Source organism: Magnolia sinica, chromosome 1 (genome assembly GCF_029962835.1).
Source record: "Magnolia sinica isolate HGM2019 chromosome 1, MsV1, whole genome shotgun sequence".
In the NCBI taxonomy this organism is placed as follows: Eukaryota; Viridiplantae; Streptophyta; class Magnoliopsida; order Magnoliales; family Magnoliaceae; genus Magnolia; species Magnolia sinica.
The window spans coordinates 108,331,577-108,444,989 of record NC_080573.1 but is presented as its reverse complement, the minus strand read 5'-3'; the positions used below and the strand labels follow the sequence as shown (position 1 = coordinate 108,444,989).

Sequence of the window (113,413 nt, the reverse complement as noted above, 5' to 3'; positions counted from 1 at the left end):
CTGATGGCGAAAGTCATGGATATTTAAATTACTCATAAGGCATACTACATCGATGGCATTGGACAATAGCATATATAAACTAAACTAATGACTCTCGACTTACTGTAGCATGGCTGAATAAAAGTGTAATATTAAGCTAAGAAGCTAAAACTAAGATAAGTAGTGATGCGCGGTAAATATTGATTAGTTGTGTGTGGCAAGTGCCTATAGCTCTTTTCAAGTGTTGCTTTTATAGGCTTAGAGAGTCAGGGGCCGTGCCAGGGTTTCCTTGTTGATCCTCGAATGTGTCGGCTATGTCTTATTAAGATTCGAATTCTTTATATTATTGTTATTTGAATTGAATCTAATTTTGGATGGAATCTTTTTTTTTAAATCTTTCTAATCCTATGTGGTCTTCATGAAAGTATCAATCATCTCTGAAAAATTTTCCTTTTTGGCAATTGCGTGAGACAACCTTACCGTAAGTATACTAGATTGCAGAATATCCAACATCGGTGGGACTTTAAGTAACTTCTTATGCACGATGCAGGTCATATGTGCCACTCACGTGATTGCCACGTCCTTCATGCAGTGTCTCTTATCTTGACTACATATGTGCGTAAGGCTTTAAACTGTTCTACTTTTAGCAAGCTACGTGTCACCGAAGAGTATGGATTAGAGATTTCTCGGGGCGCGAGTATGATTTGCTCGTTGTCGTTCGTATGTGAGTGTAGACACGTATGTAGACACTGAGGATCCCGCTCGACTTGCTTTTCCATGGGTTGCCTCGCTCAAGGGCTTTCTTGGGGGTTAAGAGGGTGTTACATTTGACCAGAGTTGCCACTAACCAATTATTTTGATCCTGCAGTCGGTTAGACACTATAGAAACGCTTAGGATTGAAATCCGGAGATTCTTAACCCTAAGATGACTCATGAGTTTGTGTTCCAGAGATTCTGAGTAAGGGACCATAGTTATAAAGAGGGAAGATGTTAGGTATCCACTTTGCCCTTACAGATGTACGGTATTTACTTCACAAGATATGACTAATTTTTTAGGAATAGGATTAGTTCTCACACAAAAGATTGAAATATAATGCAATGATAATGATGGTTAGTTGATCTGAATTTATGATGGGCAGAATCAGATTATATCGACATATGTTAGAATTGACCGAGTGCAGGGTGCAAAATATGTAGAAATGGGATGCGTAGGATGCTTAACGCCATATTAATGCTTATGATAAAATGACAGCTAATTGGTTAAGGTTTTTGGTGGGCCAATTTCGATTATATTGACAAGTTGCATAGCATACGTCCGCCAGTTAGATATGAGAAAATGATGGGATGTAATGTAATGATGATATATATATATATATATATATATATATATATATATATATATATATATATATATATATATATATATATATGATAAAACAGTAGCTAAGGTTTCTGGTGTGCTAGCTTCAATTATATTGGCAAGCCACAGAGCATACGCTCGCTAATTAAATACAAGAAAACGATGGAATGCAATGTAATGCTGATGTATGAAAAGAAAGAGGGTTAAGAAGAAAATGAGTGTCGCATAATGCTAATGTTCTAATTTTATCGAAGTTTGAATGATTAGATGGACAGTAATATCGCAAGACTAGATTGAGTGACTTGGGTTAGGACTTAGTGTAATACCCCGGTTCTCGAAACCCGAGTATAGTGCTCGTTTTTTGAAAACTCGAGTGTTAACCTGGAATTTAAAGTTTGAATTTAGACAATCTTATCATCAATCAGAGTTAGCAGCAATTATTAGTGGAGTAAACCATGCATTGAGTAAAAGTTTTTCCATTAATAACCAAATCCAAATGTAGTGCCAATATAAGACATATATAACCTAAGTACCAAAAGTACACTAAACAAAATGAAAGTCTATAGCCTAATGATGAAGCTTAATATGTCTAACTGGGACCTTGTATAACTCATCAACTGCTCGATCTATTCCAGCAATTAAGTGAACCGCATTGGCTCGCTCTACACCTGCATCAACTAATATGTTTTGATAGCATTAATGGCTATTGGAGTGAGGAATATCATCTAAGATTACACACTCATCATTCATAATCTAGTATAGTTCGCAAAACATAGAAAGAGATATATTAAACAATGAAATTCAAAATCATGATCATACACTCATAAATATAGCCAACCAACATAATTTCATCATTAGGAAAAACATGGTAGAAATCACAATACAAACTAATATGTTCATATAGTTAGATAATCAACATACGATCTTCTATTGCACCCAGAAATCACATTGTATATGAACTCCGCGAGATGACTAAAAAATCAACAAGTGAACTTCCGCTTCACCTGAAAATCATATAGAACTCTACACGGTGTGACTATAAAATCAACAAATGAACTTCCGCTTCACCCAAGAATCATATGAACTTTTCAAGGTGATTAAAAAATTAACAAGTGAACTTCTGCTTCACCCGAAAATTACAATACAAGTGAACTCCACAAAGATTAATAGAAAATCAACATTCAAACCTCTGCTTCACCCATAAATTACATTGTACGTGAACTCTACAAGGTAACTAGAAAATTAGTAAATGAACTTCAGCTTCACCCAAAAATCACAATACAATTGAACTCCATACGATGAAGAGAGAATCAACATGTGAAGTCCGACATCACTCGGAAATCATATGAACTCTACAATGTGACTAGAAAATCAATAAATGAACTTCAACTTCACTCGAAAAATCATATGGAACTTCATATAATGACCTAAAAATCAGCAAGTTTATACAAATTAAACCATCAAACCTTGAAAGGGTAAATATTCCATCAAAGCCACATAGGGCAATGTCACGTCTCGAAAAAATCCGTACAAAGACCCAAGTACCACCTCAGGCAAAAATTACCCAGGACCAAAACCTTTAGAAAATTAGGTTAATGTTAGCAAGTGTTAAACTAGAGTGCTTATGAAATTAGTACTAATCACTTTAAATATGATCTGCAAGACCCAAAACGTGCAGAATCATTGACGCTACATTACCCTGAAATTTAGAATCCATCCTTAAACCCCGGTTGCTCTCGGGAGCATCCTGAAACTCCGTATCGGACCTAAACCGCACGTCGAAAGTCCAATTACCCCGAAACTATACGGATATGATCGCATTACTGGACTTAACAACCCCTTCAAAAATCAAGTCCTAACTGTGTCTAGAAATGCACAACTTAAGCCCGGAACGAAGAGTATGAGAAACGTGAAAATATTTAGAAATAAAAATTCGAATTTAAGTAATTTGAGTTGTGTCGCTTGTGGGCCAAATATAAGGATTCAAACCGTCAGAATCTGACCCAAATACACCCTCGATCAGGAGAAATGTCCCACACATGTTGACGTACTTGTCACCCTGATCGAGTGGCCGTGATCGTTGAACTGAAACTGGTCCGCCACGGCTGATCTGTAAAACCGATTGGAACGAAAACTCAACCTGACCTAGATCCATGGTCAAGGAGTTTAAGTCCGACCGCACGTGGAAAAGGGGCCACCAGAAGTGCTCCGTTGGATCGGAATGGTCCGTATTTGGATATAACCTAAGTATACCTTGGCCCTAGGGCCATTCCCATCAAACCTGGGCCTATATAAGGGCCTTAAACCCTCTCCCTCTCACCCCATACGAATTTGATAAAACCCTAGGAGAGAGCGAAGAGAAAAGAGAAGGGAAAAGAGAGAAAGTGAGAGTGAGAGTTGGAGATTCTTCCTTGGATTCGATCCCGCTATTCCACGCACTCAACCGCTACTCCTGTATCGCTATATAGGCGATTCTGATTCCGTTCTTAGGTAAGAAAACCTAACCCTAATCTGTTTTAGGGTTTCATATAGTGTAAGTTATGAAATAGCTAACCTAATTTATGTTATAGGTTGTCAATCTGCCGTAGACAAAGACTTAACATTAAAACTGAGTTCGTTACAAGTTTACTGGCGAAAGGTGCGGACTATAAACGTATAGGTTATGGTTTTTAAGGCTTTCAATGTCGGTTAATGGTTTATTACTGATATGGGTGCTATTTCACATGCCAAATGCGATGTTTGTTTCGCGTTTCTGATATATATGAACTATATTGAGTTTAGTGTATTCCATGTATACGTAGAAAGTATCGTATACGTACGAAATTTAGACATGTGTTTGCCATGATTAATTATCATGTGTTTATGCTAGTTGTATGTGTAACAACTCCTTGGTGAAAGGATTTGCCCTAATACGTGCTATAACCAACATACATCATGTAGGTCGGGATATGTAGTCTAAGTGTTTGTAGAAATGTCTGAATGATCGGCATGTAGTAAATTGTACTTTATATGGGCGTTGAGAAGAGATTCTCAACTACCTTAATGATGTGTATGATTTCCTCCATGTAACTTACATTCTTTGTCTATTTTACTTAGATGTGTGAATTCATGTTTAAGTTGAAATCCATCAAATGCTCATGTGCTAATATGATTGGAATTGTTGATCCATTACTGTTCTGATTAGCTTGTATGATTATCTGTTATAATTGAATGTGTTTGGGACTATGGAATAATCTAGGCAATTGGTAACGGGCATTCATTAGGTGGCTGAGGTTGTTTCGCCACATAGGACTTGATCGATGAATCCGAGCCGTACTTGGGATGTCGGCAGTGGTTAGGCCACACGGAGTGTTTACGCACTTCATGTCGATTAACTCAACGTGCGCTCGTATTAATCGAGCTCGTCAAGTAACCCGATTGACCCGATGTATGTTCACCATGTATAGACACTATTGCTTGAATCTAAGGTACCAAACTCACCAGTGAAAACCCTTTTAAACCTTGGTACCTTGGTACCTTGATCCGCTAAGACTCATGAGCCGGGCATGGTGGTATGGGACACTGTGGTCGAGCTGTTGGCCTACGCTGGGGTGACGAGCCTCCCCGTAGTGACCAGTGAGCAACCCAGACTCGTAAGTTGAATACGGTGGTATGAGACACTGTATATGAGCTATCGGCCTACACTGATAAGGTGACGAGCCCTTTGTAGTGACCTTGAGCATACACTAAGACTGCGTAAAGGCGACGAGCCCTTACGTAGCAACAAGAGTACACTAGGCCTGTACTGATAAGGTGACGAGCCCTTTGTAGCGACCTAGAATCGTATCATCGTATGAGATTTACTAAGACTGACGACCCTAGAATGGATCATTGTTTTGGAATTGATATAAGGGAGGTACCTTAGCTTCCCAATCCTGCTGTATGAAAGAGACTAATAATAAACTCGGTAATCATGCTCATTTCATCGCACTGCATATGCCCCGGGTTGAAGAGCACAGAGGGAAGAAAGCATGCCGCGACCATAAGATGGTATCGCACGAGGGAGTGTAGGTGAGGGTTTGCATCATGCTTACATTTCATCCTTGCATTAATAAGAGTGTCTAGGAATGTCTGATATGTCTGCTTTATCATTACTGCTTGATTGAATTGATAACATGTTAACCTTTGCTTTATTGTTCCACTGAGTTGATCACTCACTCCCACGTTCTGGGACGGTGTTTTGAATACTCATCAGACTCTGTCTTAGTTGTAGATGACGATGCAACTCAGGAGGCGGAGCCCGATTACTATGATGATCAGGATGAGTTCTCATATATGCAATTCTCCGGTGGTTTCGCTTAGGCCACCCGGATCAACGGGGCTACAGGGTTTATTTTTGTAGTTGAACTATTTTGAACTATTACATGTATATGGTGACTCGGTGATGTATTTATACTCTGGAGACCGATCATGATCTTTTTGGTTCATACACGTCTATATACATTTTCCAGTCTTCCGCTTGCATTATATGAATTGATCTGGAGTATGAATTACTGTTTTGGTATAATCTCACTCATGATTAATGCACTAACACAGACAACATTTAATCATCATTAAATATGTTGCATAAGTGATGCGTTGGAACTCGGGAGTTAGACTTTTACTCGACACCCGATTTTCAGGGTGTTATAGGCAAATATCCGAAGATCAAAGCCACATAGGGAAAATATCTAATCAAAGCCAAACAAGGCAAATGTCCAATCAAAGCCACATATGGCAAATGGTCCGTCAACGGATGTGATAAATATGGGTTATCCGCATAGGCTCAAATGATCCGCAGATGGTAAGTCAATGATAAATTCCATTCAATCTATTATAAATATACACTAGTTCGAAGACCTCCAAAATATCATCAAATAATCATAAGTGGCAGGCATCTAATTGATTAAAAAAATTTGTAACTTAAGATAACATGTGGCAATCAAATTATTCATGCTTACTGGAATTAAAAAGACATGTCAATTATTCAATTCAAGAGATAGTTGCGCAACAGATTATCATATTCATATAGTGAGACAAGTAGATCAATCAAGTAACTCAGGAGATATTAAATGTAAAAGATTAAAACATTATATATATCAAGATTAACAAATTTAAGTGGAAAGCTTAAAGGGGGAGTCCTCACCTTAGGATATGAGTTCACATCTCCACGGGATTTGAAGGTGTGAAGTAGCTTGAATCAAGTTCCTCCTTATATTATACAATTTTTCCAATATATATTATTAAAACTGACCAATCTAGTTGATAATAATTTCTAATTTAAATAATTTAGTTGAACTTACCCAATTGAATTGACCCAATCTAGACTCGGTTGCTCGTCTTAATTTGAACCAACTCAACCCGAACTTGATTTAGTTTTGTCTGGAACTCGACTCATCGAGTTGACTTGCTGAGTCTGTTCAACAAAACTTCTTCTTCCTCATTCATCTCTCTCTCTCTCTCTCTCTCTCTCTCTCTCTCTCTCTCTCTCCTTCTAACTTACCTAGCTAGGGGCTGGATTCAGCTCGAACTCGGTGAGATTAACCGAGTTAGCTCGGTGATGACCCGGCTAATGCAACCTCCTTCTTATCCATATCTTCTTCTCTCTCTTTCCTTTTTTTTTCCTTTTTTTTTTTCCATTTTGCAATGTCTAGCCCCAAACCTAACTTAACCAAGATGACTTGACTTGAACTCGAACCGAACTCAACCGTCCGAATCTCCTCAACTCGACAACAAGTTGACTCACTCCCTCTCTCTCTCTTTTCCTACTCTCTTTCACTCTCTCATTCCCTTTTCTCCTCTTCTTCTCCCTTCCTTTCTTCTTCATCTCTCAGGTAGGTCCAGTAAGAGTTCTAAACTCACCTGACTCAACAACGAGTAGAGGTAGCTTAACTCGATAACAACCCATGATCCGATTCGGTAGTGCGGACTCGGTGCAACACCACACGGCTCCCTCTCTCTATCTTTCTCGTTATCTCTCTCTCTCTCTCTCCCTCTTTTCTCCTTTCTCTGTTCTTCTCTACATGACCATCAGCTCGACCCAACTCGTGACTCGGTCCGAGTCTACCCAATGCGACAAGGCAACAACCCTCCTTTTCTCTTCTCTATCTTCGTCCTCTTCCTCTTTTCTTCGTACTTCTCTCTCTCTCTCTCTCCCCCCCTCTCTCTCTAGACTTTCACAAAGTCTGGACTCGCCCAGACTTGGCCCTAGAACATGGAGTGATTGGCTCCAACAAACTCGGTAGCATGACGAGTATGGCACGAAGACACGCCTCTCACTATCTCTCTCCTTTCTACTTACTTCCTTCTCTCTTTTCTTCCTTCTCCTATGACCCACATAGAGCCCAGACAGCCCATAACTCACTAACTCAAGCTCGCAACTCAGGCGAGTCACTTGGTGCGACACAAACAACAGTGCTCTCTTCTCTCTAACATTCTACTCTTGACAAGAGAAAACCTAAAAGGAGGCCCTTTTATAAGGCTCTCTGACTTTCTTCTAGATGGTTCACGATCAACTAACTGTTGGATTAGTTACGGCTAATTCGAGTGTAACTCGACACGTCTCTTGATGAAATCCCATCTGTCATGGCCCATTTTCTCTACATGGTTGGATTTTATTGTTGCAGATCGTCAACTGGCGCTATGGGCCACCGGATGGATAATTTTGATTAGAAGATGGGGCCCACTAGAAGGTGCTGGGTTTTTGGGTAGAACAGGGAAGATAATGGCCATGATCATGGCGGATCATCTGTCAATGGTTGATCTTATGATCAATATCGTATGGATGGTGTGGATAGGTCCCATGATCATTGTGAGACCCATCGTTTGGACAGTCGTGATCAAAATTCTAGTGGTTAGATTTTGGGTTGTTGCGTCATTTCTATGGTTTGCAAGATTCTCCCTCAGATGCAGACAAACCTCCTTGCTGCACAGGGTTGGATGACCAAGATCATCATAAAGGAGCTTTTAGAGCCAACGAATGGCAGAGATTTCTCCATAAAGCCAAAATGGAAAGATGCTTTCTGCATTCTCCTCTCAGCCTAACAAAGCCCTAAAACAGCTGGGTTGTGAGTCTAGGATTCGTAGAGGTGGACGGCTAGGATGGGAGAACCTCTGACATAGCAGGGAGAAACAAAAGTTTCCATTTTCAGAAACTGTCACACACGCAACTCCCTTTCGTGCTGGTAGTCGTGCGCATGCACACATGCGACAATGTGGGAAACCAAGCAGGGCTTGCTCGAATCAATACTTGAATTAGATGAGAGGTTTAGATCACCCATATGATTGATCATGGTGGGCTACGACTGTTGCAAATGGTCACACGTACCCTAAGTGTGGGGTCCACAGAGACATTTTGGGTGAAATCCACTCAAACCATTCGATTCATCGACCTATGTAAGGCCATGAGTCCTAGAATGAGGTTGATCTAAAACTCTAGTGGACCATACCAAGTGATTTTTGGGTTTTATTTGTGGAATTCTGTCGATCGGACGATCAAATCATATTTAGATCTGATATTTAGGTTTCTTATGGATTCCTAGTCAATTATAGAGGGAATTTAATGGTTGGTTAAGTATTGATTAGTTAGCTTATATGGTTTAGGTATAGTTTGATCATTAGGTTGTTAAGAACACGATGAACAGTGGATCTGATGATCCAGAGTTTAACGTTGATAATGGACGGTTTGATTTGTTTATCAACGGGATAAAAATCTTAAAATTAGGTTTCTTAGATAGTGTGCTGGTTCATTTAAAAATCAACGGATGGATGGATCGATCCATGGCTGAAGACTACTCTCAACGGTCATATTTAGGCTAGAATGAATGTAAATGTTTAGATAGATTGGGTTTGTGTTTATACTAAGTTTGGTCATCATGGTAACACCCGAGTATTGAAAGGTACGGGGTGTTACACTTAGGCACTCGGGATACTCATATCCTTGCTAGGTTAGGCTAGACTAGGGCTGGTGTAATGCCTCAATTTTCGTAACCTGAGTTTGGTATTCATCTTCCCAAAACCCAAGTGTTAACCTTTAAAGGTAACCCAAATTTCACACACACACACACACACACACACATATATTTCTTTTTCAAGCGCTAACATTGCGGAAGAGAAACAATTCAAGCATAAAAGAAAGTTTGTATATAACTTTAGAGTATATGAGTGGCTGCTCATAGGGCTTATACAAACCAATGTCTCAATACCAACAAATATACGAAATAAACAATTTATCATATAAAGAGAATAAAATACTACTAGACTTGAATTGCAAGATCGCATTGTTTCTCTTGGGGCAAATATGACCAAACATCCTTAAAATTTGTATCCTGCTCCTCATCAGTCTGAACACGAGTATCATTCAAATCACCTACACCATCTGTACAGTTGTATATTCAAAAAAATGAGTGGGTAGCTCAGTGCGAATTTTCCTCAAGATTGCGCACCACATCATTAGTTAAGTATATTACAAATAAGAAAACATACAAAATAATCCACGACACGATTGTTTCGACAAGAAATGAAGGTATTTTATTTAGGGGAGATCTTATTCAATAATAATAAAGAAAGAATAAGAGAACAATCATCATAAAATATTTTATTGATTCTGGAATTCATTTACATCCTTATGTTTCCCTTAATTCTGGAATAAGGTAAATAATTATGAAATACAATAGTCGAATCTATTTAAATGTTGATTTCGACAACATTTCAATTCATGATATGATCTTTTGACTGTAGAAGCTGTAGTGCGGGAAAGATATATCCTTATGAGTCTTTTTTATCTCTTTTTTATCCTTTAAAGAATCTTTTCTTTTCAAATGATCAATTGAACTCTTGAAAGAGTCACATAAACATTATTTGTGGAGGATAAGAGTTCATTGTGCGTCGTGCAATGATCTCCAGATAATTCATTGCACGGACACCCTATTACATACCACGCAATAGGTATTCTTCAATACCTTGTGAATTCTTGAGAAATATTTGTTATGCTGGCTTCCAGAGTCTTCGAATATCTCTAATGAAAAGAAGTGAGGAGTATTTATAGGCAACCACACCTGTGATTCCCTTCTTTTGCGCAACACTTCTTTGTTAAGTGGGAGGTGAGTCCCATTGTGCGACGCGCAATGGACCATTATCACATCACATTGCGTGATCATACTTTTCCTTTGTGCGCCGCGCAATGGATTATCATATTTTACTCTGTTGCGTACCGCGCAACCAAAGTATATTGGTTCCCAATCATCTTCTTTAATTTTTGCTCCAACAATGATCTTATTTAAATGCATGGATGCATAAATGCACATCAACTCGAGATGCTCATCTAGTTAGCTTTTGAGCAAAACTCGTGAGGGGGGCAAAAACCCACATGCAAGTGGCCAATCACCAACGAAAATATATCAAGCACGTGAGTAGTGACTAGCTCACATAAAATGGGTCGATTGTCGGTGGTCTGGGAGCTAGTAAAACATACCACGACAAAAGATATGTGCTACAACATTCAGAATTAGCCACCCGTCATCGCTCGTATTCCATTAATGTATGATTAACTCAACTGTTATTATTCTAATTGCAAACATCCATATTAAGAAAGCTTAAAAGTCACTATGGAGGGCTCGTCACCGAGCATAAGTCAACAACTCAAGCATAGTGTTCGATACCACCATCCTTGGCTTATGAGACTCCAATACTAAGATGTTTAATGACAACTTCTTCACCTAATGGCCAATTATAGTTCAACTAATGGAACTTATCATCGCGAGGTTATATGAAAATGATCCATCAAGCCACATAGGGCAAATATTTCATCAAAGCCATATATGGCAAATATTTTATCAAAGCCACATATGACAAATATTCAATCAAAGCCACATAAGGCAAATAATCCATCAAAGGACGCAGTAAAAAAAAGGATTATCCCCAAAAGCCACACAGGTACAAATGATCCACAAGATGGTAAGTCCACAATAAAATTCCATTTAATCCATTGGGTAAAAATGGCATGTAGTTCGAGGGTTCATTATAAATACAATCAAAAGTTACATCCCAATTCTAGATATACATATATAAGTGGAGTTTTTCACTAATTGATATGGCAATTCAAGATTCATAAACAATCCACAAGTATGAGAAGACATTCATGTGTAACATGTACGTGTTTATACAAGATAAATGTTGAGCATATAATTTGAAGATCTATCCCAATAACAACACAAGTAATCATTATATAAGGATATTAATTATCAGTCAAGAATTTAAAATGGAAACCATCGCTTAAACTAACATGAAAGTGGAAAGCCCAAGGGAAAAGGTCATCACCTTATGAGTCGAATCGCCTACTAGATTACTAGGAAGTGCATGCGCCCTTAGAATCGAACCTTACCTTGAATTGTAAAATTGTATTATTAGATTCATGTTCTACACACTATTTATGATTAAGATTATAACATAGGATTTGGATTACTTAGATTTAGGGTTTTATCCTAGAGTTTAGTTCTAGGCTTAGATTTTAGGATTTGAATGCTAATTGATGTAAAATTGATCACAATATTAGTAATATTAATAATTATAAAATCACCATTAACATTAACGATATAACTAATATTGCTAACATGATAATATTAATCATTATGATAGTAATAAATCGTATGGTCTACTATCGATGATAATATTTTAGAGTGATAAATAAAATACTAATATTTAATAATTATAATTTTGTTTATAATAATTAATATTAGGATAAATAATCTAATAAAGGCTAATCATATATAATATTAATGATCATGATAATAATAGTAGTAATAATGATAATAGTAAATTCAAACAAATCTAGTTTGGGAAGAAAATGTTGACTCACCTTAGTCAACTTGATAGCTCAACCCGATGACTCGACTTGGTCTTGATTCGGACCTGATTGACCTAAATGGAAAGAGATTAGAACCCCACGCTAACAACTAAGTAGCTAGACTGAAACAACCCCAAAATGGCCTGGAACTTGGCAGAACCCAACTCAGTTATGAGTCGACTCAGCTCTAAACTCAACAAGTCGCTGAGTCAACCCAACTACTCCCCCCCACTCTCACTCTCCTCCTTTTTTCCTTTCTTCTTTTCTTTTGAACGAACCAGCTCCCCCTGACTCACCTTGTTGACTAGACAACGAGTCAGTAACTCAGTTCGATCTTCTCTCTCTCAACTCTCATTCTCCTCCTCCTCTCTCTTCTTCCTTCTCTTCATTTTCGTCAAGTCCAACAAGCTTTGGACTCAATTTAACTGAGTCCGAGTGAGTTAGTGACTTAGCTCGAGTCAGGCAATTGTGGCAAACCAACACGGCCTCTCTCTCTATACTCTTTTTATTCCTCTTCTACCTTTTATCTTCTCCTTCTTCTTCTCTGACTTAGAAGAAGAACAGAGTCAGGACTTAGAAAGAACTCACCCCGCTCAATGCAGACTCGACACAGACTCAGGTTGGCGATGTGAACAACGTGCGACGATCGGTCCAATGTTGATTTCGTTGTGTTTATGGCCACAACACCTGACGTGCTTCTTCGATTGATTTACAAGGATTGGATGGTGTTTCCAAGGCCAACCTAATGCATGAAATAGATTCGAGATAATCTCCATGACAAGATGAACTTCTACCACTAAGACGAGAAAGACAATCTAACTGTTAATAGCAAATCACGACCCATCGCCTCTTTCTTCAAAGCAACACTCATGGATGGTCCTGATAGCTTCATAGGAACTTGTGGGGCCTAGAAAACTAGGATTAGAAATGATTTCTCCAATGTGTTCGTGAGGAGGAGCTTATGGGCATTTTTTAGGGTTTTTACAAGAAACGGAGAAGAACCTATTGTTGTTCGATCTCGTTCTCCCTTAAAGCATGCCCTAGCTCCCTCAGGTCCATTAGATCAAGATTAAATGATCTAGATTCATTCCGTTACTGGGAGATGATTGCAAACAGCTGGTGCAACAAAACCAGCCGTTGTTTGCTTTTTGGTATAGAGGAAACCCTAAACTACACTGCTCTGAATGGAGGGCTAGGATTCCTTCAATGGATGACTAAAATGAGGGGAAAAAGAGGCACACAGATTGCTAGCCTGTCAAGGAAACAATTTCTATTTTTGGACTTTTCTAACCACATGCAACATCTGATTATAGTGAAAGTGATGTGCATGCACACGTGTTCCAGGGTGCGGAACTAGGTGGGGTTTGGTTGGATTTGAATTCTCCAAAACTTTAACGGTTTGGATCTCCTCGATGACTCCAGATGGTGTGCCTCAATCGACGCAAATGGGCATTGCCCGTTTAAACAACATGCGGCGTGAAAAAAAATGGGAAAAAGAGAGAGAAATCTCTCTTTTTTGAGTCATGGTCGAGTTTAAGTGGCCAACGAGATGGACAATTTAGATCATTAAAGTGGACCCTGATAGTGGGCCATGATCAAAACTACATACGGCTATACATTTAAATCCAACGCTAGCGGGAGACCAATGAAAGAAGAGGAGAAACTCTACTGATTCGGCAAGGCTCAGGTCAACCCATGTTGACTAGGTTTTTAATGCTAGTGTACAGTGGGTGCACCACCTACTGGTGTACATGCAATTTGAAAGTGGGGTCCACAGTTATGCGTGATCCAATCCACTCCAACCATTCGATACTATGGGTCCCATCAGGTCATTTGACCAAAGATGAGGCAAATCCAAAGCTCAAGTGAACCACACCAAGTGAGGTTTGGATTTTAATTGATGATTTTTATCAATCTTTGAAAATCTACCAGTCAAATTGGATTTAGATATTAATTTAAATTATTCCACAGGATTCTTAAGTCATTCATTTCACAATCTATGGTGCATATCTCCATCCAACCATTCGATTGGGTTATTTTGAACGAAAGTGCATCTTTACAATTGTACGCTCAACTACAACGGTTGCTCTATAAAATCAACGGTTGGATTGATTCAGAATCATTTATTAATGTTCCTAATAGTCCTCAGAACCATCTAAGTGGACTTTAATGCCTGATTTAACACTTGGATTGTTTGATTAGTGCGATCAAGTGGTGGATCACTATACACGATGTTATGGACCTGATGGATGATAGATCGAATAATCCAAGTCTCGATATTAAAAAGAACGGTTTGATTTATCTATCAAGGTGCTTAAAATCTTAAAATAGGTGTCTCTAATGATGTGATGGTTTATCTCGAAAATAAATGGATGACTTGTTTTATGAATGAAAACTACTCCTAACTGTCAGATCTAGGCTAGAGTGAAGGTGAACGTCTAGTAAGCTAGATTTGTATTACTAAGTTAGGTCTTCATGGTAACACCCGAGTATTGAAAAGGATAGGGTGTTATAGCTGGAATCTCTCTCACTCTCACACTTCTTGGTGGAGGGATGGCTGATCATAGTGGATGCCTCCTAAATGGATGAGGATCCCTTGAAATCGTGGTTAAAGGGTTGAGATTGGAGATTGCCACATGGCATCATCTCATGGGTTGAATGAGGTGGTAAAAGGGTAATTTTTGATAAGGAGATGGGCATCGGAGTAAATACACCTCTATCGTATACTTAGGGTTTAGAAAAGCAGGATTCCACATACTTGAGAGATGCTAGCCCGAAGAGGGGGAGTGCCACGCGGCCGACGACAAGTTGGCTGCCGCTTATCCCCACTTGGATTCCCTGCTTCGGAGGTAGCCTTCCACAAGTGCGTGGAGGCTTTACTGTGAAGGACATTGTGTTGAGGTTTTCCATAGTACTCTGATTGGGTTTGCTTTTGGGCTTTTGGTTCGGGCTCGATTTTAGGCTTAATTAGGTGAGGAGGCTAGGTTGTTGGACTGGGTAGGTTGATCGGATGACTTGACTCAGCGAGTTGACTAGGTGAGTTAACTCGTCAAGTTGACTCAAGGCTCTTGGGTTTTAAGGTTATAGAGTTTAGGGTTAAGCTGACTGGGTTGAATTTAGGGTTTGGGATTAGGGTTCATAGGGTTTAGGCATCTAAGGTTAGAGTTTAAGATTGGGGTTTTGGTTGACTATCCATTGGTTCAAACTTAATCTGCTTATCAGCCTGGGGTGGGGTCTACAGATGGCCCTCTTTAGCAGAGGTTGTGTGCAACCAAATGCCAAAGCGAGCAGACACCCCTCCTTTGCCGGTCAATCATGAATTGCGGCCTGGATTCGTTGCTTGCCTTTGTGTCTATGTTAACTGGTTGCTTGGAAATAAATAACTCACACATGTCATGAGGGTTTGAGGAAAGTGTTGAGATTGTCCCGCGCGAGACGCCAATTGCAACCCTTTCGCTCTTGATCGGTACTAACATTGGAAAGGTACAGTAGAGCCCCTGCGCTTTCTATGGCCTTACGAGGATACTGACCCGAACTAGAATTTCTTTTGCTTCCTAGATCACCCCATGAGTACTTATTTTGCTTGATCATAAAAGTGGTTAGTTGCCCTACGCTTTCTACGGCATTACAGGGAACTCACTACGCTAACTTGGATTCGATCAAATTCCGCAAGCATTCACGCCTGGGTATGCGCGAGTGACTTTTTTCCATACAATCTTTTGATTTTGACACTTATTTTATAATATGTCTTTTTCACCATTTAGATGATTTCTTCTTACCAGTCTTGGCCTATCGTCTTTTCTTAGCATTAGCATTTGATACTGTAAAGCTGACACTATAGTTCAGTCTGATCATACTTTGATGTGCATTTTGATATGATAATCTTTAGGGACACCGCGAGACATCGTATCTTATTTGATTTTGCGCTGACTCCCACCTAGAGATATGGAAGATCTTTTAGTGCCTCGGAAGTTTAACGCTTTATTTTGAAAATATTTTTGTGATTATAAAGTTGCCCCGATCTAGGGAGTGATACTCCGTGGGGGGTTTTATTGTGAGATGATTTTGTAAATGAGTCCAACTTACTTGGTTGTCTCCACTGGGAATGCCTTTGGGACTTCAAGTATGCTGGTTTTTATCGAAAATATGTAAGGAGTTGGTACGCATGATGGCTGTGATGGGGATTGTGGATTTTTAGGATTTTGTACTTTATTGCTTGGGTTTTGGTTACACAATTAGGATAGAGATCTACTGGGGATTTTTTTTATGCAAGTCTAATTAGAGGTTGTGATCAAGAGTCCGATTAAAGATAGTTGATCGGTTCCATCGTCTCACAGGGTAATCAAACTTGATTATTTTTTAACCAATCCGAATCATTGGTTGTGATCAACTCCATCTTTTATTATGGATGGTGCAGATCTATCCATCGTTGGCAGTTAGGATTCTGATTTGTGACCAATCGAATTTCTCGTCTCGCGCGATTGTGGTCAAGATTCTGATCTATGATTGATCGGATCTGTCATCCTGCTATGGTTGCAGATATTTAGGGATTTGGAAATATTTTTATATATTTTGAAAGATGATCTGGTCCATCGAATCGCGAGTTGACGGTCGCGATTGATGCTAGTTTTTATTGAAAATATTTTTGTGAAAATTTTGAAAGTGATCCGGTCCATCGGATTGCGAATCGACGGTCACAATTGATGTCTATTTTTATTAGGAATGTTTTTGAGATTTTTTAAAATAGTTCGGCCCATCAGATTATGAGTTGACGGTTGCGATCGATGCCAGTTTTTATTGAACTGTTTGTGATTTTTAAAATTGATTTGGTTAATCGGATCATGAATCAACAGTCATGATCGATGCTAGTTTTTATTGGTAATATTTTTGAAAATGATTCGATCCTTTGGATCGCGAATCACTAGTCGCAATCGATGCCAACTTTTATTGGAAATATTTTTTTGAATTTTTGAAAGTGATCCGATCCATCAGATCATGAATTAACGATATAATTGATGCTAATTTTTATTGGGAATATTTTTGAGATTTTGAAAATGATCCGGTTCAAAAGTTTAGCCTAAAATATTAACAAATATGCACAATGAAAGAGTTTTTCAAAGGAAACCCCACCCCCAACTTAAATGATTCATTGTCCTCAATGTTAAAAATAATATGCAATAAAATCATTATGAGAGCAATAGTAATGAAATCAATTAGAGGGTAGAGAGTACCTGAGACGGTAATAAATATGAAAGCCTTTGAATTCTCTAAGAATTGGTGCAAAAATACGGAAACTACCTACACTAGGCAATCTAATCATAAGAAAGCAAAAAACTAAACTAAAAGTTAATGTCCAAGATCTCCATTAGACTAAAAGATCAAAAAGGTCTCTTAGAGGTATGGACAACTCCCTCCGGAGCACTTCTCCATCGGGTAGTATCAACCGGTATCCAACAAATTAATGCCCCAATAATTCAAAATTTTGGCCATTAACATAATCACTAGGAGCATTTCGTATTGGGGATTTCAAAAAATGAGATTTCATAATTTTATCAATTAGGTTCCATCTCCGCCACATAATACAGCACATGACGAAACAAATTCTCAACCACTACACTTTCAACAATAGGCCTCTCTTTAGGTAGATCAAACACTAAACTTTCAATTTCCTGCACAACAAAAATTTTCATATCTTATTTTGGTGTTTCTTCCATTAAAACATTCTCAGTTAATTTTTAGAATTTATTTCATTCAAGGCATTACAAAATTTCATATTCATAGGATCATCAGAATCAGAAAAATGAGCCAAGCAGACTACAAATGGGTTGGAGCAAAGGTTGGCAAAGAGGTCCTCTTCTAAGAGTGTATCGATCAAGTTAACCTCGTGCATCCCATCCTCATCCTCTTGTTGTTTGTGTAAGTTAAACACATTCAATTTTAAATTTACATTTTTTAAAAGATATATTCATGATTCCATTTCGGCAATTGATTATGGCATTGGAAGCAGCTAGGAATGGTCGGCCTAGAATGACAGTGGTTTGAGTGCTCACGTTCATAATTGGGTATGTATCCAGGACAAAAAAGTCTACCGGATAGTAGAACTTATCAATTTTGACCAAGATATTTTCAACCACTCCTCTCGGTATTCTAATTGAGCAATCAACCAATTGTAACGTTGTCTTGGCGGGTTTCAATTCTCCAAGGCCCAATTGCTCGTATAGCAAGTATGATATCGAATTAATACTCGCCCAAAGATTTAAAAGTGATTTTCCACCTAGAAGTTTCCTATTATACATGAGATTGTAGGATTTTCGAGATCCTTATATTTTGGAGGAGTGTTTTACTTTATGATTGCACCACCTGTTTTGTCAAAAAGGCTTTCTTATGTATGTTCAACTTGCACTTTACTGCACATATATCCTTTAGGAATTTGGCATAAGGTGAAATCTATTTAATTGCATTTAATAGAGGAATGTTGATATTGACTTATTGGAAAACCTTTAAAATGTCCTGATTTTCACTTGGCCATTTTGCTAAGACGAGACATTGGGGAAATGAAGCTATAGGTTTAGGTTCATGCTCTGAATTTTTGTCATGTGGAGTATTACTAGATTCACCATCATCCTTAAAACTTAAGGATTCCTCAAGTTTCTCAACATTCCTAGGAATTTCTTTGTTGATCTCTTTACCACTTCTAAGGGTGATGATGGATTTAACCTGTTCCACATATTGGGTTGAAGAATTGAGCTAACTCACTTCAAAATATCCATTGGGGTTAGGCTGAGGTTGGGCCGGAAAGGTACCTTTCTCCCTACTATTGGTGTGTCTCAATTCTTACAACCGAAGTGTTCAATTCATTTATAACATGCACGATATTATGATTGAATTTCATTTACCCTTGCATGAATGCACTCAGGGTTCTCTTTGTGGGGGCACTTGTGGAGTACTAGTAGATGGCCCTTGAGAGTTATTGTTTGCATTCACAATTGGTCCATTCCTCCAACTGAAATTTGAATGATTTCATCAGTCGGGAGTATACCTATTCAAATTCGGAGCACTGGATGGGCGTTGATTAGCATTCATAGCATTCACTTGAGTATGCAACACCTCTTGAAAGTGGGGATTGTAGGACAATCTTTAGTTAGGTGAGCATCGCTTTCACAAATACTAAATACGTTTTCCACAACCTCAATTGGTTTGATCGCTTCCTTCCTAACTTCCATGGCCTCAACCTTCTGAGTGAGACCCGCCAACCTCTTATTAACATCGTCTTCCTCTTTCAACACATGTATTCCTCCTCCCCCCCCCCCCCCTCTCTCTACACCGGCTTTGGATTACTAGTTTGGTTAGATGTGTCCCATGATTGAGTGTTTTCAGCTAGTATCTCAAAATAATCCTAAGCCACTTAGGGATCTTTGCTCGTAAATTCACCATTGCACATTATCTCTACGAATTGGCGCATGTTTGAGCTTTATCAATCATAGAAAAAACTAATCACCCACTAAATCTCATAGTCATGATGTGGGCATGTGAGAAGTAAGTCTCTGAACCACTCTCAACATTGGAAAAAAGTTCCATCTACTTTTTAGGAGAGGTTTATAATATCTTGCATTTATGAACTGGAAAGAACTTTTTAAGGAACTCCCGGGTCATCTCAACCCAAGAACCAATAGAATACGGTCTTAAAGAGATAAGTCATGACTTGGCCCTTTCCTTAAGAGAAAATGAATTTTTAAATCTAATTACGTCTTAGGAAACATTGTTGAAGTGTAGGGTTACAACAATCTCATCAAATTCTTTCAAGTACAAGTATGGACTTTTAGAATCAAGTCCATGGAACGTAAAGAGTAGTTGAATCACACCCTGTTTAAAGTCTAAGTTTCCTGCATTGGTTGGAAAAATCATGTAAGAAGGTGTGCTTGTTCTTGCCGGTTGTAAATAATCACATAAAGTTAGAACCAGTGGAACTTGGTGTACCTCATTCTCGTTACACACCGTCCTAACAGGCGGTGTATTAAGCACAATGTTCTTATCAAACATTGACTCATTATAAGCCATTATTCTAAATGTTTTAAGAGCACTAAGATGTTTTCCCACATGGCGATGGATGAACAATCCGTCAACCAGTCCTCCTCTGCTTAAAAGTCTCAATGTATGATCTTGTATTTGCCTAGGCGTGAAACACACAAAACTTTAGTTCTAAACCTAAACCCTAGAATCAAAATCAAAATCCTACAGAAAATTGAAAGCAATTAGAAAAAGTGGGGAAGGATGTTATCGGATGAGAAGAACTAGAATTAGGGAGAATCCTACAAAACATAAACCAACAACTACATTAGTGATGTGAGGAAAATCTGGATAAACAAAACCTTAGAAAATAAATTCTGAAATTAGAAATTCAAAACAAAATGAAACCTTGTGTTAGAAAATTCAAGAAACTAAACCTTAACCTACAATGAAAAATTAAACCTTAAAACAAATGAAAAACCCTAATGTGTTCAATACCACTCCTCGACAACGATGCCAAAAACTATTTAAACAATTCCAAGTGCAGCACTACATAGTAGTAATAACTCGCCTAGACTGAGGTTGATCCATAGGGAATGTGAGAACACAACTGAAGCTGGTTTAAGATTTAGAACTCCACCAGATTGAGGTATGGTAAAACTAATAATAAAAAAGCAGTAAGGATTCGAGGACCCACTTCTAGCAATCACAATGTATAGGTTATCGATTCATCTTTTATAACTCAACTAGAATCGGATTCCAATATGTTCTAATAGGAAGATCAAATAGTTAAATTAATTACATAAATCTAATAAGGTATGATAAATTGATCACAAACATTTTACAAGGTATGATTCAATTGAATAATTATCTTATAAAGCACTCAGACATTAATCGCAGGGAATTCAATCATCTATTGTACCCAAAGTCTACAATAGATTAATAAGTGTTATAAATTGATTCCTTCTCTAATCAAGGTAAGCAATTGTTAAATCAAAGTATCTAATGTAACCAAAGTTCACAATAGATCCAGAAATAAACAACTCAAGGCTTTAAAGTAAATTCAAAACGATTTCAATTAAATAATCATCATTCAAATCCAATGTATGAATCAAACAAACTAGAACATTGTAATTAACTACAAGCTTCACCCCTTAACCTTAGCTTAGATATTAACCAGTCATATTTAACTCTAAAACAAAAGAAAAACAGAAACTACTAGAATTCGAAGGGAAATTGAGGCGGAAGGGCGTTGTCAACGCTCCACCCGAGCCTTCTCTTTTTAAGAGCGTCTAAAATAACTCCTTATATAGATATGAGGCTTGCACTTTCGCACTGACCTTGGAAATTTACAAAACTTATGCACTTTTGTGCACCTTTAATAGGAGCTTCAATAAGATCAAAACCTATCGAGGACATGTTGATATGATCAAAGATGTACTCGATGGCATCGAAGAATGCATAAAATTTGTCCAGCAACTAACTTTTAAATTTTTTGATTTTCTTGATAGGATCAAAGAGCCTTCGATGGGATCAAAGAAACAGTCTAGCAAGTAGATTGGAAAATTTGGAATTTCTCGATGCGAAGTTCGATTGGATTAAATCCTATTGATGGCTTGTTGATGGAATTGAAGTCCTATTGATGGGATCCAAAATGTTGATTTTTCTTCAGTTCTTCAATGCACTTTGAATCTTTCATTTTCTTCCTTTGTCACTTAATTACCTTAGGTCTTTGACACTTCAGATCTTACTTTTTAATCCTTAAAATTTTCAATTCTTCATCTTCAACTTTAATTTCTTTGAGCTTTAATTCACCATTTTAAGCATAGTTTTGTCTTGAACTTTGAATTTCTCATGCATGTTGAAAACATATTCAATTAAGCCATTTTAATACTTAAATGCATGGGACAATGATGCAAGGTAGGGATAAATATGTAATATTTAGTCATTAACAGGCAACCATTCAGACGTGTGATGCGTGGCTACATGGGGTTTGCATTCAACCATCATGCAAGTTAATGCGAACATTGGAATTTGCCTGACATGATTACTAGCCTTGATTGCGGACGAGAATTGCGCTCTCAATAGGAAATCACCTAAGCACGTGGCTTGGCCACTATTTTATTACTTTTACTGGTAATTAAAGATTAAGTCAGGCTAACATATGTTGTGTCTTTTCATCGCGATGGCCAGCTTTGTACTTATTTTGTTATTATCTCATTCATTATTCTAGGCGGCCTGATCAGTAGTCGGTCCTTCCTTGATCTGTATGGATTCCCATAGTGTTGGATACCAATTAGATAACAGCCGTTAATCAAATTCTTGCTCTCCCGGACCTCCATATCTTATAACAAGTATGGTCCTCCATGTAGGACTTTCTTCACTCTTAGTGGTCCTTTCCATGTTGTTGACTACTTCCCGTGTGCTTCGTCTTTGTCTCTAACCAGAAGCTTGATCTTCCATACTATTTTTCTTTCAACAAAATATTTTCCTTTGACCCTCTTATTATAGGCTCTAGCAACTTTGAGCTTGTGAACTTTTGAATTGTTACGGGCTTGTAGTCGAACAACATTTAACTCTTCCAATTCCAAAAGCATGGACTTAGTGAATTCTTCCAAGGTTAATTGTGTTGATATGCCACCCTTAAGGAGGAAATGTTAGCCTCCATAGGCAGAACTGCATCATGTCCATATATCAGCGTGAAAGGCGCTATCCCTATACTTGTCCTTTACAAGGTCCTATAAGCCCAAAGTACTTCAGATGACATTATATGCCACTGACATGGGTTATCCTCTATCATCTGTTTGATAATGTTCTTCAATATCTTGTTGGTTGACTCGGCCTGGCCGTTGGCCTGAGCATAGGACGGTGTAGAGTACATGAACTTAAATTTATATATGGCCATAAAAGCTTGCATTTGCCCTCCTGAGAAAGATGCTCCTCTATCTACTATGATTGTCTTAGGGATGCTAAATCGATGGATAATGTGCTCCTTAATAAAGTCCATAATCTTTAGTTGCATATTCCTTTTGTGGACCGTGCCTCCAGCCATTTAGTGAAGTAAACGATTGTAATGATGATGAAACTCTGCACTTCGAGTAAGGCAGATATATCTGGCCTATAATATCGATGGCCCAACCTCGGAAAGGCCATGGTTTCACGATTGGATGGAATTCAAAAGTTAAGATATGTTGTAACAAACTGTACCTCTAGCATACTTCATGCAATCTTTCTGAATTATAGGCTAATAATAACCATGTTATTGAATCAATCACAATATTTTATGCCTGACCTATTGAGATCCATAGACCCTTCATGAACTTTATTCACAACCCCAAGTGTAGGGCTACGCTGTAGTAATAACTCAGTTTGACCAAGGTCAAATCCGCATGGACTTTTTATATGTGTGTTTTTTGAAATAAAATAGAAATAGAACTAAAATCTATGCTAAAACTAAAATCTGAAATAGGAGAGATCAATGGTGATAAACTATCAATAATAATAGGAAAACTAGAGCGCCAAGGGTCTACTTGTAGCTATTATGATACTACCTTACTTGATTTAATGATAACACAACTGGAATCTGGAATCAGAGTCCTATCCTATCCAGTTGGATGATAGAATAATTAAAATAGAATTTGAACTTTCATTCATTTTATTCCCTCATGAAGCATCAATGCAATGATCGCAGGGAATTGAAGCATTTACTATGCCCATAGACGATGGTGAATTACGAATTTTACAAATCACACAATTGTAAAATAGATAAGAATATATTAAAAGCTTCTCAAACATCTACTGTAAATGCAGTCACAATAAATCATAGAAAACTGAAAATATTCATTCATTCAAACTAAGAATCAATGAAAATTCAACATAAACTTGAATCAAAGTAAGATAAACATTAAAATAAAGTACAAACTTCACATCTTAGCTCTAACTAAGAGATTTATCCAACCAAAGGCATGATTGAAACTAAACTCTCAAACAAAAATGTAAATACCAACTAGAAGAAGAAAATTGGAGAAGAAGAAAAGACTTCTTGAGCTTTCACCACTCATTGCATTCTAATCCTAGTTCGTACTTAGGAGAACCCAAAAAACCACTATTTATAAGCTTTGTTTTAACCGACTTTAATTTATGCAGCTTTACGTAGCTTTAATGGCACCTTCGATGGGACTTCGATGACATCGAAGCTCTATCTTTGAGTTCGATTCGAATTTGGAAACTGACAGTAACCGTCTATGTAAGTCCTTCGATGAGATCATCCGACCTTCGATCACATCGAATTGGCTTTGATGTCATCGAACATGTGCTCGATGGGAAACAATTCAGCTAGTAACTCCTATATTTCCTGATAATTTCGATGTCATCGAATTGGCTTCGATCGCATCAAGTGCGTCTTCGATGGGATCGAGAAGTACATCTTTTTATCCAGCAACCAAATTTGATTTTCTCTAAAAATTTTATGTGATAGAGCCTCCTTCGATGGCATTGAAGCTATGTTCGATGTCATCGAACTATCAAGTTCAGCAGTTCCAGATTTCTGCACTTTGCAATCTCGATTTTCTTCCTTCTTCACTTGGTTTTCTTGGATCTTAGACTCTTGAATTCTTCAATCTTGGCCACCAAAGATCCAATCCTCACCTTGGTAATTCTTAGCATTAAATTCATGCTTTTAGCATCTGTTTCATCTTAAGCTCTCGAAATCACCTCGCAAGAGAGAATACAGATAATAAGTTCAATCAAGTATATTAATTCTCATAAAACTAATTTAATCATGGAAAAATTATGTAATATTTCACACTCAACACACTCTTAACCAGCATTTTGCTAGTCTCGAGCAAAACATGTGAATCTACAATTCTCAAAATCTCAAATTTCAACCCTCCCTTAGACAGCAAGTTTCATACAATTCTATAGATGTGAGTGATATCCAAATCTATGAGAGTAAAACATCAGTGATCTAGATCCTAATATCCGTAGTAAACAAATGAACTAAATCCTTCATCATTATTTAACTAATAGAATAAGTTCAAACATCAAGATTCTAGTGTGTTTAGTGATTTCTAATCTTATAGCTTAACAAAACTTGTTTTCTTTCATAATGTTAGCCATGTTCATTACCTTAAAGTGGATAGCTCAACGCAAGTACTGATTCCGATCTCATCCCCCATTTCACTTATTTTTCAGCTTTTAATTTTGCATCGATGGCTTTCATTCTTTATTCCCTCTTTTTATCTATTTTTTCATTGAATATACATATAGTATGTAACATCCCAAAATTTCGCGGCCAGAGTTTGTACTCGTGCCCGAGGAAATCGGGATGTATAAATTGAATGCTTTTGAAAATCACACCTTATTTTTTCGTTTGGATCACATCCAAATACATTTATGAAGGTAACTATTCACGAGAATAAAATTAACCGTATTAATTATATTTCATCAGAGTAAAAAGAATAATCAAATGCCCGCTCAATGGGAGCTTATTACATTTATCGAGTTCCCAACGAAAGTATAAAACTAAATAGTAAAACTATCTTCGGATGCTTTCAGTATAGTCTTTTATAGGGAGATGGTCTTCTAGATCTTCAATCTGTACATCACTTGAATCATCTGTATACTTAGGAGAAGGTCAATGCCCTAATTATAGTAATGGTTATCCTTTAAGATTAAGGATAATTCAAGAGCTTTATAAAAGCAATGTAAAGGTTTTGATACGTCCCGTACTCCACATCTACAAGAGGTATCAATGCACAAACACTCTATATGAGATGCATGCCTGGCAAAATATATGTGGTTTATCACACTTAGTGATTGCCATAATGTGGAATACGATTATAGTTATCTGACTTGCCCCGCATCCCATACTACGGAGATTCGTTGGCGTGTCCCACGTTTAACATGGATTTACGCGGTTATCCCAAGACGAACACAACACATGACCGGGTGAATCACGTAACTTGGATTAGAGTGACTAATTGCGACATCCAACCTCTAAAGAAAAGATCGGATTGGAGTGACTAAATGCGACATCCAACCCTCAAAAAGAAAAGAATTAATGCAACAGACACACATAACGATTCACATGCACCAATTTGTGCACCATCACACATGAAATATGGAATTACGTGTCACCCCAGGGCCGCAATAGAAAACGCATTACGTCCACGATATTTATTCGATTGTTAAAAGAAAGATACCCAATATAGTACTTGCGTCAAAAGGGAAATTCATTGAATCATGGGAGTTCAGGAATATCAAGATACATTCCCAAACCTTAAAGATAAATAACACAAGGCCACTGTAATAAAGAGAAGAGAGGCAATGGCCAACTCAACAAAGATAAAAGTGACAATGACCAATGTAATAAAAAGGAGAGTGACAATGGTCAACTCAAAGAAGAGTAGCAATGGCTAACTCAAAAAATAGAAGAGCGGCAACGACCGATTCATTAATAATGAGAGAGGCAATGACCAACTCAATAAAGAGATGAATGGCAGGGCCAACTCAATAAATTTGATAAGGCAAAGGCGAGGCTTGTATCCATGGCCCCACATAGATTTATAAGGATCACTTGTAAACAACATTATACTATAATCTCAAAGGGTAAATAATTAATGGTAAAACATATAATTGCAGGAAGAATTCAAAGTAACACGAAGGCATATCAAAGGTAAGATAGAAATAACGCGAAGACATGTAAAAGTAAGATGAAACGACAAGATGATATGTAAGGGCAAAATAAATATAATAATCTAAATTAACGCAAGCTTTTCTTTCTCTTTTTCTTCTCTTTCTCTTTCTTTTCTTTTCTTTCCCTCTTCTTTTCTTGCTGATAGGTCCAGCAGGATGGCTGGCCGTCTCTCTCGCTCCTCACGTTTCTCTTCTCTTCCTCTCTTACTCTTCTCACTCTGTTTTCTTTCTTGCGGAACGGATTTTTATAGCCGGTTCGAAGCCCAGCACCTCTTTGCGTAGGTTTGTTTACGCAGCAAGAGCAACGGCGTAAGGCCTATGCAGCTCGTTTCGCAACCGAGAAAGACGGACGCTCTCAACTCTCTAGATCGGATGGAGTCTTCTCCCGCCGTTTACGCACAGTGATTCGCTGTTGCCTGCGCGTAGGTCTGATTTTACAACCCAGTTGTTATGATTTTATCTGATCCATTCGTTGGGAAGTTTTCTCTGATAGAGGGCTACCAGGAGGTCATCCCAGATCATCCCTAACCGTCTATCTTTGGCCCTTATCATTCGATGCTTGATTGGACCGTCATGCTCTGTTTTAAAGACAGGTTGATTCCCGATTCTTCTTGAACCGAACCTATTCTTCGATCGGTCTGAAATCTTCTCCTGTTGATATTTGGCCCACCGCATTGCGATTTGATCCCGTAACTCTTTGATATTGCAATATCCGGAGGGATTGCGAACGTGAAATCCGGGAAAGAAACGGCGAGAACCCGATTCTCTGTTTTTTCCTTCTCTCTTCCGGTCTCCTTGGGTGGTATCGGGGCCCTTATTCCCAGGTTTTGAACGCTCCAGATCAGCAAGAGTTACTTGCGTGAGGGCATGGGAGATCCCAGATCTGATCACCTTCTTCGTTCGACCTCGTGCGGTGTCCCGCCTGATCGGACAACAGCTCGGTTTCCGTCCTCCTTTTGATGGGAATCACGGGATCTCTGGGTCTTGGATGGAGGCTACGTCCGATGGATGGTTCAGATTCGACCATCATATCGTGATGGTGAGTCCCACTTAAATCACAGTCCCGGTTTGGTGCCGTAGGTCTCACTACGTTGATCTCTTGCACCTGTTGCTGTGGCCATGCGTGTGTGCATGGATGCACATGGTCCACGTGGAGTTGGTCGAATTCATCACCCAGACACGCTGGACGGCTCAGATAATCCCTGAGAATGATGATGGTGGCCCACCATCATCCCCGCGGACGATCGTCCGTTTCTTCAGCGAACGCGGGAGAAACTCTTCCTTTTATTTGAATTCTATCGGGTCAAACCATGTTTGACCCGATCTCCTGTTAGGTGCGCGGCTGGTGCACATGCATTTGCACCCTCGCGATCATCTGTAGGGCTCACAATGTTTTTTTAGGGGATCTATTCCGTCCATCCGTTTCTCCATCTGATTTAAGGGGTTGAGTCCAAAAATGGGAGCACATCCAAAGATCAGGTGGGCCCCAAAATCAATGGTTAATGGATGATCTATTCATTGGGTTATTTTTACAATGATATAAGGGCTGAAATTTGACATATACGGTTAATTTATGATTTATAGGCATGGTATAAAATTTTGCATCAAAAGGATTGTGGGAACCATGTGATCTAGAATTCCATAGTTAAAGTTAATGGCATTTTCGTAATTATTGCTTATCTGTGGGTTTTGGGAAATCTAATAGCTCCACATGGTTATAGGCATGTTTCTAAGTAATTTTTACAAAAGAACATATATCTAAATCATTATGAATAGGAAATTTATTTGTCATTTTGTTCAAGGAAAAGTACGTCAAATAACGTAATGGATGGTCTTGTCTTAAAATTCAAGGGTCAGACGGCTTGATCTATGAATGGAGATCATTCTCAATGGTTAGGTTAGTGTCAGGGTAAGGATGTAAGGCTAAAATAGTTGGATTGGTATCGTACACACGTATATGTTACGTTAAATCTTATGGTAATGTTCGAGAACTTTCGATGCACGAGTATCGAAAAGTTCGGGGTGTTACATAGTAAGTAGCCAAATTCGATCTCACTATTTTCTAGCTGGTTTGGTTTATTCTTTTAACAATTTTACATAGATAATGATCTTTGGACTTTGTTCCTAATCACTTTTAAGTAATCAACATACTAACACTAGGAAGTAAACGAAATTTCACAAATCATGAGTTAAATGTGGATTGTGGGCTAAATTCAATTAATGTTTTAAGGTTTTCTATTAATGAACTAATTAGGAGAACTTAAGCACAAGTCTACTAACTCACTATATTCTAGATTTCTACCGTTTTATTTCATATCTTCATAAAACTCAATATGCATCTAAATTTTACTGAAAATTCACATTTTAAAGGGGTGTTGAAATGAAAAGTTTTCAAAAAAATTAAAAAAAAAATTGCTCAAAAACTAGAAAAATACCAATTAGATCTATTTAATCTTACCCCAACCTAAAATTTACATTATCTTCAATGTATAAAATGTAAGCAATCAACTCAACATGAGACAACGAAAATAAAGAGGAGTGAGTAAGAAAGATATTACCTAAAGAAGGTCATTGAAATAATATGAAGTCTTTAATAGATAAAGTGGTTAGCACGAAACTAAAAAAAAAAGAAGAAGAAACTATCCTAGTCCTAAGTCCTAAGAAAGAAATAAACATAATTATACCTCCATCAGACTCAAAAGTCACTCTTGATACATAAGATCAGTTAGAGGGATGGACATATCCTCTTAATCAAATTTCTCAACGAATGGCTTGAGACAGTGACCATTTACTTTGAAAATGTTATCATTCAGCTGATTCTCAATCTCAACAGCCCTATGATGATAAACAGATTTAACGATGAAGGGGTCAGTCCAATGAGAGAGAAGCTTACCCGAAAAAAGATGTAAGCAAGAATTGTACAAAAGGACCTTTTGACCTGACGTGAATGATTTTCGAAGAATGTTCCGGTCATGGAACACCTTCATCATGTCCTTGTAATTTTGTGAATTCTCATAAGCATCATTCCACATTTCTTCGAGTTCATGTAATTGAAGTTTGCACAACGAGTTAGCATTGTCCAAATTGAAGTTTAAATTTTTAATTGCCCAGTAGGCCTTATATTCCAGCTCCACAAGTAAGTGGCAATCCTTCCCATAGACAAGTTTAAAGGAAGACATTCCAATGTGGGTGTTGTAAGCTGTACGGTAAGCCCATAAAGCATCGGTCAAACGGATTGACCAATCCTTTCGATCTGGGTTAGCCATCTTTTCCAGAATTTGTTTAATCTCCCTGTTGAAAATTTCATCTTGACTGCTTGTCTGCGGGTGATAGGGGGTGCTTACTTTGTGTGAAATGCCATATATATATATATATATATATATATATATATATATATATATATATATATATATATATATATATATATATATATATATAAATTAAGGTCTCAAATGGCCTCTTGCAAAAGTGTGACCCTCCATCACTTATGATGGCTCGAGGTGTTCTGAATCAGGACAAAATGTTTTCTTTTAAGAATCGAATGATTGTGCGATGGTCATTGTTTCGGCACGGGATCGCCTCAACCCACTTGGTAACATTCTACTGCTAGCAAAATATAAATGTTTCCAAAAGATTAGGGTAATGGTCCCATGAAATCAATTCCCCAGCAGTCGAATGCTTCAATAATTAGAATAAGGTTCGGTGACATCATGTTTCCATGGGATAATCCTTTCAATTTTTGACAATGCTTACAAGCTTTACAAAACTCATGAGTGTCTCTGAACATAGTGGGCCAATAAAAGCTACACTTCAAGATTTTAGCCGTGGTCTTTTTTACAAAGCAGTGACCACCATAGGCCTGAGAGTGATAGAAGGAGAATATGATTTAATATTCATTTTCGGGCACACATCTCCTTAAAATTTTATCTGGGCAATATTTGAATAGATATGGATCATTCCAGATAAACTCGCACACCTTAGCGTAGAATTTATTCTTATCTTACACAGTCCAATGTGTCAGTGTGAAACCTGTAGCAAAGATAATTCGCGATATCAGCGAACTAAGGTAGTTGGGAAAGCTTAAACAATTGTTCGTCAGGGAACATGTCATTTATTGATGTCAGCTCAAGGGAATCAAATAGGACGAGTCTAGAGAGATATGGTCAGTTACTATATTCTCTACTTTGTTTTTATCACGTATTTCAATATCGAATTCCTAGAGTAGGAGGATCCATTTTATCAAGCAAGGCTTGACATCCTTCTTGAAAATAAGGTACTTTAGTGCCGCATGATCGGTGTAAATGATGATTTTAGATCCGATCAAGTAGGACCTAAATTTGTTTAAAGCGAGCACTACAACAAAGAGTTCCTTCTCCGCAGTAGAGTAGTTTACTTGGGCATAATTTAGAATTCTAATCGCATGGTAAATCACATAAGGCTTCTTCTCCTTTATCTGGCCCAACACCGCCCTAATAGCATAGTCTGATGCATCGCACATAATCTCAAAAGGAATACTCCAATCGGGTGGTTGCATGAAACGTAAAGGAAAATAGTCTTTCCTTGTGACAGTATTCAAATTTCGGTAGTCAATGCATATCCTTCAACCAGTAATAACTCTAGTTAGCACGAGTTCATTATCGGCATTGGCTACGATGGTGATTTTGGACTTCTCAAGAACCACCTATGTTGGACTCACCCATTAACTGTCAAATATAGGGTATATGATACCCACATCTAACTACTCAAGTACCTTAGCTTTAACCACTTCATGTTAGGATTTAAACGGTGTTGTGGTTATCGAAAGGTTTTGCATTTTCTTTTAAGTAGATGCAGTGAATACAAATCACAAGGTCAATTCCCTTGAGGTCTGCAATCGTCCATCCAAGGGCTCTATAATGTTCCTTGAGAGTTAAAATGAGCATTCTCTCTTATTTTTCATCGAGGTGGGCAGAAATCACCGCTGAGTATGTCTCGTCTTGAACTAAGTAGGCATATTTAAGATCAGCAAGCAGAGGTTTTAGGTCAAGCTTCGGTGCCTTGACACTAGATAACATAGGCATTGTTTTGGTTTGGGGCAATGACTCAAATTGTGGTCTTCACCGGTTAATTTCAAGTATCAGTGTTACATCAAGCAAGTCATTCATCCCCTTGATCATGTCATCATCTAAATCAAGGGAGTGGGCCAAACAAGTCTCCAAAGTGTTGGACTATAGAGTCAAAAGTGCTATCTTCCACGAATGAATCAATCATGTTAATATTGTGGGTATCATCAACATCCTCTGGTTGTTTGCTCATATTGTAAAAAATGTCCAGCTCTAATGTCATGTTCCCAAGAGATAATTTCACAACTTTATTCCTATAATTGATAATGGTATTTGATGTAGCTAGGAATGGGCGGCCAAGAATGACGGGAATTTGAGTGCTCACATCCATGATGGGCTAAGTATCCAAAATGGTAAAATCCACTGGATAGTAAAATTTATCGACCTGGACTAACACGTCCTCGATCATCCCTCTTGGTACACGAATCGAATGATCATCAAGTTGTAGTGTGGTCCTGGTGGGTTTCAATTCACTAAGTCCAAGTTGTTCGTAGACCAAGTAAGGTATCATATTTACACTTGCCCCCAAGTTAAAAAGAGTATGCTCAATCCAGTGATTCCCAATTATACAAATGATGATTGGGCTACTAAGATCCTTATATTTTTGTGGCACATCTTGCTTGAGGATGACACTCACTTTTTCTGCCAAAAAGATCTTATTTTCTATATTTTACTGTCTTTTGGTAATGCATAGATCTTTTAGGAGCTTGGCATATGAGGGAATTTGCTTCATGGCATCCAAAAGAGGGATATTAACTTTCACATGTTTAAGCACTTTTAAGATTTTTAAGTGTTAGCCGGAGGCTTAGGTGAAATCACTGCAGTGGGAATGGTGCAACCGGCTTTTATTGTCTATTCGGTTCTTTCTCATGTGAGATGTCACTAATTTCATCATCCTTCTTAGATTTTTCCGAGTCTTTAGGCTTCTCAGCCTTTGTCGGGATGATTTTGTCAATTTCTTTTCCATTTTTAAGGATGGTGATGGGTTTAGCTTGTTCCACATGTTGATATAAAGAGCTTGGGTCACTTATTTCACATTGCAGCTTCAGATTAGAGAGAAGTTGAGGTGTAAAAGTCCATTTCTCCCTAATCGATAGATGTAACTCGATTCTTTGAATGGACTTACTAAGGTCTTATAATGCTTGTAAAGTGTTTTGATTAAAGAGCTCTTGATTTTGGATATGTTTCAGAATCGAATCCTCTTGGGGTCTTTGCTGATTTGGAAATTGAGGGAGAGCCCCTTGAGAATTCCTATTTGTACCAGTCGTTTGACCATTCTCGCTGAAATTAGGATGATTCCTCCAATTGAAATTGTATGTGTTTGAAATAGGGGTGTTGAACGGTCTTTGATAGTTGTTTACGGCATTTGATTGCTCATATAACAATTCATGAAATACAGAAATTGTGGGACAATCTTGTGTCACGTGTATGTTACTAGCGCAAATACCACACACAACTTCAACGGTCTCCTCGGGATTGACCGTTTCTACTTTCCTTAGTTCCATGGCTTCCACCTTTCTTGTAAGGCTAGCCACCATAGCATTTACATCATCTTCTTCGTTTAAGACATAAATTCGTCCCTTCTCTCTTGATTGGTTGGGCCCGGAAGTTGTAGCTTTTGAGGAGGTGTCCCATAACTGTGCGTTTTCAGCGAGCATATCAAAATTGTCCCACGCGTTATCGACTTCTTTATTCAAAAATTCTCCACTGTACATCATTTACACGAATTGACGTATGGGCAAAGTCAATCCATCATAGAAAAAGCTTATGACCTACCAAATTTCGTATCCATGATATGGGCAAGAGTTCAAGAGATCTTTAAACCTCTCCCAACTTTGAAAGAAAGTCTCTTCCTCTTTTTGGGAGAAATTCATTATTGTTATCCTCAGGGTGTTGGTCTTGTGAATCGGGAAGAACTATTTTAGGAACTCCCGGGTCATCTCGGCCTATGTCCTAATTGATCTCGGCCGAAGAGAACGAAGTCATGACTTAGCCTTTTCTTTTAGAGAGAAAGGAAAAAAATTAAGTCTTAACGTGTCAGTAGTGATGTTTTGAAAATGCAATGTTGCTATGATTTCATTGAATTCCTTAATGTATAGATACGGACTTTCAGAATCAAGTTCATGGAACTTTGGGAGTAGTTGGATCACTCCTAATTTGAAGTCCACGTTTCTTGCATTGAGTGGAAAAATCATGCAGGAAGGCATAATTGTCCTCGCCGGTTGGAGATAATCTCTCAATGTTCTTGGTGAAGGAGCATTGCGCACTTCATTCTCATCTTAGTATTCCTCCATGGGATTATGTGGTTAATTTACAGCTAAAACTTCAGTTAACTCTGAGGGTCTTAGATGATGTCTAATCCAGTGATGGATAAACAATCTTTCGACCACATGGAAGATATACTCACACTTGAAGAGATTTTCAATTGATTTTCCTTCGGTGTTATGCATTCTATTACTAATACGATAGCATAAATCCTTATGTATACCTTTAAGGAGATGAATTGTCGCACGCCACATGATCATAATCACCATATTCATTTATGAGGCAACACACCTAGCATGTATAAAAAAGATCCACCGAGAGAATGAATCTAATCACAAATATAGCAATGATATTCTCGGTGAGGTATGTTTTTAAGAGGATAAATCGTCACATGCCACATGACCACGATCATCGTATCTATTAGGAGGCAATGTACCTGGCATGTTTATAAAAGACCCAATGAGAGAACGGATCTAATAACAAATCTGCGATGATATTCTCGAAATGAGTGTAAACAACAAGTATATTTTTAAGTTCCTGCGTATCATCCGTCACATTTTGGTAGAGTATCACAATTTTCTCACTAATAGGCGGGCTGCATCATTCCACAGTAATTCTGGCAAGTGGGCCCAATGGTTCAGTAATTCAGATGATTGATTGGTATTTTCTCCCCAAAAATCTCTCTTCTATAGTACAATCTTAAGATTTCGATTTATGACCCCCAAAGGACGGTTATGAAGATAATTACAGGATCAAGATGAACTACGATCTAGATTAGAAAACCATGGATCATACTTTGGGAAGATGCATTCCACATAACATTCTACTATCTTATCATTGTCAAAGAAGAAGGGGCTTGGATGGCTTGGTTAGAAAACCATGGATCACACTTTGGGAAGAGGTATTCCACGTAACAATCTACCATCTTATCATTGTCAAAGAAGAAGGGGCTTGGATGGCTTGGATTGCTTTACGCATACAATCACTAGACAGTGCAGAGAGCAGAACCTGAATGGCTCGAGCCACGTCTTTTGAACATTGTAGAGACAAAGCACATTACTGGGAGTGGCAATAGGCGGCCGGGTCAAATTTAGTCCAGCCCAGAAGACACATAATGTTGACCGGAGCCCAGCGCAAGGCTCAACTTATGACTAGTATAATTTGTCTATTTTTCAAGGTCTCTAAAAGGCATAAAAACACATGCGAACTCTTTGAATGAAAATTGAAAAGAAATATAGCTCTGGTTCATTTGGAGATGGTAAGATCTTTGGCCAAAGAAGAGATTGATCTGTAACAAGGTAACTTGGCTTTGCTTCCTCTCTTCTTCTTCTTCTTCTTCTTCTTCTTCTTTTAATGATACCAAGTCAGGTTCTTCTCCTACCAGTATGAATAGGCTGAACCAGAACCAGCCCAAAAATTGAGACACAATCCTTATTTCCCAGCAATGTTCCTAATATAATCTGTTGATCGACTGGACCACACATGCACGAAGAAATGGACAATTAAAAGAATGAATCATTTGCCTAATCAATGATTGGAAAGGCACATATGTAGGATATAACACAATGTAAATATGAAGGCAGGTCCAGCCCCGCTGGACTACAAGCTCAGACCGAAAATTGATCAAGCCATGTATGCCAGACCCAAAATAACAGGTCAGAGCCTGGGCTTGTCCACCTACCACTACCACCTGTGTTTAGCCAATAAGTCTTTTTTGAAGTTTCTACAAACAGCACATACAACCATAACCCAAAAATCAAATGGATGGCTAATAAGAATAGATAGGATACAAACATGACAGCCCACTTTCAATGGCAAAAGGCTAGAGCAGTCAAGAGGCTAGGATTGTTAGTGACAATTAATCTTGGGTCCAACCAAATTGTGGCCCACCAAATTAATATTCGATGACCCAAGACACGCTTGACATGAGCAGTGGAGATGGTAGGGAATGCCAATGTTCCTGCAAAGTTGAACCAGAGGCCCACGAAATCAAGGGTGTCTCCAAAGTTGGATTTACAGCATCACAATCGATTTGAAAATCCGAAGAATAACAGGAATGGATTACCAGTGGCTGAGCAAGGCCCACTGGTGCACATCTAAAATCCACATCATCCCCATCAGGTTTCATCCCCTCCATGTTTTGTCCGGAACCAAAAATTTAAAAATAAAAAATCAGGTCAATCTAGATCTCAGGCAGTGGGGCCACATACAGGGAACAATTGGTGAAGAATGCCCACCACTGAAAAAACCGGATGTGCATCAGGCCCACTGTGATGTGAATTACCATCCAGCCCATTCATAAGGTGCACCCCACCAGGATGAAGGGATGTGCGCAAAATCAAGCTGATCCAAAATACAAATAGGCCACACCACTTGATTTCGAAGATGAGGATACATTTTTAAATTGTTCGCTATGGTGCGGCCTGCCTTAGATTTGGATCAGCCTGATTTTTGTGGTGTCCAATCTTCAAAGTGAGGCACATTTCATGCACGGCTTGGATTTTACATAAACATCACACTAGACCCACAAACAACTCAAACATGTGGTATTTTCAAGGGAGAACTTTGAGATCTTGCCTCCTCATGGATGATACTAAACACTTAGAAATTGCATTTTTGTAATACAAGTAATTCAAATCAAAATATCCAAATTACTAGGCCCAGTTCAGATGTATCATGAACCAAATACCTGAATATCAGATAAAAAGTGAAATATATCCAATGGTCCTATTTCAACAAACAAGCGTCCATGAATCCAAGGTTATGATTGGCTCAACCAATCTGATTTTGGGCCTCTGACTTGGCAACAGTCTGTTTTAATTTTACTTGGACGCCATGCATACAATTTCTAAGTGCCCCATGGATCAAACATCATCGTGCCAGGGTATCAAAGAACTCCCTTTTATCATCATGGCAAATGATAAATCAAGTAATCCAGACCATCCATTCATCTAATCTATTCCATAGGATGGGTAGCCGCCTGTATCAGCCCTTATCACCCAATACAGCAAATACGAATCGGTTTCGGTGGTGGACATATGGTTACATCGAAACCGATTTCTAACCCTTGATCCCAACACCTGACTCAGCATTGGCAAGGACAAAATTCACCCCAATATTTACAAAACCTACTTACCATAGAAGTCTTGCGTTCATCCAAAAAACATCACCCTACAGCTATTACCACCCGCCCTTGCTGTTGCTTCCCGCACCTCCTTTGCCCCAAGGGTCAGCTGCTTTATCCCAACCGTCTGCTTGATCAATGCTCCCCTCTGCTGGTTTCTCTGCAACGGTTTCTTGGTTCCAACCAGAAGATTGATTCCCGGCAGGGGCTTTGCTTTCTTGGTTCCAGCTGCCTGATTGATGTCCACCTCCAGCTGCTGCTTGCGTTGGATCAGTTCCATTGTTCCAGCTGGATGCATTGGCAACATCACTGGTTTTTGCTCGGTTCCAACCTGTAGTTTCACCAGCATCTTTGGTTGGAGTCCCTCCGGTATTCCAACCAGATCCACCGGTGCTATGAAGGCTTTTTCCACTGTTCCAACCATCAGCTTGATCTCCAATTTCTCCAGCTTCTTTGGCTGGAGACTTCCCTTCGTTCCATCCAGAACCCTGCTTGCCATCTTGGCTCCCACCCTTCCCTCCGTTTCTGCTTCCATCTGCTCCTTTATTAGCAGCCGTGTCACTGCCCCAACCAGATGAACCACTGCCACCAAAAGCATTGGTTTTGTTCCAACCTGATGATCTATTCCCACCCGATGCTTCTGTTTTGTTCCAACCTGATCGATCTGTACTCCCTCCAGCATCGTCATTTGAAGTTGATCCCTGATTCCAGGCAGATGACTGGTTTCCGCCGGAAGCTTTGGGTGAGATCCAATTGCTTGATTCACCACTGTTCCAACCGGATTGGTTTCCGGCAAGGCCTCTGCCACCATCATGACCTTCCACTTGATCCTTCTCCCAGCCAGATGACTGATCTCCATTTCTGCCTGCTTCTTTACCCATGGACCACCCTCTGTTCCAACTGGATTCATTACCACCATCAGATGCTTTCCAACCATCCGCTTTGTTTTCGCTTCTGCCAGCATCTTGATTTCTGTTGTTCCAACCAGATGAAGTGTTCTTGGAAGACGACCCGTCCTCATTCCAAGAGTTCTCTGAATCTTTGTTCCAACCAGATGATTGACCCCGACCAAAAGGTTTTCCTCTATCGTTATAATCTCTTCCATCTCTTCCACCTCTACTTCTATTTCCTCCTCCCCTTCCTCTTCTCCCACCAAATCCCCGACCACCATCAAAAGTCCTTGGCTTGTTCCAACTGTCTTCTTGATCTGCATTTCCACCTTCAAAATTCCCCGTCCCTCCTCTGTTCCAACTGGATCCCCGTCCTCCATCGAAATCTTTTGGTTTATTCCAACTCTCAGCTTGATCCCTTCTTCCACCTCCATCTCCATTCCAACCGGACTCTTGGTCACCACCAAAAGGTTTTTCTCTTTCGGAATAATCTCTCCCACCTCTTCCTCTAGTTCCTCCTCCCCTTCCTCTCCTCCCACCGAATCCCCGACCTCCATCAAAATTCCTTGGCTTGTTCCAACCATCTTCTTGATCTCTATTTCCGCCTTCTTCAAAATTCCCCATCCTTCCTCTGTTAGAACCAGATCCCCACCCACCATCGGAATCTTTTGGTTTATTCCAACTCCCAGCTTGATCGCTTTTTCCACCTCCATCCCCATTCCAGCTGGACGCCCAATCACCACCTGAAGGCTTTGGTTTGTTCCAACCGTCAGCCTGACCTTGGCTCCTGAACTCCGTTTTGTTCCAACCTTTTGCATCTCCTTCACTTGTACCTTTCAACTTGTCCCATGAATCAGACTGACCTCCACTCTCGCCTTTGGCTTTGTTCCAGCCGCCTGCTTGTCCACCATTTCCAATTTCTGGCTGGGTTCCACGTCCAGCCGTGTTGTCCCAACCTCCTCCCTGATTCTCTCTTCCAGCAGTTGCATTGTTCCAAGAACCCCCCTGACTTCCAGTAGAACCTTCCATTCCCTTCCAACTGCCAGCAGATTTGCCCCACAGGTCATCCTTATCCGTCTTACCTTGACAGTCCACTGCTTTGCCCCATGAGCTTGTTTCATTTCCAAGGCCACCTTTCTCGTTGTCCCAAGAATTCGTATTATCTTGGATAACTGTTTTCCCTTTATCCCTGTTATTTTCTGATTTTTTCCAACAGTCCGCTTGATCGTTAGCTGCACCTTTTGTTTTCTCCCAACCACCCATTTCATCAGTTGGAAGATCAGACTGATGTTCGGTTTCAGGTTTTGCTTTGCCCCAGCTTCCCGCATCATTCCAACCGCCCGCTTGACCTCCAGTTGGAACCTTTTTCTGCCAGCTGTCAATCCCACTGTTACCATCATTAGTTTTAGCTGTAGCTTTATCCCAAGCATGTGCATCACTTCCCCAACTACCAGCTTGCTCTTTTGTAGCACCAGGAACTTTGTCTCCATCCATTGCTTTATTCCATGATGCACTCTGATCTCCACTTACAGGTGTTGCTTTGTTCCAGCTATCCGTGGCTTTAGTAGAACAATTTGATTGATTTCCGCCTCCCAATGTGGCACTTCCCCAAGGGTCAGCTGTTTCACCTAAACCATATAGGGATTAGAATATTTAAAAAGAAGTAATTTCCATAGCATGATCAGGAACAAAAAGGCAGTTGGGATTTAATAATTAGACATTTCATACTACATACCAGTTCCATCATTATAATTGCTAGATATGGTACTGAAAGGGTCTGCATCAGTGAAGTTCCCCTGAAGTTAATCACACAAAAGGACTTTGGTATTAGAATTAATATTAATATAATTGAAAGCTGCATCAGGGCTCCTGTAGAGAAGAAACCAACCAAAAAGCCAGAGGTAGATGAATCAAGCCAAGACTCCCTGCGAACAAATGGTTTCAGTTATCAGGTTGCAGCAAGATATATGGAGTTTATGACAAATGCGAAGGAAATACTAATACCCAAGAGCCATAACTATAAATGAAGTACAGTTCAAATTTGTCATATAACAGAGAGAACCCCACAAGAATCGATGATATCATGGCTGTGAATGATCCCACGACAGGAAAAAAGGATTTAAATATCAACAAATCTCAAATTAGAACAGGACAAATAATACACCTAAATTCAAAGTAAACATCCATTCTCAACCATAAGAACAGCCGTTGAGAATAATCACGACAGCAACCAGATAAGTACACTTAAAAAGAAAAAAAAGAAAAAGAAAAAAAAAAAACGACTAGTCCTCTACTAATGACATTATATGATTCTACTCCAGTTTGAGTTAATGAGACTACCCATGGATCTTTTGTGTTACCATGTCATTTCCTTTTAAGCACTCCACAAAACATTAACACCAGCTATTAGTTGGTTTAGTAAAGGTACTAGATATCCAAGGAAGCTTCACTACGAATTCTCAGAAAACATGGATCATTGTAAAAACTTTAGGAAATTAGCATCATCAATTCCCATGGGGAAACACTAATGTTCAAAATTTCATAGTCATGTCCCAAACTACATGGTCATAGTCATAACGGACACCAATAGTTAGGACATGCCCCCAAATTTATTATTTAGTTTGTGTTATCGGAACCTTTGGCACCATTTCTTCACTTTTCCTTATGCTGCAAACTCCATTTTCCACAAAATACCACACACATGCCCCCTCACACTAGCCCACTAGCACAAGCATGCGCGCACCCACACCCAAATTTCTTATTTAGTTTGTGTCACGTGTTCGAAGTATCGGTATCGCTACAAGTTTCGCTGGCCTGGGATACGGAAACAATATCAATATCGTCGATAATATCGCCGATAACCAGAAATGTGGGAAAACATGGGGAAAACGGTAGAATTTTCAGTGAAACTTCAAGATATGCTAAAGTACACATATTTACATAGTTAGGAATAAAAAGTTTGCAAAAAGAATGTATACACAGAAAGTTTCCATTTAATGGGGGCTTAAAAGCATGTGTCGTTGTAAGAAACAGTCTAACCACCCCATCCATCCCATCTAACCATCCAATCGTTCATCCAACCTTCCATCCAAACATCTATCAATATTGCAGAATATCGGCAACTCATGATATTTTGCCGAAAAATAATCAACAACTAGAAAGGAAACGAAAGATTTTGGTCTTGATATCACGCATGTTATGATAACAATAATATTGAGATATTAGCAATGACAAATTGGAAACTGCATACAACAATGTGCTCATAAAAAAAATTTAAAAAAAAAAAGAAGAATTTTTTTTAATAAACAAACTTTCTGTGATATCTCTATATTGGTGATATTATTGAAATATCGCAAATACACTTGTGAATTGTGATGCAAGCATTGCAAAGAATTTACGCAGTCGAAAATAGTGACGATATCGATACATTAGCAATATAAGCAATGCCTAGAATTTACACAATTGAAAATAATAGCGATAACGATACGTTGACAATACTTAGCGATACATTGTTGATGCCCGGAATTTCTAATACTACCGGTGTTATCGAGATCGCTACCAGTGTTATCAGTATTGCCAAGCTGGAGATAACGATATTATTGGAGATATTTCGATAATATCGGAGATCATTCAAACAATGTGAATACCCAACATTTTATTTTTTCCAGATTAATTTTCAGCCCAAATAACACCTCAAAACATGACCACTTTTTGCGAGTCGTCGATCATATCTAGATCTGCTTCGCAAAAGGTAATGGTGTCAACAGCAAACTGAAGACGAGTTATTATATCCCCCATTTGGCCCACCTTGAACCCTCTAAAGAGGCCCATCTCTTGGCCCTTCGCTGGCATGCAGCTAAAGGCTTCCCCAATGACCAGAAAGAGACATGGAGTAGGTCCCCTTGTCTTAGGCCCCTAGTTGATTTAAAGAACCCTTTCGCAGACACGTTCACTAGCACTGAGAACAAGATGATTTGACACAAATTTAAATCCATTTCCTCCATTTGTCCCCGCACCCCAATCTTTTGAACATGTAGTCTAAAAAATCCCATACCGTGTGGTGATAGGCTTTCTCAACGTCCAGCTTACGCACAACTCCCAACTTTTTGTAATGTTTTGAGTTCTAAGTGTGTAATCATGTGTCTTTTAACATCTCCTAAAGTTTCACTGAAAAATTCCACCATTTTCCTAGACCATCCCAATGTTTCCCTCAGACTGCAATAAATTACACAATACATGCAATATTTCCCAACATTTCCCAAGATATTTCCGTATCACAAGTGTGCAATATATATTGCAATAACAATACTTCAAACACTGGTCATCAGTTAATCTCCTCCATCCTAACAAGATCACAACCTTTCTTTTTAAGGGGCATTCTGCATACTAATCCTTGGGTGATTATATTCACTTCCCTCCAAACAATCAAATTATAACCTGAAGAATTTCAATCTCCACCATGCAAACTGTTTCTTGCTCCAATCCTTGTTCTTGACTTTACAAGCTCCAAGCATCAATGTATTAATTATAACCTGACCACCCTTCAACTTCAAAAGACTTCCGCATACCCACTTCAAATCTGAGAACGATGAAGACCAAATACAATTCTAAAGAGGCAAAATCTCCATTTATTTAAAATAAATGAGTAGAGAGGCATAACTAGATCTGATTTCTATGACCATCTATCTACTTTGATTACTTTCTGTAATATATATCACAATTGATGTCATTATACAGAACTGCAAAGCGTGCAAATTGAAATATACTACTTTTTTTATGCAGTATATATCCATTGCATGCTAGGGAGAGGAACAAAGGATATATTCTACTCTTCTTTCTTTACTACAACTCTCTCCACTTTTTTCTTCTTTTTTTTTGTCTTCTTTTTTTTTTTTTTTTTTCTAACAGCCTCTCCAGCAATTTCAGCTTGGATTTTTCACAGGGAAAAAACAGAAAAATATCAGAATTTTTACAGGTTTCCTTTTAACAAGGGAGAAGTTTGAGGATATTGCTCCAGAATGTGGAGAAGAAAGTCAGCTACGCTGCGGGGAGCAGAAGCAGTCCAAAAACCAAGTACCTATAAACCTGGTGTGAGCAGAAACCCTGTTAGGGCAGCAGGAGGAATAGCTCAGGGGCTAGGTTCGTCAGGGTTGGATGAGGGTGTGGGAGAAGAGGATGGTAATCCTTGGAAGATAGTTCATAGGAGAAGAAAGTCAGCTGCGCTGTGGGAAGCGGAAGCAGTCCAGAAACCGAGTACCTATAAACTTGGTGCAAGTGGAAACTCTGTTAGGGCAGCAGGAGGAATAGCTCTGGGGCTAGGTTCGTCGAGGTTGGACAAGGGTGCGGGAGAAGAGGATGGTGATCCCTGGGAGACGGTTCATCTTAGACAACTGACCTCGGAGAAGAAATCAAGGGGAAATAAAACAATATCTGACTATCCAACTCTATTTGTGGAAGGATTCCTGGAAGTTTGGCTTCCGATCAACTTTTCAAGGGTGTTTGGGAGAGCAGGGGTGGTTATGGAGGTCGTCTTGCCAAGGGACAGAATCACGGAAGCACCCAGGGGCTTCGCCTACGTCAGGATGAGAACGAAGGAGGAATTGGCGAGAGCAGTTTCAATGTTGCACGGGGAGAGTTTTGTAGGGAGGAAACTATTGGTGCAGAGAGCTAACCTAAGCTTCAAATCAGGAAGAGGGAGGCCCGTGCAGTGGTCAAGGGTAAAGGTATAGTGGGGGGAGCCGCAGGTATCGGCCAAGGAGACAATCCCACAACTTTCACAGCCCTCCAGTCAGTGTGGGGGAGACAATCCCACTTCCTATTGCGAGGCGGTGGCGGGATGTCCTATTTCAAAAGCTCTTAAATGACCATACCTCAAAGACTCCTATGGAGAATCATACATGGGATAGGAAATGGGCTTCGACTGAGATGCTCAGCAGGGAGATGATCGTTCGACTCGATCTGGAGGTAATTCCAAGGTCGTGGGATTCATTGCACTGCTCGGTTGTTGCCATTACCTGGGGGGGGGGGGTCTAGATCTGCCTTCAACCTCTAGTGAAGGTGGACTTACTTCTCATGGTTGGGGCTCTGCATAGAGACGACCCAATTGTGCAGATTCTCAGGTGGGAGGACTTTTCGATGTTTGGAAACGAGGAGGCTTGGTGCTATTTTTGGGGAATCCCTCTCGAATTCTGGTTTAGGGATTTTTTTCATCACCATTGCTAATTGTTTCGGAGAAGTGACAATGATTGATCCGTTAACGGAGAATGGGGAGGAGATTGGGATGGCTAGAGTCCAAATCTTGCAGAGGAAAGAGAAGGCAGTTCCGGAAACTGTAACGACGTTTATAGGGGAGAGGAAGGCAGTGTTGTGAGTTTAGAAGGAGGTGAGTCGGCAGGTTGTCAGCTTCGTTGGGGAGGTCTTTGGAGCTTGCAAGAGGCGGTGGGCGAGCCAAGCAGCCATGTTTTTCAGCCTTCTTCAAAGGAAAGAGCAAAGCTCAAAAACTCCGTTGGAACACTAGAAATCCACAACGCCATGTGTTTGTGGTTGGTAGGTGGGTGGAGAAGGGGAAGGCGTTATAGCCACACATGACTTTTGGTGTGACATGGGAGTATCAGGGAGTAGATGTGTTTCCCTGAAGCTCTAGCTTAAGGGAGGTTTAGGTCCCAAGCCGGCTGCAAACCAACCACGTGGTGGCAACGATTTGCACGAGCCTCCGGTCTGGGAGGATGTGACAGTATATACACAGGGCAGAAGTTTCAGGAGTTTCATCCGGTGTTGAGGCTTGCTTGGATGAGGGGGACTACGTAGATGCCGACACGTGGCACAACTTGGATCAAGTGTCAGTAGACAAAGGGTCCTCGTTCCAGACACGTGAGGTGACAAAAGTGGGGTCCTTATCCGTAGTCTTACCACATGTGTGTATGTGTTGTCCTTCGACACATGCGGGATCTTTAATATTATCTCCACGTGCCCAAACTTTTCGCAAGTGTGATCCCATCCCGATTAATACTTATAAAAGAAGGCCCTCTTTTCAAGTGTTGAAGGTTATTACATCCTTGGATCCCCTTCGTTGCGATGATCCAAGAGGTCTCGAGATTTCCCTACATTCGGAGAGTCCGCGATCGTGACCTTGTCTGAAGGTAGCTCCAAAGCTAGGGTAGTCAAGAGATCGAGTCTCTAGTTGGAATTGTGTCAGAGGGAAGGTCTTTAGTTGGAATCAGAGGCTCGAGTAACAGTAGAGTTAGAGAATGGAGGATTGTTGCTGGAAGTAGGATCCTAGGGGGAAGATCTTCCGGAGAAAGCTATCGTCGTCATTGCTCTCTGTACCGAGAAGATTAGGGATGATTCAGTGTCAGTCTGCCTTTTCAAAGATAGCAGGATGCAGCGGACTTTGTGACCATTAGAAGGAAAGCTTCGATCATGGAGGAACAGTTCCAATGAACAAAGGACGTCTTGGTTAGAGTGGGGGGCTAGTCGGAATGTCACAAGGACTGCGCTATGAAGATGTTTATGACTTCTACCAGTTTGTGCAGACCAGGGCAATTCAATGTCAGCAAGGACAGATGCCAAAGACCAGGAAGTCTCCCAGAGGCTAGAGGGAACTTATGAGCTTAGAATATTCTATTAATTACAACTCTACAATGAAAGGCAATGAAGGGATATAAGGGTGAGATTGGGGTAAGGAGGTGACCTATGATTATTTTATCATGGAACGTAAGATGGTTGGGGAGTAGCACAAAGAGGGCCTAGGTCAATAGGATATGCAAGAAGGTGAAGCCTAACATCATCGCAATACAAGAATCCAAGCTCCAAGCAGCAAACAGAGGTACGCTCAATCCCATCTAGGGGATTAATAATATATATTGGATTTCTCTTGACGCTTCGAGGGCAGCTGAGGGTATTCTTATTGCATGGAAATCGAATGTTTGGAATTGGGTCGACTTGTTTTTGGGATATTTTTCTGTCTTGTTACAGGATTTTTATTCGAGATTCCTTTGGGTTTTTTCAATTGTATATGGCCCATGCAAGAGCAGCCCGCGCAAATCGTTTTGGAAGGAGCTTGACGGTGTTAGGCAGAAGTGGGATGCTCCCTAGTGTATCAATGAAGACTTTAACGTGGCGCGATTCACTTATGAAAAATCCAGGGGGGCCAAGTTACTAAGTCTATATCTATATTTTCAGACTGGGCTAGTCGTCACAATTTGGACTAGCCTATGAGAGAGGCCACTTCCACTTGGTCTAGCGGGCAAGAAAATTTTGCTACGTCACACCTCGATAGATTTTTGTTGTCTGCAGATTGGATCGAGAAGTATCCGTTGGTCAGTCAATGGGGCCTCCCTAGAGTGGCTTCAAATCACCAGCATGTTCTTCTCGAGATTGTTGAAGATAATTAGGGTCCTAAACCCTATAGATTCAAGGCAACATGGCTGGAAGTCAAAGGTTTTGATCAACTTATAGTAGATTGGTGAACCTCTTTTTCAGTTCAAGGATATGCAAGATACAGGCCATGTTTTCAAAATTGTACGATTTGAATCGTATTGTACGATACGAATTGTACACCTAAATCACAAAATGGAATTAATCATACGATTCGATAATCTCATTTTTTAAAAACGACGATTTCTAGTCAAAAAATTGATTTTTTTCCCCTTTTTTTTTTATGGCTTTTGTTTTAAAAAGCTATTTAGGCCCCACACTCATTAAAATATCATTTCTTTTGCTACTTTTGAGAGATTTTGGGGACTTTGGGAGGTTGTGGGCCATAGGAAATCAAGAGAAAGAAATTGTTATATCTTTTTCGTCGCTCAACGGAATCGAACACCACTTATTGCATTCGATTTCTACATTAAAATTGGTAAGAATACATATAAAATATTGATGTACTCTTTTTTATTTCATTTCTTTCATATTTAAGTGAAAATATGCATTTTTCGGAAGAAAAAAAAATATATTTTTTTTTTATTTTTTTTTCAATTTTTTGCAATTTGTTTTAGGGCTTTCATATTTAAAAGTTATTGAGGCCCTACAAACAGTGTAATATCACTTCTTTTCTTTCTTTTGAGAGAAAATGGTGAGATTAGGAATTTATGCGGGCCTAATTAATATTTTTCAAGAGTTTTCTCATTTATTTCAAAATTTCAATAGTTTTCTCATTTTTTAATCATTTATAATCTTCTATGTTTGTGTGGTGCCTAAATAATTTTTTTCTTAATATGTAGGCTTGTCATTTGTGCGTTGATTCTTATTGAGCATTTGATATGGAAAAGAAATCAAAGACCAAGGACAGTGATCTTACGTGGGAATATTGTTCAAAGACAGATGAGAACAATAATCCCCACCTAAGATGTAATTTTTGTGGTAAGGCATATTGGAGAGGTGCGTTTCGAATGAAACATCACCTTAGCCCAAACAAAGAAAAATGTAGCAGCATCTCGCCAAGTCGGTGATAATATAGTGGAAAGATTCAAGAATATGTTGGATGGTAATGTTAGTGAGAAGAAGCAACAATAAGAATTGGCGTACGATGTTGGAAGGGTTCCTATTATTGATGATGTGGATCAAATGGTGGAGGAAAAAGAAAAAGAACTATGAATGATTTTATGGGAAGAAAGAGTGGGCCAAAAGAAAAACAATAAGTCACTCTAAACAAAATATGGAAGAAGAGAGATAGATCAGTGTGTGCCTATCTATTTCCCATTTCTATATGCGAATGCTCTACCGTTTAACTTTATAAAGAGCCCATTCTCTGCACATATGATGGAAGTGGTTGTTGCATTTAGGTTGTGATTGAAGCTTCCGTTGTATCACAAAATAAGGAATAAATTTTTAAACATGGAAATTGAATTGATAGAGAAATATATTGATGTTTATAAGAAGAAATGGACGAGGACTGGATGCACAACAATGTCAAATGGGTGGGCCGATGGAGTTAATCGGTCTATTACAATTTTTTTGATTAATAGTCCAAGCAGTACTGTATTTTTGCAATCTGTTGATACGTCTGATATTTCAAAAAATGCAGACAGTTTGTTGAGCTTACTCAGGTCAATTATTAATGAAGCAAGCAAAGACAATGTAGCACAGGTAGTTACAGATAGTGAATCCTCCTATTTGAAGGTGGGTCAGATGTTAATGGAAAAAAGGAAGACATTTTGGGCTCCATGTGCGGCCCATTGTATAGACTTAATGCTTGCAGACATTGGAAAGTTGCAAGTTCATTTGGAAACTGTGGCGAAAGCAAGGGCTATAATGGTCTATATTTACAAACATGGTTGGGTCTTGAATTTAATGAGGAAGCACACAAAGGGGGATCCACATCAAGACCAGATGGGCGAACTGGTATAATTGCATGTCGTATGACTCATAATACTGTTTAGTCTTATAGTCTTATAATTATTAATTAATAATCTTATATTATAATTCATTATGCAAAAACTATTTTGTAGGTCCTAGAAATTTAGTATTCAAAGTAAAGCGAAAGGAAAAGCAAAAGTGGCAGAAGATGAGGAAGAGGAGTTTATTTCAACATCAAATTCTGAAGATAAAGATGATGTTGATTTATGATAATGTCTAAATATTGCATATTTATCATTGCAATTACATTTGCTTTCCTAGTATTTAAGTGCTAAATTGATCTAATTATATATGATTTATATATACAAGGTAATTCGGAAGCCTAAGATGAATATGTGCTTAAATGGAGGAATTAAAGCTCAAAAGAATGATCAATGAAGAATTGGAGATTTGGAAGACATTATTGAAGAATTCACATGCCAAAGATCCAAGAAAACCAAGGACAAATGATGGAGAAAAGTCTGAAAAATCACAAAGTGCAATAACAGAAATAACAGACTGTTCGGTCCCACCTGAGGTTGGTTTGGTCCGACCGAATGTGCACAGAATAGTCCAATAATAAATAGTGATTTTTAGAGTTAATTCGGCTCAACCCTTAGGTGCGACCGAAGCCATGTTCGGTCCAACCGAAGGAAAGCTCAATGCGACTTAAGGGAGACAGATACTTCAGATGAATATTGAAGAAATTCGGTTGCAACCGAGAGACCCATTTGATGCGACCGAAGACTACAGTCGGTGCCACTAAAGCCTAACAAAAGTGCAAAAATTGAAGTCGGTTCCAAGTCAATGTGAATTTTTCCTATTTAAAAGGATGTTTTAAGCTTTCCCAAGTATGAATTAGGGCTTGGGAGAAAGGCCTACGAGTAGCGAAGCTTCCACGAAGTCGTTATTCTTCTTCAATCCTTCAGTTCTAGTTTGTCGTTTGTCTTTCTTTTGTTCTAAAATGCTAGCCATGGTAGGCTCATCTCTTAGCTAAGGCTAAGGGATGAAGCTTGTAATTAATCATAGTATTTAGTTTATTTGATTCAATAACATTGGTTTGAATGATGAAAGTGGATTGAAATAGATTTGGATTTACTTTAAAATCTTTGAGTTGTTTATTTCTAGATTTATTGTACACTACGAGTACAATGAATGTTTTGATTTAACAATTGTTTATACTGAATTAGAGAAGGATCCAATCGGTATAATTAATTGATCTATTGTCACTTAAGGGTGCTTTAAACGCTTTTGATTCATTGCAATTGAAATCTGAGTGCTTCATAGGAGAGTCATTCAATCAAAATCATATCTTATTGGTGTTAATGATTGGTTTAACAGAATTATCTTCCGATTGGATAGGATAGGACTTAGATTCCAATAGAGTTATACATTGAATCAGTGAATGAGATATTGTGATTGCTATGAGTGGATTCCTGAATCCTTAGTCTTTTATTTATTATTTTAAAACCCTTTTCTACTTCATTGTATTAAAAACCCAAACCAACCGTTAGCTTTAGATTAGTTCTAAGCCGCGTTCCCCATTCCCTAAGGATTTGACCTTGGTCTCACCAAGTTATTACTGCATCGCAGCCCTGCACTTGGGGTTTTCAACCCTTGGATTCGATCAATTTCATTGACGACGAGGGCGATGATGGTGGCATCGCCAGTGCCACAGTCGACAAAGAATAAATTCACTTGGACTTTTTATTTCCTTTTTGATTTATAGAAACAACTGAATAGAGAATACATTATACATGTAAATGGGAATGGGAAAATGTTATTTTTTTAATCATATAGAAAACTTATGTAAATGGGGGGATGGGAAAGTGTTATTTTTTTTAATCATATAGAAAACTTACATGTACATGGGATGGGAAAAGGGTTATTTTTTAACTTGATTATGACATGAAGATACAACACATTCACAAAGAATCAATAATACATTTAGTATACAGTTTATCACAATTTTAGATTAAATTGTTTTTCATGCATATTCATGATAAAATGGATGATTGATATGTTTCTTTTTTGTTTTTTAATTTATTTGCAATTTTTATATTTTTTATGAAAATCTGAAGAAAAAATTATGTTTTACAATACGATAACGATTATGACAACATTAGATGTAGGTTAAGCAAAAAATTACAACCAGTGAAAGAAAAAATCAAAGCTTGGAAAAAGGATTTTCTTGGCAAGAGGGAGGCAGAGTTCAATAAGATAGCGGAAGAAATTCAAGAGCTTGATTTGTTGGAAGAGGGTGGTGACTTATTGCCCATTGATAGATAGAAGAGGGTCGACCTTTCCATCCAATTTGCTTCCCAAGCCACGGAGGACAAAATAAAATGGCGGCAGAGATCGAGGGCGGTGTGGCTTAAAGAAGGGGACAAGAACCATGCAATTTCTTTCATAGTATTGCTAGTGCTCGGGCTCGGGCTAATAGGATTTCTCTTTCGATTGACGAGGTCCCTTCCAAGGATAAGATCAAGATTTGTGATGTCATAGTCTCCTTCTATAAGAAGCTTTTGGCTGGTAATCGTTGGGCTAGGTCGAGGTTCGATAATTTGGAATTTTTAAAGTAAACCCCCAATGAAGCCCCCGAGCTTGAGAAGCAAATATCTAAGAGGGGAAAGCTACTCTTACCTCCATGTGTGGTGAAAAAGCATCGAGCCCGAACGAATTCCTTGTTCTATTCTTTCAAAAAAAGTTGGCTCATCGTCAAGAAAGACATAAATGGACTTTCTCGTTGAATTTTGGGAGCATAGTCATCTTTCTGATGAGATGGGTGCTACTTTCATTGCCCTCATACCTAAAGTAGGTGTCGAGCATTTGAAAGATTTCAGGCCAATTAGTCTTCTAGGGAGTCCTTGTAAGATCTTGGCTAAGATCCTTGCGATTAGATTCAAAGCAGTCCTTTCAAGGTTGATCTCGGAAAGTCAAGGAGCATTTGTGGTTGGTAGACAAATTTTAAACAACGCTTTAGTGGCCCATGAGTGTATTAACTCCGAGTACAGAGACAATATCCTTAGCTTGGTTTGCAAACTGGACATTAAAAAGGCATATAACCATGTGGATTGAGAATTCCTAGATTATATGCTTGAGCGGGTGGGATGTGGTAGTAAGTGAAGGTGATGGATTAGCGCTTGCGTTCACTCGACTTCCTTTTCTATCCTGGTTAACGGGTCGCCTAAAGGCTATTTTAAAGCTTCTAGGGGCCTCAAACAAGGGGTCCCTCTTTCACCTTACTTATTTGGGGTTATTGGGGAAGCTCTGAGTACTATGTCAGCAAAGGGAGGTGAAAATGGGCTTTTTAGCAGCTTTGACGCTTCTTTTTTTTTTACACACGCACACACCCCACACACTCGCGCTAGTGGAATTTCACCAGCTTTGATGCATATTCGAATGGAGTTCTGATCTCGCACCTCCAGTATGCGAACGATACTAATGTAGGGGCATTTTCACACCGGGCTCAAGTGGGGTCGCCTGTGGGATGTAGGGGCACACTCGGGGTGGGCGGGACCCACGAGGGAGGTCTTGTGTTCAAGACTCCTCACCGGGGGTAATTAATACGCATTTCACACTGGGCTCGAGTGGGGTAGCATGTGGGATGCGGGGACACACTCGGGGTGGGAGGCCCGTGTGAAGCGGTACCCATGTGATTTTGGGGCCCACGAGGGGGGTTTGGCTGAGGTCCTAACCCGTGAGATGTGGGGCCTGGGCTATGAGATAAATGGATTAATTCACCATACTCTAACAGTTCGAGCTTTTAGAGCAAATGGTTTGCTTTAAAAGGAGTCTATGGCGCCTCCAAGTATGGCACGCATGAGGGAGGCTGGTTCGTAATGAATTCTTCGCTTTATAGGGGCTTCGATAGTGTGGAAAGTGGTGGCAGCTACGAAACACTTGATTAGGTGCAGGATTTCTTTCAGACTTGGCAATGGGACTTGCATTCGATTCCGGGTTGATCCTTGGTGAGGTGATTAAGCTCTCCAATCTCTCTTCTAGAGGATTGCTCGTCTCATGCCCAATCATTCCATTTGCATGGCAGACTGCATTTCTATCATAGAGGGAGCAATCATTTGGTCACCTCCTTACCGTAGGGCTCTTCTGGACATTGAGATCTCGAAGGTAGAACATCAAGCTTGATATGAAGAGGATGCCTTGTTTTGGTTGAGGCTTCGATCCGGAAGATTTTCAGTGAAGTCCTTCTATGAGATGATGTTGGGTCCCTCTTCCTTTTTGCCATCTACATCCGTTCCACCAGTGGTTGTATGGAGCCCCTTCGAATGTGGTGGTTTTTGTTTGGCCTCTTAGCCGTCGGAGAGTTCTTACGATTAATAATCATCAAAGGAGATCCCTAGTCCTCCCTAATATTTGTTTGATGTGTATGGTGAACGAGGAATCAATTGATCACCTTTTCATCCATTGCCCTTTTGTCCAGCAAGTTTGGGATCATCTCCTTAGCTTGATGCAAGTTAATTGGGTGATGTTGAAATTTGTGGGAGAGTTGATTTGGGCTTGGCATGGTGGCGGAGTGGGCAAATCCAGCAAGGCCATTTGGAGGTTGGTCATTATGGCAGTTCTTTGGGCCATTTGGGGAGCCAAATATGGGTGTTGTTTTAGGAATGAGTGTTCGGGTGTCAAAGATGTTATTTGTAAAGTCTTTTTTTTTTTTTTTTTTTGTGTCGGGTTGAGCGGTCTATGTGAAGCACGCCTCGAGCGGCCTTCCTCTCTATTTCTAGTTCTCCTTTTCATTTTTGTGGTTTGTATTCTTTGTTCACTTTTTGTGGCTTTCTAATAAAGTGTTTTTACCTTTCCAAAAAAAAAAAAAAAAAACAATGTCAAAGTAGTTTGTTACCATAGAACAAAAACCTAGTGATATGGAGTCATAAATCCACGGACACTCGAACTTCGTGTCTCCAATTTCTTTCCAAGCAAAGAGAATGATATGCCCTCCAAAATACCAGAAGTCAGCAGCACTAGTTAGTTATATATAGGTATCAAACTCCCTGGCACCCCATCTATAGTTAGTTTATTTAATCTCCTCTAGATTGTTCTTCACATTAACATGTCAAAATATGATGTAAGACAACAAAAAACTGCTGACCAAATAATTCAAACAAGGTTTATGTCAACAGCGTGAGTTATCAGAAAGAAAATCAAAGAAAAGAAAGCATACTTATTTAAGCCTCCAATAGTCCTCGTACCAGCCTCAGAAAGGTGCTCACTATTAACTGCACAAACAACACTAAATGGTAAGTTGTTAGAAAAGAACTTCTAAGCCTTCAAAACCAAAATCCTATGTGAGAATCAAACCTTTAATAACCTTTGGCTGAGAATCCAGCTTGACTGTAACATCAGAGCGATATACAGCCACAACACGACAGAGGTGCCCCTTTAGAGGACCTATTCGGATCCTCAAGGTTTGTCCAATGGAGAAGGTACGGTCTCTATCCCCTTGGTCAGTGCTGCTGACTGCATTCAAGTGACCAAATTAGTAAAACATGAGCATTCAAGTGACCAAATTAGTAAAAAAAAAATAAAATGAGCATTAGTAGTAGCAGTAGCTTCTAAATGTGGCCATTAAACATTCAGCGACATACAAGTGCGGTTGCCCTCCCTCCGTTGGTATGGCCTTTTAGGGGATTGGGGAGTGTTTGGTGTTGCTGTGGAATCCTCGAAACCTGGTGGGGCTGTCCCATCATCCTGCAGCAATCAAAGAGACCTGCGGATGAGCCATCAGTAATCAGAACATGACAAAACAAATAGCTCAGGTTTTCTAGACGTGCAACCAGTTCATCACGGCCATCTGTTGAACCCTTAATGTTCTCACACAACTCAGATTTAGCAAAAAAGAAACCATTATTCTCTGATTGGTTGCTGTTATGGATAAAGATAGTGCCTCTATAGATATGCTTAACCATTCCTTGGCGACCCTGCAATGAAAGATTCATGAGAAAAAAGAAATTGGTTTCCATAACTTCATGTAGTATACATTATAATACCATATCCAGCAAGATGACAGAAACTCAAGAAATGATTTTAACCTTAAATGGACCTTCCAAAACCATGACACGGTCATTGATGCTTATGATATTCTTGTGCATGTCCACTGCTGTGAATTTCTTGTCAGCGCACCTACTCTTTATTTCCCACAGATTCACAGTCACGGTATCTGCTCTTTCTGAGTCACCTTTTAGAATCTATAAGAAAAAATGAAATGTAAATAGCTCACTGCATGAGAATATAACATAAACCAGATGTAGCTACCTGGAAAGTGTCGCTCTCTACTCCTAAGATAACACCAAAATCTTTCGCACTGCATAAAAGGGAAAAATATAGCACAGGGATGAACATTATTATGGCTATACACAAGGCCAAGGTAATACTTACCAGCACACGACTTGCCCGAACAACACAAGATCATGGAGTTCAAAATTTACCAGCACACGACTTACCCAAACAACACAAGATCATGGAGCTCAAAATTGTCCCCTTCCTTGGTCTCTGAAGTACCCTCCGAAGTTTCAACTGTCCCTTTATCAGCTAACCCCGAACAGGATTTTCTCCGTCCTCCGTAAATAGCTGAAAGCCAGTCTGAACACTCGGATGTATCACCAGATACCTCAAACTTCTGGATCTCATCAGGTGAAGGCTGTACTTGCCAGCAACCTAGTGATCCAATGGATACCTTTTTGTACAAATAACCATTCTTAAGCATCAACCCATCAAGAATCTGAAAAGTTTCCCCAGTTTGTCGATCTTGCCTATATTGAATATGAGCTTGAAAGTCCCTAACAAATATAGTAGAAAAATAGTATCAACACCAGCTACCCACTGCAATGTCCTGTTAAAAGACAATAGTAATGCAAATTACTCAAGTTCACGAGAGCTAATCAAACGGGGCGTGGGGACTGCTGCTTGCTTCACAGGTATTCCGCTGCCCTGGAAATGAAATATAAACTATATATCATGAATAAAGTAAATGAAGAATATATTTCTTTTATTGAGAACAAAAAATAATAATAATAATACTGGAAACTAAAGAGAGATTCTTGGAGTGCAAGAGACACAAATTGACATTATATGAAAACATGATATTTATTTGGAGTCATAAAGCTAGTTGGGACACAGCTTAGATGATGATGATGATCTATTGGGCTTCATAAAGCCAAAGATACAATTCACACCACAAACACGTAGATGTTTACAGGCATACAAATTTAATTTTACCACAATCGAGCAAAATAGCTGGAAAGACTGTAGAGGCATGGGAAATTCTGTTTCAAGGGAACATCTTCAAAAATGTCAATGTCAGCTATTTCAGAAAAATCAAACTAGGGTCATCTTTGGGCAACATCCAATTGATGCCTAAGAAATAAGCCTGAGGAACTTCGACCCTAAAACCCTTATCTTGGATCCTATGGTTCCTCTATCCCAACTACTTGAACAAAATCTAACCCCAAATCTTAGTTCTGCACAACTTCTAAATGTTGGGAATATCGATCCAACAAAAGGGTAGGGCCCATCATTTACTATTTTATATAATTTTCCTTGATGAAGATGGTGGATGGCAGAAACTAATTCCATCACCCATAAAATCCTAAAAATCAGAAATCATCATAAAAGAATCCAAAAAAAATCTAACAAACAATATTCTGAAATTGAAATCAGATCGTAAATCCTAATAAAGGTTGAATTGAATCATAAATCGTAAGATTTATTCACAGAACTTCCAAAAATCCAAAGAATCTATTGAAATTTGGGGAAAAAGTTCAAAGAATCTATTGAAATTTGAGAAAATTGCGAAAAGAACCACTCATTAAGGGGCTGTTTGGATGCGTGCAAAGCCATGCATCTCACATGCTATGCAACACTTGCAATGCTGGACTACCTATACTGCAGCCAGTTTGTCGGGCATTTGGGACATGGAGCAGTGGATAAGATGGTTGATAACACACTGCATTATGGCACATGTGCATGCTGATTGACAGTTGTTGCACATGTGAGGCGGATGAAGATGGAAGGTAGCACATGTGATGCATGTGGGTGCTTAAACATAGATGGCCGCAAATGTGAACATTTAACTCATATGATGCATGTCAACAGACATTACGCTCCCGCATGCACCATACAAGACTTTTAGCATGAATGGTTTATCCAACATTTTGAGCAAGGATAGACTGTACTTGAGTAGCTTCAAGACATTCAATAATCGTATACCGTTGTGAAACAGGCCGTAATAGCCATTACGGCCTTTTACAAAAAACTGTATCAGCCCCATAACGGTTGTTAACAGGCCATTTTGCTGTAACGGCCACTACGGTGGTGGCCACCGTTACCATCATGTAACGGCTGTTATGCAACCATTTTTGGATACCTTGGTAGCAGACATATTTGTTGTACAAGATGTCCTCATTTTCCTCCTTTTGGGTGCTTGACAAACTGCATCCATGCCATCAATGCAGGATAGCATGTGCAGAACATGAATTTACTTGCACCCAACTTGTTGTATGCAAAGAGGACCCAAACTGTTGTAGTTTTTCAGCCTCAAAACGATTATGACAGTGAAGTCAAAGGCCAACGCTCCCTCATACGTTTTTCAGCTGGTTTCAACCTAAAGTCCTAAACTGCTTCCAACTACACTGATTATTCAGCCCTCTCCATCACTACAGAACCCTGCTTCTGTGCCCAAACAGTTGCACGCAGAGAGGACCCAAACTATTGTAGTTTTTCAGCTTCAAAACAATTATGACTATTAAGTCAAATGCCAATGCAAGTTCATACATTTTTCATCTGGTTTCAACCTAAACCGCTTCCAACTACACTGATTATTTAGCCCTCTCCATCACTGCAGAACCCTGCTTCTGTTCCCAGCTGGAACATGGCCCTCCCTATAGTTAACTATAGCTATAGCTCGGGATTCGAGATCCGAAGAACGAGGTCATAATCAGCTTTTTCTGATTGATCAGAACTTTGCAACTGGAGATCAAAAGAAAACTCTCACAAGCAAGAAATTAGACAACGGGAAGAGGGACTTGAAATGAAAATGATGGGAGAATATTACTTATATTAAGTATTTCTTACTTGATACATCACAATATATATAGACATTTGAAGACCTCTCTACATCTCTTCTCATTTAATGATTTCCTACCTACCTAAACTACTCATAGATATTTTCATACGAATTTACTATATGAACCTTCTAGTGCACTCTCTTGAAACTACTACATTTGTCATATTTTCACGATAATTAATCCCACTAAAATAATAGTCTTGCACACTTTTACAGCTACAAAATTATATTTATCTCTCAAAACCCCCTCTTAAACATAATTTTCTTTCTATCAACTATTCCAAGCATATATGTTAACTTGTTGAAGATGTCGACTTTGAGGGGTTTTGTAAAAATGTCAGCAACTTAATCTTGTGACTTGACAAAAATGAGCTCGATCTCCTTGTTCTTCATGTGCTATCGAGTAAAGTAGAAGCCAGTGTCAATATGCTTGCTCCTCTCATGAAATACGAATTTACTCTATGAACCTTCTAGTGCACCCTCTTGAAACTTCTACATTTGTCATATTTTCACGATAATTAATTCCATTAAAATAATAGTCTTACACACTTTTACAGCTACAAAATTATATTTATCTCTCAATACCCCCTCTTAAACATAATTTTCTTTCTATCAACTATTCCAAGCATATATGTAACTTGTTGAAGATGTCGACTTTGAGGGGGTTTCGTGAAAATGTCAGCAACTTAATTTTGTGCCTTGATGAAAATGAACTCAATCTCCTTGTTCTTCACATGCTATCAAGTAAAGTAGAAGCAAGTGTCAATATGCCTACTCCTCTCATGAAATACAGGATTGTTTGCAAAGGTAACAGATGACTAATTGTCAACATATATCTTTGTAGGCTCCAATCTTGATGCATTTGAATTTCTTTGAGAAGACTCCTTGGCCAAATCACATAGCACACTCCTAATGATGCAACTACATATTCGACCTCACATGTGGAAGAGTGACAATCAGTTGTTTCTTTGATTGCCATGTGAAACCAGTGTCTCCCATGTAAATACAAAACCAAATGTGCTTTTTCTATCATCCAAGTGTAACACACGTGAAAAATTTTAAATCATCCATATCTCATATCTTATCTTTATCCCTAATCCTTATATATATATATATATATATATATGAATGGAATCTAGATGATATGACTGAATACCAAATTCTTCAACTCTGCAACCAAATGCTAATTTACCAAAATGCATGTTTAATATACCATCATACAATTGCCAATATCGCTAGTGCTATTACGCAAGGTTTTACTGGCCAATTATATGGATGGTGGAATTCCTTTCTTTCTCAAAATCAACGAGATGAGATTCTTTTTGCAGTTAAAATGGATGCCCAAGGAAATCCAATTGATGACCAAGTCATTAGTCTCCTTGTCAATATAATCCAACATTTTGTAGGATCTACGAATGATGTTTCTGAGAAAAACAAAGAAAAATTAATGAATCTTAGGTGTAAAACCCTAACTGATTTCCGTTGGTATAAAGATGTTTTTCTCCCCAAATTATACAAAATTACTTCCTGTAATGATGTTATATGGAAAGAAAAATTTATCTTAGGTCTTCCTCCTTTGTTCTCAGAAAAGGTAAAAGCTAAACTAAAAGACTTAAATTTCGGTATACTAAATTACAACCGGTACACTTTTGGTGAATTAATTCAAACAATTTGCCAAGTTGGTTTAGGAATTTGTACTGAAATGAAACTCCAAAAGCAATTAAAGAGAGAACAATCTAATGGCCGAAAAGAATTAGGTACGTTTTGTTACCAATTCGGTTATGATCCCATTATTTCTCCCTCTACTCGAAAACATTTTAAATCAAAAGTCAATTATCCTCCTAAACATATTAAGAGAAGAAATAGAGATAATTTTCAAAAAACCTTCTCAAAACCAAAACCCAAGTATTCAAAACAAAGAAGAAATCCTTCTTCTTCCAAATGTTATAAATGTGGTCTTCCTGGTCATTATGCCAATAAATGCTTTAAGAATACTCCAAAGCGTAGAGTCAGAGAAATTGCGGCTGATCTCCCCTCTGATTCTCCTGAAAAAAATGAGAATCAGCCATGTAAATGCAAATTCTCTAAAGAAGAATCGAATTATTCCTCTTCTACTTCTTCCAAACTAAAGGTCATGGTTATCACTGCCAAAGATCAATTGATTCTTGAACTTATTAATCAAGTCCACGACCCTGATGAAAAAACAAAATATATTAAACAAGCCCTTGATCAAGCTTTAACAACAGAAGTAAATAAAGAAAATTCTAGAGAAAAATCAATGCCTTTCCAAAAAATTGTTGCCAATACATCTATGCATGATGTATATCAGCGCCTTCAAAACCATCGTAACATTTCCCTCACTCAGATTAATTTACAAGATCTTTATAAGGAAGTAAATATCCTTAAAACAGAAGTTTCTACTCTCAAAAAGCAAGTAGAACTCTTGCAATCTCTTTCTCCTAATGAAGAACTTAATGATCAAATTGAAAATTATATTAATCCGAATATTGTCAATTCCTTGACTATTTACCAATTCCAAAAATGGTATACTCCTATTACCATCACAAATCTAAATTTCAAAAAAGAAGTCATTGCCTTAATAGATACTGGGGCAGATGTGAATTGTCTTCGAGAAGGATTAATTCCAACTCAATATTGTGAAAAGACAAATTACACAATCTATACTACTAATAGCCAAGAATCTCATATTAAATATAAATTACCAAATGTTCATATTTGCAAAAATGGAGTGTGTATTCCACTCACTTTCATTATTGTTAAAAATCTCCAACAAGATGCCATTCTTGGTATTCCTTTTATTCTGAAAATACAACTCTTTACTACCACCAGTAAAGGAATCCAAACAAAAATAAATTCAATAGATTTATTCTTTGAATTCATTAAACCACCTCAACATGGTTTAATATCTGAAGTTGTTAATTGTGTTTCTAATAAGGAGACCCATATTCATTTATTAAGAAATGAAATTTCCCATCTTCAAATCCAAAAACAACTTCTACATCCAAATTTCCAAAACCAATTATCAAAATTCCAAAAAACATTAGAACATCTTTGTTCTGATGTCCCAAATGCCTTTTGGCATCGAAAAACTCATTTAGTTACTCTACCATATATAGAGAACTTTAATGAAATTCACATTCCTATAAAAGCTCGCCCTTCCCAAATGGATGCACGGCTTCTTAAACTCTGTGATGAAGAAATCAATTCTCTTCTTCAAAAAGGTCTCATAACTCCCTCAAAATCCCAATGGAGTTGTGCCGCTTTTTATGTTGAAAAAGCTCCTGAAATTGAAAGAGGTGCTCCTGGGCTTGTTATAAATTATAAACCTTTGAATCAAGTTTTAAAAACAATCAGATATCCACTTCCAAATAAAAAAGACTTATTAAATAGGTTGCATAAAGCCAATCTGTTTTCAAAATTTGATCTCAAGTCAGGATTTTGGCAAATCCAAATTCATCCTAGAGATAGATACAAAACAGCATTTACTGTTCCCTTCGGACATTTCGAATGGACTGTAATGCCTTTTGGTCTAAAAAATGCTCCTTCTGAATTTCAAAAAATTATGAATGATATCTTTCATCCTTATAAAGATTTCATTCTCTCATACATAGATGACTTACTCATCTATTCCCAAAATATAAATCAACATTGGAAACACTTAGAAATCTTTAAATCTGTTATTGAAAGAAATGGTCTTATTCTTTCCTTAAGAAAGATTAAGCTCTTTCAAACAGAGATTCAATTTCTAGGATTCAAAATCTCTAAAAATATGATCAGGCCAATCCAAAGAGTCATTGATTTTGCAGATAAATTTCCTGACAAAATTACTGACAAAAAACAACTCCAAAGATTTCCTGGATGTTTAAATTATATATCTGAATTTTATAAAGATTTAGCCAAAGACAGAGCTCTTTTACAAAATCTTTTAACCAAAAAACCAAAAGCTATTTGGTCTGAAGACCATACAAATGCTCTCAAAAATATCAAATTGAAAGTCAGACATCTTCCTTGTCTCAATCTTTCAAACCCTGATTTTCCAAAAATCATTCAAACTGATGCTTCAGACATTGGTTATGGCGGTATTCTTTTACAAAAAGATCTAAAAGACAAAGAACAACTTGTTTGTTTTACTTCTGGTACTTGGAATCCAACTCAACAAAATTATTCTACTATTAAAAAGGAAATTTTGTCAATGGTTTCTTGTATCCAAAAATTCCAAAGCGACATTTTAAACCAAAAATTTATTCTTCGCGTAGATTGCCAAGCTGCCAAAGAAGTTTTGAAAAATGATGTGAAAAACCTAGCTTCAAAACAAATATTTGCAAGATGGCAAGCTATTTTATCAATTTTTGATTTTGATATCGAGTTTATCCCGGGAAAAAAGAATTCTTTGCCTGATTTTTTATCTCGCGAATTTTTACAGGGAAAACTGAATCGAGATCTACCCCATCCATCCAAAAATGCCACAAAAATCCAAAAACAAGGGAAAAGAAATAATGGAACTCGAAATCAAGAATTCCTTCTTTCCTCTTCTCCAGACTCCTCTCCAGATCGGAGAACAGAAAAAACCTTCAATCCAAATTGTCCCAAAAGATCCATTCCAAACAATCCAAACTCCTCCAAAAACAGCGTTCGTACCAAATACCCAAAATCTAGAAGAATACAAACCAAAAGGAAAACATAGGGTATTAACCCTAGATCCCGAATTCTCCAAACTTCCAGAAGAACTTCTCATTCCAAAACTCTTCCTTCCAAATAATCATTTTCATCCAAGACAACCAAATTTCTCCAGAAACTTCTATGAAGCTATTCTGATCCAAACCAAAAGTGCAATTTTTGAGCATCGCACTAACCAAAACCAAAAAGAAATTTCATTTTCCAAAATGAAAATCATCAACATCATTCTCCAAAAAGAATGGGGAAATTCTCTTTCCCAATACCAAAATATCCATAGTCCTGACGGAAAATCTCATTCCTTTTCATATTGGGATTATATGGTAGCATGGAAATATGCTCTTCTATTCCAAAATTCTGAAAATAGCCATTCATGGTTTTTAAACTTTTCAAGACCATATAACAAATCTATTCCATCATGGTTTTATACTCAATGGTGGATTTTATTTGGTAGCCATTCAAACATCCTGCCAGATAATTTGTTTCTCATTTCTCAAATCTTGAGAAAGCTCAAAAACCTGAATACCCAGACTATTTTCTGATGCAATACTATGCCAAACACGGGATTCCATGGATTCTTCGATAGAAGTATGAGGTTTTACCCTCTGAATATCAAAATGCCAAAGTTTTATTTCAAACCACGTACATCAAGTGGTGGAATAAATTTGATTGCTCCATTGTTCTCGAAGCAACAAAGAAGCAGCCTTCTTCCAAAAAATTGTCAAAATCTTTCAAAGAAGCTATCATAGCCTCTCCACCTGATGAAACAGCCAAATTGAAGCAAGAGCTGATTGCATTAAAAGCTGCATTCATTACTTTCCAAGATCAAGTGTCCAGGATCAACTTATGTGGAATCTGAAGAATCTTCAACGGCTGCTCCTGATATTGATCTTCAGCCAGATGACTAAGAAGTGTTCTTCTGAATTCTTAAGAAATCCAAGACGCGATTTCTTTCAAATTCAAGCCAAAATGAAGCCAAATACATAATTGAAGCCAAATGCAAGCACCGACAGTCGAAGCCGAAGCCAAGCTGTCTCCGCTACCTGCCAAAAGACACGACATCAAAAAACTCCAAAAAAGTCTACTACTGCGAATCTACTGTAGAAACACGCAAAATCTGTAGCACTTTTACTATTCACTTTCCAGAATAGTAAAACCATACAGTACCAAATCCAGGTACTGTACGCCCACAGTTTCTTTCCCCCTGTTTTGTAAATCCACTTTGTAATAGTTCTGTTCAGAACTCTATATAATAAGTTAAGCTTTCTTGTTGTAGGCAGGAATTCGAATAGCGAATTCAATGTTTAGTCCAAGAGAGTGCTTGAATAGCGAGCAACTGTGAGCTTTCTGAATTTTCTCTTTTCTTTTTCAACTTCTCTGTTTTCTGTTTTGCTTTCGTTTACGTTTTTGTGTGACACTGCTGGCAAGTAGATCCTGTGGAGAAAGTGGTATCAGAGCCATTCTTGTAAGCAGTTGTATTTGTATTTTAATTGTATTTTATCAATTGGAATAGAAGAGCATATTTCCATGCTACCATATAATCCCAATATGAAAAGGAATGAGATTTTCCGTCAGGACTATGGATATTTTGGTATTGGGAAAGAGAATTGTTGATGATTTTCATTTTGAAAAATGAAATTTCTTTTTGGTTTTGGTTAGTGCGATGCTCAAAAATTGCACTTTTGGTTTGGATCAGAATAGCTTCATAGAAGTTTCTGGAGAAATTTGGTTGTCTTGGATGAAAATGATTATTTGGAAGGAAGAGTTTTGGAATGAGAAATTCTTCTGGAAGTTTGGAGAATTCAGGATCTAGGGTTAATACCCTATGTTTTCCTCTTGGTTTGTATTCTTCTGGATTTTGGGTATTTGGTACGAACGTTGTTTTTGGAGTTTGGATTGTTTGGAATGGATCTTTTGGGACAATTTTTATTGAAGGTTTTTTCTGTTCTCCGATCTGGAGAGGAGTCTGGAGAAGAGGAAAGAAGGAATTCTTGATTTCGAGTTCCATTATTTCTTTTCCCTTGTTTTTGAATTTTTGTGGCATTTTTGGATGTATGGGGTAGATCTTGAGTCAGTTTTCCCTGTAAAAATTCGCGAGATAAAAAATCAGGCAAAGAATTCTTTTTTCCCGGGATAAACTCGATATCAAAATCAAAAATTGATAAAATAGCTTGCCATCTTGCAAATATTTGTTTTGAAGCTAGGTTTTTCACATCCTTTTTCAAAACTTCTTTGGCGGCTTGGCAATCTACGCGAAGAATAAATTTTTGGTTTAAAATGTCGCGTTGGAATTTTTGGATACAAGAAACCATTGACAAAATTTCCTTTTAACTAGTCTAATTTGTTATTTGTTGTATAAATCTTTTTGGAATAGATCAATCCCTTATTCTATAGAATAACAAACACAAATCTTTCATATAACAATTAAAATACAAATACAACTGCTTACAAGAATGGCTCTGATACCACTTTCTCCACAGGATTTACTTGCCAGCAGTGTCACACAAAAACGTAAACGAAAGCAAAACAGAAAACAGAGAAGTTGAAAAAGAAAAGAGAAAATTCAGAAAGCTCACAGTTGCTTGCTATTCAAGCACTCTCTTGGACTAAACATTGAATTCGTTATTCGAATTCCTGCCTACAACAAGAAAGCTTAACTTATTATATAGAGTTCTGAACAGAACTATTACAAAGTGGATTTACAAAACAGGGGGAAAGAAACTGTGGGCGCAAAGTACCTGGATTTGGTACTGTATAGTTTTACTATTCTGGAAAGTGAATGGTAAAAGTGCTACAGATTTTGCGTGTTTCTACAGTAGATTCGCAATAGTAGACTTTTTTTGGAGTTTTTTGATATCGTGTCTTTTGGCAGGTAGCGGAGACAGCTTGGCTTCGGCTTCGACTGTCGGTGCTTGCATTTGGCTTCAATTATGTATTTGGCTTCATTTTGGCTTGAATTTGAAAGAAATCGCATCTTGGATTTCTTAAGAATTCAGAAGAACACTTCTTCGTCATCTGGATGAAGATCAATATCAGGAGCAGCCGTTGAAGATTCTTCAGATTCCACATAAGTTGATCCTTGACGGCTGGACACTTGATCTTGGAAAGCAATGAATGCAGCTTTTAATGCAATCAGCTCTTGCTTCAATTTGGCTGTTTCATCAGGTGGAGAGGCTATGATAGCTTCTTTGAAAGATTTTGGCAATTTTTTGGAAGAAGGCTCCTTCTTTGTTGCTTCAAGAACAATGGAGCAATCAAATTTATTCCACCACTTGATGTACGTGGTTTGAAATAAAACTTTGGCATTTTGATATTCAGAGGGTAAAACCTCATACTTCCATCGAAGAATCCATGGAATCCCGTGTTTGGCATAGTATTGCATCAGAAAATAGTCTGGGTATTCAGGTTTTTGAGCTTTCTCAAGATTTGAGAAATGAGAAAACAAATTATCTGGCAGGATGTTTGAATGGCCACCAAATAAAATCCACCATATATATATATATATAACTGAGAAAAGGAGAGAAAGTGAGAGGATTTCGGAGAGCTTAAATCGATAAGTTTATTGTCCTTCTTTCATTATTTTTTTGTGCATTTAATGTAATTTGACTCGATCTATGCAATGAAAGGTGTGGATCGGCCACACGTTCATTACATTGATTTGTTGGTAGATACAATGTAAAGATGATGAAAGTCTACAATTTCATCGAAGTCTCTTGTCATAAAGATTGATTAGTGTGCATCTGATCGAATCAGATAAGATTTGTACAGATCATACGATCCCTAAGGCCAAAATAGACAAGGGCCCTAACTTCCAGATCAATCTGACCATCAGATGGGCCACACTAGTCAGATCTATAAGTATTTAATAAGGAAAGTTTAGATTTATGCGCAAGTGTTGGTATCACTTGGCATAAAATGTCGAGATTAGCCATCGATGTATGTGTGATTAGATATACACCATTCATCCAATGTGTAGAGGCAAAATATGCTAAGAACTCAAGAATCTGGATGATCTAATCATCTGGTAGGCCCTCCCGATCAATTATTGCCATTCAATTTCAGAATCTTAAAAGAAAAAGAAAATCTAAATTTTGATAATTGAATTTAATGAACATATTATATATACATGGAAATTTCAATTATTTGGTCATTTAAGGTTTGGCTACCTAGGATGATAATCAAAGGCGGGCTCCACCGTGTAATATAACTAGATGAATAACAATGTTGTGAATATAAATTGATAGGATTTCTGAATTCAAACCAACCTGACTACCTTGTGGATTCTACACTACTAGACTCAGGTGAGTAAACCCATGTGTCTCATAATTCATTGGAATTAAAATAAATTGTTTGTGATGGTTTGATTGATTGATGTACTAATTGAAGTGTTTTGTTACGATGTTGTATGCTGCAGTAAATCACATGCTAATCTGTGCCAAATTGCATGAATTATGATAATTGTACGTTAAATTCACATATGAATGTTCTTATCAAGATAATTAACTATGACAATTATGAAAATGATGCATTCAAACATAATTCATCATTCATTGCATTTGCATAATGCATGGTCGATCCTAGGGGCTCTCCCTGGAAGAAATGTCGATCCTGGTAGAGCATTACCAGATGCAAGCTATGCCCAAGCTTACCGAAAAGTGGAAGCCTACGCAACGGGTGGATGCGGGTTGACGATATTCAAACCAAGCAGATGGACGATCATCCCATCTGATGCATTCATACACCATTTGCATCCATATCATTATGCATACTTTGTTTCTATTATATCTTAATTTCAATAAGCATGAACCATACTGGGTTTTCTCACTAAGTCTGGCCAGCTTACATTTTTAATGATGGAAAAACTGTACAGATGAGCAATTAGCTGATGAATTGACGCATAAACAAGAAGTTGTGACTGAACTGGTGCACGACACACGTGAGACGTGGTTGTATCTATCAGAAGAGGAATTGACCGCATTTGGACAATTCCTAATTATTTAATTAGAATTTTATTTGTTAGGATAGTATGATTTATATATAATGAATTATGGTATTAGTAGTTGGATTTTAAGCATTTGATTGGTTTTAATTAATTGAATTGTTCTAGGTCTATAGCAAGTATTCATTGGTAAGCTGTATTGACTGATGAATGATGCATAATTTATATTAATTGAATGTTTATGGATATTGAGAATGGACGGATGTTGGTGCTTAAATCATTGTGTTAATGATTGTGAATGGACTTCGTTGGAATGTAAAAATAAATATTACTTTTGCGAATAATCGTATAATGGAATGAAGTTAGTGTTAGTGCACTCATGTTTGCACCCTAGTTTGTCAATCACGTGAGTCGCTATGTCATGTATTCGGTTGAGCCTTTGAAAAGTGAAGACTGAAGACACAAGCGAAGACGAAGTATCAAGGAAGCAAGAACAGGTAAACAGGTGCCTTGGTGACCCTAACCCTGGACTCAAAACAACCCTATAACCTTTAGATGATCTTGAACTATTAGGAATATAAATTTGATCACCTCTTAGCCTTAGGAGTCCAAGAAAAACATGATAAAGAAGGCTAGAAAAGTTGCGAATCTACTGTGTGGAAGATAGACCAAAACAGCAGATTCCAAGTGATGTTCGATGGCATCGAGCTTCCATCGAACAGTCTTCGATGCAATCGAAGACCTGGCCGATGCAATTGATCGAGAGTCAAAGATGTCCAGCAACCCAACTGGATTTTTTGTTGGTCCTCTCGATGACATCAATTTAAGATCCAAAATTGTCCAGTAAGGTTTTTTGGATTTTCTCTTGATTCTCTCGATAGCATTAAACTAATTTGATGACATCGAAACATTACGTTCGATGACATCGAAGATCAGGTCGATGCAATCGAAGTGGGTCCAGATCTGTCCAGCAAGCAAACATCATTTTGTCTGGAATTTTTTATGGCATCGAGGAGCCCTTCGATGGCATCGACAGCCATTTTCTGCCCGTTTTTTTACCGTTGGAGCTCGAACTATTTAAATAGGGCATTCGGTTCTCGGGCTTTTTGATGGGTTTTTTGAACAACCAGAAGTAAGGTGATCCCATATGCATATCCTCCATTGCTATGAGTTTCAAGCAATCTCCCTTGATATTTCAACCATAATGAGAATTCCAACCTCGCCATTGAAGATGTGCTTGAACCCCTCCATTTCCTAGAAATTGAACTTAAGCATCTTGGTAAATCATTGTCCAAATCTTCTAGGGGACCCATCTAGTTGAATCCCCTAGGATAAACAACTACTCATTAGTTGTAAGAGATTCAACCACCTCCTATCACCTTGGGCACTTCGGAGGAAGCATCACAAGCAAGGTGATTGATCGTGGAGCTGAAGCCTTGGCGAAGCAATGGCAACATGATTGGGGGAGCATCGGGGAGCTTATTGAAGCACGGGAGAGCGAAGATCAAGCAACCTAAGAGGCGCGACAAGCAGGGCTCAATTGGACAAGTGAGTTGTCATTTTAGAGTCCATTATTGTACTCCTTCCTTGTGTAGGTTGGAGTGCAAGATTATGTGTTCAAACTCACCTATGTTCTTTTGTAGGACCTTAACTCTTTGATAGGGCCTAAATCTGTTGTTCTTGAGTAGGACCTAGGTTGTTGATCAGCCGAAGGAAAAACCAACAAGAAGTCCTTTCGTAGGCCTCCAGCGGGAGAATACGCTTCGGGTTCTTGGGTAAGACCTTGACTCTAGGGTGGAGTCTAAATTCTAGGTTCTTGGGTAGGACCTTTGCTCTTGTGTAGGCCATAAAGCATTAGGTTCTTGTGTAAGACCTTTGCTCTTGTGTAAGGCATAAAGCATTAGGTTCTTGTATAGGACCTTTGCCTTTGTATAGGGCATAAAGAGTTGGGTACTTAGGTAGGACCCTTGCTCTTGTGTAGGGCATAAACTTAGAATCCTTGTGTAAGGCTATAAAGGTTAGAGGTGAACCTAATTTAAAACCTCTGATAGTAAAATCCGGTACACTCGTGGGTTGAGTACGTCCACCGGGAGTGGAGTAGGCAAGTAGCCGAACCACTATACATGCTTGAATTTGGGATTGTCATTCATGCATCTTGTTTGATTATCTAATGTGTTGAATGCTTAATTATGAATGCATGATTAGATGAATCCACACATGCATTGTTTCCATTGTCGATGAAAAATCGATAATATCGCCGATATTATCAGTGTCGCTGGACCGGCGATACCGAAACACCAAAAATTCGTTTCTCTTCCTAATGTCGACGAAATATCGGCGATATTTTCGATTTTATCGGGAAAAAAATAATTATCAGCGACAACTCTCCCTATTATTTAAAGAAAACAAAATAGATATAGAAAAAAAAATCTCTTACCATTTTTTTCTCAAAATCTGCCTACGGGAGTGGCTTTCGGATGGATTTGGTGGGCCAATCACGGTCGATTGCGCCAGATTTTCAGAGGTTAGAAATCTCTTCTTTTTTTTTTCTTTGAAAAGTCTTTGAAAAGAATAGCTTTGAAAGAAAGCCAATTTCGGCGAGGTTGAAGGGGATTTGGGTTGGGATTTGAAAAAGAGAAATTTGGGGAAAGATATTCGGGAATTTTTTTTACGTGGAAAAAACGATTGAAGGTTTTTTGTTGAAGATAAGACGAAAGGGAAGCAAGCGGACTAGTGTATACACCAGCGTGGGTACGTGTCATGCGATGACAAGCGCTGAAGCGCCTCGAGCTCTTAGTTGTACGAACGGTTCAAAGGAGATCAACGTTAAATGGGCCCCAAATGATGTATTTATTACATCCATACCGTTCATCCATTTTTCAAAATCATTTTAGAGCATGAGTCAAAAAATAAATCATAGCCAAAGCTCAAATGGACCACACCAGAAATAGCAGTGGGTAATGATTTTCACCGTTAAAACATTCGTAGGGCCCATCTTAAAGTTTATTTTCAATCCAATCTGTTCATAAGGTCAAAAATACATGGATTAAGAGGAAAAACACATATAATATTGATCCAAAACTTATGTGACCCCCAAAAGGGTTTCAATGGTATACGTTCAATCCCACACTTCTTTTTGCGGTGTGGTCCATTTAATCTTTATATCTGTCTTATTTTTCAGCTCAAGCCTTAATACGAGCTCATAAAATGAATGGACGATTTCGATATAACACATACCTCATGATGGGACCCACAGAACTTGCTAACGTCAATACACCCAGCCACTTGGTACACCAGCCAAGACGAAAGCTCCATCTTGAGAGAATGAACTCGGTGCAATTACGGCTTTACAAACAATGGTGCGTCTCTCACGGCGGGGCCCACATTGATGTATTTATTTTTTATCCATGCCGCCCATAGGTTTTTCCAGATCATTATAAGACACTAGCCCAAAAAATGAAGCAAATCGAAATCTAAGTTGGGCCATATTTTAAGAAAGAGTGGTGGTTGAACCTCCACCATTAAAAACTTCTTTGAGCCTATATTAATGTTTTTATGTTTTTGTAACGTTTATTTGTCATCCAACCCTTTGATAAGGTCACGTAAACCTTTATATGGAAAAGAACAAATATCAGGTTGGTCCAAAACTTTTGTAACCCATGAGAAGGTTTTAATGGTCAATCACCACTGTTTCTTATGTAAAGGTCCACCAAAGATTTGAATCTGCTTCATTTTTAGATTATACCCTAAATTGATTTTTAAAAATAGATGAACAGGATGGATATACAATAAATATATCAAGGTGGGCCCCACCATAAGTGTTGTACTGTCTTCCTGAAGGCTAAGGTTGCACATAATCCACTCTATTCCCCTGCACCACTAAGTGGGTGGGAGTCAGTAGGCCGGGGCTATTTTTATTTATTTATTTATTTATTATTATTGTTATTTTCAATTCATCCCAGCAGGAATGGGACCATGAACTGTTTGAATGTATATAGACATCGTGGTGGACCAGGGAGGTTTATTTGTCATCCAAGTTGAAACCTTCCTAGGAGCTTATGGCCCACAGTGGTATTTATTTGTCATCCAAGTTGTTCATAAGAATCACACAGAGATGGATGAAGTTAAAATACAAAAATGACATGGATCCAAAACTTTTGTGGCCCCTGATGATTTTTCAACGGTAGGCATGTGCAATTCACATTGTTTCCTGTGGTGTGGTCCATTTGAGCATTGGATATGCTTCATCTTTGGGATTAAGCCTTAAAATTATCTTGTAAAATGGATGGATGGGGTGGATAAAATACATAAATCACAATGGGCCCCACATAGTTGACTCAGTACGATAAGCATGCTGATTTATACGATGGGCATGTGTCACTTGTTTGTATATTTGGATTGATGGGTCAATGCTCTATGGGGCCATTATAATGATAAATATTTTATTAATGTCATCCATTTATTTTGATAGACAATTTTAAGGCATGAGTCCAAAATGAGACAGATTTGCATCTCAGGTGGACCACACTAAGGGAAACAATGGTGATTAAATGCCCACCAATAAAAAACAGTGGTATGGCCCACCACCAGATTTTTGGATCTGCCTAACTTTTAGAACATTGTCCTATTGTGGCCTTTCAAAACAGATGGTAGGAGTGGATTTGTGACGTACATCTCTATCATGCAAAAACCACACTCATTGGATAATCCAATCCATCCTTGATTTAGCATCTTTGAGTTCATTCACTTTTACATGTCTTAATTACTGTATGCCAGCTGCATTTGTAATATATAAACTTATTTTGGTTGTTATTAAAGTGATTTTTTATGGCATCGCATGCTTTTTTTGTCCCATTAAATGAAAACTTATTATGTAATGTATTTTTTTTGCAATTTTTTTTATTCCTGAATATGTAAATGTGTATTCATGTAAGTCCTAAAGTTTCACTGAAAAATTCCACCATTTTATCCATGTTTCCCCCTTTTTTGCTGCATTTCCGATTATTGGCGATATTATCAGCGATAACGATATTATGTCTTTATCTCTGGCCAGCAAAACTTGTAGCGATACCGACAACTCGAACACTGCACACATGTTCACTATCTTGTTATAGACTAGTTGCTTATTTGCATATCTTTGTAGTCTATGTGATTGGACCCTTTATTGGCTTGGAAGCCTTAGAGTTAAATGGCCTTGCTTAGTTTAATTGTTAATTAGTTTAAGTTAGGCAATTAAGTTTTTAAATAGGCATATGTTTTAAATAGGTCCTAATCACACCCCCCCGGACATAGCCTTCATTCTATAGCTCTGTCATACTTCCACACATAATGCATTGTGGTACGTAAACCGTAATTTCAGTTAGTACACTTTGTGTACAAGTTACGACTCGAAACTTAGGTACGAGGGTGCATACTTTGTACTCGAATTTCGGGGCATGACAGAATCTCCTCCCTAACCATTATCCGAATAGCCTATAAGTCCTTAGATGAGGAATAAAGCAAACCATAACCATAACTCATGCACCTTTTATGTAGCAAAGAATCCTCTTATTCGCCTTAATGTGGGAAGACTTTGGCTCTTCCTGTATCGGCTCATTGGCCCAACTCCATAAAGAATGTTCAGCCTTGTGCATGTCACGTATTGAAGGCCTTCAACTAGGCTATTGAAGAGCGTAGAATCCACCTTTTCTTTTTCATCATACTTTGTCAACTCGAAACCACATTCCACATGTGCACTTATTGGCTTGCAATTGTCCATATTGATTTTTTTGAGAACCTCCCTTGCATAGTCTTCTTGAGAGATAAGGATTCATTCATCTATTTGCTTCACTTCTATGCCAAGGAAGTATGAGTTGAGGCCAATGTCCGTCATTTTGAATTCTCGAACCAACAATTCCTTGAACTCCTTGAATGTATTTAGATTATTTCTTGTGAAAATCAAATCATACGCATACAAGCGAACAAGCAACATACCTCCATTTCCATTCACCTTAGTATAAAGGGCATATTCATACGGACATTTGATAAAATCATTTTCTTGAAAATAATGATCAATTCTACTATTACATGCCCTTGGTGGTTGCTTCAAGCCATACAAGGCTTTTTTCAATTTTAAAATCCTACTTCCATGCCCCTTTCTAACATAGCCCAATGGTTGCTCCGCATAAACATCTTCTTCAAGACAACCATTTAAGAAGGCAAATTTCACATCCATTTGAAATATTTTTCATTTATTTTGTACGGCTAAAGAAATTATCAATCATATAGTTTCTAAGCAAGCAAAAGGAGCAAGTACCTCATCATAGTCAATTCTGGGTTGTTGGTTGTACCCTTTCACCACTAATCTTGCTTTGTATCTTTCAACTTATCCTTTCAGATTCTTCTTGTACACCCATTTGACCCCAATTGCTTGTTGCCCTTTTGGTAGAGTAGCTAACTCCCACGTGTTGCTTCTCTCGATTCCATTGATTTCTTCATCCATGGCTTCCTTCCAGTTCTTGTCTTGCATGGCATCTTCAAAACTTACTGGTTCGCAATCAGCAAAGAGACAATATAATGTAAAATCATTTTGATTTTCGATTACCTCATAAATCTCCCGTAAGCTCCTCATGCGTCTTGGCCTTTCACTTGAATTTTCTTCGAATGACGTTGATGACGATTATTCACCACAAGCAGATGAAGCTGGAGTTGGAGGGGAAGTAGCGGGGCATGTGTGTCACTTGATCATCTTCTTCATATAGAGGAAATATGTGATAGTCTTCTTTCTTTTTAATCCAATCCTACGTGCCTTCCTCGTCAAATTCAAAACTTTACTTGTAATCATTTTCCCATTGCTTGAGTCATAAAACTTGTAGCCTTTAGAGAGCATTATAGCCAATGAAGACGTACTTTGCACTCTTGTCATCTAAGCTTGGACCTCTTTTGGCCTGGCACATGTGCATAAGTGATGTTTCCAAAAACCCGCAAATGTGAAGGGCTTTCTTCTACTTCATGCTTCTTGTGGTGTTTGGTTTCACACACTCCTTATAGGGGAACGGTTCATCTAATAAATCACACAATCTAATGCTTCTGCCCAAAAATCTTTAGGCATCTTTTTGCTCTTTAGCATGCTTCGGGCAATTTTAAGAAAACACGCTTCGGGCAATTTTAAGAACCATGTTTTCAATATTGTGATACATAGTTGTAGTATACATAGTTGTAGTATCTAAAATTTTTTGTATCAACCAAAATATCACATGATATTGCGAGATTCTTCAAGAAGAAGAAGAAGAAGAAGAAGAAGAAGAAGATTGCAACCTGAGCTTCTGAACATGAAATCAAACATGTTTGTAACTTGATTTGCACATTATTGTTGGTTCTGAAATTTTTTAGAAAGGAAATTTAATTTAATTACTAAATAATTAAAAAATATTTTTAATTCTTTTTCATAAATTCCAATTTAATTACCAGTTAAATTCCCTTTATGTTTATGGTATTACAATGAATATGCTAACATTGTGGTTTGCTTAATGTTGTTTTGCAAGTAGAACGTGTCAGGAGGAAAAGGCGGACAACTTGACATACGATGGCAGTACGGGACCCCTCTTCTTGATGATCAATTTAGGGTCCCAATGCAATTTTTGTGGCCACATAACGAAGAGTGGAGAGGTGAACACTTAGCAGGAGGGCATCGGAATGTTGTAGATTGCCAAAAATGTCCTAAGGATGTGAAAGCGCAGCTAAAGGAAGTGTTGAGAAAACGGGTGAAGATTAGAGATTATCATGTTCCGCGGGAGACGGAGATTAGGGAGAAGTTTGGGCAACTAATGTGGGGTGTTGAGGATGTAATGGAGTTGGATGAGGAGAATTCTAATTATATACACATCGTTGAAGAGTCTTTATAGGATGAGTGGCAAAGAGATCAAGAGAAGCAGTGGGAGGCGGCGAGTAGGCCTACTTTTAAGGGGTCTACGAGAGAGGGTAATGGAGGGAGTGGAGCGAGTAGTAGTAGTCGTGGCAGGTAGGAGGAAAAGGTTATGGGGGCTGGGCCACAGTAGTAGCATGCGAGTGCCAGATCTATCATTAGATCTTAGGATGTACAAAGAGGAGAGGGGAGAAGTAGAAGAGACTAAAGAATATGTTTAATAGAGGGAATGTGTGGAAAAGGGTGGAAGATATAATTGCCCAAAAAAAATATTTATGACCACATCCCAACAAATGCAACAGTGAGCCTGCACTTTAATATGATCACTAAAGTTCAGCACAGTGGTGACAATGTGGTGACGCACACACCACGTGAGATAATGGTGAACTATTGAAATGATGAGTACACTGGCATATAGCGTTATGTCGAGGAGTTGAGGTCATCGCGGGAGATGTACAGCATCACTTTAATGTGTGACGGGTGGACAAGACCAAGGAGGATATCAGTGATAAATTCCGTAGTCCGTTGTAAGGGGAGGGCGATATTCTTCAAGTCCATAGATGCCAATAATCATATTAACGACTCATACTACATCTATAGGTTGATGCATGATGTCATGAAAGAGGTCAGGATGAAGAACATCACGTAGTTCATCAGGGACAATAGGAGTGCTTGTGTGAAGGCGGCGAAGGAGTTAATGAAAAAGTATCGCTTGTATTGGACCCCATGCGCAACCCATTGTATAGATCTCATGCTGGAGGTGGTAAGAGATAGGCCTTCAGTAAAGGTTGTGATTGCCAATGCCCAGTTGATTACGAATTTCATCTACAACCACACCTGGTTACCAGCAAAGATGTGCAGGAGGTGTGGTAAGGATATACTACGACCTGGGGCGACGTGGTCCTCCACAAATTACATCGTCATGGACAGCCTCCTAAACCACAAGGGTTGAGAGAGCTCTTCAGCTCTAGAAAGCATGTAGTCTGAAATCAAATTGGCAAGAGAGTAGCTAGGAGGATCGAGGAGCTTGTTTTGAGCAGCTTCTTCTGGGACCGCGTGTGCAGTGTGAGGGGTATTTCGGACCACATATATGGTGCTAAGGACAAAAGATAATGAGACATCCGTCAATAGGTTCCTTGTATGAATCTATGTAGTTAATGAAAGAAGTCATCACGGCTAAAGCCCCCAATGCATATGAATGGGTGCAAGTCATAATTGACGATTGTTGGGAAAGGACTCTTATGTGCCACTTCATCAGGTGGTAAGTAATGACGCGAGTTATAATCAGTATTCGCAATATTGATATTATCGGTATCGCGGTCCAGCGATACGAAACTACCTAGGAGTACAAAAAAAAACAGATATCGTTCGATAGCTTCGACGACATAGGTGACAATCCTCTCTACCATTCTAGAAGTTCGAAGAAAATAATATATATATATATAGGAAAAAATCTCTCTTACCTTGTTACTCAAGATTTGCATGGATTTGGTGGGCCAATCATGATCGACAGTGTCGGATCATGTAAGAAAACCGAAAACCCCTTTTTTTTTTCTTCGAAGAGAATTGCTTTGAAAGGAAACTAGATTTCCACCGAGGTTTATGGGGATTTGGGTTGGATTTTGAAAAAAAGATGAAATTAGGGAAAGATTTTTGGGATTTTAACAAATTCGGAAGTCTCGAGGTGAGGCATGAGGGCCTGCACATTCACGGCTTTAACGAAGAAGACGACGAGAGCTTCGAAGAACTCCCTCACCCTCTGCCTTAATTAAAGGACTGTATTTGGTGCGACTTGGTTGCACCAAATACGGTGCGACCCTTACGATGTGGCCCACATTTATGTATGTATTGTATATCCATTCCGTTCATACGTTTTGTCAGGTCATTCTATGGCATGATCTAAAAAATGAATTAGATCCAAATCTCAGGTGGACCATACTCTAAGAAAGAATGGTATTTGAACCTCCACCATTAAAAACTTGTTAAGGCCTACTGTAATGTTTATTTGTCATCCAACCTGTTGATAAGGTCACAAAAATGTGGATGAAGGGAAAATAACAAAGATTAGGTGGATGCAAAACTTTTGTGAGCGATTCGCAAGTTTTAATGAGCCATCACCACTATTTCCTACGGTATGGTCCACCTGATATTTGAACTTGCTTCATTTTTGGGTTCATGTCCTCAAATGATTTGTAACATATGAACGGCTTGGGTATGCAATAAATATACCAAGGTGGCCCCCGCCATAAGTGGCACACTGTATTGGGTCAAGCCAAGGCGGCACTCTTCCTTTATGTGGGCCCTACCATGGTGTATGTGTTATATCCACACCATCCATTCATTTTGAGAGATCATTTTAGTGCATGAGCCAAAGAATGAGGCCAATCCAAAGTTCAAGTGGACCCCACCATAGAAAACAGTGGGGATTCAACGCCTACCATTAAAAAATTCTAGGGGGCCACAAAAGTTTTCGACCAAGCTAATATTTGTGTTTTCTCTTTGTCCATATCTATGTGAACTTGTGAACATGTTGGATCTCAAATAAACATCATGGTGGGCCTTAGGAAGGTTTCAATGGTGGGTGTCACTGTCCACACTATTTTCTGTGGTGGGGTCCGCTTGACCTTTGGATTAGTCTCATTCTTTGGCTCATGCCCTAAAAAAATATCTCCAGATGGATGGACAGTGTGGATACAACACATACATCATGATGGGGCCCATAGTCAGGGTACCACCCACATTGGCGGTCTTTCGTGTTGCATGCGGTTACTACCCAACTCCGTCGGAAGTGGGAATTGATTAGGTGAGACCTTGGATCTACCTAGGTGTGTGGGACACGTGGCCCACCTAGATGTATGTGACGATATCCACACCGTCCATCTACATTAAAAACTTATTTTAGGGCATGATCTAAAAAATGAAGCAGATCCAAATCTCAAACGGACCATAATACAGGAAACAATAGTAATTGACCATTAAAAACTTCTTGTGGGCCACAAAAGCTTTGGATCATATTTGTGTGGTCTACCTAAGATTTGGGCATGCTTCATTTTTGGGATCATGCCCTAAAATGTGCTTTGAAAATAGTTGGATGGTGGCCCCAAAGATGAAGCATATCCAAAGCTCAAGTAGACCACACCACAGGAAACAGTGTGAATTAAACAGCTAATGTTGAAATATTCTTAGGGGCCACCAATGTTGATCAAGGTGATATTTGTGTTTTCCCTATGTATTGCATATCCACGCCGTCCATCTATGTTTACATATTAGTTTCGGGCATGGTCCAAAAAAATGAAGCAGATACAAGTTTCGAGTGGACCACATTGTAAGAAATAGTGGTCCACCAATGAAGTTTATTTGCATGTTGCCTTGTATGGTCCCGAACGCTGCCTTATATGTATGGTCCCAAACAATGGTGCACCAATGAGGCTTCAGGTGGACCGCATTATAAGAAACATGGTCCCAAATACTGGAAAAAGTGGTGTTTAAACACCTTACGCCGACCATGGTGCCTGTTTGACATCCAACCATTGATTAGGTCCATTGGATGTGGACATGGGCCAGGGCCCGCTCATGAGGTGGATCTGGAGTTCAAATGGCCCCCACTATAGCAGGACAATGGGAATGAAAACTTACAATTGAAAACCTTCCGAGGCTCACACTATTGTTATGAATAGTGCAAATCTCATGTATTACTGTGCATTAGCGCAAATCACACATGTCTTGATACATTTATAAATGTTATGCATTCAATTTGAATATGGTTGCATTCTTCAGTGAGACAACGCATGGCTTAGGACCCTATACAAAGGAAACCTATTATGTGCATTTCTTTTTTGAGATGTTATGATTTAAAAGTGTAAATTAAGGTCTTTTTTAACAATCCTTGAAGTTTCATTGAAAAATTCAACAATTTTCCTAATGTTTCCCAAAAAGTGCGATAAATTATCCGAAACGAACGATATATCCCGTGCGATAACCGATACGTATCTGTATCCCAAGAGTGCGATACATAGCACGATACCGATATTTCAAACACTGGTTATAATTAATTTTCCAAAGGCTTCAATACTTTGCTGGTTGGTTCTTTGCATAGCATCTACAGTTCTTTTCTTGTACTGATATGTGAATATGCATATTGGGTTGAGTTTCAACATACTTCATGAATCCCTAATACCACTACAGCCATAGACTCTTTGCTGACAACAACTTGAAGAAGGCGGTGCACGATGTATATAAGAAGTTATTCCCCAACTGTCCGGGAAAAGGTAACTTTGGCAATGAGATAAACATGCTCTGCACTTAGCTCCTCTAAGTTCCTCAAAACCTTTATACTCACAATTAATGTTAAATGCCATAAACAGATTATTCGATTCCATGATGCAGCTGGTATCAACGTTGTTAAATGCGACCGCATATTCACATATGTGAATTCCCATATGCACATCGCATATGCCATGATGGCATATGCGATCGCTTAGCATATGCGATCACATAAGCTAAATGTGCGAGGATATACAATCGCGTATCTGCCAACTGTTGGCACATTATTATTATTATTATTATTATTTACCAAAAACAAAAATCAAACTTAAGTAGTGTAACTTGTAAATGTAAGTTGTGTAATTATATTGTTGAATGTAACTTAGTGTTAGTGTAACTAAATTCTAACTTATTGTAGTGTAGGTGTAACTAAGTTGTAACTTGTAACTTGTAAGTAGTGTTAGAGTTATAGTGTATAAATAATAAACATTAAGATGTAACTTCAAAATTGTATTTGTACAATAACTAGCTTACTGGTTGTTTTGTTACTTAACTATATTGTTGAAGGTTGAATTTGATGTACTTCATTCATTTTTCTCACAAGTCACAAACTAATTTTATGCATGTAAAATTATTATATTAGTTATCTATTAACTTAGGGAAGCTTCTCCTTAAGTTCTTATATTTTTCTACATTTATTTTCAATTTTCCCCTTATTTTTTCGATTTTTCTTTATTTTCAAAAAATAAAAATATGCCATCGCACACGATCGCATATGCGCATATGCGATTATGTGCGCATATGTGATTATGCGATCGCATATGCGCATAGGCATATGCGATCACACAAAACCGCATATGCGGTTTGACAACATTGGCTGCTATGTTTGGGTGCAAGGCCGCACAATTGTCGAGGTCGAAAATGAGGCCATGTGAGTTGTTGCATTAGTTAGCTCTTAAAAGTAAAAGTTAGTTTCCATATTTTAATATTACATGTGGAACACAAGTGTGCCCTGCATCCCACAGGCCACCCCACTCGAGCCCAATGTGAAAATACCCCTGCATTAATCACCTCCAGTGAGGAGTCTGGAACACGAGACCTCCCACTCTGATGCCAATTTGATACAGGACAATTAACCACTTGCTCTAAAAGCTGGAACTGATAAAGCATGGAAAATTAATCCCTTTATCCCACATAGCCCAAGCCCCACATCCATGGATTAGATCGACCGAACCCCCCTCGTGGGCCCCAAATCCATGGGTTCCGCCCCCTCGTGGGCCCCAAATCACATGAGCTCCGTCTCACATGAACCACCTGCCTCACATGGGCCGCCCACCCCAAGTGTACCCCCACATCCCACGGGTCACCCCACTCAAGCCCGGTGTGAAAATGCCCATGCATTAGCTTATCCAGATAAGTAATGTCATTGCCAAAGACAATGTATCCATTATCATCACAATTTGAATCATGATAAAATAATCTTATCCAGGCAACCCTATCCACATCTATATGACACACACCAAATGGACCCTATATGTCTCAAACTGACAACTTGAGTTAGCTAAATGTCATACAAGAAATTGTGAATGTTTTTCCAAGACTCGATTTCCTTTCCAGCTGTTTTGCAATCATGTCAGGGTTTCGTAAACCAGCCTTCAGACCAAAAGGCCAAACAAAATACAGATGCTGATTGATGGAGGTAACTTGAAACAGTGAAGCTTTTTTCCCATTACTAACAAAATACAGATGGTGATTGATGGAGGTAACTTGAAATAGTGAAGCTTTTATCCCATTACTAAACATAGAGAAACTAAATGGAACTGAAGCCATAACAGCAAGTTGATTAGTTCAAGGAAACAATAGTATGAATCCAATGATCCTATGGCCAGTTGCCTCATGTTTGCCAAAATCACTGCCAAATCAAATTTCTGGACAAAAGAAGGGTGAATACCAGTTTTTGGGCCATAGCTTGTAGATCGATCCTTGGAATCAGCTTTATGGTAGCTCTTTTCCGCGCATCATCAACAGCCACAACCTACAGAAAGATGTGCACATAAATGAGAAGGAAACAGTTCAAAATCAGCCAAGTCTCAACAACAGACACGCCGTACCTGTGCCAGGTCCCCTTTATACACTCCAAACTTCACGCGGACCCACGTGCCCTTAGAAACTTCACTTTTTTGGTTTTGAACAGACAGCAAATGAGGAACTTCACTTTTGGGAACAAGCGACATCTTGCTTGGATAAATGCTGGAAACCCCTTTACATGCCTGCATGGAAATGTGCTTCAGTTTCAGATGGTCTCACAAATAAACAAATAAAGAGATGGTTTAACATGTACAAGCAAATACCTCAGCAACATCAAACTCCCTATCAGCTTCAATATATATATAACCTTTCATATGATCGAGAGCAAATGCAGATATTATCTGTAGCTTAGTTCCAAGGGTTTGCACATCCACATACTTCTGGATGAGACAGAATGCTATATACCGTTCACGTCCAACCTGCAACAAACAGTAACAGTTTTTTTGAGAGAATATTAAAAAAGAAAAGACAATAATATTGAAAAGATATTGGCTAAACTGCATGTGTGTGGAACCCTGCCCACCCAAACAAGCACACGTGCAAATATGGCATGCACATACAAGACCGAGCTTTCCATCAGATCAGACACACTGACGAGACCTTCAGCCTCAAAAAATAGGCCTTTCCACTTCTTTTGTGAACCATAATATAAAAGAGGACTGTTAAAACAGCTTTTCCCAGTGACCCATTTGTTTTGTACGCTGGCCAACCTAAGAAAAGAAACAACCTAATGTTTACACCGGGATCTAAACAGTGGCCACCTGATGGAAACCTAAGATTCACCCACAAGTGTTGTATGGCACGTGTTCTTGAATATGGGTGAGTGAGTCTCCACGCATGTGTACCTAGCAAACCTCTTGATATTTGATGGATCGGAATAACTTAACAGCATACCATGCATTTGACCCTCCAGACAGTTGGATCCTTCATAGAATGCATGGAAGATTCTTTATCATCGCATTCTTTAGTCTCTTTGTTTTCATCAGCATATGAAACATACTCTGAGTCACGACTATATCTCTTTTTGAGTAAGTTCTCCAATTCCTCATCACTCAATTCTTCTTCTTTCAGCAAAAAAGGAAGATGGTGTGCTCTTCCAGATTCATTCTTGCCTTTCATCTCTGACTTGGTGTCATCCACAAAATCTATTATAATCAGGAAAAAAAATCAGAACATACAGAATAAACGACTTGCACGATTGCAGTGTACTACCAATAAGGTCAGCAAAAGGAAGAGATAAGATAATCAAAGTAGCCTGGATCAATTCAACTGTTCTTTCATCTGGACTAAAATATTTACTACCATTCCTGGAAAGGTAAAGAACATATGGGGAGATGTCAATCAGGTAAAACTATCCCTGGAAAGTTATATCCTCATATTTATCCAAATTTAGATCTTAAAGCGCACAGCCAACTATTTGCAGTGAATTAACAATTTTACATCAAAATATAGGAAAAGATTTTATAGAAGTAAAGAGATTGTATCATTTGTTCCCTTAAGAGCAGTGTCTTTTCAAATGGTGTTTCCCAGTAATTCCGAAAAAATTAATAAAAACCAGCTCATTCATAAATAACTCTGCGCAATGTTCGGAAGGGATGAACAAGTTCCATCTATAAGTTGGGGGGAGGGGTGCAAACCCTATGATGGGGGAGCAGTAATTTGGGATTTGGGATATATGAACAGAGCATTGCTAGGCAAATGGTTGTGGAGGTTTGGGACGGAGGAAGGGGCAACATGGAAGGACACAATCGCTAGCAAGTATGGATGCTCAGTGGGAGGGATGGTGTATTAGGGAATCCTCCATGTCCAGGGCCTTGGCAATTTGGAAAGGGATTATTTCTATGAAGTCAAAATTTGTTGAAGGAATAGGCTTTGCCCTCGGGAATGGGGAGAATATTCGTTTTTGGGAGGACATTTGGGTTGGTGAAGAGTCCTTGCAATCTTTGTTCCCGAGAACTGCTTGCCTGTCCACAGTTCATGACAATCCGGTAGTGCCTCGCTTTTCAATTTGTAGTGCGGCCATTATGTGGTAAACATGTGTGTGATCAAATCAATCCATTCAAGTGGCACAATCATGTAAATGCCTTTGTTTAACATGAAATTGAACCAGACCCACTGGAAACCAAGGTCCAAAGACCCAATGGGTACCAAAGGATAATTGAACACAATCAGTTCCAGGTCCGGGTTCTCGGAAAACAGACCAGAACCCAACCTGTTGACAGCCCTACATACACTGTGTATGGCATGTAGATACGTATGTCCGCATAAATGGATGCGTGGGAATGTAAGCATGCATGGCATGCCTGTGCATGTGCATGTAAATACTATGGGATATGTATGTGTCTGCATAAATGCATCAGCATAGACATGCGCATAGAATACACTGCATCCAATTCCACGCATTTCATCTTCATTCCCATTCAATTTACTCATAAACATGTGAAACGGTACGGAGATCGAACACCTGATCTACGACAGAAAGAAAGGAAAAGCAGTGGCGATTGCGTAAATTAGGGAAATGTGGGGAGAAAGGAAATAGGGCATTTTTTTTACCTTGGTCATCTTCATCTTTGCCATCACCTTCATCTTCACCGTCGGAGTCAGCGTCAACGGCCTCATCATCGACGAACTTCATGACGTTGGGCCTTCTCTTTCTCCGAGAACCGGATTTCTCCGCATCATCGGAGGATTTGGAAGCGGATTTCCTCTTCCCCGTGGAAGATTTCCCCGCTATTTCCTTTCCCTTGAGCGCCATTTACTTCCAATCGAGAGAAACTCACATCCCAGAGACAGAGGGAGAGAGGGAGCGAGGGAGGGGTTTTGGAGTGGAAGCAGGGAATTGGGGGAACAAAAGTACGATTACATGACCGTGTACAGGAGCTGGACGTGAACTTTTGTATGCAGCCCATTTCCTTCCCTCCATAGGTCAATACGTGGAAATATCTGGTACGTGAAAACTCTGGTCTACTGGATGATGAGGATCTAATATGTGATCTAAGCTGATCAGATCATTGCGTGGCCACACCAATACACTGAGTCAGAATGTTCTGTATGTTGTTTGATTTGGAGGTTTTCTACTGCTTGCTTAAAGGGCGGATGTATCTGATTTTTAAGTGAAGTGATCATCATTTTTATGGACACCTTTTAGACGGAATGGATATTCTTGAAATGTGAAATGTTGTTGTAAATAAACGACGGTAGGGAAAAGATCGCATGCGCTCACTGTATGTAAATCCTTTCTCGTAAAAGAGGCAGGTGGTCGGACCATGAAAGCGGGGAATGGGCCACCCCGGTGTTTTACGGAAAGATGGTGACGTTTTTTTTTTTCTTTTACAGCCGAGGATCCAAATCTCTGAACCAACTCTTGATGGATCATATCACAAAAAATCACCATGAATTCATATCTAACTTGTTTAAGAAAAATTAAAAATAAAAAGTAAAAACAAATTAATTGACTTGTTGAAAGTCTATTTAAATGGTTTATTTATTTAGAAAATAGCAAATAAGCTCTGTATAAGTTGGGATGGGATTATTTATTTTTAAGAACTTATTTGGCTTATGTTAGTAAATGTTTTTAACTATTCTTTAGACAAGTTCATCCTCAAGCTTTTCCAGTAACTCCTCCCATCTTGCCTTCTTCTCTTCTCCATACCATCTCTTTGGGATATGCCCACATGATGAACGACCCAAATTGAAGGCAGGGTCCACATCAAAGGTGAGCCCACATAATGCACAATCCCATCAAATGTGAGCCTCACACGATGGATGGCATGCATCAAAGTGTGGCCTCACATGATGGATGATTCACATCAAGCTAGCCTACTTGATGGATGTCCACATCAAAGGTGGGACCCACATGATGGATAGTGGACATTGAATGTATGACGACATGACGGAAGGTTGACCTTAAAGGTGGGCCCACATGATGAATGACTCATATTGAAGGTTGGGCCCCACATCATGGACGGTCCACAGCAAAGGTGAGACCTATTGATTGTTGACGTCAAAGGTGGGTCACACATGATGGATGGCTCGGATCAAATGTGGCCCCACATGATGGACTATCTATATCAAGTGGCACCCACATGATGGATGGTCCGCAACAAAGGTGGGGCCCACATGATGGATCGTGGACATCCAAGGTGGGCCCCTCATGATGAACAACCCATATTGAACGCGGAGCTCCACATGATGTATGGTCCACATCAAGTTGGGCCCACATAATGAATGACTCACATCAAAGGTGGGCCCCACATGATGGATGGCCTACATCAAAGTGTGGCTAGGATGACGAAATATCCACATCAAGTGGGCCCTATTTGATGCATGGTCCACGTCGTAGGTGAGACCCACATGATGGATAATAGTCATTGAAGGTGGGCCCACATGATGAACAACCCATATTGAAGGTGGGGCCCACACAATGAATGGTCCACATCAAGGTGGGCCCACATAATTAATGGAGTGGGCTTCACATGACGGATGGCCCACATAAAAGGGTGGCTCCTTGTAATGGATGGTCCACATCAAGTAGACACCACCTTATGGGCCGTCCACATGTATGACCCATATCTAAAGTGGGCCATATGATGGATGATCCACATAGAAGGTGTGCCCACACAATGAATGGTGGATATCAAAAGTGGGCCCCACATGATGGATAATCCACTTCAAAGGTAAGGTCCACACTATGGACACATCAAATGTGGACTCCACATGATGAGTGATGAGTAGCGAAAATTAAGGGGCCCCACATGATGGATGACCTACATCAAGGTGGGCTCCTAATGATGAATGGTCCACATCCAAGATAGGCTTTACATGATGGATGGCCCACTTTGAAAGTTTAGCTCACACGATGGTTTGGATGTTGGAGGGAGGATTTCTAAGGGATGGGAGATCAACTCTCTTTTCCGTATATTGCCTCGCTCGAGGGCTTTTATTTGGGAGTAAGAAGGTGTTAAATTTGAATTTTAATCAGAGTTGCCGTTAACCAATTATTTCAATCCTATAATCATTTATACCTTATAGAAATGCTTAGGATTGAGAACCCCAAGATTTTTAACCCTAAGATGACTCACGAGTATGTGTTCCAGAGATTCCGAGTAAGGGACTGCGGTTACGGAGAGGGAATATGTTAGGCACCCACTCTACCCGCACAGATGTACAATTTTTACTTCACAAGATTTGACTAATTTCTAAGGAATATGATTAGTTCTCGTGTGCAAAGAATGTAATGCGATGTAATTGCAATGATAATTGAACTATCCAAATTTTTTATGGGCAAGATCCAATTATATTGGCAAACTGCAGACCATACGTTCGAAACGATCTCGTGCAGGGTGCAAAGTATGTAGAAATGTGATGTATGAGATGCTTGATATTGTATTTATACTCATGATAAAACAATGAGTAATTGGCTAAGGTTTTTAGTTGATAGGATCCTTCTATATCGACAAGCCATAAAGCATACGCCCACCAGTCATATACAAGAAAACGATATAATGCAATGTATATGACAAAACGATGGCTAATGAGCTAAGGTTTCTAATGGACTTACTCCGATTATATCAGCAAACCTTAAAAGCATACGCTTTGCCAGTTAGATGCGAGAAAACAATGGAATGCAACATATATGACAAAACGACGACTAATAATTAGCTAAGGTTTATGGTGGACATGCTCCGATTATATCCACAAGCCTCAGAGCGTATGCCCGTCAGTTATATGTAAGAAAACGATGAAATGCAATATACTGATGGTGTATATGAGGAGCAAGGGGGTTGAGAAGGGAATGAGTATTGCACGATGCTAATAATTTTTTTTGATGAAACTGATCGAAGCTTGAATGGTTGGATGAATGGTAGTATCATAAGGCTAGATTGAGTGGCTCAGATTTGAACTTAGGTGACTCGGGAAGCTTACACTCTGGCCAGGCTAGGCTAGACCAGTGTCGGACTCTCTCTCTCTCTCTCTCTCTCTCTCTCTCATTGGTGGAGGGATGACTAGATGGCTAAGGCCATAAGGGATGATGAATGATGCTTCTTCCTGAATGCAGCAGGGTGTTTGAAATGAGAAGGGGAATGGGCTATTTATAGCCTTTAAATCCAATTTTTTGGTAAGTACTAGTAATCGAAAGGGCAAAAGGCGGTTGAAGGGTTATGATTGGAGATTGTCATATGGCATCATCTCATAGGGTGGATGAGATAATAAAATGATAATTTTAGGTATGGAGATGAACATCGGAGTAAATACACTTGGACTCCATGCTTTGGCAGACAGCCTCCTCCAAGCATATGAAGGCTCTGTCGTGAAGGCTGTTGTTTTGAGGTTTTGCACATTTCTCCGATTGGACTCGCTATTGGGCTTTGGTTCGAGCTTGGTTTTGGGCTTAACTAGGTGAGTTGGTTGGGTTGTTGGATTGGATAGACTGACTAGGTGAGTTCACTGGGTGAGCTGACTTAAGGCTTTAGGGTTTTAGGTTTCTAAGGTTTATGATCAGATTGACTGGGTTGAGTAGGTTGAGTTTAAGGTTTGGGATTATAGTTCCTATCGTTTAAGCTTTTAAGGTTAGGTTTTAGGATTAGGGTTTTGGTTAATCATCCATTGGTTCAAACCCAATCAGCTCATCAACCTGGAGTGGGGTGTCTTCAGATGGACAATATACATCAAAGGTGGGCTCCATATGATGGTTGATCCACATCAAATGTATGATATAATGGCTGACCCAAATGTCTTAAAATATATGAAAATTGTAGCCATCCATTCTCTTGTCATTTAGGGCATGGTTCATCTATGGTGAGATCCACCAAAACAACCATTTGGATTGCTCTTCTAATAAAGTTGTTGTAATATTAAAAAATGACATCAACTATCCTTTAAAAAAGCTATTACTTAGAAGGTTTTACCAAATGTGCTTATTTCCAACAGGAGCTTTTTTTAAAAAAAAACTTGAAAAAGTAATTTTACCAAACAAGCTCATTTAAAACAACAGCTAAAATAAAAAGAGCCTATTAAAATAGATCTTGTTGAAAAATCTCTTATTGAATTAAAGTAGAGATGACAAATAAGCCCTAAATGTCTAAAGCTTTTTTTTTTTAGGGAACTAGATTGCTCATTTCTTCCCTTTTAACTATCAATTTTAACTTTGTTAATTGGAAGGATAAGATTATTGGAATAATATTAGAGACATGCTCTATCCATAATATTCCCATAATTTGGATGATCTGAATTGTCGTGCATCAGTTCTACTTGTGAGGAGGATGAGTCACTACCATTTTCAAATTAATTGGGAACTATGGCAGTGTTGCCTCTCGGTTTGAGATTTTATCACGTGTGATATGCGTATGCATGCTAAAACCAACTGTAAGGCTCGATTCCAATTGAACAACTTTGACCCCAAGTACCAAGATAAGCAGATACATCAAATTTGACTATATATAATCAATACCTGTGGAGATCGACTGCCTATTCAACCACTCATAGTATGTTTAAATGATTGAGTAATTATCAAAGGGTAGGGTTCATCCTCTGAAAATGGGTTGCACTTTAGCTTTCATATGAAAGGACTTTCATATACAAAAGCAAATTAAATTGAAACACTTGCAGTTGACCGCAGGGAGTAACTACAAAGCACATTTACGAAAGAAATGCTTATATTACGATAGAAATTGTCCAACATATAAGTGTAGACTTAGATTACTGCTAAGGATTACAACTACTGGATTATTGTTACTCCTTATGTATAATTATGCTACTGATTACGCTAAGGAACGTAAAAGATAAATTACGCTAAGGAACATAAAGGTTATGCTAGGATAATTAAAAGATAGATTTGGTTTGTTTGTAGGGTTGGTATGAGACGCCTTGCTTTGTTGAACTTTGTTGTTTATAGATTTCCTTAGGGAGAACCATCTGGAAGCATTTGCCCACATATGATCGTTACAACAACCACTTTAACACCACTTTGACCTTCTATACTCTTCTTTGACACATGTCCTAGTAACTGTTTATCGCTAGACCACGTTTCGTCTTCGACTGCTCGGCCATGTTTCGTCTTTGACTGCTTAACCATGTTCTGCCTTCGGATGACATGTCTTATCCAACCAGTGCCAACTGTTATTTCCACCACACACGCTTTAAATATCCTCGCAAATCTTATACGTGTTATATACTTATCGTGAAATGATATGTGTCGCTTCCTAATTGGCTCTTCTAAGAACGGTAAAAAATGTACCCCTCACGTTGCTTTGCCTTTGGGAAAAAAGCTTAAAGTGATGGTGGTTTGTTGTCCAATGCAATAAACGCGATCGATATTTCTTTCCACATGTCTTCTCCTTAATAATTCTACTCAGCCAATATGAAAAACTTGAATGATGGTCTTAGTTTTCCTATGACTGTTATTGTGACACATAGTAACTTTTTTAAAATGATCGAATCATATAAGGAGTCATGATTATCATTTCATTAATATGCACATTCCTTACCAATATATATGCATTTCGATTCCATTTTGAATTTTCACGCCACTTGCTCTCTTATCCCTCTCCTTTTTCTTTTTTCAAAACTTTTATCACCACCATGGCTGCTTCTTCATCTTCTACTCCTCCAACCTTCCATTAAGAAGATCTCATACGAGAGCTAGACACTTCTCTCTCATGATCATAAATGATATCATTTTCGATGTTCCTGTTGATCAAAATAGAACATTTGTTTTACTTGGATCGGTTTCCATCATGAAGTTACTCACTATGAAATTTCAACAATAGATCAATTATTCCCAGCCTATCCAGATGAAAATTTTTATTACTTCAATCTGATTTTCTAAATCCTGCGGGTGCCTTCAAAGCTTCAAGATCATGGTCTAAACCAATGAAAGGGTGGGCAAAATGATACAATCGTGTACTCTAGCAATATGGCGATACGTGGAGAAAAGTTGGCATCTACGAATGTATTAGGCTCTCTCTTTTTGAGTTTATAGCATGTACTTCCCTCCTTTCCACGACTTCGACTATCTGGAGCTGATCAACCAACAACTTCTATTTTGGATGCTATCCCATGAGCCTAATAGTCATGGATGTTTGTGCTTTCACCCATCTTCTTCCTTTTGGTAAAGTAGTCTACCTAAGTTTCGCCCAAGATGACGATCACTACTTTATCTTTCTAAATAAAAATGGAAGAGCGCATTCCAACTTTATGCTCAATCAAAGCAAGAAGCATGTAAAAACTAATGATCAAGAACATGGAATATTCCTGTTGATGTGGATCTATCGTCATTTGCTCTACGTGAATGCCATAAGAATCATAAAAGAGTATGTTTATCTGGCCAAGGCACTATCTCAAGGACGACAACTAGCACTTGCTCTGTTTGTGATCTATTATTTGTATCATGGCATATATGAAGCAATGGCCAAAGGTTTTTACCACGATGAATGACCTCTATAGCTTCTCCAAATGTGGCTTTGTGAATATTTTTATTCTTTCACCTGCAACCCTTTTACTCCTAAACTCTATTCTTCCTTCAGTCAACATAATATCATTTATTATAGGGTCATTCATACATTTGTAAAATGTATGAATTATTTCTTCTCTCTTTGCACTAATATGCCCAACTATTTTTTCTATCCATTCCAAGATAAAGAAATTGGCCCAGCTTGGTTCACCGAAAAGGACGTCGAATTGGCCGATTCTGTCACAACTGAGAGCATAAATTGGGCCTTGATGTAACGCCCTAATTTTCGAAACCCGAGTATATGACTCGCTTTCCGAAAACTCGAGTATTAACCTTTAAACATAGCCAAATTTCATGAATATATTTTTTTCTTTTTTCGAGTTCACACTTTAATGGAAGATGGACAAATCAAGCATGAAGGGAAGTACAAATATAATATCCAAATACCTAAGTAGCTGCCTGAAGGCTTATACAAACTAATGTCTTAATGCTACAAATAAATGGAGGAACAACTTGATACATGAAACAAAATAATATTTTAACTAATCTTAAACTGTAAAGTCAGTAGCAGCTCTTAGGGTAGACTTTGTACCCTTCTCCTCATCCACCTGATCATTTAAACAACCTGTGCTACATGTACGGTTATATATTCAAAGGATGAATGGGTAGCACAGTGTGAATTCCCCTTAAGATTACACACCGCCTCATTAGTTAAGCATAATTTAAACAAGGAAATATACAAAATAATCCAAGATGTGATTTTCTTTGAATGCATGGATGTGTAAGTGCACATCAACTAGGGATGCACATCCAGTTGACCAAATGAATGGACCTTTCAAACAGTCAGTCTATTCATGCAAGACAATGAGCCTTTCAAACATTCAGCTCATTCATACATAGGAATGGGCCTTTCAAACAGTCGGTTCATTCATGGTACCTTTCAAACAGTCAATCTATCAAGCAAGAGAATGAGTCTTTCAAACAGTTGACTCATTCAACTTGCAAAGGAACAAGTCTTTCAAACAGTTGACCCGCTTAAGTAAGATAGCAGGCCTTTCAAACAGTTGACTCACTTAAGTAAAGAATGTGTCTTTCAAACAGTCGGCTCATCCCAAATAAGAGAATGGACCTTTCAAATTAACAGTCATTCTATTCAGGCAAATGAATGAATCTTTCAAACAGTCAACTTATTCAACTTGTAAATGAACGGGTCTTTCAAACAGTCAACCCGCTCAAGTAAGATAGTGGGCCTTTCAAACAGTCGACTCACTTAAGCAAAGAATGGGCTTTTTAAACAATCGATTCATTCATGCATGGGAATAAACCTTTCAAACAGTCAGCTCATCCCAAATAAGAGAATGAACCTTTTAAACAGTTGGTCTATTAAGGCAAGAGAATGAGTTTTTCAAACAGTCGACTCATTTAACTTACAAATGAACGGGCCTTTCAAACAGTCGATCTGCTTAAGTAAGATAGTGAGTCTTTCAAACAGTCGGCTCACTTAAGCAAGGAATGGGCCTTTCAAACAATCGGCTCATCCCAAATAAGAGAATGGACCTTTCGAACAGTCGGTTCATTCAGGCAAGAGAATGAGTCTTTTAAACAGTCGACTCATTCAACTTGCAAATGAATGGGTCTTTCAAACAGTCAACCCACTCAAATAAGATGATGGACTTTTCAAACAGTCGGTCCATTTAAGCAAATTGCAAACATGAGATGATATACAAGTACAACATATCGATTGTATAATTTGATAATCAGATTCAATAAATAGTACAAGTAATCATTCATTAGAGGTATCAATAATCAGTTGGAATAAAAATTGGACAATTACTTAAGCAAGTATGGAAGAGGAGAGCTCAAGGGAAAAAAGTCATCACCGTAAGAGTCGAATCACCTATAATGTCATTAGGCAGTGCGTGCATCCTTAGAATTGAATCCTAAGTTGACTGGTTCGTAGGGCTTAATCCCATCCAAAGAGAGGCCCCGAACTATCACAAGATGTTGGACTGAACCCCGGGAAAATAGTTCCCGAATCACCCCAAGCTCAGCAGAACCTAGCAAATTGTTGAGTTGACTCAGCAGTTCAACTCAACCCTCATCCTTATATGCCTCTTCTTTCCTTCATCTTTCATTCTGTTTCATTTCCTTATTTTATCTCTCTAAGAGGTATCTAGTGAAGTAGTTGAACAACCCGCTCCTCATCTGGCTCGCAACTCATCGAGTCGACTTAGACAGTGACCCGATCCTTCTCTCTCCTAGAAAATCAGCGTGGGGTGGCTTCAGAAACGGTGCCCTCTCTCCTTCTGTCTCCTTCTGCTAACCCAGAAGCAGCTAACGTGGTCTGGGTTCGCCCAACCCAGCCATAACACTTAGACAGACTCGCTCGCTTCAACTCGGACTCGAACGGTGACTCGATGCGGCACTTGACTTTCTACCTCTCCCCTCATTTCCCTCCGATTTTATAGGGTTTGGGAGGGCTCGACCTACAAAAAGGGAGCTTATATGGCTTTTGATAAGTCTCTAAAGACATTGGGAGTTAATCAAATGGTTAGCTACATGACTCGTTAATCCAGTTTTAATCTTAGTTTTGACGTCTAACTTTCAACCCAAACCTCAGCATGAGACTAATCTACTTATTGGAATAGATTTTTGGGACACTGGTCCACTTGGCGGAAGCTTAGATCATCAAATGGGCCCCATTATCGAGTGATGGTTCCTTCGAACGAACGAAGAGGATGACCCAGCCGTTAATGGCGGGTCATCATTGGATGGTCGATCTTATGATTGGTCACGTCTGGACGACGTGGATAGGTCCTATGATCACTGTGGGACCCACTATTCGCATTCGTTTTAACAAAAACTCGGTGGGTTCCGAGATTTTGCATTGTGTCAGTTTTCTTGTGCTAAGGAGTCCTCTCATGAGAACTTGCGAGAATGCGAATGGTGGGTCCCACAGTGATCATGTGATAAGGAGTCCTCTCACAAGAACTTGTGATCGCCACTTATAAGGCTTTAAGAAGCCCTAGACTCAACGTTCGTAATGCTCCATGAAGTCTTCTAGAAAGTCACGGACGACTGATTTTCCTCTAGCGCATGAAACATAAAGATTCTCTCCACTATCTCATCTTACTTTGCAGGAGAAGCCCTATCGTGAGGGGTTGCAATGCTCCTCTAGTGGACGGCTGAGATTACTCCAAATGAATGCTTAGGATAGCGAGAGGATTTCGCATATGGATTGTTAACTAATGGAGAAAACGAAATTCCCATTTCCAAAATAACAATTGCATGCGGCATTCTTAAGCATAAGCTTGCACGTATGCACATGCGTAGTAACGTGCAAGATTGGTGTGGTTTTGGTTGGACTCACGTGTTCTCCAAGATGACGGATCGGATCATGTTGTTGGGCATGGCGGCCATCATAACCGCCTGATTTAAGGGTTCGAGTGGGAAGCAGAAAAGGAAGAAGACCCCTTTCCTCTTCGGGTTTGGTTTGGTCAAATCCGGTTTGACCGGGTTTATCGGTATGGTGTTTTGTGGGTGCGCATGCTATGTGCACACGCACTGCCCCAATGTGGGCCCACAGGACTGGTTTGCACAATCAATGCCGTCCATCTACTTTCTCTTGTCTTATCAAGATTCCTAACCTAAGATGAGGTAGTTTCATAGCTCAGGTGGGTCATACTTCTAAATTTTGAGTTTTGATTGTAGATTTTTGTTGGTCTGATGGTTGTATCATTTCAAAGTTAAATATCCATGGTTAACAGGGTTCCTTAGATGGACCTCAATGGCACTCCTATTGATCAGCTGATTTGATTGAAGTATTCGAGTGTTATATCACTCAATATTAGTTGTATATAAGATGTATGGCAGATCTATCTATCCAGGGTCTGATATTGGTGATTGACAATCCATCTTGAACATCAATCGGGTAAATAGTTTGATTTATGGATGGGGATTACTTTTGACTGCCGGATTTAGACTAAAATGAATGTGAATGCTCAATTAAGCTAAGTTAGTATTCATATTAAGTTAGTTTACACGGTAACACCTGAGTACTAAAAAGTACGGGGTATTTCATTTGAAAAGTTAGTTCATTTGCAGACATATCCCTTATGGTGGCACCATGAAAACCGGTGTTAATGCCAAGGTAATGGTTGGACAATACTGTCCCAAACTTATTGCTCGCCAATTCGGCTTAACCCAATGCATTCCTTACCCTTTCACTCATAGAACTTTTAACCAACCTTCTCACTGGCACCTACTTGTGGAGTCGGTTGGCATTTATCAAACCCTCAACAACAACCTTCAGACAATAAGCGCTACTTTTGAGCTACCTATTTTGTTGTCAACAGATGTCTTAAATCTGTCCATCACCGGGCTACTCGACCAATCGAGGCTCGCTCGACTCGAAGTCCAGTGAGCATTGTTTCTTAGCGTTTCGTGGTGCTCGACCAGTCGAAGGTCAGGCTCAACCGGTCGAAGGAGCCCTTCGACTAGTTGAGGCCCTCCTTCGACTAGTCGAGGGTTACGTAGATACAGTGCAGATTTTGTGCAGACTGCGTAAATTTGAGTCGATTTTTTAGAAAGTGTGTGAGTGGAGTTTCCTAAACTATAAATAGAGGTCCCTGGAGTTATTCTAGGGGTGGCTAAGGCTTTCTAAAGTTATCTCAAGGGTTCCTAGAAGGGTTTTAGGATTTCTAAAGGGTGTAACAAGAGTGAGATTCGAGGTTGTTCGAATTGGGTAAGTCCTTTCTCTTTGTAATTTATGCTTTCATAGTGGAATTCTGTCGCTTTGTGCCATGGTTTTTTCCCGTAAGGGTTTTCCATGTTAAATATTTGTGTTCTCTTATGTTTGCTTGGTGCTCTTGGATTGCTATCCTAGATCTAGATCTGTGTAATTCCGCAGCACAAATTCCCAACAAGTGATATCAGAGCAATCGTTGGGGCACAGATCTGAATTTGAGGGATTAATATAAATGGGAAGCGCTAGGTATGAGATTGAGAAGTACTCATGGAAAAATAATTTTGAGTTATGAAAGATCAAGATGATCAGACGAAGATGGTGCTCTTGAGGAGCGAAAGTCTACTACGACTGATAATGAATGAAATATTCTTGATAAGAACGTCTTATCATCGATCCGTTTATGTCTCACGGATGAGGTTCTCTACAATGCCATGAAGGAGAAAACTGCGGCTAAGTTATGGGCGAAGTTAGAGGATGTCTATGCGAAAAAATTCTCTGAAAATCGCCTACACTTGAAGGGGCAGTGGTATAACTTCAAGATGGCAGATGGTAGAAATTTGGAGGCTCACATCAGCAACTTTAATAAATTGGTTTGCAAATTGCTAGATATGGAGGAAGTGATAAAAGATGAGGAACAAGCATGTATGTTGTTGAATTCTCTTCCGGCGTTGTATAAGTCATTCAAGGACACAATGTGTACCACAAATAAAATCCTGAATGTTGACGCCGTTATTTCAGCCTTTCAAGGGAAGGCTATGAGAAAGTATAATGTCGACATGAGAATATCTTCTGATGCACTGTTTATAAGGGGTAGGAATTTTGAACAAGGTACAGGTTCTTCAGGTTCTAGATCTAAATCCAAGGGCAATGGCAAAGGAAAGGTAAAGTGCTGGAATTGTGGGATGGAAGGACATGTGAAGAAGGAATGTACAAATCCTAAATCTAAAAGAGAAGATTATGAGGCTTTGTATAGGGAAGCCAATGCTGTCATGTCAGATGGATCGAGTGGATGTGATGGTGATGATTTGTCTATGTCTACGATCAGATGGCCATACGATGATCGTAAGGGTGAGTAGATACTAGACATATGGACATCTTTTCACATGACTCCTTACGGAGTTGGTTCACCGGCTACATGGAGTGCAATGATGGACACATATTTATGGGTAATGACAATGCTTGTAATGTTATGGCTGTTGGTACGGTGCATATCAAGATGTTTGATGGTGGGGTGGAGTGTACCCTGACTGATGTGAGGTACATTCTTAACATGAAGAAGAATCTGATTTCTCTTGGTGTACTTGAGGCAATGGGCTGCAAGTTCACAAGTATTGATGGTGCTCTTAAGGTATCTATGGGGGCACAAGTAATCATGAAAGTGCAACGACTCGATAATGTTTACAGGTTGATCGGGAGCACTTCAAAAGGTGGAGTTGCAGTGGCTGTATCAAATTCCACCTCTGCACGTGTGTGGCATGTTGGGCATGACCACATGAGTGGGTAGAGCATGAAAGCTGAGACGCACGGACAAGGATACAAAGCAGGTGGAGCAGCCACTTGTGAGAAGAATCATACGATATAATCGCAGGATATCGATGAGGTACATGGATGACTCCAATATCACAAGGGATTCGTCTTCTATTCAGATGACTCTAAGTGAGCCTGGTGCTGAGAAATGGAAGATGACTATGGGGGATGTGATGAACTTGTTATACCAAATCGACACATGGGAGCTGGTGGAGCTTCCAGTGGGCTGGGAAGTAGTTGGATGCAGGTGGATCTTCAGGAGGATAAAACATAGATACAGATCGAGGTTAGTAGCGAAGAGTTATGCTCAGAGAGAAGGGATCGGCTTCTCAGAGATATTCTCGCTGACGGTATAGCAGGTGTCTATTAGATCCATGATTGGTGCTGGTTGGCCAATGTGATATAGAGTTGGAAAGATGAATGTGAAGTTTACACTTTTGTAAGAGAAATTGAAAGAGTAGATCTACAAGAAGCAACTAGAGCGGTTCGAAGTTTAAAGGGGCTGAGAAAAAGAGTTCATGGTATGACCTGTCTCCTAGGCAGTGGTATGAAATTTGATTCATTCATGGTGAGTCAGGAATTGTATGTTGATGACATGTGATCGCCAATTATGACATGTCTGAAATCAATGTACCGAAGACTTGGTTAAGTGTGACATTCAGGGTGAAGGATTGGGGGGCTGCAAAGATGGTTCTCAGCATTGAGACTGGAAGAGAAGGTTTTGGTAATCACGGGCAGAATACCTTGGGTAGGTATTGATTAAGTATGTGATGGACTAGACAAAACCTGAGAGTGTTCCTTATGTGTCTCTCCTCAAGTTTTCCTTAGGACATGTCCCAAAACAGATGAGGAAAAGTAGGATATATCTCATGAGCCTTATTTGAATGTAGTTGGCAGTGCATGTTATGGTCTGGATTAGACCGATTATTTCACAAGCTATTAGTATTGTGAGCAAATACCCCAACAAGTAATATTGGGTAGCGGTGAGATGGTAAGAAGACCACGTCTTTCCTTTTGAGAAGACAGGAGCAAAGGTGGTTGGGCACATGGATTCTGATCTGGCAGACATGCTCAACTAGAACGTTCCTGTAGAGAAGTTTAAGTTCCGTGTAACTTCTTTGGGCTTGGCGATGGTGTAAAAGAAGAATGGAGTATGCACGAGAAGCTATGATGTGATGCAGAGAAAAGAGCAGAGGTCAATAAGCTATACGGTTGAAGATTAAAGACATGGTGGAGATTGTTATCAAAAGATGTCTTAAATCTGTCCATCACCATGTTGCTCGACTAGTCGAGGGGCTGCTCGACCAGTCAAGGCTCGCTCGACTCGAAGTCCAGTGAGCATTGTTTCTTGGCGTTCTGTAGTGCTCGACCAGTCGATGGTCAGGCTTGATGGTTGAAGGGGCCCTTTGACCAGTCGAGGCCCTCCTTCGACTAGTCCAGGGTTACGTAAATACAGTGTGGATTTTGTGTGGACAATGTAAATTTGAGTCAGTTTTTTAGAAAGTGTATAATTGGAGTTTCCTAAACTCTAAATAGAGGTCCCTGGGGCTATTATAGGGGTGGCTAAGGCTTTCTAAAGTTATTCCAAGGGTTCCTAAAAGGGTTTTAGGATTTCTAAAGGGTGTAACAAGAGTGAGATTTGAGGTTGTTCGAATTGGGTAAGTCCTTTCTCTTTGTAATTTATACTTTCATAGTGGAATTCTGTCGCTTTGTGCTGTGATTTTTTCCCGCAAGGGTTTTCTAAGTTAAATTTTGTGTTCTCTTGTGTTTTCTTGGTGCTTTTGGATTGCTATCCTAGATCTAGATCTGTGTGATTCCGCAGCATAAATCCCCAAAATATCTTTCAAAGTCATGCTCTCCAAATTATCACTTTTCATAATTGGTGGCATAATTACTACAACAAATTGGTCATCAAGCCTATTAACCTCATCACATTGCTTTTCTCTTTTGAAATTGGAAAAGTCGAACTTATGACTGAGAAAAAAAGACCAATGATCAAGAGGATCATAAAGAAAAATAAATTAAAGCTGACTACTTCTCCAGGCTGGAAGATGACATAGTCTTAAAAAATGTCAGCTACACCAATTACTTCTCCTTCATCAACAATAATAAAAGTGATTGATCTACCATCTCCTTAATGCAAGCGACAAAAAGTCTCGACGGGTAGCCCTTCCAAGTCGAAACAACCAATTCAACCCGCTTTAAATTTTACAGCTCCTCAAGTCATTATGAGAATTTCAAACCTTGGACCTCTTACAGGTCACATTCTTGCATCTTCCACTACTCCTGCAACACCAGTAAGTTCCTCCGCGATGGCTAGGTATGGATGAGCCATGAGGAAAACTCTAGGTATTTTTCCCATGGCCAATGTTATTCATGCCTTTGAAAATATATAATAAAATAAAGTATTGGCCAGGAATACCTCATTTGAAATATTCTTGGGAAATGGATTAAGCTCAAAAGAGACATGTGGAAGCCAGTTTCAATCAAGCTTGGAATAAATGAGAAAACGATAAGTAAAGATTGAATGAGTCCAATCTTCCATTCGATCGTTACCTCAAACCTTACTATCCTAATCCACCACCTTTTTCTTATTTCTATTCGTCCTTTTGTGAATGTTATTAGTAATCCAGTCAAAATTCAATTAGTGATCGAGTGATGCTCCACCTTTATTGTTCGTTCAAATGTAAGTGGATATTTTTCCTTTATTTCTCACTCTTTACCTCTTATAATATTTTCTCGTATGGTACAAAACTAAGAGAACTTATGGCTGCTAAGAAAATAAGATGTTCTTGTATTAGTCCATTCTCTTCAACAAATTGAAGAAACTATCACTCCTACTGTTAGGGAAGATTTTGTAAATTAAATAGTGGAACTCAACAGATCTGATTATGAAGTAACTGCAAGCAATGTGCCTTGGTATGATGAAGAAATTCTTAGAGACAAGGAAACAACCCAATTATTGGAGCCTTTCCATGTTTTCTGTCATTCAGGGGCTCCATCGACCATGCTTGATGTAACACCCCGTACTTTTCGGTAGTCGGGTGTTACCATGAAGATCCAGATTTGTTCGCATGTGTGTGGAGACACACGTGACTCACCTTATGTCAGGCCCTAAACTCGGAAACCGGGCTCATAAAATTCTCGATTGCCGAATCTAGTGCCGACAGCCTTCGTAGTACCCCATTCTCGGCTCCCAGCACCCATACACCAGATTTTGATCCTAGGATCCTACAAGGAGGATTTTTTTTAACGTACATTTATCTCATAAGAAGCAAAACCATAAGTTTACCCAAATTACAAAGGCAACATTATCATCACATATCCATTAATATAAACATTTGAATACAATGCTGAAAGGAAAATACATATGTTAAAAACTAAAGCTCCAGTAGACAGCTGCATGCTCCAAGCTCAATGCTACTGCGACCTAACGCCACCTACACGCATTTATCGTGCATAAGCCATAGAAAGCTTAGAGGGTGGTGTAAGTGTGTGTGATGCACATGCCAAGCATATAGATATCAGAATAAGTGAAAATACTGGCAATCCATAAATCGTACAATATTAGAGTAATGTGGAAACATGCTGGTAAGTCCATAAATATCATCAGCCTTATCCAGGCTATGCGACGTAAAAACATAATAGGCCAATATCATATAATGAGGAAGCAATGTAGATCAGCTATCCAATGTGGAGACATAGTAAGCTAAATATTAGATACCGAGTCCACGAATACCGTCAACCTTAATTAGGTTATGCAATACAGAAGCACGTAAACCAAATGCTATGTGCTGGGGATGCGATGCAATATGCGATGCGAATGAAATGACAAAGCTGGAGTGTGAAGTCGGGATGATAGTACGTAGTATTGCAGGCTACGGGGTCCACCACAAGGGACTTCTATCCAAACCAGTCTCATACCTAAATTTGGATAGTCAGATTCAATGTGGTAAATCCTGATCTCAGGTTAGTCGTGCCCCCTAATTGAAATCCTGGCCATTGCGAAGGTACACGTAACAAATAGTTGCACACCACTAGCCCGAGTGGATAGTGAATGAATGAATGAGTATGCAACACCTGCTTAATAAGTCCACATATTAGTACCGTACATCTCTGAGATCATCACCGGGGTCTAGTACACTCTACATACAATCACCGCCCACTGTACGTGTAACCATGCAAGTGAAAGAGACCTTACTATCCACCTGACCAGTAGTCAACTAATATCTACTCGGCACGTCGATAGCGGACCCAATTACGAGCTGGTCAAACTCAGCCTAGCTATGCCCACTACCCTTAAACAAGTAAGGCCACAACCCCTTCCCAACTGACCACGATACAGTGGGAGACGTGGCCTATTGGTATTCAACACCCAGGCGCTCATGTATCCACTCGGTCTAGACGTTGGGACATCTCCTGGCCACAGAGGTTTAGAGATTTTCACTCAGGGACATCTATGACGCCCGTATGCTAGAACCAAACATTTTCAGTGTCCCATTTGGCCATCCACGACATGCCTATGGAGGCTACGACCCTAGTGTCGTTAGGGCGTACAGTGGTTATATTACAAAATGTGAGATGCATGAGTCACACAATCCAATCATGCATCAATCTTATGCATACTGTGCGCTCATGTGGGACGACTCCACTTATCAGGGAGTCCCATAAACAACCTGCCCTATAACATTGGCAATGGTAAACCACATCTCATAACAAACACGCAGATGATGCATATGGGCATGTATCATTATGCTATGCTATCATATACTCATAATCGATATCAATAACAGGCACTGATAATCAACATCGATAATCGACCTTGATAATCGGCATCGATGATCAGCATCGGTCTCAAAAATTGGCACCGATAATCAGCATCGATAATCGACATCGATGATTAACATCGGTCTTAATAATCGGCACCGATAATCAGCATCGATAATTGGCCTCGATAATCAAAATTGATGAGAATGGGCCTAACAAGGCCTAAGGGAAGGTCACAATGTGGACATTTAACCATCATTGCCCATCAATATGGACATTTAACTAACATTGCTCCTAAGGAGTGGCCAGATAGAGCCTAACATATAGTGGGCTCATGGCCTCATACAAGGGCCTAATACACATCACTATGGGCCTCACTCATGGGTCGCATATACATCACAATGGGCCATATCTCAGGGCCTCATATGCATCGCAATGGGCTACAACAATGGGCCTCAAATGAATCATAGTGGGCCTCGGCACATGGGCCAAAAATACATCACATTGGGCCTCATATACATCAAGTGGGCCGCATTAACGGGCCGCACCAATAGGCCTCATAAACATCAAGTGGGCCGAACCAATGGGCCTCATATACATCAAGTGGGCCGCACCAATGAGCCTTATATACATCAAGTGGGCCACATTATATGGGCCGCACCAATGGGCCAATATACATCAAGTGGGCCGCGTCATATGGGCCGCACCATCTACACCATTCTTCTATTTTTAAGGATCATTTAGAGCATTACCAAAAAAATGAATCATATCATATCAAGAGATCATCTGGACTATACCACAAATAACAGTGGAGATAATGTTTTCCACTATTTAAACCACACAGGGTCGTCATAACATTTATTTTCCATCCAATATGTTTATAAGGTCACAAAGACCTGAATTAAGTGGAAAAACAAATACCATATTGACCCAAAGCTTCTGTGCACCCAAGAGGGTTTCAAGGGTAGCCGTTCAATCCCTCATTGTTAACTACAGTGTGGTCCACCTGATAGATTTACCTCATTTTTAGTCTCAAGCATTAAGTCGAGCTCTTCATTTGGATGGATGATTTGGATGTAACATATACGCACCATTTGGATAGACAATTGGATGTAACATATACATCAAGGTGGCCCACCGTCCAAGCAATGGACGGTGGATACAACACTTACATGGCGCAGGGGCCTCAGAACTTGCTGGTGTCATCACAAAGATCACATGCTGCTGGGGTCCACAGAACTTAAAGACGTTAATACATTAGCTACATCCCACCATCCAAGATTTGGACGGTGAGGATGATACACATACATCTTTGTGGGGTCCACATCCCTCATCCAGGGACTGGACGTCCTGGATAAAAAACTTATAGTGGGTCCCATGTCCCACGTGTGGACAGCCCACAGGGATTGCTGACGTTGATTGCAGCAGGTGGGTCCCACCATTTGGACGGTGTAGATGGAGCACATACATCGTGTGGGACCCACAACAGCTTAATAGCTGGTGTGTGGTAGACCAGCCAATCCTCTTCTCATCGTAGGTGGGTCCCATGTGGGGCCCACCAGATATGTATATATCATATATCATATATATTATTATATTATATTATATTATTTTATTTTATTTCCATGGTGCCCACCAGATATGTGTATATCATATATCATATATATATTATTATATTATATTTATTTATTTGAAAAGGGGGTCCAGCGTCCAGACTTGGACGCTGGACGGACGACTGGATTAGAATACATTCATCAAGGTGGGCCCACCCCACACGTGTGGCATGTGTGGGTGGGTCCCACGAATGCCATAAAATGATCTCTTCAATTGGCTGGATGGTATGGATTTAACGTATACCTCATGGAACCCACAAAATTGGATGACGTTAATGCAGCAACTGTACAGGAGGTGGTCCCCACCGTTGGGGGGCTTGGATGAAACGTATAAATCAGAGGTGGGTCCACACGGCTGTGTAGTGTGGATCAAGTGGGCCACACACCAACACACAAAGATAGAGAGAGAGAGAGACGTGAGAAAGGGAGGGACCCCGCCAGCATGGGCCCTCCCTAAACAATGCATGCATCAAGATGGGTCCCATCATATGTGGGTCCTCAAATCACAATAAAAACAACAATGGAAGTCATGAAATCACCCACCTATTGCTCCTCTTCTTTAACTCCTTAGACTCCTTAGCTCCGAAGCTATAAGTTTGATAGAGGATGACGGAGATTGGACGGTTGGATGGTGGGGATCTTGGGTAGGAAGTGGGCCACACTAGACTCTCTCATGGAGCTTGGACGGTCTCTCATGGTTGCTTGGGAGGAAATGAGAGAGAGATGAGAGAGAGGTTGTAAGAGAGAGAGAGGGATGGGTGGAGAGAGAAAGAGAGAGTTGACTTTGGGGTTGCTTGTACTTGACATGTAAGGTGATTGATTAATGGGATATTCTCTTAGGATTTGAAAATGCGCAGTGTTTTTCTCGAACTGAACGCGGGCCCACATCTCCTGGCCAGGGCATCTCATTGGCGTGTGAGACGCGGCATCAGAACAACAACGACGGCACGGTTACAAGGGTGCAAGTCTCGGGTTGAGCTGACTTAGATTGACAGGGTACGACTTAAAGATGCGCACAAATGCTATCTACACGTCGTGGGTCGCCGAAATTCGACAAGGAGGATGGAGAAAGCATACGGAACGATACGGTTTAGGATACATGCCTCACACCTTATGCATCACATCTAGTGGCCCACAATCTACTCACCTGACCGTTGGGAGTGAGATTCACCTATAAATCGAGCTCTCCATTAGATTGATCCTTAAGATGGGCCATCACGTAATTACAGAACTTATTTCAGGATATTAATCTCTTAAATAGTTAAAGACGGACCATACAACTGCATTAAAGACTCCCTAGGTAAACTGTAGATCGATCACAACGTTTCATTTATCAATCTAACGACCGATTTTCCCTAATTGGCCATTTGATTGTAAAATCGACTGTGAGGCTACGTCTGATATTGGATCCATGGCCACTAGGACATGATTCGATCCATTAACGACTCTACTCAAAGGCAAGTCACACAAGATAATAATAATAATATTAATAAACAATAAATGAATACAATATTTATGTATGCACATATAAAGGTAATATAATAATAATAATAATGTAAATTTTTGAGACAAATAGTCCTAATAACCTATGGAGTGGGACCCGCAACGTGATTAAAAATGCGTACATACATAAGGGGAATAATAATGAAAATAATAATAAAGTAAAGGAAATAATGATAATAATAGATAATTTATAATAGAGTAAATTAGAGATCAAAGTCACAGGATCCACCGCACATCAAGTCTACATAAATCCATCAGGCTAGTCCACCATTAAATTTCATTTTAGCCTACGTGCTGATAAATTTGACTGATGAGTTCAATCAGGTAGCCACAGAAGACCTTAAGACCAATAAGGATTTGAATTAGAAAGGAATTAGCTGTTGGAACAAGGGACACTCACAGTTTAAGTTGGAATTCAGTGGTGCGGCCACTTGGTGATCGACCACACTTCAAATCCCCTACCCTAACTAACACTGCTAAATGAATGAACGGACTAGATTTGTTGAAATACCTCCATGGGGCCCACACCATGATTATGATACACATATATAGATGTGTGTGTGTGTGTGTGTGTGTGTGTGTGTGTGTGTGTGTGTATACACACACACACACACATATATAGATTTGTTGAAATACCTCCATGGGGCCCACACCATGATTATGATACACATATATAGATGTGTGTGTGTGTGTGTGTGTGTGTGTGTGTGTGTGTGTGTGTATACACACACACTTACATGCGATAATAATAATAAGAGTTTAAAATCAAAAATTAAAATTTATATAATATTTAGATAATAACATATGATGGTATGCTTAGACATATACAAATGATCCCTTAGGACATTTTGACCGTTGATGGTCGAATTGGAACTAATCCGACCGTTGGATTGACTAGAATCGATGGGAAAACCCAATTATCACTAAGTATGGCCCACTTAAGCTTTGGATCTGCCCTATCTTTGGCCAGAAGTCCTGATAGGTTCCACAAAACTTGATGGATGAGGTAGATCCATCGAGAGCATCCAGGTGGACCCCCCATTGAAGTAGCGAGTACACTGCTTACATACTCCTGCGTCCCACCAGAATGGCCAGACTCGGTCAAATCGTGTCTGACCGTGAAATACCGAAAGAGGGGGGGATTTCCCTCCTTTCCCTTATTTGAAATCTCAAACGGTGGATGGACGGACGTCTGTTTGGAACGTCCATGGCCCACCATGATCACCCAACTGGGAGATCTGAATTGTCTAGCTGAAAGAGGGTCCATGTCTGAACAAACCCTAGGTGGTCTCACTTGCTGGAGTGCACCCACATGCACACAGGAATCGGCGCAAACAGGGCCTGGAAGCACATCTTTTCCAAAAATAGAAACTGTCTCATTGCCAACTTGGCAATCCGCGTGAGAGTAAATCCTCCCATCCCGACCATCCATTTCAAACCGATCTTAGCCCTCCAAAGCTAGGTTTTCGCTACAAAGAAAGAGAGAGAAAGAACAACAAAAAATCTCTCTTACTTCCCTAGCTTTAACCCACTAAGAGATCTTTGTCGGACCTTCGAAATCTTTCTTCCACAAGCTCTTGTGGACCTATACAAAGTGTCCAACGGAAGCTGAATGGAGGAAAACCCGCCTGATGGAAATCCACCATCAGTAGTAGCTCGTCTTCCTCGTTGGAGCTACACGAGTCGATGGGTGAGTCGGGTTCGTGATCAGTCCGATTTGGACTGGTATGGTTTGCGTCCAGTCTTTGTAAAAAGGCCAGGGAGAAAGTGAGAGAGAGAGAGAGAGAGAGAGAGAGAGAGAGAGAGAGAGGGAGAATAGGAGAGGATGGTGCTAACTGTTACATGCCGCACCAACTGTTGCTGACCGTTTCCTACCGGTTTCAATGCCAAACGACCAGGTTCTTAAAACAGCAAACTGTTGCTGGTCCTTTGCACGTCCAGAAGGAAGGAGCAGAGAAGACAAAAGGAAGAGGAGGCTTCATGTGGTGGCTGTCTTGCGCACCAGCTCAAGCCGAGTCCTTCACTCGCTATTAAGTCGGGTGAGCCCTCAACTCACTGGGCCAAGTCAGACTGAGTTGGACAGCAAGTCAAGGCGAGTTCTGGGTCTTGCCTTACCCTCCTATTAGGGAGTAAGAAGAAAGGAAGTAGATAGAAAGATGAGAGAGGAGTCAGGTTAAATTTGACTCAGCCGAGTCAACTCGAAAATGACCGAGTCAGGCTTGTGACGAGCTGTCCTAGCCATCAAAACAAGGGTTGGAGTGTCAAGTTGGGTCAAGAGTAGCCAAGCAAGGTAAGGCCTACCCGATTCAGTAAGTTCCATAAGTTGATTAAATGTAGGAACATAACTACAACATCATTATCCTAGCTGCAGTTATAGGATCTGGGTTGAATAAAGTCTTGATTGTCATTGGTGTCACCATAATGATTATTTTTGCTACATTAGATAATATTAATCATAGCACTAATATTAACAATTATTTTCTAATTATTACATTAACATTGTTACCATTTCCAATGTTATTAGGATTGTTAATATATTATATATGGTTAGACATTAGTAGATTGTTATACTAAAACTAGTCATTATAAGCAGATTTGCAAGTATTAAGTGGTAGTATTTTATTAAGCATTCTTAAACATTTATCATGGATAGTGGATTTTACTAAATGGTATCATCACAACGATTACTATTGCTACATTAGCTAATGATAATTATAACACTCATGTTAATAAATACTTTATAATTATTAAACTAACACTAATGATATAAGCATGGTATCCATCACTGAGAAGATTATCTTTAATAATAGATTGCACTATTTTGTTCCCATTGTAATACTTATTGATACCAGGATCGCAAATATTAACCAAATCATTAACGTCAAATTTTGATTAACCATATTATTACATTGTGTTTAAACCACACATACGTCATAGTACAACTCCTAGAACTAAATCCTAGGATGAAACCCAAAAACCTAAGTAATCCAAGCCCTAGGTTATATTAATTTAGACCATAGACACTTTGTAGAACATTGATCTCATGTACAACTTCACCGTTCATGGTAGGATTCGATTCTAAGGGTGCACGCGCTTCCTAACAACACTACTTGGTGTTGGTGATTCGACTCGTGAGGTGATGATTTCTTCCCCTTGAGCTTTCCATTTTCCCATTAGCTTAAGTAGTAGTTTTTATCTTAATTACAATGATAATTGATACCTTCATTCTATAATCACATGTGTAAATTGTTGGATTTGAATTGCTAGACTACATGTTTAATATTCATCTTGCATATCTTCTTATACATGCGGATTACCTGTGGATTGCTTATGGATCTTAAACTGGTATATCCATGGAAAACCCCCACTTATAAATGTACACCCATACTTGGGATGTAACTTGATTGAATGTGATTGTAATTGACCTTCGACTTAATGGTATTTGCCCTACATGGCTTGTTTTGATATTGCCCTATGTGGCTTTGTTTTGGTATTTCCCCTATATGAGTTCGATATTTTATACTGTGTAACCATGCAATGGTAAGCCTCATATATTGTAATATGATTGGCTACTAGTCGACGGGGTTCCATTAAACATCCTAAGGTGGTAGTCTTATGAGCCCGGGATGGTGGTATGGGACCTATGCCCGAGCTGTCGGCCTACGCTGGCAACTAGCCCTCGTAGTGACCTTTGAGCTTATGAAAATTGGTTGGTTGTATTCGGACTAATAATGGATTGGCTAATCATGCTGTAATGTCTCAAAAAAATCCGTACAAAGGCCTAAGTACCACCTCAAGTAGAAATCCTTAAGGATCGTATTCTGTAGAAATTAGATGAAAATTAATTAAGTATTAAGCTGAATTAATCGGGGGATTACCTTGAACCACTATCTATACAAATGGAAAGACCCAAACCCGTCAAAATCACTAACTCAACACTATTTAAAAATCTAGGAGAAATCCCAGAAGCCAGTTGCTCTCGGGAGCACATTAAAACCCCGTATCCGACCTAGACCGCACATCGAAAGTCCAATCACTGCGAAACTATAGGGTCATGACCGTCTTATTGGGCTTGACAACCATCGCAGGAATCGAGCCCAGATAGTATTCAGAAACGCACAACTTGAGCCCTGAGCAGAGTGTGTGAGGAACGCAAATATCTTTAGAAAATGAACCAGAACTGAAGTAAATTAGGCCATTGGCTTGCGGGTGAAATTGAAGATTTCAGACCGTCAGTTTCTGACCAAACTTCACCCATGGATCAGGAAAATTTTCCTGCACATATCTGTATATTTGTGGCTCTGATCGAGCGACAATGACCGTTGATTTGCCACGGGTCCTCCACGGTCAATTCGCTAACCTGATCGTACCAAAATCATAACCTGGCTTAGATCCATGGTCAGAGAACTTGCTCCATGCTGTAGGTGAGTAATGGACCTCCAGATGTGTCCCGTTTACCCGAAACAGGCACCCTTTGGCTGTAACCTAAGTATACCATGGCCCTGGGGCCATTTACACCAGTTATGGGCCTATATAATTCCCTTAAACCACCCCATTCCTATTCTATACAAAATTTTCTAACCCTAGGAGAGAGAAGAGAGAAAAGAAGAGAAAAGAGTGAGGAGAAGAGAGAGAGTTCCGGAGATCGTTGCTGGGATTCATCCCACTACTCCACGAGCTGAATCACCTCTCCCGTTTCACTACACCATCATTTTTAACTATGATTTGGGTAAGAAATCCTAACCTCAATCTCAATTTAGGAATCTAAATAGAGTAATCGATGAAATAGCTAACCTATTTCAATGTTTAGGTAACCGTTGTTCTGTATACGGGAGCGTAGGATTCGAACCGAGTTTGAAACGAGCAATCCAACGAAAGGTGCGGAATATAAATGTTTAGGTTATGGTTTTCAAGGCTTTCAATGTCAGCAATGATTTATGTCTGACTTGATTGCTGCCATATGATCTTAGTTACAACGTTTTCGATATACTATACATGTGTGAACTATGTAGAATATAAGGCGCATTCCATGTGTTTATTGAAATGTTTAATTGAATGTGAAATTGTGATTTATGCTTGCCATGATTTCTAAACTAAGCTTAATGTTTGTCATATGCTTTATAACCTAATTTGTGTAAGGTTTTGCTATAGTCTTTGTCGTAACTAATCTAGTCTATGTATTTAGTAATGTGTAGTTCAAGTATTTGATAAAATATCTGAATGAGAAATTGTTAATGAATTGTGTTTAATAAGGGTATTGAGATAGGATTCTCAATTACCTTATCTATATGTATAGTTTCCTTCATGTAATCTTAATTTCGATTATGCAAATTATGGATGAAATGCGAACAATTGGTAACATGTTCAATACGGTCGATGAAATGCTCAAATGAGGAATTGATTGGAATGGTTTATCAAATGCTGATATGATTAACACATGTATTTACATCCTACATTTGTGTAAGTTTTGGACTACAACGTGGTCCAGGCAATCGGTAACTGTTTCCGTTTGAATGGCCGAATTAGTCTTGCCACATTTGATACGTTCGGTGAATCTGGGTCGTATGATGATTGTCGACAGTGGTTAGGCCACGTGGAGTGCTTATGCGCTCCATGTCGATTAATGTAGCGTGTGCTTGTACCAACCGAACTTGTCTAATAAACCGATTGGCCTATTATGTGTTTACCATGTATGGACGCTACTACTTGAATCTAAGGTACCACTTACCATTGTAAAAGGTCGTTTCAACCATGGTACCACGATCCATTAAGACTCATGAGCCGGGCATGGTGGTATGGGACACCGTGGTTGAGCTGTCGGCCTATGCTGGGGTGACGAGCCTCCCCCTAGTGACCAATGAGCAACCCAAACTTGTGAGCTGAATATGATGGTATGAGACACTGTATTCGAGCTGTCGGCCTACGTTCAGGTGACGAGCCTCCCGTAGTGACCTCAAGTATAAATACTTGAATTTGCCTATTTATTGCTTTTATTAGGGGTGATGCCCTACAACTTGCTTATCGTATGTGACTAACTAGGATTGACGATGTCACGCCCCAAACCCAGAAATCGGATTCGCAGGAATCCCGATCACCGAATCCGGTGCCGACAGCCTCCGTAGTACCCCATTCTCGGGTCCTAGCGTCCATACGCCAGATTCCGATCCTAGGATCCTACAAGGAGGATTTTTTTTTTCGTTTAACTTGCAATAAGCATAACCACAAGATTACCAAATTCACAAGGCAACATCATCATCGCATATCCACTAATAATCATCTGAGTACAATGCTGAAAGGAAAAAAATACATATATCGAAATCAAAGCTCCAGAATACAACTGCACGCTCCAAGCTCAACGCTGCTGCAACCTAAAAACACCTGCACGCATCTATCGTGCATAAGCTTATAGAAAGCTTAGAGGGTAGTGTAAGTGTGTGCACAAGATAAGTGCCAAGTATTCAATACAATGCCATTATCATACAAACTGGAAGTACTGGTAATCCATAAATCGTACAATATCGGAATAAGCAAAGATACTAGCAAGATCATGAATTATCTGAGTAGGCAGAAATACTGACAAGAGCAGGAATTATCAGAGTAAGCAGAAATATGAACAAGTCCATGAGCCAATCAATATCAGAATACGCAATATATAACAGCTACGCAAACGAGGAATCATAAAGAGCCAAATATCAAATGCCGAGAATGCAATAGGGTATATAATTCCTTATGTGTTCACAAATACGTCAGCCATATCTAGACCATATAAATGTAGAAGCACAGTAACCCAAGATGTCGTATGTCGCGGATGTAATGCAATATGCGGTGCGGATGGAATGACCATGCTGGAGTGTGAAGTCGGGATGGTAGTACGTAGTATCGCAAGCTATGGGGTCCATCACAAGAAACTTCTATCCAAACTAGTCCCATACCTAAATTTGGATAGTCAAACTCAATGGGTAGACTCCTGATCTCAGGTTAGTCGCACGCCCCAACCGAAATCCTGGCCATTGCGAAGGCACACGTAACAACTAGTTGCGTACCACCAACCCGAGTAGATAGTGAATGAATGAATGCATGAATGAGTATGCAACTCCTGCTCACTAAATCCACATATCAGTACTGTTCATCTCTAGGATCATCACCGGGGTTTAGTACACTCCAAATGGCACTACCACTCTCCCAGCTGCATAGTCCAAATGAGCGTAAAAAACCTCACTATCTGCCTTGCCAATAGTCTACCAATACCTATTCGGCATGTCGATAGCGGACCCATTCATGAGCTGGTTAAACTCAGCCTAGCAATGCCTCCTACGCTCGAGCGGGTAAGGCCACACCCCCTTCCAACCGACTACGACACAGTGAGAGACGCGGCCTCCTAGTATTCGGCACTCGGGCGCTCATGTATCCACTCGGTCTCGACGTTGGGGCGTCTCCTGGCCAAGGAGGTTTAGGGATTTTCACCCAGGGACATCTATGGCGCCCGTATGCTAGAACCAAACATTTCTGGTGTCCCATTTGGCCATCCACAATATGCTTGTGGAGGCTACGGCCCTGATGTCACTAGGGCGTATACTAATCATAATACAAGATGCATGAGTCATACAATCCAGTCATGCATCAATCTTATGCATACTGCGTGCTCATGTGAGATAACATCCGCCTATCAGGGAGTCTCATAACAACATGCTCAATGACATATGTAATGATCAACCACATCTCATAACAAACATGCAGATGATACGTATGGGCATGTATCATGATGTTATGCTGTCACATACTCATAATCGGTATCAGTAACCGACATCAATAATCAACCTCGACAACGTGGACATTTAACCAACATTGCCCCCAAGGAATGGCCCACATAGAGCCTAACATATAATGGGTCCACGGTCTCACACAAAGGCCCGATATACAACACAGAGGGCCTTACTCAAGGGACACAAATACACAACAGGCCGGCCTTGCTCATGGGCCTCACATACATCACATCAAGCTCCATACAAGGGCCTCGAATGTATCACAATGGGCCACGCCCACGGACCTTGAATACATTACAATGGGCCTTGCCCATATGCCACGAATACATCACAATGGGCCTTGCCCATGAGCCTCAAATACATCACAATGGGCCTCAACTACGGGTCGCATATGCATCATGTAGGCATCAATAATAGGCCTTGACAATCGAAATCGGCTTCAACAATCAAGTTCGACAC

The 113,413-nt window shown here is 39.3% G+C and overlaps 1 protein-coding gene and 1 non-coding gene across 3 annotated transcripts; one reads left to right on the top strand and one right to left on the bottom strand.

Annotated features, from left to right (window-relative positions):
- The first annotated feature begins 33,790 nt into the window (after positions 1 to 33,790).
- Positions 33,791 to 33,897, top strand: LOC131223360 (small nucleolar RNA R71). Its single transcript, XR_009160397.1, has one exon. It is a non-coding gene; the product is annotated as a small nucleolar RNA R71 (small nucleolar RNA).
- Positions 33,898 to 37,195: 3,298 nt separating this feature from the next.
- Positions 37,196 to 84,423, bottom strand: LOC131253452 (protein RNA-directed DNA methylation 3-like). Of its 2 annotated transcripts, none has more exons than XM_058254444.1 (16): positions 84,137 to 84,423; positions 82,478 to 82,728; positions 81,847 to 82,002; positions 81,607 to 81,765; positions 81,447 to 81,530; positions 55,494 to 55,561; positions 55,075 to 55,410; positions 54,887 to 54,935; positions 54,664 to 54,819; positions 54,409 to 54,552; positions 54,220 to 54,322; positions 53,933 to 54,091; positions 53,796 to 53,850; positions 40,173 to 40,209; positions 40,020 to 40,080; positions 37,196 to 39,903 (listed from the first exon to the last, which is right to left on the bottom strand). In XM_058254444.1, exons 1-16 carry the CDS (start codon positions 84,336 to 84,338, stop codon positions 37,451 to 37,453), a joined length of 4,473 nt encoding a protein of 1,490 aa, XP_058110427.1. In that variant the 5' UTR covers positions 84,339 to 84,423; the 3' UTR covers positions 37,196 to 37,450. The 2 variants fall into 2 exon arrangements, with proteins under 2 accessions (XP_058110427.1, XP_058110420.1); XM_058254437.1 differs by having other exon boundaries at positions 37,196 to 39,912; positions 84,137 to 84,422.
- Between the last annotated feature and the right edge of the window lie 28,990 nt (positions 84,424 to 113,413).

What these genes read in the sequence shown, in the direction of transcription:
- LOC131253452 (XM_058254437.1), bottom strand. Translation starts at nt 84,338, where the DNA reads ATGGCGCTCAAGGGAAAGGAAATAGCGGGGAAATCTTCCACGGGGAAG. An exon ending in ATTAGCTCTCGTGAACTTGA is followed by an intron (nt 55,411 to 55,493) that starts GTAATTTGCATT and finishes TATATTTGTTAG; the next exon opens with GGACTTTCAAGCTCATATTC. An exon ending in ACTATTGGAGGCTTAAATAA is followed by an intron (nt 40,210 to 53,795) that starts GTATGCTTTCTT and finishes ATTTGTTCGCAG; the next exon opens with GGAGTCTTGGCTTGATTCAT.